Here is a 144,179-nt window from a genome sequence, read left to right as displayed (position 1 = left end):
TTTTTTTTAAATCGTTCAAATTTTGTAGACATTAATTACTTTATATTTTCAACATAATATATTTCATATACTGGATGAATCCATTCAGCTTATCTTAAAATAAGCTCTCTAAATATTCAATAACTTTTTTAAAGATTTTAAAATACCTTATATTTATTAGATAAGATATAATTTTGTTGCATGCTTTGCTTAAAAATAAGGATTCCATGTGCATGTACATATTTAATGTAAATTGACGTTGAACAATTACTTTTCTTGACTATATTAGTCACGGTGTATAAGAAAAACTTCAAATTTTTATTTTGTTCCGTACTGTAATTTTGGATTAAAAGCAATATTACAAGAGTCAAAAAATCTGTTACACATAAAAAGAGGGGTCAATATAGTTTTGCCAGTTAAAGTTAAGATCGTATAATGCAGTGTAGTTAAATTTAGAGCAACACATTCTAAAAATGCAAAATTTATTTATAAAAACAAAATCAACTGATTTTAACCAATGATTTCGTTTAAAAAATCACTTGATTTAAGTCATGATTTCTAATTAAGCTGATTTAAATCAACAAACCTTGCTTCATGGCCCCTTCATCATCTTCAAGTATATGGATGTTTCCTGAATCATGAGGATTTTCCCATGGTACAACAGAATGTGTTAGGGCCGTATACAAGGGGGGGCAGGGGGTTCGCCCCCACCCCCGTCCAAAAGTTCTGTTTGACATTTAAATCTTAGTTTATATTTAAAATTTTCCAAAAAATATTGTTCCAAAATCCAAACCTATTTCACCTTTTATAATTAACAACTGAATGCATGTACCTATGTATGTATGTATGTCCAAGTTACTTCTCCCGAACGCGGGTGAACTGACCATCGAACCAGGCATCAATGGATTCATAACCTTCCCGTCTTTAAGTTTGGCTATTTAACATAAATCTCCAGTAAAAATTAGCTGTGAGATATCAATTAAAAAGTATTAATTATGGCACTTAGACTTCTAAATAAAGTTCTTAGGGTCTGGTGGGGTAAAGTGGTCATAAAATTGTAGGTTTTCGTGTGTGTATAAGTATAAAGACGTGTGTGAGTTTTAATGTATATTAGCGTGCGTATGTGTAGGACATGGACGCCACCGACCAGGAGCAGCGGCTACCGGATAGGAGTCGCGCCTGCAGAGGATGGTGGGGTTGAAAAAGGAACCAAACATCAAGAACGGTCAAGTGAAAACAATTAGCAATCGTGATTGCTCAAAAAAAAAAAAATTCATAAATATTAATTTGAATTTTGACATTTTGAATTCAAATTATGTTTTTCGCAATCACGAGTGTGTGTATGTAGGCGTATGTGTTTGTGTGTGGGGGTATGTGTGTTTGTGTGTAGTTGGTATGTGTGTTTGTGTGCAGGGGGTATGTGTATGTGAGTGTAGGCATATGTATTTGTGTCTGTGTGCAGGCATGAATGTGTGGATAGTTGTGTGTATGTTTTTGTATGCGATTATGTGTAGGTGTCTGTATGTATGCGTGTGTGTATGTGTTTGTGTATGTGTGTAGGTATATGTGTGTAAGTGTTTGTGTGTATATGTGCAAGCGTGTGTAGTTGTGTATGTATGCGCGTGTGTGTAGGACATGGATGCAACCTGGAGACGGCCTTCGCTATAGGAGCAGCATCGGGAGGAGCCGGTCGACGGTGATGGTGCGGAGGGTGGCGGTGGGAAAATAAAATGATAGGACATCAAAACAGTTAAGTGAGAACAATAAGCAATCGTGATCGCTCAATAAGTATAAATATATATATGCAACTTATTTATACAGCTGATTGTAATCTAGTTACATAGAACTTGAATACTTCGTTGAAAATTTCAATTTGTACGGATGAGTTTTTTTTTTCCTCACTAAAGTAATAGTAACTAAATTTTTTGACATTTATGCATGTGTGCGAATGAAAGTATTCAAAATACAGTGCAGTCATTGACTTAAGTGCATAAATGATAATTTTTGACCTGAAATAAAATATATAAATATATTTGCGAGTCTTTTACAGCTATGTGAAGGTTTTCTTCTCTTGACTATGGTGCCATTTCATGGCATTTTCTAAACTAAATTACCACCAAAATACTAATTGATTAGATTGCACTCATTTAGCTTTACATACTTTTGGACAGTTTAAGACAATTTTAGAAGGTAAAAACCACCTGTCCTGTATTATAGAAGTTTCGGACAGTCCAAAACTCAACCCTGACACATGCATATAAATAACTGACATGTACATATTGCCAGAAGAATTCACACGCACTTTTGAATGCGACATAATACCTATTATGGCTCATTTTCAAGTTTAAAATACTTTCAAATTTGATTTATCAATAAATGTGCTCTGGATTTCATCACTTAAAGAGATTGGACAACTAACAATATTTATTTCAGATCAACATGCATAAGAAGCCTTGCGTCTCAAAGAAATGTGTCACCTAAATGGTACTGACATTAATCTTGCAACACATTATTATAGTTGCATAATTATTTTGAACTTTGAAATCAAGCAAAATATTTTCATCCAGGGTTTTTTTTCTGCAGTAAAGCACCATATTTTATGTTATTACATATATATTCTCACATGTGTGTCTCATGCATTCTTAACAAGACAAAACTATAATGATTTTTAAAATTCCCACATACCTTGACAGATTGGAATCTTACGAAAATTAGTCAGTGAAACAAGCATTTATTTACTCACAAAACTTTCATAAATCACAACTTCATATTTAAAAACTGTTTTGTAATGGTCGCATAGCTATACAGAACGCAAATTGCACATCATGACTAACTACAACATATGTACATGCTTAATTCTATGGATGCTTTTTTTTTACATACGTAGGAATCGCAACATAAAAAGCGTTAACCGATTCAAACATAAGAGAAACAAGAAATATAAATCTAAGAGTTGTGAAAAATAATCTCAAGGAAAAATTTCCCAAAATACTTACAGTGGCTCCCAAAAGTGTTCGTACACTTTGAAATTTTTCAGTAAAACCAAAATAACTCGAAACTCAATTTGAATATTAAGTCCAATATTTTTTCACATCATTCCTATGTCATTCTAAATACAACCCATTGGTTTTTTCAAAATATTGACTTAGCTACTTTTTAAAATGGGTCAGAAAACGAAGAAACAGAGAAATTACACGCCACAAAAGTCATCGTACACTCGAATATTTTCGAATATATTCATGATTAAAATTTTCATATGCCGTTTCATTTATATTTTTGCATTGTGTTGACCCTTACAAGTCATTTGGCTTTAATTTTTTGTTTATTTATTCCTTAATATTGTGCTTAATACTGTACAATGGCTGGAATTCGTAAAAAAACCGCAAAAACCATTCAAAATTTAAATTTTTTCCCCACAGCAGTGGTAAATTGGTTTGAAATGTCTCTAAATTATTTAATTTATTTGTTTGCATAGTAAAGTGCTTGATAAAATGCTTTAAAGAAAGGAATCGGACCAAAAACAAGGTAAGAAAAGGGCAACCGGCGAAGTTGACAAAACGTGATCGGAGATTTAAAGCTAAAAAAATTATGAAAAATACACATTTGTGTACTGTAAAAGTTTCTATAGAGTTAAATGAAGCATTTTACATTTAATTTTCACCTAAATTGTTCGCCAAGATCTTTGATTAGCAGGATTAAATGGGACCTCTTTCCGCAGAAATTTTCTTGGTCGTGCGAAAAACAGAAAGCTTACGCTTTTCGTCGCAAAATCAATGATAAATAAGCTAAAAACGTTTAGAATCATGTCTTACTTACAGATAAAAATTAATTTAACATTTTTGGTTAAATTGTTGTATAACTGTAAGTAGAAGAAAAAATTAGGAACTTAATCTTAAGAACTTCTTTGGATCAGTTAATCAGGACGGTGGAGGTGTTCTAGTGTGAGGGTGCATATCAGCATCAGGACTTGGTAGGTTGTAATTTTTTGATGAAATAATGAATCATACTGTTCCTTTAAATATTTTAAAAACACATTTTGAACTCTTAGCCAAAAATTTGGTTATTGGAAATAACTTTGTTTTTTATCAAGATAACGATAAGAAGCATACGGCTTTCAACGTTTGCGTCTAGTGCCTCGAAAATTGTCCTAAAGTTTAGAAAATACTCCTTAAACTCCAGATTTTAACTTAATGTAACGTATTTAGAGATATCTGGAGGCTAGATTCCGAAAACATGGCTTTAAAACGAAAATAGAGCTAGAAACTAGAAACAGTAAGACTCGAAGTGTGGTTGAACACTTACTCAGAAATTACGCAAAAAAAAAAGAAAGAAAAAGAATGAAATTTATTCCCAGACGTTTAAAAGGTGTTATGAATACTGTACAATATTCTACTAATTAATAACTTAATCAAAAGTTAGATTATTCAATAATATATAGACATTTTACAAAGTGTACAAAGACTTTTGTGAGATAAAATTTCCGGCACTTTTTGGTTTTTGCTTTTTAAAAAATTAAGTTTCAATTTTTTAAAAAATTATTCCTGTAGTTTGGTTAAAAATTGATCATAGATCTTACAATTAAATACCTATTTCGAAATATTAATTCTAACCAATGGATTGGGGCTCATTTCGTTGAAAGTCGTAGGTGTACGAAGACTTTTGGGAGCCACTGTAAGTACTAATTGTATCCTACTATTTTGTATGTGTATGCATGGTTTCAAACAACCGCACAAAAGGGCAATAAAAATGCCTTAAAACATTGTTCAGCGGGGAGCCCTGATTTATGTTGTCGTTATTATTAACCATGTAATTACGATTTCCTGTTTAAACATTAAAATCGCGAAAAATATATTAACAAATGCACAATTCAATTCATTTCATTTATTGTACTCACGCTTTTCTCATAGTTCGTTTTTCAGACATTTTACACGTCCCACAGATTGGAGTTCACAGTTTTTTATATGTTGTATACATTGAAACCAAAATGAAATAAACTTCTGCAAACATTTAGATCATTCACCACTACAATCACACTTCCGCACAACCAGAAAAACCCTTGCTGATATCACGTCCAGCCATAGCAACTTCTTGCGTGCTTCTCCTTCTCCCTCCGTAGCAGACGATGCATTGCTTTCACAAAAAAAATTAGCCACGGGCGCTGTCGGAAACTTTTACCAGTGATGACAGCGTTCTGACGTACCCAGAGAAGATCGCGTCCGAATAAGATATCCATTTTAACCAAATTCTTTTAAATAATTTTAGCAAATAAAAAAAGGCAAGTTCCGTTATTTTTTTTACAGAAAACTTTTATTGTAGGAAGAATGTAATATACCACTCGTTGCCGAGTCAAAGTCGGAAAAAAGGGGAGGGAAGGGAGCCCTAGTTAGACTCGGTCTAGGTAGAGTCCCTACATGAAAACGTAGTTTTCAGAGTTGCGACAACAGCTACGCTCGGAAAACGCAACCGGTTACAGGGGGAAGATAGGGTTGCCGCCGAGCTGCAAGATTGGCTCCTTGTTCGCTTTCGAGTTTCGTTACAAAAAATAGTCACAAGCGGGAGCGGGAAGAGTGGCTGAAACGGGTTCTGAAGGATGTAAAAGCACGCGGATTCGAAAATGCATGCAGTCAATAAATGAAACGCTCGATTTTGATTCAAACATTAAAAAAAGACAAAATGGCCCTATGTTAGCAAAATTAAGAGCAGATTTTTTTTCTTAAACCTTATTCTCTTAATACGATCAATTTTAAATTAATCAAAAGATTCCGAGACAACGAAAATTATAATTTTAATTGATTCAAAATGAATGAAAGAATAAAGACTGATTAAGAAAATTAAAATAAATAAATAAGCAACAAATAATGAACATAAAAAATTGCTTGTTTTTGCTACATTAAATTAAGCTTTATAAAGATTTTTGAACATAGAAATATTTCTTGTATTGATATCAAAAGCATTACTTATTTTTTTTCTATAAAAGGAAAAATATACACTTTTCTGATTTAAATGGAACAAAGTTTAGCATTAGCTTAAAAATTCCGAAAGGAAATATATGCCTAGGATGCCCACCTACGGGGGGGGGGGGGCGGTGGGTGCTGTTAGGGGTGTGGCACCCATGTATATGCAAGGGAAAGTTTGAAAGAGTAATAAAAGAAATATGTAGAAGCTTAAAACAAGGTATCCTACCCAGGCCAGGATCTATACATTTTAGGCCTCCCTGCAACAAAATCTGTATAGCCCCTCCCCAGAGGCCATCAGTGTATATTTGTAACGTTAAATAAGTCTTAGTGCTAGGTTTTTTTTCAATTTTTTTCTTTAATTTCAGAGGCCGTTGGACCCCTTAAGACGTGGGGCACCCCACACTGCGGGGATCCTATCTCACCCCAACCCACTCCAAAAAAAAAAAAAAGAGATTAAGAACCTCTGAATATTTTAATGGTTTAGTGGGCACACCTAGTTAATAGATTAATTTGTATAAAGTTGAAAACTGAAATTATATTAATCAGAGGTCATTTTTATTTGAAACTAGATGCAGATAGAAATATTCAGAAATAAATTGGGAAGTTAAGGAGGGGGGGGGGTGTATTTTGACATATTTTTTCAACATTCTTATATGCATAAGAAACAGATGTCTCCATTATTTTATATTTATTTCTTGAAAGTACACTATCTATTATTCAAAATTTTCAACAATATTTTACTACCAAAACAATACTAGAATGAAAGGTAGTTAGATAGTAGACATTTTTTTAATGAAACAAAATTAAAACAATTCAGAGCACCAAAAAAGGACTTGCACTTATTTTGAATTTTATGACAAAGCAAAAACTAAAAATTGAAAACAATTTAGCATGAGGAAAACTCATTTATTTCATGCAAGTTTTCAGATCAATAGCATGATCTTATTGTTGTAATCTTGTTGTTGTTGTAAACAACATAGATCTCTGTTGTTCAATTTACTTTTTGGTGTTATTGTATCTATAAACTTTATTTAAAACACAAAATTTTCAGCATTTTCATTCAAAAAAGAAAACATTAGTTTAATTAAAAACTTCAGTCACTAATGGGCTAATCTTCAAAAAGTGCAACTTTGCTGTCACATGCCTTTTACAGTTAAAACAAAGGAATAATTTATTACTTTTTAATTTCAGCAAAAATATTTCCATTTAAATCTGCCGACAGTTTTCTTTTTTTTGTAATAATTTTCATTTCTTTTTTTTTTTTTTTTTTTTTGGTTCGCAGCATGTGAATTCTCACCTCCACGTGTTAGAATTTAATTGATTCAAAATAAATAAAGAGATAAAAAAAGGTAAGAAAATGAAAATAATTAAATGAACGAGAGATAATGCACATTAGAAATTGCTTGTTTTTGTTTCGGAAAGGCAAACGTTGTAAAGAGTTTTAAATCTAAAAATATTTCCTGTAACCATCTAAAATGCAATATCACTAATTAAAATGGTTTGCTATTTAAAAAAATGCTAATTAAAATTGCATGTTTAAGTTTACGCTGTACAATTTTCTGATTTAAATGTGATTAAGTTAAACATTAAATTAAAAATTTGAAAGAAAAATATGCAAAGGAAAATTTGAAAGCTCAATACTAGAAATAGGTAGATGGTCAAAACGAGGTAACAGCTCCCCCCCCCCCCCCCCAAAAAAAAGAAAGAAAGAATACCAAGAACCTCTAAATATTTTAGGGCAGTAGGCACTCTTGGTTAAAATATTAATTTGAATAAAGTTGAAAATTATTACTTTATATTACTATATATTGAGGAGTTGAGGGGGTGTAATTTGAAACATGACTTATTTTCAACTCATATGAATAAGAAACAAATGTATCTATTGTTATTTATTTATTTCTCTGCATCACATCATGCATCTGTTACTTACATTTTGAACAATATTTTCAAATCAAAACAATATTATAAAGAAAAGAAAGTAGACAGTTTCTTAATGAAACAAAGAAAAAAAATCATTCCCAGCACCAGTAGAGGACTTGTACTTATTTTCAATGTTTGTGGAAAAGCAATGTTTACATTTAATTTCGACAGAGATTTTAAATACAACTTAGCATGAAGAAAACTCATTCATTCCATACTAACAGTTCAGGTCATTACCACATAAAGATTACAACAAAAGTCTCTAATGTTCAATTTATTTTTGATGTGGTTACATCTGTAAACTTTATTACAAATATAGAATTTCTAACATTTTTACACACACACACACAAAAAAAAAAAAAAAAAGAGAGAGAAAACAGAGACATTTTTCTCAATGAGGCAATGAAAATCAAATTCAGGGTACCAAAACAGAATTTGTAGTTTTTATAGATTTTGGGGCAAACTATTATTGTCAATAACTGCTTAAGTAACAAAATAAGCAAAGATTAATCTTTGTGTTTTCTGAAATGCAACGTAACTTTAAAATATTCACATGTTCAAAATGTGGTTATTATTATCAAATTTTTAAAAATTCTTTACTCCAAAGTATCATTTACTAAAACTAATAACTATGGACGAAACACAAGTTTAATCAAAAATTTCAGTCGTTTATAAGCATAGAAAAATAAAGAAAATAAATTTTTTATAGGCTTTACTCCCATCTACTCAATTAGGGAGTTTCGATTAGACAGGGCAAAATATACTGATGCTTGTAATTTATTTTCTTTTATACTATTTGTGAAGTGAATGTTTGTGAAAAAAAAAAAAAAAACCCTTGATTGAAATAAATTGAATTTTTGTTCAGATTTTTTCATATAGATTGCAATTCCATTCATTACCCTGTATCATGGATGGATGAATATGACCTATATTCCAACATGCCGAAAAATGCTTCCAGAATTTAGTCAGAAACAGAGAAGGTGCATTGACAGTCGGAAGTGGACTAAGATAACAGTTGCTACCTATCCTTTCCAAAATTGGAGTTATTTGCAGTTATTCAAATCCTGCCCTGTAGTTTAAGTGGGGAGAAAAATCTCTTCTTGAGAGGGGGGGGGATTTCTGGATAACTACACAAAGAGAATAAGCATCAATGAACTGTTCATTTAATGCTGAAATAAACAAACCTAAATATATCTTTCATAATTTTATGTATACCTGAATTTTTTAGCCTTGCATTGAATACCGAAAAATTTATTAAAAATCTAAATTGAAAACAATATTTTTACATGACAAACAAGCATAAACCTTAACGCATTTGTTTTACAAAACAAATTCAAAACTCTAAATTTAGAGACTCAAAACAGAATTCCAGCTATTTCTCAATTTCTGTTGCAAAATTATTGTTTGTTTTACCTCTTTACATTTCAATATTATTATACAAATGAATGATAATAAATATGATAATAAGCGTGACAAATCAGAAATACAGCACTGTTTGTATGAAGAAGATCAAAATTTCATTTAATTACACTATTCAGCATTTAAACACAGAATTTTTGTTGGTTTGCATGTCATTGCTGAAAGTCCAAAGACCATTTTAGCAACAAATTTCCTGAAGTCATCAGCATAATAAGAAGCATAACAAACATGAATGGCATATTATGTATGGAAGTTCATTGTTTTTTTTAAACAACTTCATTTGTTTTGATAAAGCTGTCATGCTAAGAAAACTTGGAAAATGATTTCTGGACATCCTTGTAAACTAAATATTGGAGATCATTCTATTATACAATTCTTTAAGCGAACAGTACAATACTATCATGAGTTTTCTAGAACATCTGCATCAGGGCTATAGTTCAGCTAGTAGTTGAGCTTTCTTCAAGTTGCAGAATATCTGGAAGAAACTTAAAAAACATTAAGGGCAAATAAATTTAAAAGCAGAAGTAAAACTCTTCAAATGTGCTAAATCATCAATACGGCTGAACACAAATTGGCAGGAATGTTTTTTTAAACTAGTTCATAAAATTAGAACTGTAAAATAAATAAACACACTTTAATTGAAATAGAGCTGTATTTCAACTACTTTGCATTAAGTGTGTTGTAAAATTTAATTTAACAGGATGTGTTTTAAAAACACTTGAAAAAGTAAAACACATATTACAGGGGAATATTTTACATAATTCATCAGTCTCTTTTGACTAGCATAGATTGTTTTTCATTTAATTATGTATATAAAATTATGTACATATTTGTTACTGTGCATCATCTTTGCCTTTAAGAAGAGAAATCAGTTTATGATGACTAAAATAAGTAATGAATGTTCGTGATTCTAAATTTTTTAGGAAACGTGAGAAAACTTGCTTGTTTTTTCTGCACCTCACTTAGGAATATTCACAACAAAATTGTAGAGGGAGGTGGGGCACGTTGGACAAAGGGACATTACAAGTTCTAATTATTTGAATAAAATTAATATTTTTATTTTATTTTTTGATCAACAAATAGCTCCTATGGTCCTACAAATCCTATAATGAAATCACATGGTACAGTTATATTGAACAAATTTTATTCCAGAAAGTGTTATTTTAGCAGTCCTGAGTACTTTTCAGAAAACTATGAATTAATTTTTTTAATGGTTTTAGTCAAGATTGCGGGAAAAAAAAATTGAACTCCTGTCTTAAACTTTTACGTGAATGCCACTACCTCATCAAAGCGCTTACTTGTGATTGTGATTGAAAAAATGTGAGTGCATACTAAAGAAATTAATTATAAACTGTTTTTGTTTGTTTTTAATATATAAATTTAAGTGAAGTAAAAATATAGAGAATGCAATATACTGATGCTTGAATTTGAATTCTTTAAAATAAAGCCTAATTTTTTAGTAAATTCATTTATCTATACCTGATATTTCAGCTGGCCACATGAATCAGTTTTAGAGCATTTGAATTCCCCTTTATTTCAATGTTCTATTTCCTGAAAAAAGTATTGATTTTCTAAGGACTTCAACAAATTAAGATAAGCTCTGATAAATTGAATATTTATTTATTTATATATTTATTTTTATGAGTGGTTGAAATGAACTCGGATGCAATTGAATTACTTTTTGAGTGGGTGAGGCAAAATAATGAACATGTAATAAATGAATATAAATAATGAAAGAAAAATTACTTTTAAAGTTGATGCATTATAATAATAATATAAGAAAATAAATAACTCTGATTTAAGGAAGCAGTTACTAAACACTTTACTTTGCATTGGTTGAAAACATCAGATGAATATCAAAATATCCAATATACAGTCGACTCCCGCTACAAAGCGATCCGACTTACGCGAAATGACTATAACGCGATTTTTTCAACAGTAAAGAATTTTTGAGCTAGCGCGAATTCCTTGCCCGCAACATGAAAATTTTCGGAAAGGAACCGTGGTGAGTAAGTTCATTTCGTGAACGGACCTTCATCCCTTTAGAATCACAGATCAGAAGTACCCACACTGTACTAGTCTTTTATCGCTTATATAAATAACTACTTCTCATTTTCCATTATTTTTTTTTCATTCTAAATGCGAAATTTAACGCAATATGACGACACCTAGGAGTGCTGCTTTATCTAAAGTTGGTGAAAATAGAAAGAAAAGAGAACGTTTCTGACAATTAAAGAAAAGGTAAAGCTTCTTGAAAAGTTGAAGCTGAACCAAAAAATGCTTCGAAGGGTAGCACAACCATTAGGTATGACGGTATGAGTGAATCTTCCATACGTAAAATTAAAGGTCAAGAAAAGGAAATCCATAAAAGTTCACCGAGTAATAGTATCCAAGCAAAATGCAAAAATTATGAAACTGGAAGCTGTTTTTTATTGTAAATTAAAGAAACCAGGAAGAGGGTTAATGCCATAGATGGAAACTTTATAAAAGAACCAATGAAGCAACTGTATTTAAAAATGTATTAGAATAATTGCAGTATAAATCATCATTTTCACTTTTTTTAAGTTACAAATATCATTACTGAATCAACTGTACGGTACAACTATAGGGCATTTGTTCTCCTTACTACATGCCATACGTACAGTACTGGTTTATTTTATGTCTTTCTTTCCCATTGATCATTGTTTTTGTGCATCATGGCAGTATTTCATGTTGAATAAAACGGCTTTTTTTTAAATACAAATAAAAATTTAGTTCTTTATGTAAGAAACAGTAAGGTATGGTTAAGAAAAGGTTTTTAACTGTTTAAGGTTGTGTTTACACGTGTCTAAAATGATTGGTTATGTTTATAAAAGTTTTTACACATACCTTTTTCCACAACGCGAAATTTCGACTTACGCGAGGTGTCTTGGAACGAATCCCTCGCGTAAGTCGGGACTCGACTGTATATCAAAATATCGGATATTTTCGAAACCTGATCTTTACAGATAATCTCAAAACCCCACGATGAGTCTTTATTTTAAAATGCAATTATACACTAATTAAAATTTAACTCCACATTAATTGAGAAAGGATTATTTAAAAATCATTTTCCCACCAAATATCGAAATTTTTACGAACTTGATGTGGGGTGAGAGCTTCATGTACTTTATTTTTCTGCTGATCTAGAAGAGTAGAATTCTTCTAAAGTTTGATTCCAAGAAACAGGTTGTGTCATAATGACACACGATAGACGTGAAACATTTTAACTATTCATCAAACACTTTTGAACAGATTGTGTTTCTTATTCATATTTTTACATAAAATTATATACATGTGTCCACTGATAATGATCATCTTCTTCCTTCTTAAGAAGAGAAATGATCTGTTTACGACAAATGTACATATTGATCTCCGTGCTGCCTGAACGAAGTACATGCAACCATACAAAATGAGAAAGGAAGCGAGAAGAGTGTAATGTCTCACTTTTCTCCCATACCTGAAGGCAAGCAAGCCACTGCTTTCCTTCTAACCGACATTGCTTATCCCCACCACTTTTCGTCACACAAAAAGATTGGATCATAACTTCAAAGCCCTTGCATAAAAAGTTTCACTTAAAAAATCTTTGATTCAGCATTTTATCATAAAAGTATTGATATTTCAACATGCAAAACTTTAAATGTACCTAATTTCTGACAAACAAGAGCTGTGGCTGGGAGGACTTTTACAATCTCAAAAGCCCATGATAACGGTCCTGATCTCAAAGGTAATTCAACCCTTGTTAAAACTTAATTATGTATCAATCATGGCCATAATTATTTAAAAATCATTTTCTCAATAAAAATAGAAATTTTTACTAACCTGAAGCGGGGTGATAGCATGCACTTTATTCTTCAGGTGATAAAGAAAGAGTAGCATGTAAAGGAAATAACAAGGCAACCTAAAAATTAGTAACCCTAATTAGAGCATAATAAAAAGTACCAACACACTACTTGAAACGAACTTAGAACCTCTCAGTTTTCTGTTTATGATGGAACACACAGAGAGTGACATGCTTGTTGAATAAAAAAGAGTAAATTACCAAAGTAACCAAAACTGCCTACAATTCATTAAATTTTTAATAAAATAGTACATTTTAAATTGGCTCGCTCAACCTAAAAAATCGATAAAAACTGCTGTGTGTCAAGCAAGTGTTCTACTTCATATCCACCTCAAAAGCTTTTGCAAATTCATGTGGTGACATTAATTTCATAATTGAATTGACATTTTTTTTTACAATTTTTAACTAATAAATATTTGGCAGAAAATGATAACAAATCGTTTTTCCTTAAATCTAAATGTTTTTACAAGATACTGCCAGCAAGCATTGAAAGTTCTATAATTTATAAGCATTTTATTTCCTCTGCATCTCCTTTCAAAAAACAAAAATTTGACACTGTAAATACTTACGTTGCATAAAGAGAAGATTTAACTTGGAGTTTTATAGCTTGAAGGAATATCGAAAACGATACATAAGTCAATTTTTGTCAATGATCGGCAAAAATAAAAGCCCTAACATTAAAACATAAGTTAAAATGGGTTTTAATATCAAGTCACATTTATTTAAAAAAAAAAAATTCTGCAACATACAACATTTATAATACAAATCACATGTTAAGACATCCTCACGTACATCACAAGTGTGTGTTTTGTTTACTTCCACTCGTCGCCAAGCACGAAATTGATCGCGCCAAACCGAATACAGAGATCTATCGTTAAAAAAATTTAATTTACACAATTTAAACTTTTGCCTTGTCTTAAAGTGTTGTTTTTCAATAACGTTGTGATTGGAATAATCGATTTAACAGGAAAACTAACTATAAAAGACCCAAATAAAGTGTCAGAAGGGAATTTTAGCACACCGGAACACATGTTCTTGATATAATTACGCATTAGGTAAAGAAATAGGAATGGACTCACTCAAGTAAAGCTACATACGTATAATTTGAACATTATAGAACAGTAATATGAGCATTAAAATCTTGGACTCACCTTTAATTTTCCAGATTCTGGGTTTTTCCACAGCACTGTCATACGCTCCATGTTAATCCTACGGGAGAAGAAGAAACACTGCCTCAGGCGGTCTTCGACCAATAGGAAAATGATACCGCGTTGTCGCAACTCTGAAAACTACGTTTTCATATAGGGACTCTAGATCTAGGAAGATTGGGCGCCGAGTATTTTGGGCGTCGAGCATTTTGGGCGCCGGGACTTTGGGCGCCTAGCACTTTGGGCGCCGGGAATTTTGGACGCCGAGCATTTCGGGCGCCGGAACTTTGGGCGCTGAGCACTTTGGGCGCAGTGCTGCTCTTTGCGCAGCGCAATGCTGCTTATGCTCTGCGCGAGTGCGTTCGACGAGCACGACCGAGAGCTACCGGTTAGTTAATCACGTGACAACGAATGATCACGTGCTCCAATCAACCAATCAACTGCTTAGAATAATAACCGCTGCAGTAACCGGTTGATCATAGAACGACGCGGTTAGTAACTGGTTACTTACCGGTCGACAGGTGAGGTTCGTCGAACGCAACCCGCAAGGCCGCTGCTTGCAACCTGTGTTTGAAAACAAAGTTCATTATAATAGTCGCGATTGTCATTATCATAAAGTTCTGTATTTTTTAACCTCTGAACGATATTCTTGGTCTAATTAAACAATTATTTGAACACAAGATGAATCAAATTTTTAAGTGTTGCAAGTCGTGGAATTAGTTTTTCTACTGACACTTATAAAATTTGTTTACAAATGCTCCGTGTGAAAGCTTGGCTTCAACTTCATACGTTATGGCTTTCATATTTTTTGGGAAAAATCCTTGAAACTTATGTTTTGTCACATACAATGTTATTTTGTGAAACAACCACAAATTTTGTTAGCCATACTAAAAAGTTGTTATATTGTTGACTAATTCGCAACTCCAACGAACTATAGGGGGCACTGCAGTCACTGTCTAATGGCGGAATTAAAAACTAAAACAAACGCATGTGGTAACGAAGAAAATGCTAAAAGTGTTGTGATTTTTGTTGTTATGTATGATTTTTTCGCTTTATTCATTTGAAAAGATTTTTCAAAGTCTTTCGGTTATTCTGACCCATATAGAAAGAGATTAGAAACCAAAAAGTATTACGAAAGTAAACAATTAATGCAGAACACACAGTAAGTTGTTCTGAAGCAGCCATTTTCACAATGTTGAATTCGAAATTCATAAATTTTTGGTTCGCTTCGAACAGCATTTTCATTTTGCACCGTTTTTTCTATACATTAGTACATATTAAGTTCAGTTTCGTGACATTTCCGGCATTTGTTGACATTTTTGTCACATAGTGCACATACGTGGCAGACTGTCAAGAGTAACGTTTAACACTAGATAATTTATTTCTATGACTATATGATTGGATATCCAAAGAAATCATGCATTTAATTCATTCGTCATGGAAATGATTTACCTGATATGCGAAATCTTGTCAAGATACATTATTCTTTCACATAATTTTAAAACCATAACCCTATAAACAGATTTTTGGCGAACTTTTATTTTTTAATGTTCAAATTCTTAACGTTCTTTCTGGATTTTTCAATCTGTTCTGCGATAAATATTTTCAAGAAAATTTATTTGCATACTGTCTATTTCAGTAGGATACTGTAGTAACAAAGGTTATTTAAATCATTTATGTGGAATTAGGTTAAGGAAAAGTGTCCAGTCAATGTTGTTAAGTTCGTTTTTTTTTTCATCGAATTGAAAAACTGATATTTATTCAAATTCACTCAGAACAAAATAAATAAAATGTGTACTCACAGTTTTATATATGGTGGTAGTTTTCTTTTCAGTTGATTGACCATTATTTCTTTTTACTTATTGAATTCTGTAATCTTACTATCATTTTATTCCACTCATGATAAAAATTAAAAATGGTTTAACTAAAAACGCGAAAACTCGCCAAGGCTACTTTGCTTGCACAATACTAAAACTACTATAACCCTAAACAAATTTGGCGAAACCTTTCAGCTGAGAATAAAAGGAATAAAGTAAATTCTTTCTCGGTTAAACATTTTTCATTTTGTTCTACGATAATAAATTCAAGAAAATATTTTGCATACTGTCCATTCCAACTAAATGCTGCTGTAAAATATGATTAGTTAAATTAATTTAAGACTAAAATAAACTCATATTCTTACAAATTCATACAAAATAATAAAAAATTTTACCTGGTATAACGTTAACCAATTTTGTTAATCCAGAGTTTTCTTGTTTACGCTTCCACCATTTAATACTTTTTTGAATGAAATAAGGAAAATTAACATTATTTTGAGAAGCTCGAGAATACTACTTAAGGGACGAATTAATTTCTGTAGCTGAAAGCAAACTAAGACACATCGATTGCGTTAATAAATACTCAGAACAAACTGCCTGTGTTTACGTCAACAGACACACGTGATGCGCAACGTGACAATGTTTTAGTTGCATTCGCAGTTTTATAAATCACCGCAAGGTAGCGTATTCGAGCGCTGGAGTTCCGAATATAATGTATACTTCAGTTTGATTCTTCTGTGTGTTGAAGTTATGCATAATTCAAATTGCAGACGATATTCCTTTTATATTTTCCGAAAAATATGAAAATGCATTTTACTTATGAGTTAAAAGCTAGTTGGGTTGTGGAACAGTCAAAAAATGTTAAGAATTTTTCCTCCTTTCCAGCAATCCTACTGCTGATTAAAAAGTTAAAGTTGAAAATAAAGAATGATAATGGAATATCCTATCAATTTATTTTAAATACTAATAAAATCTCGGTTGTGTTTCTTTAAAAAAAGCCTATATTGTCCCCTCAAAGCAATAGCAAGATATCTTAGTGTTATATCTGGGATTTAATATCTTACTGTTGTTCTGAAGCAACGATGCATTCCGTGAAAAATATTGAACATCAGCACTTCATATTAATTTTAAAATACGTAGATAATGAAACACTTTTTTAAAACCGAATTAAAGTGGTTAAAGTGTCCAAATTTTCATTTTAAAAAACTAATGAAGCAAAATAAGGATCCTAAGATGATTTGATTTTTGCCATACTTTTTAATTAGTTTTTGAAAAGTTTTTAATGTACAGATGTATTCAAAAAGTACTTTATTTCAGTGACTTTAATTACAGCACAACTTTTAAAGACAATTACATTGTTGTAGAAAAACATGTATGGAACAATCATATTCAGCAGTAAGTTATCTAAGGCCATGGTAGACATGCAATATACCGACAGCCTGATGACATCCAGAGACTGCAGATTCGTCATTGTTATGGACTCATCAGTCTGGAACAGTCAATTACTAAGCTGGAGGCAGATATCCTCTCGTTGATTTTTAGAGTGCCAACAGACTGGTAGCTAAATTAAATTTAACACACCAGCTAGAGTCCCCAGCAATGGTGCAGTTTTCAACTCGTCAATTGAAAGCAGAGCATGGGTATAAAGCAGTTTACCACCTTTTAGCCAGGGCTAAGGTAGAACTACAGGCAACATACGGAAATCATCTCATTGAAGCTGAATGCGTCTCGTATCTGCCTCAAGCTCGGTTCTTGACTATATCAGACTGATGAGCCCATAACAAGGATGAAATTGCAGTCCCTGATATCATGACTGGGATGTCAGTATATTGCATGTAGTTTTGCCCTAGCCCGATAACTTTCTGCTTTATACCCATGCATTGCCTTCGATTGTTTAGTTGAAGCACATCACTGCTGTGAACCCTTGTGATTTGCTCGATTAAATTTAGTTAAGGGTTTGTTGGCACTCTTAGCTTCAATGACATGACGTCTGCCTTCAGCTTGGTGATTGACCATTCCTGACTGATGAGTCCATAACAAGGATGAAATTGCAGTCTCCGGATGTCATACAGTGCATAATTGACAAATGTGTGAAAAAAAATGTTTTTCTTCAAATCTTGCTCATTATCATCATTAACTTTCAAATTGGAAGCAGAAATCAAACAAAATGTTAAGTTCCTGTCTTGAATCTTGAAAAGTATGCGTGCCAGTCTTGTAGTTTTCTCAATTTTTCTTGATGCCATATCACTTTGATCTGTTTGATTCTCATTTCACTGTTAATTAGCAATTGCAAAAAGTTTTTATTTCAAAACAACTATCATTAAATGAAATACACTTACAAGTAGCAAGTTTACCAATAAGACAGATAATTTAATTGATTTAACCTGCCATTACGAATAAGCCAGCTAGTGTCGAGAAAGCAGGTGGTAACCAGGGCTGAGGAATTGGAGGGAAAATGACTCTGACTCTTTGACTTTGAAAAGAATAAGGTTTTGACAAAATGTCTTCTGTTTGAAAGGTTCTTCATTCATAAGGGCGTAAGGATTGGTAGGCGCACCATGGGCTCTCACAACCCTTTGCTCTGAATCTTATTATTCAGCTCCCTATTCTGCACAAAGTATGAAGTTGAGAAGAGGACTGAATGTCATGGAGAAGCGTGCCATATCTTGCTCTCACTTATTAGGCTTCAGATCTGGGTGCTTATTCCAAGCTCGAAATTCACCTTGCGAGATTAGTTCTGATCGTCTCACTAGATGGCGCTTTAAGGAAAATCGCAGTCTCTCTATAGTGCCTAGAAAGAGTAGTGTGCCGACTGGCGCTTTTATCCCCACGATTCTTGAAGACAAATTGAATGAAAACCGCTAGATGGCAGTGCGGTCGAGATGTACGTTCAATTTCGCGGTGTTTACATTAGTAGACGCGGTATTTTGTTACAATTTAGTTCCACGTTTCTCTTTTTTACCTTTATTTCGTGAATATTTCATGAAACAGCGTTTAAGGCTTTTAATGGAGGCATCAAAGTTGAACATTGGAAGAAATAAAGCTTCATCTTGTTTCGTACCAGGGTGCAAAAGTGGGTACAAAACATGCAAGGAAAAAGTTACGCTTTTTAAAGCTCCAGCAGATGAAGAAAAACTAAAGTGGAACTCGTTAATTCCCAGGTTAGATAAAGTTTTTGATAAATATTGCTCATTTTGTGCTCTGCATTTCCAAAAACATTTTATTGAAACGCATTTTAAGAATATTATAAATAGTAAGGAAGTTTTGATTCCTCGGGGAAAACCTTTTTTGAAAGATGAGGCAATTCCGACAATTTTCCCAAATCTGCCAACATACTTTACTAGAAAATTACCAAAGAAAAGGTCCATCAGGAATTATGCAGTTGAAAAAATGTTCCCTGTTTGAAAAAAAATAAAACTTGATCTTTCCGCAGATGAAACTGAAATAACCACGAAGCTTTATTATTAGTAGAGAAATAAGAGACGCGCAATTATTGAATACTTAGGGGCCATTCATTAATTATACGTAAGGATGATTTTGGCAATTTTTGATCCCCCTCCTCCCATGTAAGGGTACGTAAGATTTTTCACCCCCCCCCCCCCTATTCTTCCGTGAGATTCCATTTCGTTTTTCAAAATGATAAAATAACAAATCTTGGAATCGTTACATCACTGGAATCGTTATTAAACTCACATTATTAAATTTAAGTTTTTGCGTAAAGAAATAGTTACTGAAAAGTTAGAATCTAAACTGAATGTTTTTTCGACATATTTTTTTGATGTAATATTAATTAAAAATAAAACATGCCATACATAATGCGACTCTTTTATTATATTTTACACTATTCATTCTTTGTAAAACAAATAAAAAAACATCTTATCCTAACACGTTTCTTACCTTCCATACGCAAATGGAACATAATCTCTGCCAAATCACTTGTTGACCGCGCAATTTCTAATGTGAAATACCGACTTGGAAAATATTACGTAAGAATGAGTTTGACCCCCCCCCCCAAAGGTACGTAGAGGCTTTTCCAACCCCCCTCCCCCTCGGGACCCTTACATATTTAATGAATGTCCCCTTATAGTCTACTATTTTCATTGAAGATAAATTAGCGTAAGGTAATTTTATATTCGTCAAAAAATAATTGAACACCCATGTAACAAATAGCACTTGTTACAGAATTTGTCTTTTGCGCAGAAATAAGTTCAATCCGAAAAACGGGGCTTTTAAACTGCGAAATGAGCATGAAATCGCTGATGTAAAACGAGTCTGATTGAGGAGCATAACGTACACCTCGAGCGCAGCGCCATCTGGTTTTTCCTCAGATCTGACCTCCCTTTTCCCCCGTCGATCGGCACACTACTCTTTCTAGGCACTATAGTCTCGCAGTTTAAATCTCGCAAGTTCGTATTCTAAGCTCCAAAAGAAGGGGAAAAAGCGGGGCCATCGTGAAGTTGACTTCACGATGGCCCCGGAAAAAGTGACTTTTCGCGCCTTTACTTGCGAGCGAAATCTCGACTGCCCCGAAGTAGGTGAGATTATGCGATTTTTGTGATACAATTATGGGAGTTTGTTTTTCTGAAAGGTATTGGATCGAGGAAAACGAATTTGGATGATGCCAATCTTGGAAATGGTTCAGGAAGGAGGGGGGGGGGGAAACTGCACCGGGGGGGGGGGGGGCAAGTGGTTTTCTATTCAATTTGTGATACAATTGCGGGAGTAAGTTTTCTGACAGGTATTTATTGGCAGGAGGATAACAAATAAGGAATTAGGATTTTGCCGGCGCCGAAAATGGTGCAGGGGGCAAGGGGGGTCGTAACTGTACAGGGGGAGCGGTTTTCCGTTCCATTTTCGTGCCGCAAAAACGGGAGTTAGTTTTCCGCTTGCCAATACATTTCAGAAAAACTAATTTGAATGTTGCGAACACCGAACATGGTGCAGAGGAGGGGGGGGGTGCAAATGGATTTTAGTGGAATTTTTTTGATAAAATTACGGGAGTTGGTTTTTCTGAAAGGTATTGGCATGAGGAAAACGAATTAGGATATTGCCAACCCTGAAAATGGTGCAGGGAAAAGGGGGGGGGGGTCATATAACTGCACTGAGGGGCAAGTGGTTTTCCGTTCAATTTTTGTGACACTAAAACGGGAGTTTTGCAAAAACATTTTGCAGGGAAGAAGGGGTGGGGGGGGGCAAAGTGGATTTCGGTGAATTTTCGTAATAAAACTACGGGACGAGTTGGTTTTTCTAAAAGGTATGTTATTGGTACGAAGAAAACGAATTAGGATGTGGCCAACCCCAAAAATGGTGCAGGGGGGGGAGAGTTATAACTGCAAACATAAAATAGGTATATATGCAACATTTCTCGCTTTACAACAAGTTTTCAATGCTTAAAAGACTTAAACCCACTTTCACAACATTATAATACACAAATATCCGAATTAAATTGCAGACACGTGTTTTGGAGACATTAAGAGCTCCTTTTTCAATGCAAAAGATGTCAGTTTATGAATAAAAATGCATTCTCGGCTAAGGTTGTTTATTTCCATGGATTTCATTTTCTTTTAACCAAATCCATCACTTAGGAAATACGTTGGGCGGGGATCGGGGACTTCCATTTTCAAGAAATAATGCATTTGAAAAAATTAAGGAGCTATGAATTTTCTACTCCCCTTTATTGGTTTTGACCGCTTGACGGCCTGCACAAATGCGTCTAGGGCAAATTATATAAAAAGCGTTCATAATTTTTATTTGTCTTTTGTACATTATCCCACTTAAAATTTAGTTGTTTCACAAAAATACTATTTGTTTCTGAAAATTGTATGAATTTCAAGTTTACACAGAATATACAATCCCCCTTTTTTTGCGTTTAAAGGGGGGGGGGCCGGTGACATCACAAATGACCGCCCCGTCTGTCACCCATGCTAGGTACACCACTGACGAATGTAATTTTTTTTCTGTCTTCTTTTGCTGTAAAATGCTCCTCCCCCTTTTTTCCCCTAAATTCTTTATTTGTTACCTACTGTCATTATTCAATTTCAATTGAATTTAATTTGTAAGAATTTTTTTTCTTTATTGAAATTTGATATTGATTAACTAATTACAAAAAAGTGCAAAGCCTGGTAATTTCTGGGAAATTGTTTCCAAAATTTAATTTTCCATTTCGCCCCGATTGCTCCTTTTTTCATTTCTTCTTCAATTTAGAATCTTTCCTTTGGGTTGAACGTTTAAAGTTCTTTATCAGCTGAAGTGAAACGATGATTAAAAAATCTTACTCCCTTTACGAATATTTTTCAATATACATTTACAGAAGCAGAGTATTTATTCATTTTAAACTGCTCTTATAACCAAGATTGCTGTTTTGACTTTTTAATCTTGAAGATAAAGATGAAATTATGTAATCATAGTTACAAGTTGCTTGTTTTGAAAAGGAAATCTAAAAAAGTACTGTTTTGAAGATATCTTAAGATTGGGTCTTGGAAAACAATACCTAGAAAAAATGGAATTTGAAAACAGGAATAATGAAGAAATAAAACTTTTTATTTAAGCATATGCTTATTAAATTATAATTTAAAGAAAAAGAGAAAAAAACTGGAATATGTCTTTGATACTGAGATTGTTGCTATAATTACAAGTTACAACTGAGCGGGGGGAAAGGTTGGTTTTTACATTACCAATCCTAATATGGAAGATTGTATACTCTGTTATGACTGCTCTCATCCCCAAAAGCTCAATTAGCCCAACAAACCTTTTACATGTTGCAGGGGTGCCCCTCCCCCCAAATATCGCAAAGACTCCCCCATACAAAAGCAAGAGCCCCCCTCCCCAATAAACAAATACCCCTCAAAACACCAACACCATCCCCTAAATCAATAGGGCAGTCAGCGCCATAACCTAGCCCCCCCCCCTGCATTTTAGTGTTTTATATTCAATTTGAATTAGCAGATTTTTTCATCAAGACTTTTGGATGCAGCTAAACCTTTCGCATTCGACACGAGACACGACAACAACATAATATACAATCCCCGATTACGGACTATTAATATTTCTTCGTCTGCATTTATGACAGTTAGGTTTTTTTTTTTTTTTTTTTTTTTTTTTTGATATCATGATTTTTTCTAAAGTTATTATTATTATCATTATTTTGATTATAGTTTCTCGGGAAAAATATATTTCATACAAGACGTTCTTACTATTATAGATGGTTTTATATTATAAATCAACAAAATGTACGGTTAATTTTTTTTCTCATGTATGTATTGGCTTTTTTCCCCTTTCGATTTTTGTTTTAGACACTGTAATATTGAAATACTCGTATGCATAAAATATGACTTACCTTTAGCCCTCGGCTCATTTTTCCTTTGTGTACTATTTTGTAAAATTTTCGGTGAATTTATTTTTATGAATTCTGGATTTGCTTCTAGAAAATCTAAAATTATTTCGATGTGATTCTTTGCAACGTAAAACGTATTCTTTGAAATATGAGCCATTAGCGTGCCAATCGTCAAAATTCGCGCCTTATCTTGCACGGATGGAGCTAAACAAAAAGTATCTGCGCCTAAAGACCATTGGTTGGAAGAAATCACGTGCCTCCTCCCCTCCCCCCGCGCCGCCAAAACCGGCGAAAAACTCTTCCTCCCCCATCGCGGCTGGAACTTGGACTCATCGCCACATCGCAATAAGAATTTTTTTTCCTCAGAATACCACTTTGCGAGATTTCTCGTCACGTGATCGGCTCTGACGTAACGTTTCGAACTCGAAAGTAGAAAATGTTTGGAATGACCTCCCTGGCCCTTCCGCCAATTTTCCTTCCACTTCCACAGTGCCATGAATTCAAAATTAATTATAATGCTAGAATAATTAACTGCAAGCTTCTTCTGCAAACTTATATGGATTGCTTTGAAGCTAAAAAAGAAAACATGGGTGGCTCACAAGTTGTAGGGTGCTTACTTTGTCTCAAGAGCCTCCCCCCCTTTCCCCCCCCCAAGTACCAATCACTTCTGAAGTGCTCAAAATTCAGAGTTGATTACAATACAATATGAATAGCAACCCCTTCTTCAAGTTTTCCGGATTGCTTCACACGCCATGAATGTAAGGGAAAAAAACGGAAGCGGACAAGTTCAAAGGGTGCAAGAATGACTAGTCGAGGGCACTCACTTTGGCTCCCCTCCCTCCTCTAACTTAACTATCACAGGTGCTATGAATTCAAAGTCAATTATACAATATTTGCTGTAAACTCCTTTGAGTAGGGCTGCACTTTGAACGTATAACTTTTTTAAAATCAAGGTGCACAGGCCCATGGGCCAATAGGTCCATTAGCCCCTAGTAGGGAACATTTTAATGTAATTAAGATTTTGGCGCAATCTGCAAATTGTTATCAATTATCAGTTCATTCAGGCAAGATTAACAAGGCCAAAAAAAAAAAAAAGTTTTTTTTAGAGCTCTGAATATATTATTATCATTAGCATACAAATGAACTGACACCTATTAGACTATAATGATTTAGTACAGTTAAGGAGCGACACAAGCTCGGAGCATGAAACAATCGAAATGGAACAGCTTACAGTTTCCGGGGCCAATGACTACTGATTGCGAGTAGTTGGTGGTAGCCAAACATGTCATTTAAATTTTTTCAAGGAAATGAGGGGGGTGGGGGAGTGTGCAAAGGTTGTATAATTACCGTATTACCCCCGCATTATCCGGCATGCAGGAAAAAAGCAAGGTTGACCAGCATGGCAGGAAATTCGAATTTTCCGGCATGCCGGATAATTCGAAGTTCATTTTGCAACAAAACAAAAGTAAATTTCCCCATTCAATTCCAATCAGAAAGCAAACCACTGCAAGGGAAAAAAAAATACCGAAAGTAACCTTCTTTCAAAAAAAAGTGTTATGCATATAATATGTGCTTGTTATTATTTGTCAATAAAGTAATCAATTCAGAAGCAATCATTGTTACTGCGATTTGTTCATAATTTTTTTAAATACATTTTTTTAGGTTCCTTTTAGAAAAGTAAGTTTAATTTTTATTTATTGAATAGCTTATGGTAAATTCTTTTGCACTGGTTTAGGGGTGTCACTTACTGCTTAAATGTTTGCTTACTTAGTTTACATTTCACTTTAATAAAATTATTTGTTATTAAACACTATTTTTTCTTGTTAAATAACATGACATTTTTTGTAAATATTTTTACTTCATCATTCATTGGCAGGGCCGACGACAAGGGGGGCAGAGGAGGCAAATGCATAAGGACCGGGACTCACAGAGGCTGACGATATTAAAAACATCTCTGTGCTTAAAATGTACGCTTGGTGTTAAAAATTTAAGGGGTCTAAGGTCTCTTAACCTTCAAAATTTTCACTTTTCTGGAAAAAATATATGTTATGCCTAATTTAATTCTGAACAATTTGATACCTTATTTATCACCATACGCAAAAAACTTTTCAAGTTATCGTGAAAATGCGTATACTTTCCCCATAGAGATTTATGTTAACAGCAGCTGTTTAAGCCTCTTTTTCTCAGGTGCCGGTTTCTCATTTTGCGCGCATGATATCTCAAAAAATTTCTTACATATTTCCGTCAAACTTTTTGTGCATGCTTTTCCGGTTTATTTTTATGGTCTGAACCTAAATTTATCTGTTTTTTTAAAATGATTTAAATCTTTTTTGAAATTTTATAAGTCAATGTCAAAATTTCCCAAAATTTTGGGGGAAAATATTTTTTTTTTTAATATTAACTTTTATTTTTAGTTAAAATTTAGGTTCAGATCACAAAAATAAGCCAGACAAACACGCATGAAAAGTTTTACGGAAATACATAAGAAACTTTCGAAGATATCATGCGCGCAAAACGAGAAACCGGCACTTGAGAAAAAGAGGCTTAAACAGCTGCTGTTAACATAAATCTCTATGGGGAAAGTTTACGCATTTTCACGATAACTTGAAAAGTTTTTTGCATATGGTTATAAATAAGGTATCAAATAGTTCAGAATTAAATTACGCATAACATATATTTTTTCCAGAAAATTGAAAATTTTGAAGGTTAAGAGACTTTAGACCCCTTAAATGACAAATAAGGTCAAATACTTTAGAGCTGCTCTTTTTATTATCGTGACAAGTGCTTAATGGGCAGGGAATAATCAGTTTAGCTTCATTCTAAAAACTGAGCATGGTGGTGTGGCTGTGAGAAATTTCCAAGTACCGTGGTACCTGCCTGACACTGGTCGCTCAAATTCTTACGAGCCCCACAGAGCACAGGAGCAGTGACTCAATATCTTCCCACCCATCTCTTCCCCTTTTTATTTATTTTATATACATATATATATATATAACTAAAAACTGAGCAGACAGATGAAGGTAAAATTACAAATTAAATGAAAAGGATTATATTCTTTCCTGAGATAAAATGTATTTCTTAGATCATTAAATGGTAGTATTTTTTACAGATTTTTCTCACGACATTTTTATCTTTATCGTTAAAAACTTGATGAACTAACCAAAATTTTCAACATTGTTCAACCATTGTTCATTGAGAAAACCAATAAGTTAAAACATCAACAACATAAGAGAAGCACACTCAGATCGTATTTCAGTTACTATTCTCAAGAATATAAAAAAAAATCAACAGTCAAAGAAACTCATTTTGAAACAGCATGTATTATCTATCATGTTAAAATCTGTTCTGCGTCTCTTTCAATGTGAGTTTATTGCGAATGTTTACAGCGAGTAGAATTTTCCAAACATAACAGCAATACAGACGTAAATTAAGACTTAGAAACTCTACGAAAACGGAAATATTTCACAACACAAAAAACAGTAAATCGTGAAATTAAAACAAACTAATCTGCTGATTAGTTGATTAAAGCACGTGATCATTAGATGTCACGTTATCGGTTAACCGGTAGCTACCGGTTGAGCTCGTCGAACGCAAGCATTGAGAGCGTTTCAAAATTTGCCGCCGGGAACATTGGGCGCCGAGTATTTTGGACGCCGGAAACATTGGGCGCCGAGCACTTTGGGCCCCGGGAATATTTGGCACAATATGCTCGGCGCCCAAAGTTCCCGGCGCCCAAGGTGCTCGGCGCCCAAAGTTCCCGGCGCCCAAAATGCTCGGCGCCCAATGTTCTGGGCGCCCAATCTGCGGCGCCTAATCGACGGCGCCCAATCTGCGGCGCCCAATCTTCCCATTTCGAGTTAGACTCGGCTAGCCTGCCTTAAGGCTCTCCTCGGTGACCCCTACTGGGTGTGGGTTTGATTCTGCAGGGGTGCATTTTTTCAGAATCCAAGTCCTAAAATGCAAGTGTAAGAGGTCCTTTTTGATGACGTTAAGAAATAGAAAAGAAAACGAATTTCCTTTGCAGAATTGAAGTTTCAAAAAGGAAATTTTAGACGATCCCCCCCCCCCCCCCCCCGGTAATTTGCAAAATTTTAAATCTTAAAAACGCGATTATAAACACATCTTGGATTTAGCGACTATCCTCTGGCAGTGGCGTGTAGCTAGAAATTCCTTCCGAAAATCAGACAACTCTTTTTCTTAAATTTGAAGCAAATATAATGTACTAGCATTCCCGTACCCGGCATTGCTCGGGTAATGGAATTAGCAGGGGTTAACAGTGCTTAGTGCACCTAGTTTCGAAAATCCCCAATAATAATTACTTATTACCTATAATTTTTTCTAATTTTGGAAAGATCCCGGGACCCCTGGATTCCTTATATGTATGCCCTTGTCCTTAACCGATCTTTAACTGTTATTAACGATCCTTTAAAAGTATTGATTATCTTTGCAAACACAGGCCATCCACATTTTATTGTTATACCTATGTTTAAGTAAGAACTTCTTTGTATACAACATTTTTAGTTTTTTTTTGAGCAATCACGATTGCTTATTGCTTTCATTTGACTGTTTTTGGCGTCCTATCATTTTATTTTCTCATCGCCTCCCTCCGCACCATCACCATCGACCGGATCCTCACGATGCTGCTCCTATTACGAAAGCCGTCTCCAGGTTGCATCCATGTCCTGCACACACGCGCATACATACACAACTACACGCACACATACACACACACACACAAACACATACACTCACATACACCTACATACACATACACATGCACATACACACGCATACATACAGACACCTACACATACACACACACAACTACCCACACATTCATGCCTGCACACAGACACAAACACATATGCTGACACACATACACATAACCCCCCCCCCACACACACACACATTCATACACACAACTACCCACACACTTATGCGAGCACACAGACACAAACACACGTGCCTACACACACATACACATACCCCCTACACCCAAACACACACGCCTACATACACACACTCGCGATTGCGAAAAACATTATTTGAATTCAAGATGTCAAAATTAAAATTATTATTTTTTTTCTTTTTCTGGTGCTAAAATTGTTAAGCTGCTTGATGAACTGACTTTGGAGCAAGATACATAAAATTGGTCGTGTGAAAAAAAAAACTTCTCTTAATTCGATCCCTGCTACTTTTAATGTCTGTCCTTGTGACTTTATTAATTGTTATTGCAAAGCAAACTTTTACAGGAAACTGCACTCTTCTTAGTGGCGTATATATGTTTTTATTTTTGAGGGGGCCCTTACAACCAAGATTAGCACCCCCCCCCTCGCCCCACTTTTTATTATGTAGCAGTTTTTGAGGGGGAGCAACAGTGCCCTTATCTGCTCGTTGTTTTCGACGTGGGGCAAAGACGCATCCAAAAAATAGTTTTAGAATGATATATACTGTTATAAAATTCTCGGTTTTGGTGGGTGGAGGAGGGGGGGGGTCAGGGTGGTTCTCCCCCGGAAATTCCTTGGAATTGGAGTCCCATGAACGCAGTTTTAGACGGTTTCGGTAATGCTACGGGGAGGAAAAAATTCGGGGAGCCTTTTGCAGAAATTTTTAGAAATTGAAATTTTAAAAGCTATATTTGTTGAACGAAATTCATCACCCTTCCGCCCAATTTTTTGCAATGAAAGTTCTAAGAACGCAGTTTCAGACTAACTTCGATGAAAATGTTACCGGCAGGGTGGTTCTGGTGCTCTGCTCAAAAACTATTTTGAAATTCAAGTCCTAAAAAACGAATTATTAAAGAGCCATTTGGTGATACTATGTGGAGAGATTTAAACACTTTCCACCTTAAATCTTCGAAATTGTAGCTTTTTAATTTTCAGATTTCATACGGAAGCAAACGGACCTTCGTCCGAAATGTTTTCGTAATTGAAGTCTAAAACGCACGACTGCGAACCGTGTTTGGTAACGGTTCAGGGTTTGGGCTATTTTTCAAAATGGAAGCTCCATAACATCCCATAAAATCTTAAACGATTTTCGATGCTTTCCGATGGCATGGCGTTTGGTTATTGTCCCCTGGAAATTTTTCGACAATGAAGTCCTGAAAACGAGGTTGGAGAAGCTCTTTAATGGTTTTAGTGAGTGGAGGGGGCTTGCGAAGTGTAGTATTTTTAAGACTTTCTTACTTTTAGACCGACTAGGAAAAAGAAGAAAAAAGGAGGGGGGGCTGGAGGGGGTGAAAGAAATAGGATGTCTTGGTCGTAATTGCCTGATCAACAGTTAGTAACTTTTGAAATTGTTCATTTAAAGATTCTTTTCAAAATCAATTCAGATTTTTTCCCAACATTAGCCAATCTTTGGAAAGGAAGAGTTCAAAAACCCTCCCCTGAAAGATAAAACGCAATTTCAGGTCATCTTTTTAGACATTTAGAGGTAAGTAGCGGTTTTAGGGATCTTCTTCCGAAACTTTTCAAAATTGAAATCTTAAAGGCACAATTTCAGACAATTTTTGATAGTAACCTTAGTGAAATAGGGTGTTGGTTCGGGGATCCTCCTTTAGAAATGTTTTGAAATTATTGTCCGAAAAATGACTAAATAAATGCGTTTTTAGGACATCAATTTCCATTATTACTCCAACCGAACAACTAAAAGTTATTTGAAATTTCATGCAGGGGACGAGAGAAGAAGAGAAACATTTTGAAGACCTTTCTTATCAGACTAACTAGGAAGAAAGAAAAAAAAAAAGGGGGGGGGGAGAAAAAGATAGAAATTTAATTTGCTAAGCAATAAGTTGCATTGGTTAAAAAAATTTCTAAATTTCTAAGTTTAAAAATTTCCCCAGATTTTGGAGGGGGCTCAGGCCCCTTCAGCCCCTCCCTTATATACGCCCTTGACTCTTCTAAATTCAAAAGCATAGTCCGCCTGTGATGATGTGATTTGAATGGAGGAAAGCCTTCGAAAATAAGGGATTTAAATTTCAATTGCAGGTTTTAATTTCGCAAAAATTAAGAGGTTTTAATTAATTTCTCTCGAACTAATTGAGATTTCGAAAAATCCTTTCGTAGTGGTTACTTTCGTAATCATGCGGACATGCCTGCCAAATTTCAAGCCTGAGGTATCAGCGGTTTCGACTGTGCGTTGATATATATATATATATATATATATATATATATATATATATATATATATATATATATATATATATATATATATATATATATATATATATATATATATATATATATATATATATATTATATATATATATATATATATATATATATATATATATATATATATATATATATATATATATATATATATGTTATCTCAGGACATTGATTTTTATACATTACTAGCACTCCCGTACCCGGCATTGCTCGGATAATGGAATTAGCAGGAGTTAACAGTGCTTGGTGCACGTAGTTTCGGAAATCCCGTATAATAATTACTTATTACCTATAATTTTTTCTAACTTTGAGGGGATCCCGGCCCCCCTGAACTCTTTATATAAGCCCTTGTCCTTAACCCATCTTTAATGTTATTAACGATCCTTTTAAAGTAATGATTAACTTTGCAGACACAGGCCATCCACATTTTATTGTTATATCTATGCTTAAGCAAGAACTTATTCGTATACAACATTTTTAGTTTTTTTTTTTTTTTTTTGGTGCTAAAATTATTAAGCTGCTTGATGAACTGACTGAGCAAGCTACATAAAATTGGACGTGTGAAAAAAAGTCTTTTCTTAAATCGATCCCTGCTACTTTTAATGTCTGTCCTTGCGACTTATTAACGGTTATTGCAAAGCAAACTTTTACAGGAAACTGCACTCTTTATAAATTCAAAAGGATGACGCCTGTGATGATGTTCTTAAAAACTTCGTTTCTAGTTTTGAAAAAATGAAAGCAAAATACCGAAACATTATTATTTGACTTGAGAAAAGCATCGAAGAATCACGTGAGAAACAAAAACAATATCAAATTTATAGTTCGCTATCGACCAAAAGTTGAGATGAAGTACTGAATAATGATTTGAATGGAGGAAAACCTCTGAAAATAAGGGATTTGAATTTCAATGACAGGTTTTAATTTCACAGAAATTAAGGGGTTTTAATTAATTTCTCCTGAACTAATTGATATTTCGAAAAATCCTTTCTTAGTGGATACTTTCGTAATCATGTAGATATGCCTGCCAAATTTCAAGTCTGAGGCTTCAGCGATATTGGCTGTGCGTTGATATATATATATATATATATATATATATATATATATATATATATATATATATATATATATATATATATATATATATATATATATATATATATATATATATATATATATGTTATCTCAGGACATTGATTTTTATATATTAAGACTATAGTGGTACCCGCACGGCTTTGCCCGTTATAGAAAAATTAAAAGGTCTTTTGGTTCGCCTGTATATTTACAAATAATATATGGTGAATCTTCTCGCCAATTGGCTTGTACCCATGTTACGGTTCCACGTTATGATAATTTCTTATCTCGCCAATTGGCTTGTGCTCATGTTACGGTTCCACGTTATGATAATTTCGCAATTTACTCGTCCATCTTATAATTTTGTTCTTAAAATTGGAATAGAAAAAGAACCACATCGAATTTTCAAAAAATCGCTTTGAGGTGCACACCCCCATGCTACAAACTTTGTGCCAAATTTCATGAAAATCGGCCGATCGGTCTAGGCGCTATGCGCGTCACAGACATCCTCCGGACAGAGAGACTTTCAGCTTTATTATTAGTAAAGATAAAGAAGATTTTAATTTTACACATTCAGTATTGCGTTGTCATACGTTAAATTTATTAGATGATCAAAAAGTATTCTAAATGGAATGGAATAATTTGCATCTAATAATGATTTTGCATCTGGGGATCACCCCCCCCCCCCCCTTCCAGCACCACGCGTAATTTTTCGCAAACTAAAGCCTCAAAATGCGCAAATTTTGACTATCTTATGTTAGGGGGAGAGGGTTTCGAAACATTCCCCCAGAAATATTACGAACCTGAAGTTCTGAATTGCAATTTTATCTTCTTCAACGGAAAATGAAAGAAATAATTTTGAGGACCTCCTTGGCCAAATCTCCTTATTTTAGTTGTTTCAGATAAAAATGTTGAGGCAGCCCCTCCCTATAGCATGCATAAATAAATTACTACGTAGTAAGAAGTCAGTTAAAAAATCGACCGCCCCCTTGAAAACTTCCTCTGAACCGCCCTTGCCCATTCTCCAATATTTTTGAGGGAAAACTTTCAATGGAACAGCCCTTTTCTGCTTTCATAAAATATCCTGGAAAGTAGTTTTAACAATAACAAAATATGTGCTTCAAAGTGTCAACTGGGCACTGAGCTACTACATAAAAATTTTCGATCTACGCAGGTCCGGATCTACAAATTTTGGACCTCCCTGCAGCAAAATCTGTAGGGCCCCTCCCCAGAGGCCAGCAATATAAATTTGCAACTGTAATAAGTTTTAGTGCTACTGTTTTTCGATTAAAAAAAATATTCAGCACCTCCCCCCCCCCCTTACACTGCGGGTACGCAGATCCTGGCCTGGATCTACTGTTTCATATGCTGAGATACATGTGTCAAAAAATATGACATCTATATCACGTACAGTTTCTCGACAAAACAAGTCATTTCTACCACAAACAAGTGCATATTGTACAAAACACAATCTCTGTACAATTGAAATAAAACTTTCTCTATTTCTACAAAAAATGTATGTAAAATAATGCAAATTTTACAATATTTAGGACCGTTAAAAATTTCAAGACACAAAAAAAATGTAGGATTTTTAGGAACATTTGAACAACTTTCAGAGAATACCAACACTAAAGACACATGATAGGTGCCCATCTTTCAGAAATAATGAAATCTATATGATTCTGTTATTTAATTATTGATAAGGGGTAGTTTTAATTTAAATGGCATCAACTTGAAATTTTCAGTGAGAACCCTATTTTGTATGCCATACTCCTAATCAGCATCATCTTACTTTGCATATCAAATGAACAATTACTGTATTGTAAGACAAAACAACGTAAGTAGAAGCACAAACTTGTAAATTACAGCAGACACGTGTTTCGGCGTTACAGGGAACGCCTTTTTCAATGCAAAAAATAATGAGCTTATGGATGAAAAGACATCCGACAAAAGCCAAGAGCAGATAAGCATGCAGCTTAAAAGATAAAAACAGCGGATTAGCCAAACACCAATGACAACGTTATAAACAATAGGAATGCAAGCAAAGGCCAAGAACTTTCTCTAGGTACGAACCCATAAAGAAAGAATTCAATTGGACAAAGATTAAGCCGAAGCTTAAACAAAAAGAAAAGAAATTGTCAATAACCGTGAACAGAAAGAAAGGAAAAGATGTGTTTGGCTAATCCGCTGTTTTTATCTTTTAAGCTGCAGGCTTATCTGCTCTTGGCTTTTGTCGGATGTCTTTTCATCCATAAGCTCATTATTTTTTGCATTGAAAAAGGCGTTCCCTGTAACGCCGAAACACGTGTCTGCTGTAATTTACAAATTTGTGCTTCTACTTACGTTGTTTTGTCTTACTTTACTGTTCAGCACAAAGGTATTTATTTATCTTAATTACTGTATTATTTGAGCCAGCCATTGTTTCACAATTAAATTGAGAAAAAATCATCTTGTAATGTTTAAAAAATATTTAGATTCTTGAGGCATATAATACCTAAACCACCTTGGGTACAGCAAAAATTGTCCTATCCAGGGGGGGGGGGCAGACGGCCCCACCCTTCCCGAAATGTTTTGCAAAATTAAACAAAAGATTTTTTTTTAATGTCAGAAAAGGAAAATAATAAAGTTTTTTTTTCTTAATTTTCGAACTATTAAACGAGTTAACTATTTGAAGAAATACAGAAAAAACAATTCTAGTTCTCATTAGCTGCAAAGCATACTTGAAACTCTTTTATTAGGACTTCCTGCTTTCTTTCCGCAATTCATTTTAGTGCGATCTAGGATCAAGGCAGGCCCCTTGTCAGTTTGTTGGATATTGGACTTGACCCCCCCCCCCCCCCAAAAAAAAAAAACCTCTTATAAAACTTACACTACTCCGATTTCAACCGGGACTCCTCAAGGGCAGGGCCCCAAGTTTCCGATTATTCTAGTACCCGTTACCTATGTGTGCCAAATTCAGCTCCTTGATACATTCTGCGTAAAAAATAAAAAAACCATGATTCTCGCGTTTTTGTAGCATATTTTTCAAGATAAATGTTTGTGACTGATGTTTTATGTCTTGCCATTTATTTAATACCAGGCTTGTAGTCAATTACGAGGGAATGTAATCGATTACGAATATGATTACGGGAACAATAAAAGGGGGATTACAATTACGATTACGATTATAATCCTCTGGCAAAACGTAATTACGATTACAGCAACTATCCGATTATGTAGAAAATGTAATCGATTACGATTATAATATGCCGATTATGATTTTGATTGCGATTACAGACTTACATTATAATGTATATACAGGGTGAGTTCGATCGAATCTGCCATACGAAAGGGGGGTGATAGAAGAGCCCAAGCGGAGCATAGAACCACCCATTATCGTGTCCAATCCTTAATCGTAACCGAGTTTTGGTAAATTTAAGGAAAATGAGTAAAAAAAAACAAAATTCTGAGAAAACGACTGATTTCTGAAATTCCTGTAGGACCAACAAAGAAAATAAGTACATATTTGGAAAGAGCAGACTAAATCCTACAAAATGATACCTTTCGCATTAAGATAGTCGCGTTTAACTGAGCTACAAGCTTTGAAACATTGGACACACTCAGAATTAAAATGGTGAGCTACAATCGGGCAAATCTACCAAAAACTGGCCCATTTTATTGGCTTTCAGATGATACAACAACAAATCATATTGGGCTTCAAGTTCAGCTGAAAGTCAGGCTTTTGTTTGAAACAGTGTAAAAATCTGCATTCGTTAAAAAAGGAAAACCAGCAAAGAGTCGCACTTTTCTGTTTTTAATTTTCTGTTTCACGATAGCATGTTGCTTTCTTTGTTTAAGAAAATGATATTTTTATATAAAAATAATAGTTTTAACATTTAATTTAGATAAAAAACACATGAGATAACGATTCGTAGAAATAAAAGAAGCGTTACTTTCCCGTGCTTTTCACAAAGGGAAAATCAATAACAAAAAAATGCTACACCAACATCGATTAGTACATTTAATAAACCTGCAAAATTTACAATAGCTGCTGAAATTGGTCGCCGCCACATCTGATACACGCTCTTGCCCTTTTGCGAACGGAAACAACCGTTGCTCTTAGAGAAATTTCATTCCTTAGTTTGCCTACTGCTTCAACAAGCCGGTCGCTCAATTCTTTCAAACTTGCTACTTCTGTTTTGTAAACTTCTTGTTTTAAGAATCCCTAAACAAAGAAGTCCACTGGCGTCAGGTCTGGGGATCTAGGGGGCCAAGGGAGCTTTCGATGTATAGAGGCAAACACATCTATTAGATGCAGAACGATTTGGGTAACGGAGCCGGTAGTCTTTCTCGGCTCTGCCAGCATTACCATCACAAAATCCGTACACGAAATGCATATCAGCATACTCTTCGTTAAAAAATCGAGACATACCCAAAAATCGAGAAAAGAATATAGCAACTTATCTTTAGAAACTTTAACGAAAACTTTCAAAAACTAAAAACACACTCTCTACTGACTTACTGTTAAAAGAATCATAATTCTAGCAATTTTCAAAACACATTTACAAAATATCAGAAAGATTCAAACGATACATAAAATATTATGACAAATGAATAATTCTGTTTAGTTTTTATCATTAATTGTTTTGTTAAACAAATGCTTTTTATTTTCAGACGATATTTTTCACAATCATTAATCGTAATCGGAAGTCTTTTGATGGGTCTGTATTGTATACGTTTTAAGGTCTTATAATGCAGGAAGCTCATATTTAGAGTTCATTGAACATCATTTGCCTGACCTTCTTGATACTATTCCTGTTCAGGAGAGAGCGGAAATTATTTTCCAACACGATGGAGCCCTTGCACATTCTTCAAATGCCGTTCGGGAATTTCTAACTGAACAGTATCCCCAATGGATTGGTTGTATGGGCCCCATCCCTTGCCCCCCTCGATCCCCAGACCTGACGCCAGTGGACTTCTTTGTTTGGGGATTCTTAAAACAAGAAGTTTACAAAACAGAAGTAGCAAGTTTGCAAGGATTGAGCGACCGGCTTGCTGAAGCAGTAGGAAACTAAGGAATGAAATTTCTTTAAGAGCAACGGTTGTTTCCGTTCGCAAAAGGGCAAGAGCGTGTATCAGGTGTGGCGGTGACCAATTTCAGCAGCTATTGCAAATTTTGAAGGTTTATTAAATGTACTAATTGAAGTTGGTGTAACATTTTTTGTTCTTGATTTTCCCTTTGTGAAAAGCACGGAAAAGTAATGCTTCTTTTATTTCTACGAATCGTTATCTCGTGTGTTTTTTCTCTAAATTAAATGTTAAAACTATTATTTTTATATAAAAATATCATTTTCTTAAACAAAGAAAGCAACATGCTATCGTGAAACAGAAAATTCAAAACAGAAAAGTGCGACTCTTCGCTGGTTTTCCTTTTTTTAACGAATGCAGATTTTTACACTGTTTCAAACAAAAGCCTGAATTTCAGCTGAACATGAAGCCCAATATGATTTGTTGTTGTATTATCTGAAAGCTAATGGAATGGGCCAGTTTTTGGTAAATTTGCCCGATTGTAGCTCTTACGGTTGTTTTTGAAAATGTCGATTAAAAATGTTGGCACTATTTTAATTCTGAGTGTGTCCAATATTTCAAAGCTTGTAGTAAATGCGACTATCTTAATGCGAAAGGTATCATTTTGTAGGATTTAGTCTGCTCTTTCCAAATATGTACTTATTTTCCTTGTATGTCCTACAAGAATTTCAGAAATCGGCCGTTTTCTCAGAATTTTGTTTTTTTTACTCATTTTCCTTAAATTTACCAAAACTCGGTTACGGTTAAGGATTGGACACGATAATGGGTGGTTCTATGCTCCACTTGGGCTCATCTATCACCCCCTTTCGTATGGCAGATTCGATCGAACTCGCCCTGTATATCACTCATTTGCATCAACAACTTGATAGTTGAAAATTATGATTTTTGATTTAATATTAAAGAGATAATTGCAACTACTGTGTAGTATTAACTTAAAGATTATTTATTTTGTATTATTGCGCTGTTGCAGGGAAAGACAAATATATTAAAGATAAAAAACTCTAGAAAATTCAGCATTGAATTCTCAATTATTAAGTATATTATCAGTTAATTTAATGCGCAGCTATTTAAAAAAAAAGTACCTTGTGTCGGCCTTTATGCAGAAAAACTGCATTGTAATAAAATACGCAGAAAGTGTAACTAAAAAATACGGAACTAAACAATTGAAAATTAGAAAAAAGGAATTAAATGTATTTAAGTGTAATTAATACTTCAAAGATGTCTGTTTTTTTTTTTCTCTCTCTCATTCTTTGAGAAGTGAAAAAATTTCCAGCAATGCTAAGCAATCGTTGAACTGGAACAGATGACGCAGAGGTGAAAAAATTAGTATTATTTTTAGCAAAAGGATACTTATGAGTGTTAGATCCCTACAATTCTAAGGATCAATTTTATGATCATTTGATAAGTTATTTGCATACGCTTTGATTTCATTTTTAAATCACTCACGTACTATATAAATTGCACTTTTACAAGCACTAAAAGGTTTCAACTTAACACTTTTTTTTTGCATAAATGAGTATTTTATAATGATATTTATACATCACCGTTTTAATGCAACAGTGAAGTGCAATTTTTCTCACCTTAAAAATGTAGCTAAAAAAATAATTTAAGTTCAAAATTTGTGTTAATTCCTTGATACAATAAAACGAAAACAAATTTTATAAAATCTGTCAATGCAAACTTTTTACTTTCATACATACTCATTAATTAGAGATAATATCAGTTGTAAACATATAAACATACATTTAAGATGAAACTATGAACTTATTCCCCAGGGTTTAGATTAGATGCCATGTAGCAAAAAATAAATGCAATACGTGTAAAGGGAAGAATACTTAAAGAATCACTGAAACACAAATGCGAATTCGGTTTTCTTTTGACAAAATCTTTTTTCAGTCATTCACTAATTTCTCATGAAAGTATAAAAAAACCAAAAGCTTTTTGTTGCGCAAAACTTAGTTGTACTTTTGATATCATTGTATTTCTCTGCTAAAATACGATTTTGAGGCGTCAATGTGCTTCGCTTGATTGCCTAACATTGACAGATGAAAGGGAAACTGATGAATGACCAATTGTAAGGATTTGGGAAGATGTTCCTAAGAAGCCCTGAAATGCAAAAGCGCCCACAGGGTACTTGTACTAAACACTTAAGATGGGGCTCGATTTATGATTCTCGTTTGCAAACAGGGACAAGCACTGAATAGTCGTTTAAAGAAAGAATTTTTTATTCTATGTTACTATTGAGCTATATTATCTATTCAAACATTAATAAAAGGGAGGCTTGAACGTTTTCTCTTTCAGAAAGTCAAGATTACACGATTACAAGGGGGGGGGGGGGGGGGGGAATTACGGATTATTTTACTTAGATTACAGTTATGATTACGCATGAAAATACTGATTACGATTACGGCAGTGTCCTATCGACAGATTACGTTTATGTTTATGATTACACGAAAACGTAATCGATTACTCAGATTACGATTACGTAATCGGCGATTACTCCATGCCTGTTTAATACCGAATTCAGTATTTTGGAAGTTCTTTTGTTACTGCTTGTTTTAATGCTATTTCAACTGCATACTGTTAATATCTTAAGCATGAGAAAAAAATATAACACTTACTATACTTTATTTCATTTTCTGCTCTACTGAACTTGTGATTGAAAAATAATTGTTTGTTTTGAGAAATATTTCGTTTCACATATTTTTAATTTAAAACAGGTGTGTCTTACAAAGTTATAAATCCTTTTGTAAGACTGTGCAATCAACTTCTGAAAAGTGCAAATGAAGTACTTTAAATAATTTCAACTGTTCTAGTCTTTCAAAATTATTTAAGTTTTTGAAATTCATTAAAAAGTACTTCAATTTTGTCTATTACAGGGGTGATTGTGACTCCATAAAAAAATACCTGAACTTTTTTTCCAAGAAGAAAAAGTGTTTTGAAGGGCATATATATACGCATTATGTGTATGCAGACATTATTTATATGCATAATTATTTGTTGGGGCTAAAACTCGAAGTTTTAATTGGACTTAATACGTCCATGTGCATGAAAGGAATTAAATTCTTTTAATTTTTCACATTTCTTAAAATTTTTCAAAGAATGTTTTATATTCCTCCACTGTATCTGAATCCTTAACTACTAATTACATTCATTTACTAAAAGTGTATAAAGATTTCAGAATTAAATAAGTTTGGGGAAAAAGGGGAAGCATGCATTATGATCACTGTGCAATAGAGCTAGGCAATATGCAAATTTCAATACCACGAAATATCGCTCTCCAAATATCGATATTTTCGATACATATAGGTCGTTAAATTTCAACATTTTATGGTGGGGGGGGGGGGGGGGGGACTGCAAAGACTACTACATAAGCATCTGCAACCGAGAAAAGCCGTAGACCATCTTGGTGAATAGCTACTGCAAGGATTTCAAGTGTTTGTGTCGGGGGGGGGGGGGGGGGTGATTATGATGCAGATTATACCACAGAAACTTTTGAAGAAATTAATTTAGAAAAATTTAAGTCTTTTTATTAGTGGGTGGCAATTCTTGAGGGAAAAGGGAGCTTGGTAAAATTGAGGGGTGCCATCGCAGTCGGGGGGGAATGGGCACTCTTAATTACATCATCTGCATATTAAGATATGCAATAGAGAAACGCTATTAGTCATCTTGAAAAGAAAATATTAAGGGGGAAAATATCAAGTAACCCTCCTTCCTCATCTTGCCTAGCCTTTATTCTGTCTCCCACCCCAGCTGTTCTTCGATAATTACCATAGAGATTGTAAAACATGACGGTAGCTTACGCTTTATACCAAACGAAACGTCTTCAATTTGGACTTTCGACGTTTCATTAAACATCAACCAAAATTTTACAAAAGTGAGTTTTTCTGAAAATATAGGAGTTCTGGTATTTTCGACGATGAAGATACCGGAAATCAAGATAAAAATACCGGAAATCCGGTAAAATACCGGAACACAATCACCCCTGCTATTATCAAGAAAATAAAGCATGTATTGTCCGAATGGCAAGAATATTACTCTTCGTTTCTTATTTTCTGAATCTCTACACCATTTCTTTTAAACCATTTTGTACAATTTTTGCTACAGGGCATTTGATGAAATGCAAAGGAAGGAGGGGGGGGGGGGGATTGGGGAAATAATCAAAAACAAACTACACTAAAAAGCAAGTGACGATGTGCTTATCCTTTCTCCTCCCTTGTTTTTCCTCTTTGTCGATTAATGTCAACTATTTGTCGAACAAGCAATTTTTATTTTGATTGATCTTGATTTGTAAAAGAATGCATACCTACTTTTTAAAAGGCTTTGTTTGCTTACTTTTCTTAATATATTTGAAGTCTCGATTATCCTCATATAAGGCCTCACAACACAGATTTTTATGCCTATTTTTTAAAAAACTCCCCCCCCCCCCCTGGGCCCCCTGAAATTATGGATTTTTTACATCCCACTTAAAAGGCCCCTGTCCTGTTATCCTTGCCACTACAAGGTGAATAAAAAAAATAGTGAAAAATTAAAATAAAAACAGTGGGAGCATTAAAGAAACAAGACAAAAAACATGAGAGCTGTATGTGTAAAACAAACACATAAGGGGGGAGGTGGGGTTGTTTCCCTTGCGACAAAAATGCCCGTACTGCAAAAAGGGAAAAAAGCACCTGCAATAGCTCAGTGCCACTTAAGTCAAAAAAACCGGTTCTGTAAGCGAGTTTAGGACTTGTTAAATATTTTTACGCGTGCATGTGTCTATTTTTATACACTGTGTGTGTGTTGGAGCGCATGCGCAAATCCCGGCCCTTCCCGAAAAAAATTTCTGGATACGGCCTTGAAACAACCTGAGAATAAAAACGTCATTTTCGATCTCAAAAATTAAATTTTGATTACTTTTTTATGAGTTATGAAATTGTTATAGACAAAACCCAAAAATATTCAATTACTTAAAGTTAATATTTTTTTATGAACAGTTTAAGCAATTTTTTATGTAAAAATAAACATTCTTTTGTGTTGATAGGTAAATGTGGATTGCATCGTTTTAGCTATGGGCAGTTTTCAAAAGGTGGGAGCAAACACAGACCTCAACTTTGAAGCTTCAACACCAAATAACTTTCATTTTAATTAACTCAAAAATTTTTGAGTTAAATTATGATACTGTATAGAGACAAGAATTGACATAAATTATAGAAAAAATGCTCTTTAAATGCCCTTAAAAAATATATTTTCTTTGCTAAAAGGCGCAATTTTGGACATACCAAAACGTTAACTGAGCAAATGTAACATTAAAGAAAAAATTTTTAAAATTATTTCCGTACGTTTCAAAAAAAATTTAAAGATATGAATCTTACACTGAATAATTTTTTGTTAATATTTTACACAAATAACAAAAGTAAAGACAGATTATTCACTTTGTAAACGATTTTAGAAAAAAGTAAGTTTGAAATTTGATGCATGTCCAAAATTTACGATCTTTACAATGCTGTTTTTTGAGAACTAAGTATATGATGTTTTCATTTTAAAGGTGTTTATCGAGCCTCAGAATCAATTTTTAATTGTTTAAAAGTGTTTTTATAAGCTTTTATGGAGTATCTTAGAAGAAAAATAATTTTTTTTAAACGTGCATGTGAGATGTCCAAATGGCGTTACGATCTTGACGCCGATAATTCTGTCCATTTATTCATAATTTTTGATGATCTACTATCTTCTAACCTCAATAAAAAACGTTATTATAATGTTATCTTCTTTAATCCATTAGTATTTTGCATAATTAATATGTTACACATTGAACAATACATAAATTACAGTAGAAACATGGCTGGTTATGATCGAACCGAAAGCCATTTTGCGCTAAAATCGCCAAGCAAACCTCCGTTAGCGACAACACAGTATACGATAAGCTAAAGGTTACCAGAGGGGAATTCCAATTTGACACATGTAGTTTATCCTCAGCTGTACCAGTTTTGGCGACTTTATCACCTGCGCTAGCATTATTTTTTTTCCGCTTTTATTATTTTAGAATTCTTTTTCTCTTCATTCTTTTGGAAACATAATTTAACGATCTCCAAATAGAAATACGAATTTCTTTCTTCAATAATTTTTTTAGACATCATTTTAATTCTTATGACATTAGAAAAAATATTCATTATTAAAACTGATGTCACTTTTTACAATTGTATTATTTTTAATTTGAAGCTTTTTTTTAACCTTGCATCAATTTCTTCAAAATCATTCCAAAACCTTATTATATGTAAGGAGCAGCATGTATAGCCATTCAAGTATTTCATTAATATCCTCTTTATTATTAAATTGCAAAATTTAAAAAGTAGTAAATAAAATTTTCATTGGAAAAGTTAAAAATCAGATTAACAATTGTCAAAAATGGTGAAACTTACCTTATGATGATGTCCAAAATCCGTTACCTACAGGACAACAATGTCCAAAATCTGTTACCTACAGACTGCTGATTTAATTTGCTAATTAACATTTTTTACAAATACCTGCTGTCTTTTCATGTTCATATATTGTGTTCTAGGTATGCATACTATAGAATAAAAGCAAAATTGATGTCAAATTTGAAAATTTTTGAAATTGCTCAAAGTTAACTTTTTTGTTCCCACCTTTTGAGAACTGCCCCTATCTTTTGTTCTATTGGTCCAAATGAACTGAAATTTGGTATCCTAGCTGCTTTTAGCTATAAAAACTCATTTATATACTAATGGGGGGTTTCATTCGAAAACTCTGATTTTGTGTTCATTTTACTTTTTTGTTGCCCCTCATCAAAATTTCAATTTTATAAAAACAGGGATGAAAACCAGAAAGCAAGAAAAATGCAAATAACATATTCAACAGTTCTTCCAAAATAGTGTCAAAAAAAAAAAAAAAAAAAAAAAAAAAAAAAAAAAATAACAAATGCAAGCGAAAAGGGCCTTATCTTCAACCTGTCGCCCCTTTTAAAAATGGAATCTATTCTGAGTGCTAGTCTTCACTTTCCAGAACAAACAGTAGAAGCCAAATCAAATAGCCAACCTAACACAGGTGCCGATACAGAGGGGACCTTAAATGACCAAATATTGCCCAAAGCTACATTTTAGAGACTTTTCAAAAAATCCATCTCAAACCCCTTCATGCAGTCCAAAAACTGCACTTTGACTTCCTCCAAAACCAGATGCTGCATAGTTCTTCTTAAATGAAGGGGTTTTGATGGGTTTAAAGCTTTCAGGTTGGTCAGCATGATGAATTGTTTCGAGGACTGTAAACATATGGGCAAATATATAAATTGACATTCTGTGTTAGTAATCAAAAACACCCTTAATGACAAGCCTTAAACTGCTAATTGAATATTTAATGTGTGACTGTTAAAAAAGGAAAAGTAACCCAGTTTTAAAATAATAAATAAATTTATTCGCAATATATATACAATAAAATATAACATATATTACAGAATTACACAGTATGATATGACAACACAAGCCAAAAGCAACTAACAAAATTATTTTTTACATAAATGCAATGGAAGCACAACTCCATACACAGGACTATTTCTACCTGTGAAGCATCATTCTGCATAGATATACATTGAAATAGTAAAAATTTTAACAAACACTAAAATATATTAGACACGATATATACAGAGGCATCACCTGTAAAAGGCTATGGTATTGAGCAGGAACAAATACATATAAGACACTAAAGTGGCATTCTTTGGTGTAGAGTGAATGTAAGCAGTGATTATGGAGCGTGCATAAGAACACATACTAAATGAAACATTAATTCAATATACAATATCTGATGAAAGCATCAAATTTCTTAGAGATCTAATCAGTAAAAAGTAGGAATAAAAAAAAAAAAAAAAAAAAAAAATAACCAAGGTTTTAAAAAAATTTGGTCACTAAATTAGATCATTATTTACAATGTGGGACACAAATATAATACTTCTTTTACAATTCTTGAAAATTTCAAAGACAGTCATTGGAAACACTCAAAATGAATTATGAAAGTTTTATCGTGTAATATTTCACATAAATGCAATAGATTTGGTTGCTTTCATCAGAGAATAAAAAAGCCATAGCTTGGAAAATGAAGTCAGATTTTGAACTTTAAAATCTTACAAAAACCATTGCCTTTTTTGGCACTCAAGACTATGCAGTCATTATTATTTTTTTTTTTATACTGTAAATGCAAAACACTAAAAGAAAAGCAAAACAAAAAGTGAGAAAATGAATTTTTTGAGGTTAATTTATCCTTTATGAAATGAGTAATATTTTGTATGATTTACTCATAATGCATCAACGAATGTATTCGTTTTCAAGAAAAAGGCATCTTCTATTCATGATAAACTATCAACTTCACTTTCTGTTGAAGAGCAAGGCTGAAAAGAACCCGATTTTGTGTCCATGTAAGAGTTATCAAAATCTGCATAGTTGCTATTTTCCATTAGAATATTAGCTTCAAAATTAGTCATATACTTTGGAGGATCAATTTCTTCTTCACCTAAATTTTTAAACGAAAAATAAACAATTAAATTTTATTCAGTTAAAAACTTGTAATTATTTCAATGCTACTTGCATAATGTGGTGTATCATAAAAAAATCACTCTGATTCATCAATGAGAGTAACACAAAGTAAAAAAGCAATTAATTAGTTTGAATTTTGAGATCTTGAATTCAAAATTATGCTCTTTCGCAATCATGAATTGTAATAGGACCCTACTGGCTGGGTTTCTTGTTTCTACTAATGGCTTTTATCACAACCATATTTGAATTCAAGACGTTAAAATTCAAATGAATGCTGGATGTTATGTGCTAGATGCTTCTTTTACATAAAAAGGATTCTGTAAAGTCAAAAAGGTCGTTTATAAATGATTCAAGGGGCATGCACAGGAGGGGAGAAAGGATACCTGTTAATCCGGGCTCGAGCCTGAAGAGTGCGCAATATTTTTAAAACTAGGCGTGAAATATAAGGGTAAACAATGTTGAGGGAGGCCCGGAAAAGTCATTTGTGATGGGCCCCAAAATTTCTGTGCATGCCCCTGCCCAGGGAAAGGGGCATGCTCGCATCGACCTTTGGACCAGAGGATATGGACGCCACCACCAAGGGAAAGGGACATGGTAATGGAAGTCCATGGATCTCACCAACAAGAAGGAACATGCTCGTGCAGGCCCGTGCACCAGGAGTTTGTATTATAATATATATCAACTACTGTCAAGTGAAAACAATAAGCAATTGTGATAGCTCAAAAATTATGCATTTTCTGCTTCTCAAAAATATTGGCAATAGCATTTGATATGCAAACTTCACTGTATACCAAAGTGATGAAAGTTTGGCACTACTATATTTGAATCCTTGGGTTTGAAAACCAGTCATCTCCTCATTTTTGCCAGGGACGTCACTAGGTCATTTTCCAACAGGGGTAAGACCAGGCTTTGCCCTCCCCCTCCCCCAACCAATAAAATTGATGTTCCTCTACAAACTTGATATCTACACCACAAATTAACTTCAGATCTCCCTCTGCCCCTTTCCCTCCATTCAATTGAGATAGTAAATGTTTTGTTTTAAAAGTGCATAACTTAATTTACAAGAGTTTTAGTTTTTAGTATAAAATACTAAAATAATTCTGTAAGATCTCATATAAGAGAAGCTTGCTGAATGTATTTTTCTCTCTTATTATAATAATCTCAAATGGGAAAAGATTTGTTAAACGGTATTGAATGTGTGTGCGTGTGTTTGACTAAACCAAAATTAGTAGATCATTGCTTTGGGACAGGATATTTAATTTTTATAAAGATGCCAATATTAGCAAAATCATTTAAATTTGATTTACTTTTAAATTTGTTTTGTACTGGTACTTAACTAATGCTGAAACTCTCTCTGACATTCATATAAAAGCAAAAAACAATTGTTAATTTAAAGAATAAATTCATTCTCTAAACAGCATAAATAGTAAATTATAATATAACTTTTGAAACCGGCACAAAAATTGTATATGAAGCAATGTGGAACCATAAAATAATGACTAGTACTAATCTAATTAGACCCAGAGATTTCAACTTTTTTATTTTATTTTATTTTTCTGGCTACATAACAAAAAAAAAAAAAAAAAAAAAAAAAAACGGATTGGACATAGATTTTTTAAAAAAATCTATACTCCTTAGCGCTTTTTGCGAATGAAAAGTAATTTGATTTTTTTTCTTTAACTCGTGTTTTATTAGAGCTGGTTCAGTTTCGAATTTTTTTTTTTTGTTAATCTAAAAAAAAAGCCCTCCATCGAGTCATCAAAGACATATTTTCATTTCATTTAACATTTGAGTGTGTAAGAACAAAAATTTAAAGATTTACTTTTCCTTTTCCTTCAAATGCTGAGATCGTTTGATGCAATTGACGTACTTGGAAATGCATTTACAAAATGTTGAAGACTGCTCTAAGCACTGCCCAAAAATAATGCAAAAAATTCTATTTAAAAACACAATAAACTTGTATTTTCAGCAGTTGTAATATGTAAATATGAGTATAACACATTAAAGTTGGTGTTTAAAGTATATTTTAAATTTTATGTAGGAAAATACACTGATACTAATTCTAAAACTACCGACACTTTCATTTTATTTGCATCAAAAAGAATGAACCTTGGTGTTTTTCATAGAAAAACTAATTGCCTTCAGAGCTTTGAATCTCCATAATAATACCACAATACCGTTCTTCGAGAAAAATGAAGTAAACGCAACATTTAACAAATTTATCTCACACTATTCAGACTACATAAACTATAATGCACTAACCACTATTTTTGCGCCCTCAACATAAAACTGTGTGGAAGACTAAGTGAAGACTAGGGGTGTCTCTTTTCTTTCTTCAGCTATTCTAAATTCATCTCTGTAGATGACTTTTTTGATAGTATTTTTACGTTTAAAGATTGAACCCTAAATACTGAGGAGGAAATCCAAAGGAAACAAATTATACAAACAAAAAGAGGAATTCCGAGCTTCTAATGGATTTTGATATGCCGAAGATAGTGGAACTTGGGTCCCGAAAGGGTAACAGGATAGACTGCCACTCTCTACATTGTAAACTGAGGAAGACCAAAGATCATGGTGGAAGTCTTCTCATTCCATATTAACGTTTAACACATTCCCATGTATATTCTTCATTTAGTTAGCTTTTTTCCCTTCGGTTAGGCTTCACATAAGTTGTCATTTTTATTCCTCCCTTTTTTCGGGGATTTTTTAAAAAATTCTCGTATTTTTCTTCAGTTTAGCGCCCTGTCTGCCCCCCCCCTCCTCCCTCCTGATTTTTACCTAATTGAGATTATTCTACTTTTCAGTTTAGTTGATGTTTACACACACTTTAGCTCTTCCCAGTAGTTATACGAAATATTACGCATTGAAATCTCTATTTAGTTGGAAAATAAGCCATATCCCTGGAGATGACTTGTTTTCTAAGTAAACTTGAAGCCATACCATACATTCTAAAATACTAACATAAAACCTTAAAAATTCTTGTTAAAACAAAAATGTGCAAAAAAACTCATGCACATAGTTCTGCATCAAAAGCAGAACTTATGTACTTACTTGCATTGATAACTTCAGAAAACTTATATTTCTCAATTTCAACAGGCTGAGTAACCCATGGATGTTGCTTTACTTCAGATAAAATACATCTTTTAATAGGATCTGGTTCTAGCAAGTGATGAATTAAACTTGAAAGCTCTGAAACAAAGAAAGAAAATAAGAGTTAAAAGAGGGGTGCAGGGGAGAATTTTGGGTAATAACTAAAGCATATTTATTGAAAACTTGTGTATCATTCTCATTTCTAATGGTTAAATTGCTGAATTTATTTATACTTATACACGGCTATTCAAAAAGAATGGTGGGGATTTCTGATACGGCCAGGTAAACGGCAGTAGGGTAACAGCACCAGTAACAGACAGTCGTAAGTTTGGATTTAAATAAGAATTTTAGGCCGGTTAAACTACCATTGCTGCAATCCATGAATATGGTAAAACCATCTATTGTTATCAGAGTGAATTTTCTGAGCCAGTTGGTATTTACAAGTCAGTGGTGGAAGTTTATGAACAGCCACCAAGAGGTCTGCTGGCGTTTCATGTTCATTTGAATTTAATATGGTTTTAGATCCAAAAATAGAGAAAAGGGGAATTCTGTCCTTACTCATCCAATCTGTTACTGGGTATCATCAGAATTTTTGGTGTCTGTTACTGGGGGTCAAATTTTTTTCCGAAATTAAGCAAATAAAAATAGAATTAGCTAACTCAGATGATCCAGAGGCAGCTAAATGTTGGATGAGATGTTGTTGCATGAGAAAAAAATAGTTTAAAAGATCTAAATGCATTAACTCTTTAAGGAGGTTAAAATAAAAAAAGTTAAATATAAAAGAGTTAAATATTTTAACTCTTCTCACTGTACCTGACTGGTTCGGGAATCCACCGGACTTTAATTCGAAAGAAAATTTCTTAGCTATTGTCAAAGAACAGCTTTACAAGTTTGACTGCACCAGATGGAGAAGCTAATTTCTGCCATTATTGGCATATGGTTAAGATATGTTGAAATTAAATCTATACACACTAGTCTATACTCAATTCAGTGAGAGCTGATAGAGGAAGTAAACAAAGAGGGTTACTACTTTCATGACTTACTCGCCTGATTAGCAATGCTGTTCGCATTGAAAGCGCGGACATTTCGCTTATCTGATTGGCGCTGTTTTCAATCATCCCAGCGCCAAGCAGACAGCGGTTACGCCAATTGTCACGTTGCATTGTTTATGTCCACTATCAGCTCTCGCTAAATGGACTATAGTACATTCCATGCCGAAACGTATTTGTGATATGGAGGTCACTTCAATTATTAGTTTTGAATATTCATAGATAATTTGAGTAAAACTGAATTTCATGCAAAAAATGCATTTCTCAATTAATTGACACAAATCTGGAAAATGAATGTCTTTATCACACAATTATTATCACAGTGATTAAGATAAAATTAAGTAAAACCTATACCATTAAAACATTTCTAATCTGTCTGTAACCCTATCTCCTCCAGACTGGCAATGTCCATTAGGTTAATACTAGTACCACTGAATACAGGAAATTCAAGGAAAGCGATTCTGCCCTGTCTCACTCCTCTAAACCTCAAAGGGCCAGATACCCAGGGATATCCTAACACATTGAAAAGTACTAAAATAATCAATCATCACCCGCCACAAGCGACAGGCATTGAGTCAGAATATGTGGCAAACCGTGGTTGGCGAGCGAAGTCTCCTAGTAGTAATACCTATTACACTCAGTAAAGTAACAATAAACTATAAAAATTTATACATAGTATGGGAAGAAAGGTGTTTTTATTGGTTACAAGCTTTTGGATTTAAAATGCATTTCGTCGAACTTTCTGCTAACTGTTTAAACAAATTCACAACATGTTTATATAGCTTCTGTAGTAAAAATTTTGCTCATAACACTGACAAGTTCTAATTCTTGTGTTTTGCTCATAACACAAGAATTACAATCCAGCCAACCAGTGCCTATGATAAATTTAGAAAGAGAAAACTCTTTGCAAATTGAGAATTAGGACATTTCCCAAATTTTTTACAAAAAATGTAACCCTTACAGAAAAAGTTTTTTACATGTCTAATTTAGCCATGTTCAGTGTGAAGTTCACAATATTAACATAGAAATCGGTGAGGAATGTAAGTTGAACTGCAGTATTCTGGTGAAAAACGGGTAACTAAGAAAATGATGTTTGCCTATGAAGAAATTGGTAAAGAACATAGTTGGGACAAGTGACATGAAACGTAGGAAATTAAAAAGAATTTTGGATTGCTATAGCCCAGGGGTCTCCAACTCACGGGCCACATTGTAAATTAGTGGAGACGATACGGGCCAGTCCAACAATATTTTAGCTCAGATGGTCTATTTAGCACTAGCCCCCCCCCCCCCTCCACCCATACATAGCAAATATTTTGATTTATTTTTTAGTTAAGTGCTCAGTGGTAGTTATTGAAAATTTCTGGGCTTGCTTCTAAGTTGCTATATTTCCTTATACATATTTACTGTTAGTTAAATTACATTTTATGTGCCCGTAAATCTCTAATAATATAGCGATAGGGAGTTTTGTAAAATTTAGAATATTTCAGGAAACTGAAAAAAAAAAAGTATTCTTTGTCACAACACAAAGTGAAGTTTTTCTTAAAAAAAAAGGCTAATGAGTGAGTGATACAAGACAAAATAATTGCAATGTACAACAAATTTATTTTATTCAATTAATGACAATTAAAAATTTGGAAATAAATAAGAACACAACACGTGTAAAGCTTTTAAAAAAGTTAAAAAATCAATATGGAGATTGCATTTGTTTACCGCTAAAAATTTCAGTCCATTCAGGAACAAACTTCGTAGTTCCGATCATTAAGAGTGATTTTAAATGTTCGTCTGACAAAGAAAATCTATACTTAGATTCAGCATAATTAAGAAACTGTTCACACTTGTGAGTGGATGCAAAAAGAAAACTCATAGCTCTAGCATGAATTTTTAAGAAATTCTTTTTCTGGTAGAGAACTGTAAAATAGAGCACATGCTTTCCCTGGGGTCAGTAAAAGCCCAATGTCAGGGGACTAAAACGGGAGAATGTCGCGCGGAGAAAAGAGATTTGTTCTCGGAAAGAGCAAAACGAGAGATGGGTGCTGAAAACGTAGTTAAACGTAAAAAATGATTAAACAACGATTTAATTTAAATTAACGGAAAAAAGATTTTAGGTAATTATTTGTAATTAAAAATAATATCTCAATTATATTTCCAACAAAACTGTCTCCCGGAAAAAAAGTTTGTAAGTTTCCCGTGGGCCGGACGAAATCTGTTCGCAGTCCGGATTCAGCCCGCAGGTTGGAGAGCCCTGCTATAGCCAATTCTCTATTACTTGGTGATCATTACATGCATGTAAAAATACATTAATGGCTTCCATTGAGGCCATTTAAAAGGATTGCCAGTAGGCTGTTAAATCCCTGGTTTGCTATAGAGCAGTTTGAATGTATATACATTTTTGATGTAACAGCAAAGATCACTAAAGACTCACCTTTTGATATATTCTGAGTAATCTTGATTTCACCTTTTAGAGTTTCATCAACGTCAATAAAAGGATTCTCACCAAATATTAATGTGTAAAGTGTTACACCAAGAGCCCACATCTCCAATTCTGGCCCGCGGTACCTGAATTCAAATATTGCAATAAACATTAAAAAGATCTTTTTTGGTATACAGTAGAGCTGAAATAAAATGAATCAATTGGGACCGTACGTTACTCAGATAATCAAAAATTAGGATAAGTGGATGTTTTCAAAAAAGGGTCTAATTTAATTTGTATCGAAAATGGAAGAAAATTCTATTTTTAAAGAAAAGGGATTTTTAATTAATGAAGGGGAAAGGTAACACTTTTCAAACCAAGTGTACTTACAAATGATGTGTATTAGTACAACTGTGTGCATTAGTGTACTGTGTACCAACTGCACTGGTTATGAAAGTCACTTGCTGAACATTTCAGTCGAAGTTAGCTGTTTGACTATAACGAGTGCAGACAGAATCATTATTTGATGAATTTCAGAATGTTTTCTCTTTAATTTTGTTTTCTGAGTTCCGAAAGAGATTTGGATAATCAGCATTTCGGATAATTGGAGTTCTACTGTAAATAATATAATAACAAAAAAAAAATCAGTATTATTTACATCAACAAATTATACATACAGCCTGTTCTGACCTACAGCCTACATGCTGTTAATATTTTGCAGCCAAAATATTAACAGCAAATTAAAACAACTTAATAAATAACATCAAAAGGGTTTCTGTTCAACATGATGTTCCAAAAATCATGCAATAAAATACTTCCTTTTTAAGGAACTATTAATTTTAAGTAAATTATTGGGTTGTTGGCAACACTATTTTTCGAAATAGCACAGCATTTTTACCTTTCAGTTGCACTGACACTTACCATAGTTTTTAACTTGTAGTGTGGCAACAATATCCCCCATCAGGATCAGGGGTTTTGCTGAATGCAAAAGCTTTTAATGATAGAAGTGTGAATTATTGGAGGACAACTCTTGCGAATGCTAATACAGTCGGCGCTCATTACAACGACCACCCACTATAAAGATCAATCCATTATAACAACCAGTGGTAAAAGTCCCAACTTTGTTCCTGTGAACTCTATGTTAATTTCCTTCCGGTATAACGACCGTTCTTTATCTTTTTAATCCAATACAGCGACCAAATTCAGCGAACACTATTCCTGGTGTTCTTTACAATTATACTAATATGTAACTTGAAACGACCTTTATTACCGTTTATGAACTGGAAAAAGGTGGAGATTATAAAGTGGGTATCTTTACAGCATTGCATCTTTCTAAAACAGCATGGAATTCAGAAAAGACCATCAAGAATAGCCACCATGTTAATTTTAAAAAGTAAAAGAAAAATGCTTAAATGATTTGTCAGGCAATCCAAGATGAAAATTTTGACGAAAAAAATGAAATGCTGTAAAAAATTTCTAAAAAAAAATTAATTTGGTAGAAGTGTTGAACTTTGAGGGTTATGCTAAAAACAATTATGATTTAGAATGTGTCAAACACGTGTCTATCAGAAAATGAAGTTCCTCTCGATATTGTGCACAAAAACAAATTAATGTATCATGATCAGATGAAGAAGAAATTGAGACCCAAGTTTTCAGTATGAAAAATGTTTCAAATGCTCGAGAGACTTAAGTGTTTCTTTGAAAAGCAAGAAAAACTATTTATGATCTATAACTGAAATGGAAAATTATGTTTTGCAAAAATTACATGTGCTAAAAAGGAAAGCAACTGTTTCTGATTTTATCTTCAGGAAATAAATGATTTGTAATTACTGTAATACAATTTTTCCTACATTTTCTACTTAGAAATATTTTGTCATAATATTTTGCACAAATAATTTTTTTAAAAAAATCCCACGATAAAAAGTAATTTGGGCATTTTATTAGAATTTTTAAAAAAGTGCCAATTGTATTGGAACAATGAAACATGCATGACGCATGTGTATATTTAAAAAAAATTCTCTTATAATGACCACTCATTATAAAGACCTTTTTCTATGCCACAGAGATGGTCGTTATATTGAGCGTCGACTGTATAGCTTGTGAGATGAATCTAGGGTTTGACGTAAAGAACAAAAAATCAGTTTTTCAATGTCATTGCCCTTATCAATCGACAGTAACTTAATTCAAGTTGATTAAATATTTCCTATTCAACAGTAATAAACACAACTGGAATGAAACTAATTTTTTAAGAGCTCTGCAAACAATTCTGTTTGATTATTCCATCTGTTATGCCAGCTTTCTGACATTATTTCAACCTTCTGACACCCACTTCTTTACCGGTCCTCCATTTCCAGTTTCCTGGAAATAGGATATTAATTGAAATATTGGTGTCCTGTTGTTGGTGCAGAAGTATTTGGAAATTGATTATTGAAAGCCTTAACACCATCATCAAAGGAATGCGTTGACGAAAAATTGCTCAATACTAAACACCCCTGATTATGTGAAAAAGACCAAACAAACTAAAGCTGAGTGAGGTGTCAGTGTATATGGAAAATGAAAACAAAAATGGTGCAACGTTGCAAACTAGTCAAATGCTTTGTAACTAAAAGTGCAAGTGACCAACTGCATTTGCATCCAAAACACTATACTGAACAGATATTTTCAAGTGTATAAGGAAGCTCTAGGAATGTCTTATGGAGCCAACATTTTTCACATCTGCTTAAAAGGTAAAATATTTTACTTTACTTTCTAATTATTTATATTCAACTAGCAGTACATGCACAGGGAAGCCCGTGCTAAAAATTTAAAGAAAATCCGTTGAATTAAAAAAAACCCAGAAGCGCCCACCCCCCATTCCCCCACTGTGAAATGATCATTTTTCTTTAACTAAAATGCGTACACAACTTTTCAAAAAACCTATTAAAGTCTCTTAGGAATTTAAAACAATTTGCCAAAACATTAAATTAGATTTACAGTTCCTTTAAAACATTAGCGAGAAAAGCTGTTTTTTCTGCAGTTTAAAATGTTTTGCCAAATAAACAAATAACAGAACTTTTTTAAAAAATACTAAGCACTTTTCATAATGCACTCAAAGGGACAAAACAATTTTTCTGGGTCAGAAAGGACAATTTAAGTATTACTATAGTTTTTAAAAAACTCCAAGAAAATGACACCACAAACGTGCAACTCAAGTAATGAAGAGAATATCTAGCTTTCAATCATAACTTTGAGTGTTGAAGTGTGCATATTTTTCTTATTGGGAAGATTTGGTTTGAAATGACTAGAATCGCACTTTTCTTCGTTTGTGGTGTTATTTTCTTGGAATTTTGGAAACCTACAGCAATTCTTAAATTGTCCTTTCTGACCCAGAAAAGTTATTTTGTCCTTTTGAGTGCATTATGAAAATTGCTTGGTATTTTTAAAAAAATTCTGTTATTTTATTCTTTTTAGTGTAAATGTGTAACATTTACGGTTGCTTCAAAACAATAAAACTAGACTGGATTGCTCAGCGCCTAACGCATTAAGTGACCACGCTACCGGACTCTAGTCCTTTTGCAAGTGAAGTGGATGCTTATACTTTGGCAATAATAAGTGTTTCGTCAAACAAAAAAAAGAGCATGAAATCACATTAACAATGGTTTTGTAATGTAAATAATCCCGCAAATTTATATTGTTTATTACCAAACTTGCAAAGCCACCGCCCTACAGTAATCCACAGTAACCCACTTAATTAGCGAGCAAAACGAACTCCGGCTGACAAGCAATCCAGTCTTTCTAACAAAAAGGTTTAAACGAAAATTCCCCACAGGAAAAACAACGTAATTAAACAGCATGGTACATCTAGGGCAAAAGGAAATCCTGTACCCTGTATGAAAAAGAATTTATCAAAAAGCTATTGTTTGAGAAAAGAGGAAAAAACCCTCTAAAATATCCCTTGCTCCCATCTGATGCCAAATAATCAATAATCATATTCTTTAACTAAAATGCATAAATACCCAGTGAAAACCAAAATACAATCCTTTGAAATTTAAAATAGTTTACCAAATAAACAAAAATTACATCAAAATTGCATTTGCAGTAGCTTTCAAATGTAAAATAGTTTTGCAACTCATAATTCATCGTCAAATTTGACAAGCGACTTTCTAATTAAAAAGAAAATCAGTTAACATACGCACAATTGATTACAACACGAATTTAAAATAAAGTAATAACAGTAAAATACTCATAAGCAACAGAGGCAACTTTCCCAAAAATGTTCAAAAAGAAAGTAATTGAAAATTGTCTGGAAAATGGAACTAGTGTTATAGTTGAAAATTGCCTGAAAAGTGGACCTAGTGTTATAGCTTTTTCTCAAAAAAGAAGCCTTGAAAATTTGCTCAGTTAGAATCGCTTATATTTCCGGTTCTAATTAATTGAGAGGAATGGCACAAATATCATCTTGTGCAGGAAGGAAAACCCTTTCTAATGATATAAAATGTTTGGGGATGGGGGGATTTTTTACCCCCTAATTAGGTTAAATTTAGCTTAATTAGTTAATTAGAAAGAAACGAATTCAAAATTTAGAATTTCGGCTTCGAGATGCATAGGCCCGGGGTACGTTAATTTTCGTGCGAAGTTTCAGGGATGTAGGTGCTTTGGGGTCTTCTAGCCATCGGGTACAAACAAAGAAAGAAACACCATCATCTTTATATATTTAGATATCTTAAGAGACACAAGTCTCCAGATATTGGAAGAACTACCATGTACAAAGAAGAAAATGTTTTTTAAAAAATCTGTTCTTTGTAAAAAGAAGTCTATTTTTTTGCACTCTGTGTTCACTCAACTTAGATGCAATGTTTTTTTTTAAACACAGCATGGAAAATCTCTTTGGGAGTGCACTGTAGGAAAAAAAGCTAGTAGCTTCACATGTTTACAGTGCTAACATTAAAAAAGGCAATCAAAAATGTGAAGAAAATAAAAGATTTCAAAATACTGCCCACTTTGAAGAGTAAAGAGTTCTAATTTGATGCCATAATACCAATAGCAGAAACTTAAGAGTGGACCAAACAATGAATTTTTATCAGAGGACATTACAAAAAATATTTTTGTTAGTAAAATATTTCACAACACTAGAACTGTTTTCCAAGTCTAAAAAGAAAACTCTCTTAGCTCTAAAAAGAACTAAATCTGTACATCAAACTGCTCACAAAAGTTAAAATCATACTTTTCTCCCTGAATAACTTCTGGACTGCAATATTCCATTGTACCACAAAATGTAGAAAATAGTTCTTCAGTCATAAAAGTTGCTGAACCAAAATCAATTAACTTCACATGAAATTTTTCGTCCAAAATGATGTTTTCATCTTTTATGTCACGATGCAGAATGAATAAGCTGTCCAGATAGCTTAAAGCAGACACAACCTACAAAATAATAAAAAATAGGTTACTAAAAAAAAGCATAAAATGCTTTTAGCTATTTAATGCTTTTAATACATGAAACCATAGCAAAATTTCAGGCAGAAGATCCTACAAAGATGAATTAAAAGAGAATGCAAGTGATTAAGCAACATAAGCAGGATAAAAAAAAGAGAAAGTAATTGGTGCAATACAGTATTATTTTACATTTTATTATGAGAAAAATGTCCCAATTTTCTGCTCCAACAGTTCCCACAATCTAAATAACAAAAATATTTTTAAAAATCCAAATACTAAACAAAAGAAAAAAAGAAAAATTGCAAATCTCAGAAGAAAATTTTTTCTTGTTGAATTGACAGTTCTTTTCTTAGAAATGAGTTGCGACATTACGTGTAAAAACTTCAGTTATAACCTCTACAGCTTACACAGTGGATTAGTAATAATTTTAATATTTCAAACATATTATTTTTATTATAGCTAAATAATTTTTGAATGAAGGCAAATGGGAGTTTAGTTTGGATCACTAAGCAATACAAATGAGGCAGTGAGAAGCAAAGGGATGTTTTTTAAGTGATAAAATTTAAAATTTGCAAATAACCAGTGCAAATGATAGGAGAACCTCTCCTCTACTTTGGGGCAAGAAATAGAACTAGTAACTTGGGGCTGCTACGCAAAGTAATTTAGAAGAAGATAAATTCAACAAAAGCTTACCTAGGATCTGAACTTCAGATGGGTTTTTTACTCAAAAATTTAAAACCTCCAATTACAGCACTTTGCTTTTCACAAGAATATAGATCTCAAACATCTCATTAAGAAAATTATAGAGTTTGCAAAAAGTTAATACTAAGTTGCCTCACTGGTGCTGTAAGCTGTAATTTTCTCACTTCCATCAATTGTAAATTTTGTTTAGGAAATTTAGGTATTCATTGGGTTGAAGAAAAAAAAAAGCATACAAACCTGTCTGAATATGTAACTAGCTAATGCTTCATCCATATCTGGATTCCGTTCAATAAACTCAAACAAATCCATTCCACATCCATGTTTCTCCATTATCATTTGAAAACAATTTTCATTTTCAAAAACATCAAGTACCTAAAGAAAAAAAAAACACTTCTAAATTGAACACACCCATTATTCCATAGAACAATTTTACTTTACGCAAGCATTATTCAATTTTTAACAGATTGTGGTGTGGGGGGAATCGTTATAAAAAGTAAGGAATACATGAAAGAACAAAAAAATGCACTACAGCATGTCAATGCAGTTTTTTTTTTAATCTGTTATAGAAAAAAATCAACAGCATTCAAATAATGGTATAAGTTGCAACATTACAGAAGTGTAAAAATTATTAGAATAATTGATTTTTTCAGCTTTTCTGCATAATTTTGTATATACTTGCAATAATTCATGAAGGAAAATTTGCTTTGCTATTCCAATCATTTTTTCACCCCTTTAGAATAGTTTTAGGGACATAATTTTATTAAATGTTGGCATTTATAAACAAGAAAAACATTTGATTTATGGTAATGAAATTTTTTGCAATGCATAAAGAATGTGTTTGATTAACAACTGAATTTTAATAAAATTTTAAAACAGTCTGGTTGCTGGACTAGTATCAGTATTATTTTATTTTTAAAGCAATTCTTTCGCAGCTTTTATTAGTTTGTAATTTTTTTTCTTTTGTTAAAGGACTATTGTGTGATCATGAGTAAAGCAAGTGATATTTTTCCCAGAAAACTAGCTGCTATAAAGTGTCTCATCCAAGGAAATCACTATACACAGCAAGAAATCGCTAAGAAACTAAAAATTTTACAAGCATATCTGTATAAAATAAAAAGATTTTCAAAATTCAACTGTAAAGATATAAATTCCAGAGTAGGGAAATGCAGTAGGAAAGTAAATTTATTGCAAAAACAAAAGGGAAATTAGTTCATATTGCCAAAACTAACAGAAAAACTGATAATAAACAAAAACTTTCTCTTCAAGCATAAGGAGTATATGCATGTGATTCTTCTATTCGTATAAAGCTCATCTCTATTGAACTTGGCGCTCACTGTCCTCTTAAAGAGGGCTAAAAACACATTTGACATGGCAAAGAGACTTGCTTGGGCAAAAATTGTGCATGAACTATTTGAAAGTAATTAAAGCAAGATGAGAAATATTAATTTTCCTTTAATTATTCAGTTAAATTCAAGTTGGTCAGTTTTTTTTGAAATTAATTTTATTGCATGCTGACTAGAGATGAAAACAGTCGGAAAAAAAAACGGAAAATTTCCGAAAAACCGGAAAAAACCGTTTTTTTTCCGAAGGAATAAATTTCCACTTCGGAAAAATTGAAAAAAAAAAAGAATTGTTTCAACTCTTCAGGGTTTTAATTGAAATTTTTAGCAAAAAGTGATTAGAAATTTCACACGCTTAAATTCTGTTGCGATATCCTCCCCCCTCCCGTTTTATGTTAAAATACTGTCTAACGTTAATGCAAGTTGTTGTATGACAGTATAATTTGCCATATGGATCAAAAAATGTTTAATAATACTTTTTACAAAAAAGCTTAAACCAATAACCTTAGTGAAGAATTTATTTTCCTTCTTCATAAAACAAACAAGCATAACTTTAATCACAAAACTATGTTTCTGCTGACTGCGAAGCAAATGTACAGGGTGCGGCAAAAAAAAAAAAAAAAACCCGGGCAAGCAATTTTCCAAGAAACTTTATTAAAAATAAATAAACTAACAAAACACAAAAAATAATAATATGAGAAGACCTTTAGTAATCATTCAATTTAATTGGTTTCAAACTAGCAGCCTTTTGCAGTAATACAGAGATGCAACTGCTTATTGAAATTTTCATTCAAGGGCAGCAAGCCCTTTTATCAATCCTATTCCCTATAAAGCAATTGGTTTAGAGAGTTCAATTTTATGTGTAGTTTAGAGTAGACCTTTGACTCTAAAATAGGCCATACAGTGTAATAAATGGGATTGAGGTCGAGCGAGTAGAGCATCCACCCAAAAGATAATATCTTGTCAAAAACAATGCGCTTTGCACCACTCGTCTTTTGGCCATATGAATCGGTGTGAAGTTAAAGGAAAATATCCAGTCTACAATGCTGAAGTGCTCTTAGGCCCACAGAAGTACAATAACTTCTAAAATGTCCTTCTGGTTCACTTTTTGATTCATTTTACGGCCCTCATCCAAAAAAAAACTAGAGATTTTTTGTCGCTTGTCTTGATTCCATCTCAGACTAAGCCTGACTTCGGATTTTGGCGATATCTAACACTTTCTAAGGTGCTTGTAGTATCTACCAAGGGCGCCCATATGCAAAATTTTAAAGGGGGGGGGGGGGGGTTCTGATATTTTCCCCATAGTTTAGCAGGATATTTTTCCCATGGAAACCGACTTTAGTACAGATTAGAGCTAATAAAATTTGACATTTTTGATAACTAATTCATTAAACACTGGAGAAAAAATGTTTTTACATTTTTACAAAGAAAAAAGTATTAGAAGGAAGGAAGTTCTCGTTTCTAAAGGGGGGAGGGCTTGAGCCCCCACTTCTCCCCCCCTATATGGGAGCCTATGGTGTCTAGAGACCAAATCCTATGATTCTGGGGGATATGAACCGGTTGAACGGTAAATCAATGAAAGGTATCTCTTCCAGCATGGACTTGCGGGCCCGTTTCAAACAAATCTGGTGTCTTTAGAGTCATACGAATGCCTGAATTTTTGGAACTTGCAAAACTTCTGTTTGAGCTATTTTTTCCCCTTAGTCGCACTTATCGATCACGAATTCCCACAAACCAATGCGCTCGTGGAAACCCAAGGATTTGATTGAACTCATTTTTGGATGACCTGACGATTATCTGAAATGTTCACTGTTCGTTTTTGTACACTTTCCGGACATCGACTATCATTTCCAAGCCACTTGAAACGGCATGCCGTTTCAAATACTGTTTGTCGAGGCACAACAAGCAAATGAACTGTTGTTCTACTTGGTTAAACAACTTAGAATAGCAGGCATTTCGTTTAAAATTGTAAGAAAACTGAAAAACAAAACATAAACTAGGTAATATATTGTAAATTATTTCCTAATAAAGTGAGAGACAAAAATAAATTAGGTACTAATTAAAATGAAATTACCTTCCTTCCATTCGATGATACAATTTTTGTCCGATATTTTTTTTTTACCGCACCCTGTATACTGCAGTGCTAAGCAAAAAAGGGGACTTTGCAGTTGGGCTCAAGCTGAGATATTGTATTTTAAAGTGTGGCTCTTCCATATATTTGATTCAGATATCTTTTTTTTTTTTTTAAGAATTTTTCAAAACAATAGCTCTTGATCAAATGATCCTAAAACACATTTTATTTATTAAGTAAAATACGAACAGAGAATAACTTGGTTACAATAACTCAAATTTGTTCAAAAGGGCTGGTATGACTACTTTTCTTACTGTGCTTAGCACGGCCGTATGAATAAACTTAAACTCCAGTTTAATTTTGGTTCAGCTTAAGAAAAACCTATTTAGTTTTGATTTGGACTCAGAATGGATTGGAAAAAATCAAAACTCAATAGCTTTCATTTTCAGACAGTAACATTGTATTATTTTTCTTCCAAAAAAAAAAAAAAAATGTCAACCATGTTTGAAAGTCGAAAATTTCAGAAGTTTCAAAGGCAATCTAAAATAGAAAATGTAATTGTTATGATTAGACACAAATTACCCAATATTATTGGTTGAGTGATGACTTGACTTATTTCTGGGTTTGACCATGAAAGCCCTCTACTCAGTTATAAAACAAAAAGGTTTGTTCTTCTAATTAATCTTACCTTTATGTGTATTTCTGTCAAGCAGAAAAAGATGTGTGGATAGCATATATTTTTTTAATGCCCAACCCTTTATATGTTACAAGAAGCACAGAGCTATTGAGAGACCTAAATTTTATTCATAAAGAAATGAAATTTTCCATTTTTTCCAATTTTTCTCCAAAAAAAAAAAGTTTTTTTTCCACCACTTCAAAATTTCCGGAAATTTTACATCTCTAATGCTGACTAAAGATTCAGAGCTGTTTATAAATATAGCTAATACTAACTTTCTTTATGATAATATTTCTGAACAAATTACACACATAAAGGTACTTTTTACCTTTAATGTATAGTTTTCTGATAAATCAATGCTTAAAATACCAAAAGAAAGCAGTCCGTATGTCAGAAGAAGTACCAGTAAAGTATTTTCCCCCATCACATTACACAAACGGTAAACACCCCACCCAAGTTATGGATTGGAGTGTAATTTCCGCTCATACTGCTGGATGTTTAATCATCACAGAATGCAACATCAGAAGCATGCAAAAGTGCTTGAACAATGGTCATATAGTTAAAAGTTTTGTTTCCACATGGAGACTTCATATTCATGCATGATGGAGTTCTGTGCCTTTAAGCCTTACCTGTAACCAAAATTTTGAATGAAAAAAAATGTAAAACCACTTCTACAACATGGTAACAGTCCAAATATGAGCCCAATAGAGAATATTTGAACCATTGAAAAGAAAAAATTAAAGAAATAGGACTTAAACAAGAAATGTCGGACAGAAGGGCTCATTCAAATTTGGCACCATGACGAGGAAATACAAATTAATTGCCAAAAACTTTAAAAAATGCCAAGAAAGATCAAATCTGTATATATAAAATAGTTTGTCCTGACTGACAATCAACGCACAGCCAAAACTACTGAGGCTAGAAAGCTGAAATTTGGAACATAGGTTAATTTAATTATGTAAGCATGTGCTAAGAAAAGATTTTTGGAAATTTCAATTTTAAGGGGGTGAAACAAGATGGGGAGCGTTCCACACTCATATGCAAAATTCTCAAGAACAGGCTTGAGTTCAGGGTCGAACCAGTTATTAAAAAATTCGAAATTTTACGAGAGTTACGAATATTTCAGTCTCGTCCACGTAGGACGCACGGAGATATTAATTAAAAACTCAATTTTACGTTCACTTGAACACAAGTCTATACCAAGAAATGGTCCGAATTTTTCGGTTTTTGAACCATTGGAAAGCCCATATATGTCCATCGAAAGCTCTGATTTTTCTGCTGAAGACAGCACCTGTTCCAAATTTCTAAGTAGAATAAAAAACGAGTTATGAGCTTTTTAGTTTCATGTTCGAAGGCTTTCCACAACACAATATAGTATTTAGGGTATCATCTCAACTCCCTGTTGATAGCGACAATTGTAGTATTGTTGACTATTTTTGCTTTTCGTCTGACTGTTCAAGGCTTTTCTCACGTCAAATTTTAAAAAACGATTTTTTGCACAAGATTGGCAAATAATACATGGATTTGGCTGATTATTTTCCAGTTTTACGCAACTTATAATTAAAAACTCAATTTTATGTCCACTTGAACGTACGTATATGCCAATAAATGTTCCGATTTTTTCGGTTTTTGTATCGTTGGAAAGCCCATATATGTCCATCGAAAGCTCTGATTTTTCTGCTGAAGACAGCACCTGTTCCAAATTTCTAAGTAGAATAAAAAACGAGTTATGAGCTTTTTAGTTTCATGTTCGAAGGCTTTCCACAACACAATATAGTATTTAGGGTATCATCTCAACTCCCTGTTGATAGCGACAATTGTAGTATTGTTGACTATTTTTGCTTTTCGTCTGACTGTTCAAGGCTTTTCTCACGTCAAATTTTAAAAAACGATTTTTTGCACAAGATTGGCAAATAATACATGGATTTGGCTGATTATTTTCCAGTTTTACGCAACTTATAATTAAAAACTCAATTTTATGTCCACTTGAACGTACGTATATGCCAATAAATGTTCCGATTTTTTCGGTTTTTGTACCGTTGGAAAGCCCGTAAAAAATAATCATTTTGAAAATACCTGCAAGGATTAGAGCTGCAGACATCAAAAAATGACTACAAAAAAAATTATAAATGTTTGAAGTAAAAATTAATTCATTTCAAAAAGAAATTTCTTCCTTCATTTTATGCGCAAGATTAATTTTAACTTGAAGAAAAGGTGAATGATGTTATTTGTTGCCATTTCTTGCTTGAGTATCAAGAAATAAAATGTCTTGCAATTAGATTTTAACACATTGGGGCTTTGAAATAGCAGGGCATTTAAAATATATTCCCTGTTGATTAAGTTTTCGCAAATCGATGTTTTCATGTACAATTTTAATCTTTAATGGATTTGTAGTCTTTAAAAAAATGTAACTCTTACTGGTTTTGTTAACCTTATTTTTAAAGGTGAATGATATGTTTTTTTGGCGATATTGAGGAATATTTCTCTTCTGACTCTTTGAAAACTGTTATCTTTATTATATCAGAGACACGTTTTTTCGTTATAGGTACTTTACGGCACATTATTAATCTTGGCGATTGTTTTTGTTCAGCTTATTGATAGATAGCACGTTTGATTATACCTATGTAGGAACTACTTATGTGGCGAAACTATGCATTATTTTGTCACTATACTTTTTTTATTTTTGAACAAAAAAACAAGACTTGAAACAAAACTAATAAAATGAAAAGTAATTTCCCAAATATTTAAACCAAGTCATTTAAAGTAAAAAAGTCCCCCAAATGAAAAATCCCAGTAATTCGCCAAATAGACTTTAAATGATCCATTAACATGTAAAATTATTTGCTAAATGAATCGAGTCATATTAGATGCTATCGAGTCATAAATAAATGCAAACGTTCCATTAAAGAAGAAATTAGAAGAGACGGAGCAAACATGATGACGATGTAAGCTTTTTTTTTTTTTTTTGTAATTTCTTACATTTTACGGGTTTGGGATACAGGATTTCCTTTTTGTTCTAGATGTACTATGTTTTGAAATTATGTTGTTTTTTTGCTGGGTAATTTTCGTTTAAACATTTTCGGTAAAAATATTGGATCGCTAATCGGTTGGAGTTCGTTTCGCTCGCTAATTGGGTGGGTTACTGTAACGTGATCGTTTGGCAAGTTTGGCGATAAACAAAAGAGTTGCGGGATTATTTTACAATTTAAAAGTTACTGTAAATGTAATTTTGATGTATTTTTTGTTTATTTGGCAAAATATTTAAATTGCAAATAATTGGTTTTAGGTATTTAAAGGGTGTTGCTGGGTCACTTGGCGATAAACAGTAGATTTGCGAAATTTTTCACTTTTGAAAGCCACTGTTAATGCAATTGGACGCTCTTCTTGTTTATTTGGCAAAACATTTTTAATTGCAAAAAAAAAACAAAAAAAACATCCGTTTTACTCATAAAAGGGTTGTGGTCGCTTGGCGAGTTCGACAATAACAATAGCTTGAAGATACTTTTAAGTTTTAAAGCAACTGTAAATGTAATTCAATGTTTTGGCAAAAAATTTTAAATTCAAATTAGACTTTAAAATGTTATATAAAAAATGATTATTTCAAATCGGGGAGGAGGGGGGACGTGGATTTTTTTATTCAATGAACTTCCTTTAAATTCTTAGCACGGGCATCGCCGTAGGGGTACTGCTAGTCTTTAATGAAAAATAAGAGGATGCCCCCTCACTATTAAATGTATTAATATTTTTAAAATTAAGTATTATTTCTTTGATACAACTAGATCAGCAGTTCCCAACCTTTTCAGTAGCGCAGCCCACTAATTTCGTCAGAAAAATTTGGAGGCCCACTAACTGCTTTGTATAACTTCTAACGGCAAACAGCATATGTATTTGTGTGTATGTATATTTATATATATATATATAATGCACATTTTTCAGCAGTAAGTAAAAGATAATGTACCAGAAGAATTTTAAGATTTTTTTTTTTTAAACGAAAATAATTTTATTATAATCCACGTAGCCGACAAAATTGTAAAAAAGTCAAAAACAAGTATTAAAAGTCAAAAGATTCTTAATGGGATTTTTGACACTGTTTGTCTTCCACCAGCGATTCAATGTCTGGATTGAAACCAGACAGTTTCAATCTCAAATCGCTCTCAACATTCAGCTTGTTTCTGTATTTATTCTTCAAAAATACTAAAGTTGAAAAAGCTCGTTCATAAAGATAAGTTGTAGAAAACCCCATCAAGTATGAGAGTGCAATTTTGGCAATAACTGGATATTCTTGCCGAGCGTTTATCCAAAACGGGACCAATGGTGTTGTTTTGAAAAGCGATTTTAAAGATTGGTCACGTGCTAGTTCAATTAATAAATCTTCTTCACTTAAAGATAATTTCAGTTTGGAAAGGTAGTTCTCTTCAAAGGGATTTCTGATCCACTGAATTTCATCCTCAATTTTAGGGAAGTGCCTAAGAAATATGAAAAATCTTAATACTGCTTCAGTTACTAAAAGCCTCATTCATATGAATGAATATTCACTCACACTATATTATACAAAATAGTTATCATTTGTTGATATTAGTTTTAAAATCGCATTATTTGAAATATTTAATTTTTAAAGAAGTTCTTAAGAAAATTATTGTCTTTAATAATAAAAGGTATTAAAATACTGGCAAAAAACTAAGGAGAATAAAATTTTCAGCTTACCTGAGGCTAGAGGCCATAGCGTTGAGGTGATCTTTTATGGTTACAGCTGTTTTTCTATCGACATTAATTTCGTTGGTCTCAATAAAGTCATGCAAAGTAGGAAACGCATCAAAAGAATCTTGGTCTACTTTTCGAGCTCATCTCTGAAGTTTAATTATCATAGCTTCGATTTTGTCTTGCACAAAAAACTTATGACAATCCTTGCCCTGCAGAGTTAAATTCAGAACATTGAGGGAATTGAAAATATCTGCCAAATAGGCCAATCGTTTTAACCAATTTTCATCAGTTATGCAGTCTAAATGGGAACTTGCTATTTTTCCATCATTTACTCCATCCGTTAGGAAAATCAAGAGTTCATCGCGGAGTTCGAATAACCTTGTCAAAACTTTTCTTCTCGAGAGCCATCGAACTTCACAATGAAGCAAAAGTTACTTGTGTTCAGTGCCCATTTCGTCGCACAAAACACTAAACAATCTGGAGTTTTTAGGTCTTGCTTCGATAAAGTTCACGATTTTCACTGCGTCGTCAAGAGTTTTTTTTTAAAGACGCGTCCAAGCCTTTTACTGCAAGAGCTTCGCTATATATGCTACAATGTGTCCATTGAACCAAGGGAGCAACTGTTTTAACTTTGGCGACCAAACCAATATGAATGCCTGACATTGCTCGTTCTCCATCAGTTGTCAATCCTACACATTTCTTCCAATCTATTTCATTTTCTTTCATGAAATTGTCAGCAGCTTTGAAAATCTCCTCTCCAGTTTTTCTTGTTGGCAAAGACTGACAAAACAACATTTCTTCTTGAATATTTCCATTCCATTCAAAACGACAGAAAGCTAATAAATTAGCCTGGCCAGCAACGTCCGTACTTTCGTCAAATTGGAGCGAAAAATATTCACCTTTTCTCAGAAAAGTAACGAGAACTTCTTTAACGTTTTCTGACATTTCATCTATTCTTCTTTTCACTGTTGTGTTTGATAACGGAATTTCATTAATTTGTTTTGTACATTTTTCATCAAACAAAGCATTACTTATAATTTTTGCGGCGGGTATGATAAGTTCTTCTCCCACGATGTGAGCTGAACCCTTTTTTGCAATTAACAAAGCTAGTTCATAAGAAACTCTGGTGCTTAGAGTGCTTTGCTTTGAGGATTTTTCCATTGTTGATTTTGTCATAGAAAAATTTCTTTTCTTCGTTTGAAAGAAATCCAAAGACTTTCCCACACATTCAGGATGCTTAGTCGAAAGATATCTTTCAAGTTTTGAGACTTTCATACATTCGTTTGACAAAGTTTCAAAGCAAATCACGCATTGAGGCATGGGCTCTTCTTCGGAACCAGAAGAAATAAAGCCGAATTTTATAAAATCTGGGTTGTATTTTCTAAAGTATGATTTACTTTTCTTTGCTAATTTTCTGCTAATTGGACCGGACATTAACTTACCGACAAACGCAGTTTCAGTACTAGTCGAAGGCAAAACAGATGCGGGAGTCACTTCATCACTTGCCGTCTTCGTCTTACGGCAAGACCCTGTTCGAATCCAAGAATCCATGTTTAAGTGAAATACGTTTTCCTCACAGCAGACAGACACAGAGCGATGCTATTCATCAACTGAAAAGCACAACCATTAACTATTGACAAAGGGGTAAAACAAGTCTGGAATACAAGCATCGAAAAGAGGGAGGAGATCATTGACCTTGAAAAGGGACACTTGACCACTTGACCCTGGGCTGTCGACCCCTGAACAGTAGGGGGTCTTCCTGAATGAACAGGTGCCAGGGAAGCTTTTGAGCGATGACTCATCTCACTAGCGAATCGTCCCAAGAAACTGGTACCCCAAGATTTGTCTTGGAATGCTTGGAATGGACTTTCTCTACTCAGCGTCCGCAGCCCAGTTCCATGCTGCCCGCGGCCCATGGGTTGGGAACCGCTGAACTAGATTGTACTACCAATTTCAAAATTATTCTAATAATTAGTATCACACCACTGTACAGTAAGCAGTGCTTATATTACAATCACTTGACATAAAACTATAATAAAATGCATATAATCAATCAAGCTGAATATGCAAAACATCATTAGAATTGTTTGAAGTTGCTTGAGTTTCCTAAATTGCTCAAAGGAGCTGGTTAGCAATGAACAATTTTTAAAATATACAAAATGTTGCTTCTAATTAATGAATACTTTTACTTTAAGACAATTGAAAAAACTTACTTTTACGATATTGGGATGATCAATTGTTGTTAAGAGACTAACTTCAAGAGGCACTTTTCTGTTTTGCTGGTTATCATAAACCCATGAATCTTTATAAACTTCAGATTTGCTAATAAATTTTGCAATGACCTATGAACAAAATAAAATATTAGTAACAATACTAACTATTACAATTCATTAAGCACAAATGGAAAACACTTACTAACAAACCATCAGAATTTCTGAAAGCTTTTTTCACGCAACCGAACGCTCCTTTTCGAATGTGTTGTAAAATAGTGTATTTTTCAGTAAATGTTCCCGTAACATAAAAACTATCTGATTTCACAGAACTTGTGTCACTGTCCTATAAGATATAAAATAAAAAGATAAATTACGACTTTATATAAATGTAAATAAAAACTATGCTATTAAATTTCAGTTACATACATAACGAAGGTTTAAGATTGAAAGAACATTTTTCAAAAATTGTACTTGACAGTACAATTGTTTTAACGAAGACAGTAGAAACTTAGTTGTTTCAACAAAAGTGAGGGTCTGTTGTTTTCAGAGAAAACATTGAATAAACGTCAGAATATTTCAGCTGCTTTAATCTCATTTGTTCTATAACAATTTTTTAAACTTCAGAAAGACGTTGATAAAATAATCATAAGAAAGGAAATGTGTACAATAATTCTAAAACTTTCATGTAAGGAAATGAAGCATGCGTTGAAATATAACTTTACAGAAAACTTGCTAAAAAACAGACAAAATTTTAAACATTTATGAAAATGATATATATACAAACGAATTTCGACTTATGCAAGAGATGCATTCCAAGATCCCTCACGCAAGTCTAAATTTCACGTTGTGGAACAACGTATGTTTAGACCCCCTACTGTGAAAATTTAAATTGTACAGTGAATTGGGTCAATAAGAAAATATTTTTTTCAAACTGTATAACCATGCCCAATGTCAAATTTTAAAATTTTGTAGCATGTTCTAATTACTGGATGGACAAGAAAAAAAATTTATAAGATCAAACAATGCAAAGAATATTTTATTATGTAAAGTTTATTCTTGTTATCTAGTGCGTTTAAGCTACATGCATAATATGATGAAAAAATTTTTATATTATTTTAAACTTCAGTCTTTAGTTAAAGGAAAATATTTTGTTTTTTTTTCCCTTGCAAATATTATATTACCCTAAGTTATTGGCCAATCATTAAGAAACAAAAGAATTTAAAAATTAAAAAATAATAAAATGAATAAATAATAATTAACAATGTATTAATAATTAACAACAAATTTAAACTGATTGTATCAAAATAATAATTATAAATCTTTACACCCTTTTTTAAAACTTATATTAGTCCTACACTAATATTGATATTACGGAGAGGATATGGGAACTGTTTGCATGTGCCCCTACAACTTGTGTTCAGAAGTGCCCCATCATCTGCCTCAGAACTAATATTTAAACATAAAGAATTTCTAATTTAATTAAAAAATTTGAATATTGTCGTAAATTTACTTGAATGTTCCTGTAATGGTTTGCAATAGTTAAGTTTAGCGTATTAATTAGTTTAAAATGTGTTTTTATGTGAAGAAGACACTGTCAAAAGTACATCAGCATCTACTTAAACAAAGAAATTGTCACCACAGGAACATAAACTGGCTCACTGCTCTAAAAATTTGGTCAAGAATTAGAACTGGTACTTTGAAACTTTTACTTTTTGGTACTGCCATTATTTGAGAATTTTTCAAGATTTTTTGCTTAACGTTATCCTAGTAAAACATACCATGTTCATATGTGCCCCATGCTCACATGTGCTCTTTTTTCCCCTATATAATTGCATGACATTTATTATGATTTTATTTATTAAAAAAAAAGTAAATGTTTTATATTAAATAGAAGAATACTCAACATACCTCCGATGATGATGTACTTTTAGTAGTTTCAGAACTACTACATGATGGAAGAGGTTTTACTAAGGGCACAGGAGGAATGAAATTTTTTGTTTCTTCTGGATCACGAGACACCCATAGACAATATAAATGTTTACCATCATCAAGGATAATTTTTTTGATGAAGTACTCTATAGCTATTTTTTTAAAAAAAAGAGAAATTTCATCAATTTGAATTTTGAGAATATACAAAGATGAATATCATATTGACTAAAAAGGTCAATCTTTTCCCACATATATTACAACTGCTATTTTTTAATAAAAAAATCTAAATTTTTTTAAACATCTATTAGACATAGTGGCATAGCCAAGTGGGGATCCACGGGATCTGGAGCCTTCTGCCCCCCTTTCGAAATGACAAAGTGTAAATATATTGAAGAAAAAAAAAAGCCTTCTGTAGAAAACATACCCTATACTCAAGTAAAAAAATGGAACAAAACATATATATATTATATGTTTATATATATAAAATATACATATTTTATATATATATATTCCAGGGAAAATTGGTTCAGTAAAATGAACTATATGGGGGAGGGGGGCTGTAATGCGTCGAGCTTTATTAAAATGATTCCCAATGTTTCCTTAGTATGCAAAAATATTCCTCTCAGGCCTCCGAAACATTGGTTTCCCTTATGTCATTGAAATTTGATACAGATTCTGAGAATATACCTGTTTAGAATATAACAAACAATAGTTTTCCTTTGCCTAATTACCTTCAAATTTCATGGAATTTTGTCCCTGCCTGGCTTTCTAGGAAAGTGGGGAATATAGCTTGGGAGCAAGACAGAAAACTTGAGAAAATACTTTCAGGGCACCCTTGTCGTAGCAAAGGAACCATTCTGCTGGTGAGCCGATTAGCTTCATCGGTGTTTTATTAGGGGGGTTCTTCATAATGATATTGAGACTTTTATTTTTGGCTTCATTTTCCTTGAAGAACAAGTATTCAGGCTTATTATTACTCATTAAAAGTATTAAGCACACTTCCTATTACAAAGTGTTTTGTCAAAAGAAGTTTCTCTTGCTTAAAGAGAATTAAAACATATCTGAGGAGTAAAATGAGCGAAAATAGGTTGGTAGGTTTAGCTTTGCTATCTGTTTCTCATGATGATGAATATGTAACTCTCGACGAGGTTATTTAAAAAATGGCTATGTACAACAGAGGATTACTCTTTTAATTTTGCTGTAATTTTCAAATTTTTATTTTGTATTTAATTTTGCAGCTTGTTTTAAATTCAAAATTATTTCTTGTCATGAATAACAGTTAAATAAAATTTTCATATCTAAAATTTATTTTGCTTATTTTTAAGAAGCTCTCCATATCAATTTGTCAAGTTTCCTTTGCCCCCCTCCCCCCCAAAGATGAAATCCTGGTTACACCACTGATTGGACCTGCTCTGAAATGAAATCCTGGCTATGCCACTGATTATACTTCTAGTCCTAGTATGTCATTATTCACAATCACAACTTGACCAGAGTTTAACTTACGGGATGTTATTCGCATTAACTTTGGTGACTAAGTTATAAAATCCAGGAGTTACTTTTGCTTTGAATCTGTTTTAAGAACATTCTCTCTAAACCAAGAGTTATTTTCTGCCAAAAAATAATCTACAAGCTACTTGAGGTAAGAGCAAATTACTATTTCAGAACAGCACTTGAAATATCACTAGAGGATGAGGTAATCTATTTGCTGTTACTTTTTTTCTTTTACTGTGTTTATAAAGTTTACAGTTCACTAAAGTTGAAGCTAGCATTCTAAATAAAAAGGTCATCAAAAAATTGCCTAAACAGCAATAAAAAAAAGAAGTAAAATAATGTTTTGACTAAACATAACGCAAAAAAGTGAAGTTAGGATCAACAGGGCTTAGTAGGACTAGGACAAAATGAGAAAAAGACCAACTAAGTTTTACTCAACAGAAACATTATGCATAATATTCTCCCCCCCCCCATCATGTCGTGCATTTTTTCAGTTTTTAAAAAGCTCATAGAATATTCGAGTAATAACAGGGTTCATACAGAAATTTTAAAATTAATTTCGCTGACTTTCATTGACCAACTGCATAAAATGTCCCTGACCTACTACAATATAATTTCACTAACTTTTCCCCCGGTATGTATTATCTATATATATATATATAAATGAATGTTTGTCTGTATGTCATCCATGAACTTAAAAACTACCAGGCAGATTTGGCTGAAACTTTCACCGTTTGTTATTTTTGGTACTGGGAATGTTTATAGACCATTTTGAAAAAAATCCGATCGATAGTTCCTTTTTTATTCCAATTTAAGTGACAATCCATTGGATAAATACGAATAAAATTATCGGCTGCAGAAATTAATTCGCGTGAAAGATCTCATTGATAAGAAGTTAGCTGTTGCCATTTTTTTTGAGTTTGAACAAATAAATTCTTTCTTTATTGTTTTATGGCTTTTCATGCAACGGGGGGATTTAAAACTTTTTCTATTTGATATTTTTAGCGATTGATTGATCTTGCAAACTGCGTGAGTACAAAATTTGAGTATAGTCACGGCTTCACTTGATACCTGGACCGATTATTATGAAAATTGCCATATATATGTATTTTTCCGCGGAGAAGGTGCATAATATGCTCATTGAAGCCACTCGTCACCAGGTGGCACTGCAGAGTAGCAACTTCTGCCCTGTTCAACCGATTGTCATGAAAATCAGTATAATGATGTATTTTTTTGCTGGCATAGCAACTCGCGTCGGGTACAGCTAGTATAAATATATACAACATATACACATTAATAATGGCCTTTTATATCCACATAGCCATCCGTTCATCTCTCACCTTTAATTTTATAGTGTTTTAATTTTTTCCTTTATCAGTCAAATTATTTATTAATAACTATAGGCATAACTCTATTGTAGTTAAAACATTAAAATACTCAATAACTATGAGAAAAATCAAGTAAATAAATTAACCATTAATTTTTAAACATCACATGAAAAATTCCGTATTAGCACATGAAAATGAAAATATATATATATATATATATATATATATATATATATATATATATATATATATATATATATATAGCTAGCCCAGTTTTTGCTTCTGGAAAAATTTTAACCACGAGTTTGAATTTCCTTGAGCCAAAAATGTTTTTCTGATATCTTTCATTCTTCAGCAGATTTCTTAATCTTAATTTTCATAAATATATAATTTAAACTCATTGTAGGATTCTGAACTATAGTTCTGTTGTTAGAATCAGGAAACAAGACATTAATTCTAACAGAGTAAATTGCAGTATAACTTTTTAAAAATATTTTAACAAATAAAGGCATTGATTTTCAATTAATTTTGTTGCTTTATTGTGCACTGTCTTAATGTATAGCATCCAAAGGTGAAAACCAATTACCTCTGTTGGTGAGAAAGTTCTGCTAGCAATGTGAAAGTCATGGGATCAAAGTTCCCATAGGCCCGAAAATGTAGTTTTTTAATGACTGAATTCCAATCCGAATTTTCATCAAAATGTAATCTTAAATCACTGGAGGTGGATTCTAAACTACAGTTGTGTTGCATTGAAATCCAGAAAAAGAAATGTTTATTTTAACATGGTAAATTACTGTATGATATATATTATTTCTCAAAGGTGTTTATAGTAGATATGCCATAACTACCTTAATAGTTTATCAAACTTCAAAAGTAATACACTTTAAAGATTTCAAAAAATAAACAAATCATATGTTTGCTATTCAATAAAAGGAAAAAAAAAAAAAAACTCCTTAAAAGAACCAGGATTTTGAATTTCTTCTGTCGAGCATGAATACTTTGAGCGGGTCAGCTAGAGTTGACTTAATCCACCTTAAATTCCTTGTCTGGTTTTGTCTAGCTATTTCAAGTGACTGTTCACAAAACCTTAGACATTTTATTCAAAAATTTATAAAAAGTACTTCACCAATTACAATTTTCCTGACCATTTTCAATCTTATTGACTTTCAAGGTTTGTGGGAACCCTGAATGTGTTACAGAAAAACAACTGAACTCATACTTTACCTAGATCTGTACCATCTTTGTGTCTGCCAATTCCAAGAAAACCACCTTCTGGAAGACTTTGATATGAATCATCATTCATTGGCATACTTGTAGATTGAGCCAACTCCCTGGGAGTGGAAGTTTTCATGATGAAATCCAAAGAGTTTGATTTAAAATTTGAGGGGGGAGAAACAGGCTTTGTGTTTTCTTCTTTCTTTTCACAACTTATACTACAATCTGCCTCATGTAGTTTAAGAGCTACTTTTTCATTTTCACAAGCATAATCTAATTTATCATTTGATGGAAAGTCTTCTGCGAGAGAAGAGTAACTTTCTTCATCTTCTGAAGAGTCACTGAAAAAGTCAACTGGTTCTTCACGTTTCTGCTGCTGGGAAGTCAATTTATTAGTTGCACTGGTATTAATGGGAACATCTTCATTTTCTGATAACTCAAGAATGTTGGCATTCATATCAGATTCAGTTATACTATTTGCACAAGAGTGTAAAGTATCTTGAGATTCACTGATTGATAAATGCTTAGAACTAGTGCCACACAGAGAGGAAGATTCAGATAATTCTTCATTTCTAGAGTCACAATCAATGCATTTTCCATTTAGCTGCACACTTTTTAGATCACTCACTTCATTTACTGGTGAATCATTTAAAAGAAAGGGAGATTTCTTACAACATGAAGACATTTGGTTCTCACTAGGTGATGGACTAAAAGCAAAATTTTTAATATTTTCAACTGCTTCATCAACCATTTGTTCTATGTGTTTTCCCATGGGGTTTATAGGTCTAAAAATAAACTTCAAAATTAAAACTAAAGAATCAAATGGCATAAGATAACTGAAACAAAACAATCCATTAGAAGGATCAAATGTAATTGTAACTAATTTACAATTAAAGTTTCAAAATATTTTTGTAAGTACTTATTAAATGATGTAATAGATTACCAATTACCAAAAACCAATAAATAACTAAATCAATTGCTAAAATAATATAACTCTTCACTCCTGTTAAATACAGTAATCTCTCGCTATATAGCTCATTCAGATACATCATAACTTTTCTAGTTCTAAAAAAATAAATATATATAAAACCTTGTTTTGACCTATGGGACCCATGGTACTAAAAACAAAATTTATGTTTAGAAATTCAAAAAAACAAGTGAAAATTTTTTCATCCTAAATTTAAAGACTACAATATTATTTAAGGCTCAGGTAGAGACCAGATAGTCAGTATTTGTTATAAATTGTTGGCTGTCTGGGGAATTCCTAAAGGATAATTTATGCAAAATGAAACACACTACTCTTCAGTAGAATTTCTGTTATTGGCCATCAGGAAAGTTAGGTTTGATCTCAAGCAAAAACGATTTTATCAATTGGACACAATGTAATTCACATTCTATGCAGGTTTATTTTATGCAGATTTACTTATGCGTGGTTGAAGATTTGACAACTTTTTTTGTGTTTTATGCAGGAATGTTTCTCTGAAAACAGAGAAAATTTTCCCCTGCTTCAGAATATAAATTTCTCAAATTGCCGACAACATGCTGTGAACAGTATTTTGGTGTACTAATAAGCAAATTGAGGCCACTGAAGACTTTTTTTAGGGGGGGGGGGAAGGAGAGCGAATTGGTCCTAGAACTCTAGAAAAGCTTTTATAAGGGATGAAGGAGGACGAAATCAACGAGGATACAAACATCATAGAGACAAAATCAAAAATTTTCACATTCAAAGTTTTGAGACATTCCTTGACAATAGGAAATGATCTTTTTGATTTGTTAGTGGAGGAAGATCTCATTATGGATGTGAGGTGAGAAGTCATGGATGCATTAATGTCCTAAAAGAACTACAGTAAAAAATGATTAATACTCCCAACAGACTATTATAACTGACTACTTTTATAATCAGTAAATTTATCCATGATTCCTTTATGCACATCCAGCATATCGTTGCCTCAGAGCAACAGTAAGATATCTAATCCCAGAAATAACACTAAGATATCTTTCTGTTGCTCTGAGGTGACAATATACAGCCGCGTCCTGACTTACGCGAGGGATACGATCCAAGACTCCTCATTTAAGTCGAAATTTTACATTGTGGAAAAATATATGCATGCAATTTTTTTAAAGCATACCAAAATACTTTTAGAGACTTATAAACACCCCTCAAACTACTCTAAAGCATTCCTTAACCATACACTACAGTTTCTTGCATAAAGGACTGAACTTTACTGTATTCAAAAAAAAAAAATAAAAACTCATTCTACATGAAATACTTTAAGATGTGCAAAATGAATGAACAATGGGAATGAAAGACATAAAATAAAACAACACGGTACGCACAGCAGGTAGTAAAATTAAAATGATGCACTATAATAGCACTGTACAGTAGATAATGTAACAATATTTAAGAGTTAAATAATGAAGATAGTGATGATTTCAGCTCTATGATCAGATCGTTATTCTTACCTAATACATTTTTAAATATGGTTGCTTCGTCTTTTCTTTTATAACGTTTCAATTTATGGCAACATCTCCTTTTCCTGATCTCTTTATTAATCCACAATACAAGAGCAGCTTCCATTTTCATAATATTTACTTTGCTAGACTGCTCTGCAAGCTTCAATATTGAAAATAAGTTTGGAACTTTTACGGATATCTTTGTGTTTTGACTTTTTATTATGGAAGATTTATTCATACTTATTATCGCGCTACCGTCGACCTTTTGTAGTTGTTCAAGCATATCAAAAACCTTTGCCGTTTTTATATAGATTTTTTTTAAATCAGAAACTTCCTTTTTCTTCCCATCTTCACAAACTTTAGATGAAGGTGACACTAAGGTGCCATTATATTTCATCAACTTTTATATTTAGAATGAAAAAAATAAATAAATGAAAGATGCTGAGTGGTTATTTGATGCACAAGACTGGTTTGGTGTAGGAACTTTGGCTGTCAGTGATGCTTACAGGGATTGAATACCACTCACAAAATCCATAATTAGAAGCCAATAATGAAGCTGATACTTCCTTTCCAAAAAAAAAATCGTGGGTGAAAAATTTGCATGAGCTCTAAAATTCGTGTTATAGCCATTTTGCGTGAGTCGAATTGCGTTGTAGTGGGAGTCGACTGTATATCAAAACAATTACGCATTCAGTTTCTTCTATATTTGTCTATCACTATATTTTTTTTACCTCTGGAACCTAACCTCTATTTGAACACTAATATTAGGCCTTAATTTATGTGATTTTGATTTATGCGACATTTTCATAAAACCTAAACACTGCGTAAAACGATAGCCTACCGTACTTAAAAGATTACTTTAAGATTTACTTTAGTTTTAGAAAATTATAAAATGGAGTTGGTTTGTAAAAACAAAATGTTGCACTTTTGGCAAGCTCTGTATATACTTCAATTGAATGCAGTAATGGAAAAAGATAAGCATATACAGTTGAGTCCCGACTTACGTGAGGGATGCGTTCCAAGACTCCTCACGTAAGTCAAAATTTCGCGTTGTAGAAAAAATGTACATATTCAATTTTTTTAGAAACATATCAAATTCTTCTAGACACTGTTAAACACCCCTTAAACTGTTTTAAAGCATTCCTAAACTATACATTGCAATTTCTTACATAAAGAACTGAACTGTTACTGTTTTAAAAAATAAAAAAGCTTATTTATTTAACATAATATACTTAAAGATGCACAAAATGAATGATAAATGGGAGGGAAAGACATAAAATAAAACAACACGGCACGCAGAGTATGTAGTAATAAGTAAATTCTGCATTATAATAGTACTGTACAATAGTTACAACACATTTTTAAATATGATTGCTTCGCCGAATTGCGTTGTAGCGGGAGTCGACTGTAGTCAGGGGTCTGGCCAGAGGATATTTGGGTCCGTTAACGGACCCTTCACAAAAATCCGATCAACCAAAACGGACCTTTCACGAAATCCCGATCAAACAAAACGGACCTTTCACAAAATCCCGATTAAACAAAACGGACCCTTCACAAAATTCTGATAAACAAGATCGGATCTGTCAAATTGTTTATTGAAAGAGCAAATCTGAAAGCAAAATAACGCATATTTTTGTGTGTAAACCGATAATTTTTGGAACCTTTTTTTAAGTCAAATTAGAGGGATCAGCTTATACAAAATCGGCTAATTTTGAAAAAAAAAAAAAAAATCGCACTCTTGGGATGCTCCTGCAAGCGATAAATAATTGCTACTGCCAAATAAATATAATGGTTGTTTGTTTTATCACAGCTAATTAGCAGCGGTGTTTTTGAAAACTTTTCTGAAAAGGCATTGGTAAGCACTTTTCTCCGCTCATGATTTAATAAACAATAATAATATATATCTGCGAAATGAACTTAGAACTGCAAAGGGATAGTAAGGGTGAGGAAAAAATATGATCGCTTCAGATAGTGTTACCAACTTCAAAATTATCACCACTTAGCGTCTGGCATTGAACCTTTATAATGACTTGATTAGAAATATTCTCATCATTTTGCCAGCTTGTCAATATTTGAGTTTTTACGGTGCGGTGCGATGTTTAATTGTTATTTTGGGAGAAAATTATATGGGTTTTGATTTTTCGATGCTGAAAAGGATGATTAACTTTAAATAAACTCTTTTAATTAGTTTTTTTTTCTTTAGATGTCTACATTTTGAAAAATGCAATCTTTTAACATCCGATATGAGAATCATATTTTGTTCTTTTTTCAAGCTAACTTCGCTTTATTAGGATTCAAATAAATGAAAAGTCTCTTTATTTCTGTTAGAACTCTCATTTAAAATTTTTAAAGCAAAATTTCATTTTCTGTTATAAGTCAAAAATTAAAATGCTAAATAGATGGTTGATTTTATTTTATTTTTTGGGTCAACTGTGTCCACAGATATTAATGATATGTTTATCATAGGACTCTAAAATGCAATTTTAAAATAATTTTATCAAAAATATTTCTTTTACAAGCCGTTTTTATACTTTTGATGCCTTCACTTTGAGATTTGCGATCTCTTTGCATCCGCTATGGGAATCCGATTTTTCGAATTTTTAATGATTATTACGCTTTGTTAAGAGGTAAACAATTGAAATATCTTTTTATTTTTGTTAAAATCACGGAATTTATAAGTTTTAAACGAAATTCTGTGCTTTTTAAGAGTGTCTTGGGTCAAAAAGTTGAATGCTGAACCCTATTCTGAATTTTATTTTATTTATTTATATTTTTGTTATACAATTATTTTAAGTACTGTTCAGAAATATATCTAGTATAATTTAACATAATGCAGAATGGTTGATAAATATTGATACTTGAAAGAGCGATGCCCCCCCCCCCCCCGCCAAATATCAGAAAAAAAATCCAGAATGATTTTCTCGACGTAGAAGAGGAAAACACTCAACTTTAAGTTTAATTGATGCAGTTTGTGCCATCTCTAAATTCTAAAATTTCGTTTAAACATTTTTTTTTTTTTTGCGAAATTTTTTGATTTTTCACAAAATTAATTCATTTTTCACGAAATTATTTGATTTTTCACAAAAAACGGACCTTGTGAAAAATCCTGGACAGACCCCTGGTAGTACTTTCTGTGCTGGAGTATGAATGATAAACGGATTTCAGATTTTTTCTTTTTTTGAAACTTTTGTATTATATTTTATACCTTATCAGCTTATATATATATATGTATAAAAATAACACATTCAGATCAAGATTAAATGTTAATCCAGATATACATTTTCAACTCTACAACTAACAGACCCCGAAGTGGTTTTTTGGGGGGGAAAAGTAGGAAATAAGGAATCAAAAATTGAAAAAGTAGGAAAAGTAGGAAAAAAATCACTTAAAAAAGTAGGAAAAATAGGAAGCGATGGGACTACACACACGTCAAGAGGAAAGAAATTTAGAGTAAATTTTATTTCTAATGTAAAATAAGCTAACAGTATTTTTGATTTAAAACTGTCCCAAAAATAAACTAACAGTACTTTTGAAGTATTAAAGGGATTTAATGAAAGGCTGAGTCGCAAAAACAAAACGAAAGAAACAAGCTGACAAACATTAGTATGAAAAATAAACTGGTGGATACAAAGATGTATGAAAATAAAATCCGAACAAAACAACACTTTAGAATAATACAGTAATAAAATTTTTAAGTGTGAAAGAATAAAATGCAATATAACCGATCGCAAAATAAATAAATAAATAAATAAAATTAAAAAAATAAATAAAATAAAATAAAACTCATATTTTGGTGCAATAAAACCATTTTTGTCAAAGATTTGTTTTGTCAAAAACGAAAACATTCCTTCGAGAGCATCCATTTATCATTTGAAAATAGTACTAACACTTTCAGCTCCGGTTGTCATAAACTATGATACAATAAACAAAGCAAATATTAAATTAGTTTTAGTTAAAAATAATCAGCACCTGACATGTATTCTTGCATAAACATCGGTATAATTGCCGCACCCCGAAAAGAGTAAGAGTCTGTCAAAAAAATGTATATGTTCCGAAATGCCGCATTGTCATAAAAGCAACACATAAAGATATGAGCTACTCCTCGATATTGATGATATATCAGAGTAGAAAATACCCATTAAAAAGGAAAAAAAAATACAGTACATATTTGCTTCTGGCTCTATCCTCAAACTTTTAAAAATGTGAAGAAATAAAAACTGTTTTTCTCCAAAAATCGGGAACGTTTTGCTCATCTAGGTTTTGCCGTATACACTCTTTGCAAGGAAATGAAAATGAAATTTTATAAAATTTTATAATCATGTTTACGATTTAGAATGAACAATAATCATGTTTATGTATGAAAAAAGTTTGTTTCCGCTATTATTTTTGAAGTGATCCGTTTTTGCGAATTTCTGTTATCTGTTGCATTTTATTTTGTACTAACATCGATAAAATATGTATAGTGCAGAGGTTTTTCATTTTTTGCTTCCTTAAGTTCCTTTTATGGTTTTTCATTGCCTTTCTGTTTAAATAGAGCTCCATTTCACTTGTAATCAACTATACAAAAAATTGGCAAATAGGAAATTCGGCTTTTCCCGCACTTTTTGGACAGTTGGCCGTTTAATTTAATTAAAGCTTCTAATTGAGGGGTAAAAAATATATAATTGCATCAGAATGGGCCAGTATCTCTTTCTTTATTGATTCGTTAAAACAGTAGGATTTAAGTCTGAGTGATAAAAAGAAAGGTCGATCATAAACGCCGCAACGCCATAAAAGGCACTTACGAATATTTAACTTTTAAACACTCAGACGCCGCAGTGTTCCTTCCAGAAATTACTGTAGTCAGTGAATTGAAAACTTAGGATTCGCTTGTTTATTTTGCTTTTTAAAATTGAAACATGCAGAAAATTATCGGTGCGGCATTGTAAAAATAAGAAAAAATGTACAATTAGAAGTGCTAAAGAAAGAAAAAGTAGGAAAAAAAAGGAAAAAGTAGGAAAATAAGGAGAGAGCTCTAAAAAGTAGGAAAAAGTAGGAAAAATAGGAACTCTTCGGGGTCTGAACTAAACTTTAGAGCTAGTAAAGCAAAGCATTTTTCATTTTTACAATAAACATGATTTGCTGTAAAAATAATTGTGAATAATAAGTTGGCTGCCCTAATAATTTTTACTTTCAGTATCAAAAAGTTTTTCTCTTCAAAAGCCTGATATGTTTAAAAGTTAAATTGTGCACTCATTTAAAAAATAACTATGAAATATTGCGATTTTTCCTTTTTTTCAATTAACATTCACATTGTTAAATCATTCTGATTTCTAGTACAGATACTAATAGTGTTTCTCAAAGTAAAGGCCTCATAAAAGGTTCCATGGTTGAAAATGTACATGGGGGTAGTACTTCATATCGTATGAAGTACTACAGCCATATACATTTTTGAAAATGAACTTATTTCACTAAACTAATTCCTTATTCATTTTCCAATTTCAGCTTCACCATTTCAATCCCCTTTGGCAAATTTTATTCTAAATAAATTAAAAAATACAGTGAAGTACCATTTGTACATTTTTAAAATTGGTCATTACAGAGTCCAATGCATATTAACATATACCCATTATACGCTTTTCCCTTGCAGTCCCTTCAAAAACGTATAAACAGTGCTCAACTAGTGTATATGGTAGTATCATGATACTCAAAGAATCTTTTTTTTTTCTTTGTTTAGTACAAAAAATATAAGAATGATACATGTAAAATTCAATGGTGAGAAAAATAAACATTCATAAATATCTATAAGTCACATATAAACAGAAACAAATAAATAAATAATAACCTTGGTAGGTCAGTTGCAATGGAATCGGCTGTAGTTCGTCCATCAGAAGTACAACAGCACTTCGCATTTGAGTCTTCGTCCTCATCAAATGGTGGTAAAGCCATTGAATCAGTGTCAAGAAATTCAACATCTTCATAAAATGTTGGAATAAGAGTACATATGCTCTAAAAGGAAAAAAAAAACAGTCAAAAGGATGAAATTAGTTACAGTAAACTCCTGATTATATCTGTAGCCTTTTGCACTTTCAAAAAAAAAAACTATATATATTTTTTGATAAGGAATAACTGCATGTAGATAAATGAATCTATTTTCACTTAACAAGTGCAAAATCTATTTTTATACATTCCTATTTTTTCCTTACCTCTACCTTCCAATGACATCAAACCTTTCAACGTCACCAAAACCAGACCAGTTCAAACCTGTACTACTTTAGACCTGTACTATTGACTGCTTTAGATTTACACTATTTACTGATTTTTATACCTACACTACTTACTAATTTTTAGATCTACACTACTTATTGCTTCAGATCTACACTACTCAAGAAAATAAGATGCAATCTATCATTCATGGATAATACGCTCTTGCTTGCAGTTAGTGCTTAAAATACTGTTTAGAAAATAATCACTGTACAGATTACAGGCTGAAAAATAGTGTATCTCGAGTTAAAATTTATCATTAGAGATACTTAGATACTAGTCATTCTGTGATATACAAAATTGAGGAGGAATTACCTTGCCCTGTAGTTCAGCTTGAGAATATCCAAAAAGCATCAAAGAAAAATTTGTATTACAACTGTGAATAGTTCCATCTGGTAACAAAGTTATCATGCCACTGATATTGTTAAATACCCACACAGTTCCTTTATACGTCATTTTCTTCATCTCATTTTTTCCTAGAATATAAAAAATGGTTCAAAAATGTGTGAGGGAAAAAGACTTCATTTAAAAAAATTAACATAATACAAACCTTCATATAAATCTTGATTTAATGCAGGGTAGATGGGAGTTATTAACATACTTAAAGGGAAAGGAAAACCATCCTTTGTCTTTCCAGTAGCACAAAACTTCACATTTTTCTACAACATTAGTAGAAAAAAACAATTAAACATGATGTTACTGACAGAAAAATTGAAAGAAAGCAGTGCAGTTTAATAGCAGCAAAAAGAAAAATTCAACGTCTGATAGCAATTACATGCAACAAAGTAACTATGGAACTCTAAAGTTTACTGAAACAAATCAAGAGTCATTCAGAAATAAAATCATTTTCAACAGAAAAGATTTAAAATGCAGTCAACTCTTGATAACTTGAATTCCCAAGGAACGGGCAAAAAGGTTCGAGTTATTTGTAGTTCCAGTTATGGGAAGTTTACACAACAGCTCAGACTTAGATAAAATGAAAAGCTTTCTGCGAACACAAATCCTAACTGGAAAATTTTCTGCTAATAATTATTTTGCCTGACACATCCTTGAATAAAGAGTTAAATTTGAATTCCAATATGAAAGAGACAAAAAAAAAAGTGCTTTAAGTCATTTAATTTTTTTTACAATAACATAAAGGTTGCTTATTTTTCCCCCAACTGAAAAAAACTGAGAAAACCATTATTTTTTTTACACATGTGCTTTAAAAGGCTTTTGGAGAAAAGCTTTAACAGAAATAAATTGGGAATTTTTTTAAATCAATGTTAAGAGTTTTAAGAAAATTTCTGCAGAGCCAAAAATTTTCTACAAACACCGTTCGCACGTTTGTCTATATTATGCAAGACTGGAGTTTAGGACCCGATGAAATCTTCAAGATACAGAACTCGATTATACCCATCACTACTAGAGATAAAAGAAATAGTGGGTTTTTTAAACGTAATATTTGCTTCTTGGGGTGTTTATAAATACAGTTGATCTCTTTTAGCACAATCACGTTTAATATGAAATCACTGCTAAAACGAACATTTTATTTGTTGAGTTTGGTTTGCTATCTAATTACATTAAGAATTACACATATAATACGTACAGTAAATTTAAATTCTCGGTTAAGGTGAACAAAAATTTCTGACCTCTTTACTAAAAATGTTCTTGGTTGAATAAATTCAATTATTTAATAACAGACTCACTTTGTTTGTACTGTAATTTTCATGATTCAGTTCAAATGATGGGATCAAATCTTTCACATCTAAGTCCTTCAAGTCAGATGGGTCAAGAAAACCAAATACAGTAGCAAAGTTTTTGTCGCAAGATGTAATTTTACCCTAAAAGAAAAACTCATTTTTTAAACATTACAGAATAGTACCAACTCAAATAGATAAGAAAGGTAATAGATGCATTTATCCATGTTAAAAACTCAAAAATATTCGCTTAGTTGCTAATGATAAAATTGGGTTGATTTTCTTTTATTTATTTACTATTATTTTTTTTAAAGTCAAATAAGATATCATGATGATGAGAAGAAGAGATGAATGTCAATGAAGATGACATCCCCGCAAAGGGTACAGTTTGGATCCTCATAGACACCAATTAAAAAAAGATGTTCAGGGTTCATACTCTACTTGGATGGAAAAATTCCATGACTTTTCCAAGACTTTTTCACGACTTCAATGAAAATTTTCATGACCTCGTTGAAAAGAATAGCACTATTTAATCTCAAACTTGATAATTTTTGGAAATGAGCATTAGCAAAACGTCTACATGAATGCCACAGCCTCATTGAAGCACTTACTCGTAATGGAAAAAATATAAGTGTACGCTTAAAAAACTAAACTATTCTTATTTGTCTTCATCATATAAATTTAAGTTAAGTAAAAATGCAGTGAAATGAATATGATGATGCTTAAATGACTGATATTTTATTTATAAATAGGCAGAATGAGTCATCACTAAGTTTCAATAAATTTGCTTCAAAAGTTGCCTTTTAGTGTCAACAGTGCATTTAATCATCCACGTTACTTGGCAGTATTTTGGTTCTTTAAAGTAAAGCCACATAGTTTAGTTTTTTATGTTTCTAAATCAGATCTTTTCTGAAAAAACAATTTAGTAATGAATCAATCTTCTGATTCAAAAGTATACTTGTTTTGTTTACGTATTTGCACTTTTTCAAATGCATATAAACTAATTAGGTGCAGAAATTTCAGAACATGTTTGATTCCTGACTTGAACGTAGCAGTGGGTCGCATGGATTAGTTTTGCAGGCTGTATGTTGGGCACTACTGTTTTATATTATTAAAATTTCTCTTTTTCTGTATTCTATCGCCTGACTAAAGATCTTTATTTTCTAAAACCTTCAACAAATGAAGATAAACTCTGATAAAATTAATAATAAAGTTCTTACGAGTGATGGAATCGAACTCGGATGCAATTGAATTGCTTTTTTTTTTTGAGTGGGCGTGGCAAAACTAAGAACGTGAAATTTCGCTACTACAGAATATGAAACATAAGTGTCGAAAATAACAGTAAATTCAAGATAAGTGATGTCCAAGCAGTAAAATCACATCGCAAAAAAGGCAAGCAGCTGCGACAGAAGTGGATCAAATGAGATTTCAAAATTCAGATTTGATATTGGGATCGTTCTATTTTCCACTTTTACCAGCTTTTATGTGCTATACTGTTAAATCACTCAAGATTTCTAATGCTCCTTTAGTTACTGTTACTTTCTTTTTATCCAGGACATTTTTCCATGACTTGAAATAAATCTCCATGACTTTCAATGAAAATTTCAATTTTCCATGACTTTTCCAGGTCTGAAATTTGCTTATTTTTTTTCCATGGCTTTCCAGGATTTCCATGACCCTTACGAACCCTGGATGTTCAAAAAGGCAGTCAGGCTGTCCAGAAACCCTAAACCTACCAACCTCCCCACTTAGGTATGATGTATTTGTCCAGAACAGTCAATTTTTAGAAGTGGTTCAAGACCTCAGTTCCTCCTGATGTCAAGAGGAAAACAAGTTTTTTTATCGTACAAAATGGGACGTCATTGCGTGTAATTTGTAAGACACTACCACGCATCTTTGCTAGTGTGTTGGCATACTCATTGCCACTTAAGCCAGCAGCCTGGGATGCACTGGAGAACAATGATCTTATTAATTAGTTCCAACTTTTTTATGGTGAACTGGATATCTAATATGTCCCAGGAAGATTTGGCACGCGATTTTACTGTATTGAATTTAATTTTAAAAGTGTTTTATTATCTTTTCATACTTTTAACTTAATATCCATAATAAACGTAACAAATTGTAATGAAAAAAATGACTATTATGAAAATAAAGAACTGTCAGTCTCAAAACTTAGGAATCATTTGGATAATCTCAGTATTGGTCAATGATGTGGATAATTAATTTAGAATATACCAGAAAAGCCTAAAAAGAAAGATATTGAATACTAGTGAACAAAAATAGAAAAATTTCACTAAAACAAGGACTTTTGAATTGAATAAATGTTTATAAATACATACATTTCACCACCTAAAGTATTTAATGATGTCATTTTGAAATTAGCTTGATAGTAATAATATATAAGTGTACAGACAACTCTTGATAACTCAAAGTCCCAAGAGAAAGGCTAAAACCTTTGAGTTATGGGGAAGTTCCTACAGCCTTCTCTAAACTTTAGGGCATAATTTAAACTTTGCGATAGAGGAATATTCGAGTTACGAGACTTTGAGTTATCAAAAATCGACTTAATGAACAAATTTGCATAGATTTGATAAGCATGTACCCACTTTTAAAAATGAAATATTTAGAAAAACTGTTGTACATTTATTATTTTGCAAGGAAAAACGTCTCAAACCTTCAAGTCAATATCAAATTCTCCAGTAATTCTTTCAACAGGTTCCATAACAACAAGACAGCGAGGCTCATTTTCAGAAGATAATTGCCTAGCCCACACAGAAACAGGAATTGTTTCCTTGGCAGGAGAAATAAGGTCCATCTTTAAAATAAATTTCAAAAGTTGCTTTAATTTCAGCCAATAACGCACTTATTTATCAACAGGGATCATAGTGCATTTTGTTTGTGAAAAAGCAGGATAGTCTCAAAATATTAAGAAAAGTAAAGACATTGTAACAAAAGAGTAGAATTAGTATTTCAATGAAAAAAATGAGACATATTCATCAACCAATAGGCTTTTTGATAAAATATAGGCAAGCTTTTGAAAATAACAAACTTCTAAATGCAGGGTGGCCCCTCTCCTTACAAACTTATATTCCTCGAGATTTCCAGGTTTTGTAGAGTAAAATTTCTGAAATTCCAGACATCACAAAACATATATCCAACATCTTGATTTGATTTATTTAAGAACATAATTAAACCACTATAATACATAATCTTTATACATAAAGGGCTAATCTCTGTCTGGATGTCCAGGGTAAACTTCAAAACTACTGGACGAATTTCAACCATTTTTTCACCATAGATAGCTACATAATCGAGGAACAACTTAGGCTATAATTTATTGCTAAAGAACTTAGTTTTAAAAAGTTATGGTGGAAAACATTAAATTTCATGTAATTTCCCTATTCAATGATTAAATATAAAAACCATTGTTAGGAAAATTTGTTGCCTAACAACAGCAATATTAAAAGTAATCACTATTAATATTGTTAATCAAGGCTTTTCTGGACAAGCATGTCATTTATTGCTTTCTTAGGAGTTGTATCCTCATCTTTATACATAAAGGGCTAATCTCTGTCCGGATGTTCGGGGTAAACTTCAAAACTACTGGATGAATTTCAACCATTTTTTCACCATAGATAGCTACATAATCGGGAAACAACTTAGGCTATAATTTATTGCTAAAGAACTTAGTTTTAAAAAGTTATGGTGGAAAACATTAAATTTCATGTAATTTCCCTATTCAATGATTAAATATAAAAACCATTGTTAGGAAAATTCATTGCCTAACAACAGCAATATTAAAAGTAATCACTATTAATATTGTTAATCAAGGCTTTTCTGGTCAAGCATGACATTTATTGCTTTCTTAGGAGTTATATCCTCATCTTTATACATGAAGGGCTAATCTCTGTCCGGATGTCCAGGGTAAACTTTAAGACTACTGGACGGATTTTAACCATTTTTTCACCATTGACCGCTACATTATCAGAGTCAACTTAGGCTATAATTTATTGCTAAAGAACTTAGTTTTAAAAATGTCGCCATGGAAAACAGTAAATTTCATGTAATTTCCCCATCAAATGAGTAAATTCACAACTTTAATAAACTATTGGGGGCGCAGCAGCCACTGTCTAATAGCGAATGAAAAAGGTAAAACAAATGTTTACACAGTAACAAGAGTAATTTTTCATCGTATTTGTGAGGAGCTTTCTTTTCTATTCTTCTGAAATTACATTACAATATCACAAACTGCTTGAAGCCTGTAATTTACCCCAAATAAAACACGTGGAATGGAATGTTTTACCTTTTTCTTTAGTATTGGTAACCACCGCAAGGTAGCGTATTCGAGCTCTGGAGTTGCGTTTATAATACCCATTGTTACAAAAATTTATTGCCTAACAACAGCAATATTAAAAGTAATCATAATGAAAATTTTCAATCAAGGCTTCTCCGGAGTAAACATGAGTTTAAAGTCACTTAAACATTTGGAAACACTACTTTTTGCACTCTTAAAGAAACATAGCAGAGAGCTTTTTTTCTTTTGTGTGTGTGTACTATATAATTAAATAAAGTGCACGGTTTTTTTAGTGATCTTTGTTTTTGTTAGTTCATATTTTGAAAATTCTTCAAATTTTTATGTGCTTCAATTCGTGCTTTCGTTTCTAAATGAATATTAAATTCGTTCTTTATACTTATTGCTATTTCACTTTTATGGGTAAGGAAGAAGCTCGATTTTTAATCATGTCAAAGCGGTGTGTTTTGAGTTCTTTCAGTTAAAACAGAAAACAGAAGAAAGTAGTGATTTTTTTTTACAATGAGGTGGTTTCTTTCAGTCAAAAGTAGCACTTTTAGTCACTGAAATTGATAGAATAAGCAAAAAAAAAAAAAAAAAACTTGGGTCCAGAAATAACTTCATTTTCCCAGCGGTAATTTTTTCATTTATTTTTTCAAATGTAGCATCTTTGAAACAAGGTGTGGTCTTAATGACGTCGCAAATGATGCACGTTGCTGCATCTTTTACCACGTTTCCACATTATGATAATCAAGAAGCGAATTAAAATTGCGCTCTACGCTTGCGATCAAACGTATCGTTGCCAATACACGTGAGTAAAGATGCGAATTAAATATTTAGCTCGGTGAGGGGCAACACTAAATGACATTTCATCATTTGTGATGTCATCCGGCAGAAGTATAAACAATGAAAGCGCACCGATTTAAGTAATTTTTTTAAAACATTAAACTTAAACAAATTATTTAAAAAATGGTCAGATCTTATGTTTTTAAGCATGCTCTTTCAAAAAACAATACTTTCAAATTTTTGGAAACGACCCCATTATTACTGACCCAGGCAACACCGGGTATTTTTGCTAGTATATCTATATACACAAACGAGGGGAGACCCAAAAGAAACCGGACTAATAGTGCGATGCAAATCCTGGATGTAGTAGTGTTCTCCAGCTGGATGGCTCAAGTAGAGACCTTCACAAACCAGCTGTGCAAGTGGCGTCAGTTTAGTTGATAAACAAGGGCGGATACGGGGGGGGGGGGCGATCGCCCCCCCCCTCCTTGAGTCAAGAGATGAATAACCATTTTTTTCTTTTTTTGTTGGGACTGAATTTTGGCTTGAAAATATGATGAAACAGAAACCTCAAGATCTTCACCGAGAAAGAAAAAGTCTAACGGGCTAAAATGCAAATCATAAAGGGGGAAACGTAATCTTCGCAATCAGACATTCAGAGCAGCCGATTTTTTGATGACACCAGTCATTCTGTAGAGCATCACTCTAGGAAACAGGGGGAAATGTTCAGTCATTGTCTCTCTTGAATACTGGTTACATCTAACTTCCAAAAGTTGACTATGTCCAAAAGAAAACAAATCAATTTATTAGGAATTTTCAAGAAGAAAGAAGTCTAAGAAAAAACCCATGAAACTGTTGAGCTACCAGATGTTGTTAGACAAGGTACGTTTATGTATTTTGTATCTTCTTTTCGTTTTTTCTTTTTCTGATTCGACAAGTTTTGGTCTGTATGTGAGTGTGTGTGCATAGATATTTTCAACGCCTCATAAACCCATGCATTAAAAATCGAAAAAACGGCTCAAAAATATTGTGAACTGTAATTGACGGTTTGTGTTTTAAGTCTTTGAAAACCTTGTTGTAGCCTTTGCTGTAGCCTTGTAGGCTTGTTGTAGCCTTTGAAAACACAAAACCTAAGTTCCGGGATGATAGTATTTATCAAAATTTTATTCAATTAGAAAAAACAAAATTGAATAAATTGACTAGGGCCACTCTAGCTGGGGTCAGTTTTATATTTTCTCTATGTATTAAAAAAAAGTAACGTGAAAAAAATAATGAAAAGAAGTCTGTGGCGGTCCAGGAGGCCCTATAGCACCTACCTCCAAATTTTGTACAAAATTACTTCGACCCCCCTCCCCCCAGGGTTTGCACCTGGGGTTATATGTTTTAAACTTCAAATTAGATTTTTCGTAATTAATTTTTAAGGCAGGAATTTCACATGAATTGCCTATTACCGGGATGAAAGATTTCCCATACCCCCTAGCATTCGATGTCATTCGAAAGACTTTTTTTCTGAATCAGATACAGCTTGTTCTAATATTATCAATGAATTAAAACAACTCAATTTTTATCAGGGGAACCATATAATCTTAGGTTGGCTTTGGCTTACTACTTAATTTTAATGATTAAGAAAGAATGGTTTTTCAAAAAATCGGCATATTTTACTTCTAAATGCGTAAAACTTGTATTTTTTACAGCATATTTATTTTCCGATTGCCTTGTATTATTTCAGATGCGAGTTGGAAAATGTGAAACGTACAAAAGTTGTTGACAGTTGTAGTACACAGGCTACGTCAGATACCCAACATTTTATCTCAGACAAAACTGCTGAAGCCAATTTATCCCCTAAAGAAATTTATCCCAATGATTTAGGATTATATATAAATGAAATGTCTTTATCTGAAAGACGCAGAAAAGAACTGTTAGACAATCCTTTTAAATCACCAAAAGGGTTTAAGTTTCCCTATTTAGAACACAATGAAAGTGGCAAAATTGAGAAACGGTACATTAATCAGTCACATTTAAATGATTACCCATGGTTGGCGTATTCTCATGAAAAGAAAGGTTTATTATGTAAATATTGTATCTTTTTACACTTGTTGGGCCTATAGCATGCTGCTGGTCGTCCCATTTGTATTTGTATACAGGGGCGCCGACTTGGAAAAATTATTGGGGGGGCCGGATGTCACCGGGGTCTAGGGAGTATCTTAAAGCACGGAGCCCCCCCCCCCCCGAAAAAAATTCAGATTTTTGTGCCTTGAAAATGCCAACTTACATATTTTCGGTGTGTATAATTTATACAAACAAACATATGTGACAGGGCGTTTTCAAAGTAAAACAATCTAAAAAATTGGTACACAAATTTTCTGCTTCAATTAGATCATGTCACTTGCCTTAAGTGAGGGATAATTTTACAGTTCCATTTTGTAGGGAGACGTGCAGTACCATAGCTAGGCTACGCCACTATACAAGGTAGTGCACTTGAATTGCATGGAAAGGCACTCCCAGTGGCACCGATTCAAAACAACTATTGGGGGGAGGGTACCATAACGGGGGCCTTGCCAGGGTAAATTTTCTAAATTTGAGATAAAAAAATAGTGAGTTTTATAGTTTTTTAAGCATTTTAGAGTCATATGATCAACATTAGAACCCCAAAAACTCGACTCTCGGTAAATCGACACTCTGAGAAATTCGACAAGCCGACACATTTCTTGGCTTTGGAAAAAAAAAAGAAAAAATGGTATTTTTGTGAAAAGCTAATTTAATTTACACTAATAATTATACTTTTAGTCTATTAGCAGTGAATATATAGCTCTGAAAAGATTGAAATGATATTTAATCAAATCTAAACTATCATTAAAAGAATAAAGCAAAAAAGATTGATGTCGCACTTTGATTACTAAAAGTGAAATAACTAATTTAAGCTTGCTTTGAATAAGGCCCAGAGTTCATTAAATAAAAATAATGTCTCAAAATTAATGCTTTAATAGAGTTAAAAAAGTTAATAAACAGATTACTTCATTAACTCTAATAATTAAAGAAAACTATCACGCCTTCCATTAAATGTATACAAATCAAACCCTGATATATTTTTTCCAGATCAGCAACACTTAGATGAGAGCTCCGCCAGCGAGACTTCATCCGAAGGTTTGCGCACTGGGACAAATTCTATGAGTGCTCTCAGCACCGTAACACTATCCTTATTCACACCACTCGTTTTCAATTAACCTTCTTACTACAGCAATAGTTATTTGTTTTAATTCATTACTAAATGTATTTTACAATGTAACTATCTTCAAACAAGGAAAGTAAAAAATACCAACATAATTTTGTGATTTTAGAAACCATAATATGACAAATTATGTTCTTAAATTATTGAGGGGGCTCTGCCCCCCAAAACAAACTATTGAGGGGGCTCGAGCTCCCTCAAGCCCCATGGAGTCGGCGCCACTGTTTGTATATATATATATATATATATATATATATATATATATATATATATATGTATGTAACGTTTGTGTATACACGAGCAAATCAGGGTAAGATGCTAACTAGTAAGAGGTAAATAAAAATAATCTATCGCCCCCCTCGAGAAGTTTCTAGATCCGCCCTTGTTGATAATGTCTGATCGTAGTGTTGGTTTTCTCAGGTGTTGTTGCTTTCAGCCTGCGAACTCATTATGGCAGATTTAAAAATTTCAAACCGTAATTTCAAACTGTAAGCTTGAAATTTTGCTAACTGCTTTAAAAGTCGGCAACGGAATAGCTTACCAAATGCTTCAACAAGCTTTCAAGCACAGTACTATGACCTGTATACAAGTTTCCGAGTGGTTTGGGCGTTTTAAATGTGGTAGCATGAACATTGAAGATCATGCTCACTCTGAGCACCCTTTAACGTCTCAAAATGATGAAAACGTTGAAAAAATCCAAAAAAAAAATCAACGAAAGTCGTTGTTTTACGTATGCCAAAACTTTAGAAGAAACAAGAGTGAGTTGGAGCTCGCCCGAGCGATCAGAAGAATGGTTACTTCACCACCTATTGCTCCCGTACACACAGCCTTCACTATTAATCGCTACTTGGCCTCTAAGAGGTGGCCAGTCGTTCCTCAACCCCTGTATTTGCCAGACCTACCCCCTGTGATCTTTCTCTGTTCCTGAGGATGAAAAAAATTCTGAAAATGAAGAGTTTTGATGATTTAGACAGAATTAAATGAAATGAAAAGCTTTCTGCGAACACATATCTTAACCAGAAAATTTTCAGCAAATAATTATTTTGCCTAACTCATCCTTGAATAAAGAATTAAATTTGTATTCAAATATGAAAGAGACAAAAAAAAGTGCTTTAAATCATTCTTTTTTTTTGCAATAACATATAGTTTGCTTATTTTTCATCAACTGTAAAAAAACGGCCAAAACCATTGTTTTTTTCACACATGTACTTTAAAAGACTTTTGGAGAAAGTCTTTAACAGAAATAGACCTTGATTTTTTTTTTTTAATTCCCTTCAAAAAGGGGGGGGGGGATGATATATATATATATTTTTTTTTTAATTAACATTAGCAGTTTGAAAAAATTTCTGCAGAGCCAAAAATTTTCTGCGAACGTCGTTTGCGTGTTCGTCTATATTATGCAAGACTGGATGTAGAAGCTGTAAAAATTGCTTCGCAATGGGCACTGGATATGGTCAAAGTTAACCCATTAGCGCCCAGTGTCATCATTTGAGGACACTGTAAAAAGCTGCCATTTTTATCCTTAATTTTTTATTTTTTTTTATGTTTGTGAAATGGTTCAATAGATGGAAGCACCATACATTATTTGTTATGTTATTTGTTTGGAATGAAGACCAATTCGGAAGGGAAAAACACAGCCGTGATTACTGCTTTTTTGTTCATCGCATTGTGTTAACTGTATACCGCTGCGTTGCACTAATTTGATGAGGTCAGTTCTTTTATTTTCACATATATAGAATTTAAATAGTTGATATTCTGCAATGATCTTGTTTTTTAATGTTAATTGTCGTTAATATATCTGTAGTAAGCTAAAAATCTTATCCGTCATCGTTTGAGGACGCTGGGCGTTAGCGTATAATTCTTATATGCCAACTGGATTTGCTTCTAAACTGTTTCTTACATACTTTACAGATGAAATATAAATAAAAACTGAAATATGAGTCGACAAAAGATATTTAAAAGCTTAGAAGAAGCAACTGCTTATCTTTTTTCTGAAGAAATAGAAGCAGATATTATAGCAATGCCTCCGGATGTAGATGATCTGACTGATGAGGAGCAGTTTGATGATGAGAATTTGGATACTCCTGTTGTATCAGATGTTGTAGGTTCAGTAGAGATTACAATACCAGATAAGGATGAGAACTGTAGCATTTCGGTTACAGAAATGGAAAATGATTCTGGTAAACGTAAAAGAATTTCAGATGAAAAAAAGGGAAACAATACCAACAAGCGTAAAAGGATCTCAAAGAAAAAAAAGGAAATAATACCTGTAAAGGTAAAATGATCTCAGATTACCAGGAAAATAATTCCCCTAAAAGTAAAATAGAAATATCGACCAAATGGACAAAAGAAAACCCGGTTTATGCATTTGGAGCTTTAGAAAATGCTTCTAAGAGAAACTTGGATGCATTGACAGCGCAAACTACTAATATGAGCCCAATTGAGTTGTTCGGAGAATTTTTCACTGAAAGTGTTTATGATATGATTGTAGAGGAAACTAATCGATATGCTCATGAAATGAAAAATAAATTGAACTACAATGTGACCAAAGAAGAAATAAAAACCTTTATCGGCTTTCTCATACTTTCGGGCTACCATACTTTGCCTAGTGAACGAGATTATTGGGCAGAAGCAGATGACTTAGGAGTAGCAATAGTGAAGAATGCTATGTCTAGAAATTCCTACTTGCAGCTGAAGAGTGTTTTACATTTTCAAGACAATAAATTGCATCAGAATAACAAACATGATAAATCATTTAAAATACATCCCTTATTAGAGAGTCTTTCTAAAAATTTTCAAAAATGGGGAATTTTCCATGAAAATTTGTCTATTGACGAAATGATCGTCAGGTATTATGGTCATCATCCCCTCAAACAATTTATAAGAGCTAAACCTATTAGATTCGGGTATAAACTCTGAGCGCTATGTGGAAGTAATGGTTACTGCTACAATTTTTCGCTTTACTGTGGAAAAGAATCAAATAATTCTGAAACTGATAAACTTCCTTTAGGTACAAAGGTGGTGTTAAATTTATTGTCTATTGTAGATGATCCAAACAGCTGCTGTGTTTATTTTGATAACTTTTTTACCAGTCATGCATTACTGAAAAAATTGAAAGAAATGCAGTTCAGAGCTAGTGGAACGATACGTGAAAATCGTACTGCAAAATGCCCACTAATGGATGATAAGGAAATGAATGAAAAAGAAAGAGGTTTTTATGATAGTCGAGTGGACAAAACTAATGAAATTCTTGTTGTAAAATGGAAAGACAATAAGTGTGTTTCTTTGGCCACTAATTTTGACACCATATTACCCCTCTCTGCAGTGCAAAGATGGAGTGTAGAAAAAAAAGAAAAGGTGAAAGTGAATCAGCCACATGCTATAACCTCATATACCTCCTTCATGGGGGGTGTTGATCTTCATGATTGGCTTCTTGAAAAACACTCTATATCAATACGATTGAAGAAATGGTATTTTTGTCTTATCACGAGAATGATAGATATGGCTATTGTAAACAGCTACATTATTTATAAAATGATTCATGGATCTAAGGAGATGCCAATCAAAGATTTCAGGAGATATATTGCAGTCACTTATTTGAAAAAAGGGGCCGACTCGAAAATAGCCTTAGAACGACCAATACAAAGACCCACAACATCCAGATCTAATGTACTTCCTGATATAAAATTTGATAAAATACAGCATGTTATTGGCAAGAGAGAGAAACAAAGGCGTTGCCAATATGATACTTGCTCATCCAAGCCAAGAACATATTGTATAAAGTGCGGCACAACTTTGTGCATACCATGTTTTTCTCTTTTCCACACGAAAAATCAACCCTGAAAATGTTTAAAAAAAAATAATGTCTATAATAAATTTTGATTTTATACATAATTTTTTTATTATTTTGTGTACAAATTGAAAAGTAAGTATTTTTAGACTAAAAAAAATCTTTAGAAAATTACATTTTTGCATACGAACGCCCAGTGTCATCAAATGAGGACAGCTTAAAACTTATGGTTATTATGAAAATTTTTCAAAATGCTTTTGAAATACTCTTAATGTACGCATTTGTACCCATATATATCAATTTCAAGAGATTTTATCAAAAAATGATAATTTGGGCGTTAATGGGTTAAAGAGTTCAGGGGAGCTTTATAACAGTGGGAAAAAAGAATTAACAAGTGTATTGCGTCTAAAGGTCAACACTTTGAAGGAAACTGAAGAAATTTTGTGAATAAACTAATTTATAAATATTTTAGAACAAAAATCCGGTTATTTTTGGGTTCCCACTCGCACATACAGATATATGTCCATCCTACAAGCGTCTTTCATGCTTTGTAATTGCATTTTAAATCAAAGTTGCTCACATGAATTCCCCTTTTCCCTATACAATAGTAAAGTTTAAAAGTTATAAAGAATATCTGTTATTCTTTAGATTGATTTATTCATATGGCATTAGACATTCTGCTTAATTAATTTCCTTACATAATATTTTAATTTATTCTTGAATTCATAGCTGCCAACCTCAAGATTAAGAAAAATAAGAATATTAAAAGAAACAAATACTAGTACCAAATAGGGAGAAGCTGCACGCTACAGCTAAGGTGGTATTATGGGGCGCCATCATATATGAAACAAGGTAACCTCTAATGTCATAACATCACGAGTCTATAATGGCATATTTGTGTCATAAGTCAGGCACATGTGTTGATACCCTTGGGCTCTTTTTTTTAAACAAGATAATGCTTGGTCACACACAGTAAAAGTATCAGGGGATCTCCTCTTCCACATTATTATCGCCTTCTCTAACCTGTTCTGCTCACAGATAAAGCATATCTAAGATCACTTTGGACAGTAAGTTGGATGGTCTAAGAGTTAGTGGCACCTTTATAATAAATGTGGGACAACATGATGTAGGACAGTGTACAATACTAGTAACATTCAATCCTTGCCAGTAATGCCTCGTGCATTTATGCCACAGGTGGCTCAATAGATTACTAAAACTCCCATTAATTTGACATTCTTCCAATAATAAAATGATCATCTTGCTTTCATTTTGTATTTTGTAATCATTTTTATTTCAATGCTGTCCTCACATATTGTTACCTCAGAGCAACAGTAGGATATCTTACCAGGAAACATCACGAGTTCAGTAATCATGAAAAAAGTTAAAAATGGTCGCATTCGAAAGAGTATCTTTAGAAAAAAATTTGACCCAAATATTGTGTGCCCTCGTCCTTTTGTTTTTGAGATATGGGGGGTCAAAGTCTGTCGAAATCTTACGAAAATTCGCCAAAGTTAAAGACTTGGCAAGAAATGGAAAATACCACGTGATTTCATCGCCTGCGTCTAGCAAGACTCTCATTTCCATTTCTGGTCATCTGCAAAGCGCGTAAACGATGTTTCGAATTAACCCTTTACTTGTGTGGGTAAAATTAAAAAGTAACTATGAAGCCTGTGAAATGGAAACTAGAGAGCTTTATCCAGAGGAGCTACAACTTTATAACGAAATTGAACGTAGGATTTAAATTTGTAATCGTGAAAATAATGCATTTCAGAATTTAAGTGCATTTCAAGTGTGAATTACTTAACTAATTTAAGTTTGTACTCTTGTAATGAAATGTGTTGTAAGTAATTAATAATTATGTACGAGAATTAATATGAATAAGTAAAAAAAAAAACATGCTTATTAAAGCTTATATATTGAAAATAAAATGGATAGTTTTTGATGTTGAAAGAACATGATCATGGATTGTAGTATCCCAACTCTTATTTATTTTTTCAAAAGTTATTATCATTCATGAAGTTTTATTGTCTGACCACTGCTAGCGAAAATGTTTAATTTAAAATCGAAAAAAATAATAATTAAAAAAAAGAAAACAACGGATAGTAAATGACAAAAATTTACACAGCAAAAGTAACGATGTCGGAAATTACTTCATAACAGATTCTTATCAAAAATTTTATAGTCGACGTTCATTACAACAACCCCTGTAGTTCGAAAAAGTCTGTCACTGCAACTGAAAGTCGCTATAACCTAAATGCACATCATATTGCATGTTATTTAGTCATTTTTAAAAATACTGAAGTCACTTTTACCAATTATGTTTCACGTTAAAAGGGAATTCAAATACGAGCAAAATAAAAATTAATACAGTTTTTTTATTTTTTTTATTTGACTTGTTAGAGGGCTTACACATAACTTGAAAACGATACACATAACGAAAAACACACTGGAAATAACTGACAGAAATCGTTTTTTTTTAAATTTGAGAACAGGGTTTGAAATCTTTAAAAATGTCGTTTTCTTCGTATTTAGATACTGTTGAAGACTTCAGATTTACGACTTTTCAAAAAAAAAAAAAGACTTTAAAGTGTGTTTACCGTTTCTCTACGGTTATCATACTTTTTTCAAAACAGTTTCATCATCGAAAAAACTCTTTCAGTGGAAATATTTCACCCGCAGAAGCATAAAAGTTTTAAACATCAGTTTTTTAACAGTCTTAAGAATAACAAAAAATTCCATTGTTTTTACAATAAAATAAAACAAATATTTCGGGCTGTGGCGTTTTCCCCTATACAGTTGCACGTTAATATCCCGGAACACAAGCCCCTAAAAATTTCAATGCCGCAGTCTGTGCCACGACACCCCGCGCCATGGTAGTCACCCCGAGTAAAGAATTAATGCGATATTTCTCACGCGCTTTGGTGGTGACCAAATATGGAAGTGAAATGTCTTGTCAGATGCAGATGTTGAATTCGCGCCGTACCTTCCATTTCTGAACAAAACTCGCTAAATTTGGCGACTTTACTAAAAATTTCGGCAATTTTTAAGACATCATATTTCGATAACGTGGTCACGAGGGCACGTAGTTTCAGTGCCATAAACATGTTTTCCAATGCTCTTTCAAATGCCACCAATTTGGAATTTTTTTGAATTTCCTTGATCGTGATGTTTCCTGGTTAGTGTTATTCCTGGGATTAGATGTCTTAGTGTTGTTCTGAGGCGACGATATGTAAAATTTCATTCTGCTCTGACAACTGCTTCTCTAGGCGTCATTTTTTGTTTGTTTTAGAGTGTATTCTAAAGACTGCCTTTTAAATTTTTAAAAAGTTATGTTTGTTTTACTTAGTTTGCTAGTTTCTTAATATAGAATTAGGTAAATTACAGTTAATTTATTTTTAAATAGCAAAAATTAGAGTAGAGTTCATGTGGTTGGCTGCAGTGGCAGATTGGTTGAAAAGATCGGCCCTGGCATTAGGAGGTTTAGCGGCCTCATAGTTCTTATAGATATTAAATTTTACCTAACGATTGGGATATCACTTAAATATGAGGAAACTATTACTAACAACTAAATATAAACAACTGTGCTTTAATGGTGAACAAATTGATACAGTATTAGCGAAACCTTTTTTGGGGGGAAAATTGTGATTGTAATTGTACATTTAAGTATTTTTATAATACCCGGAACTTGATTGAATATTTCCTTAATGATAACACTGCTTGGCTAGTATGTCTTTTCTGCAGTCATAACAAGTAACTTAATTGTCCTGTTATATGAAACTGATCTAGCGATGGTCACGGGTGAAAGATTAGGGCCATCTTAGAACATGAGGGATCCCTCGACACAAACATATACTGGGCCATGTCATAAACATTCCCTATTTTATAGTGCCATATCCTAACGACCCCCACACTCAATGCGAGGTCAAACACCTGGTGGGAGGGGTCGGGTACGAGTTTGGCAGTCCCTTAATATTTTTTAAAACGCGTATATCAATACAAAGAGAGAGAGAACTTAGCTTTCTGGCTTCTGGGAGTCATCAAAGTATTAGCAATATAAACTTAATGGAAAGATTAACATTGAGTCTGAAATAGGGAGATCCAGGGGTCCTCTCCCCCAGAAAACTTTCGAAATTGTAGTCTTAAAAACTCAATTTTAGACAATATTTGGTGATGTTAGGAGACTGTAGGTTCAGGGTTTCTCCTGCTGCAGTTTTTCAGAAGTGAAAATCCAAAAACAGAATTTTAAATTATCTTCGAGCATATGGTATGAAGAGCGGTTCTGGGGGCTCTCACTGAAATTTTTTAAAATATATTAGCTCTGAAAACGCAGTTTTAGAAGATCTTTGGTGATTTTAAGTCAAGATAGATTCCAAGGCAATCCTTCAGAAAATTTTCAAATTGCAGTCTTAAAAGCCATTTTTGGTCAAGACTAGGACACCGGCAGTTACTCGAAAATTAAGTTCCAAACACAAAATTTTTGCTGACCTTCAGTGATGTTAGGAAAAGGAGTTTTCAGGAGACTCACTCCGGGAAAAATTTCGAAATTGAAGCACTAAAAACGATATTTAAAACGTTCTTCATTGAAGATGCTGAGAGAGAGAGGACGGGGCACTTTCTCAGAAAATTTTTGATACTGTTAATTTAAAAACAGTTTTAGACCATCTTTGGGAATGTTAAAAAAATGGGAGAGGTTTGAGTACTTTTCTCCAGCAAATTTTCGAAACTAGATACTCCTCAATGGTATTTTAAGATTGCATATTTTAAAATAATTTTACAGAAAAAAATATTCTGTCACTTTTATTCCAATTGTTATAAACAGGGTCGCTGAGAGCAGAAGCGGATTCGGGGAAAAAAAATGACAAAGGTCAATTTTTTCACAAGCCTCCTTCTACACCTTTCACCATTAGGATATTTTACTCTCTGCACGAGTTCAATTCCGAGCCGGGCCCCTATTGTCCAACTAAGCTGACATGACCTCACGTCGGACCTTGTTGTAAGTTGCATTTTATATTAATTGTGAATTGTCACTTATAAATAAAAGCGTCAAAGAGACCAGAAGTATTTTAACTTTTTACGACTGCTAAGGTTTTCCTGGTTTTTTTTTTACTTTATTCATTTATTTTTTATTATATCACTAAAAATATATTGGTAGACCCAAAGCCCGACTAATTAAAAGTGAGGCCCTAGGCCCACATTAATTTAGAGGCCCCCAGAAGACTATGCTGTGTTTGATTTATATTTTTGAAGAAAGAATGCACTTTTGGAGGCCTCTTTGTCTAATCACACAACTATGTATAAATCACTTATGTGCATTTATGAATTCCCTTTGGGCCCCCTCATAATTGTAACCAAGTAAATTTGTTACTGGCAGGATGATAAAAAATTCCCCTTTAAAGAAGTTTTTTTCCAATTAATAAGTCATAATTTTTAATTTTTTTTTTAAATACATGTATTTTTCACATTGTTGCAATGCCATGCATAATTCTTTAAAAAATGTGGGGTCCCTTAGGAACATGGGGCCCCAGGACTTGGTCTAGTCAGCCTGTGTAGTAATCAGGACCTGGGCAGCCATATTTCAGAAATTCCCTCTCCCCCCTCTTGTGGTGACGTCCGTACCTCCCTTCACCCACAAGCTTTAGCCCATGCATAAAGAGGAGCTGAGGCTGTGTTTTGCGAATTTGCATTATTCTTAACATATGCGCACAAAATTTACATTTTGCCGTTAGTAGACAGGCCCAAAAGACTTTGCTGTTAGTTGATCGGCCCCAAGCATGACCGGCCCACCGGGCAAATGCCCGGTTGCCCGCCAGCTGTATCGCCACTGGTTGGCTGGTTCTTAGCCCTTTATTGTCTAAATTACTCAGTAGTTACAGAGATTTCTGATTGCATTAATAATGCTAAAGTTTATGTACAACATTGATACTGAACAGGCAATTATAGCTCACAATTTGCTCCTTGGCTTAATAGTCAATGACTTCTGGTATTCTTGAATTTGACAATATTTTATACAAAGATTAATAATATCTAACATCTTGCTTTTTTAGAATTAAAAAAGTTAAATACTTGGTTCTAAATGTTTATAAATTAGAATAGTTTCTTTAAATATTACCTAAATTTAAGTGCAATATTGATATGCATACAAGAGTTTAAGTCCTAAGCCAGACTGTCAAACCATCGCCGGTAAGTAGTAGGTTTTTTGTTCTAATGCAATTTTTACAAGGACCATCTATTTATTTTGTAACAACATTTATAACAATGCAAAAATTCATCATAATTCTCAAGACAAATGAAAATAGATAGTGAGAATTAATCTTAAATTACTCACCACTTTTCCAGAAATGAATATAAGTTCACCAGAGTATTTTAAATCTGCTTCAGTCAGAGAATTTTGATCTTCTCGAGAAAGTATATAATCACTCAATTTATAGTTTTCAGTAGATTTTTCCCTGATTCCCAGCAAATGTGAAGCAATTTTATTTGCAATCAAAATCTAAAAATTAAAAACCCAAAAAGCATGTAAAAAAAGTTTTTTTTTTTTTAAATAACAAACAGCAATTGTACTTGAAGGAATGAAATACATCACATAATTTCACACTTTAAAGTCGTTCACTAACAGTACGAACTTACATTATTACATTAGATTTGAATTTTTATCATCAATAGCAAAAGAAATTACAGACATCAACCAAAGTCTCTAGTTCAATTTTAACCACATTATACTTCAGTTTTTAAGCTGTTCCTGTTACTTTAAAGCATATCGTTATGCTGATTGAAGATTTTTAACTAAGCAAGTGCTACAAACCATTTTTGCGGTTTTTAATTTTTATTATCAACTTCGAAAAATAAATAAATAACTCTGCTGCTGGAGAGGCGTTAAAAAAAAAGTACTGCCTTTTACCTAAAAAATTTACGAAGATATTTAATTTGTAAACAAATCAACAAAAACTACTCATTTGTTTAAAACTAAGTTATTTCCACAAAATAAATAGCGTATTTCCTACGTACTATCTGTGCTTTTTTATTTTCTGAATAACAACGCATTGAAACTCAATTTACAGCAAGATTCACCAAAAGAGACCGTTCCGTAGCCAGTAAAGTTGTTTGTTTTACATAGCTTGAATTTTCTTCTTACACGATTCAGGCTTTGTAAAATAAACAACCATTTGCAAGTGTGTGCTCCTTTGTCTTGAGTTTTTGTCATTAAGTACTTAGCATATAATAATCATGATTTCAAGAAGAAAACATTATTTTTTAGATTAATTTTTTGCACAAGAAAAAAGCAAAGAAGACAGGGCAAGAATGGCAGACAGGGAAATATTCGAAAAAAACAGAAATAAACTGGGATTTTTTTTAATTTCCCTTTTTTTTTTAAATTAAAGCTAGTAGTTAAAAAATATTCTCTGCAGAGTCAAAACATTTCTGCGAACACCGTTTGTGTGTTCGTCTATATTATACAAGACTGCTTATAACGAGCAAATATTGCAGTCTCTTCGCACTCATTATAAGCGAGTTCGACTGTACTTTGTAAGAACGTGGAAGCATTAATTCAATGTCATAACTTATAATTTCTTAAAAACAATGAAGGTACATTCTTACCTCAGTTGTTCTGGCATTGATTGTAACAATGGCTTTATTTGGATTCTGTAAGCATGCATGAACACTGCTGTCCTTTGACTCCCCTTCCAGGTAATGGTAAAAAATCCAACTTCCACTCAATTGACGACGATGATACAAATCACTCTTTGATAAGCATGCACCACTTTTCAAAGTAGTGGGAGAATAGGATACTGAAGTTAAAGAATTGCCTGTAAGGAAAAAGAAACGCATAAATTAAGGTTCTAATCAAAAAATAATAATTATTTTAAAAATCCATTTAGCTTCACAGAAAGGAAACAATATTTTTAGACCTATTTCGCAAAATTCAGATGAAAATCTCACCTTCCCCCTCCTAAAAGTGAGCATTTAATGCATCAGCAATGAATATGATGGATGTTCTTGAAAAATCAGTGCTTCAAATAACTTGATTTAAAAACAAAAGTTTACTGGATGATTCTTGGAAGCATATAATATGCACTCCAAAAATATGTAATGTGAACAATGCTATTATTTTCAGCGATCTTATTACCTTTCATCAAAAGTTTTTAACCGTTTCTCTGGAGAGCTATTAGCAACATGTTTTTTATGGTAAAATGAATTTTACTCCATCCAGTTACAAAGATCACCTGAGCTGAACAACCAGTTATTCCTCCGACTTTGAAATGATTACACTAGATTTACCCATAATACAATATTTACCCATAAATATGTTTTTCAGCAAATCAGATGCTACACATGTAATGTCAATCTGATTGTTCCATACCTTTTGTAATTGCTTAACTTCCAATCATATTTGTAAAATATTTGTAGACCTAGCTCAATCAGCTTTACAAAAACTGTTAAGGGATGCTCCCCATCTCAACTTGGCCCCCTTCTTTCAGGATATTGGCTCTCTGACACTTTTTTTCTTTGCTTTTCATGATCCTCTAAATTTCAAAAATCTTTATTTTGGCAACTGAATTAAAAATTTCAGAAGTGCCTGTTTATTCAGACTTTTCCGCATTTTTCATGCTTTTTTTTTTTTGATGCACTACAATCGTTTGGCACGATACAGCTTATTAAGGCTCAAATACCATATAACGCAATAAAACTAACATTTTATTTTCAATCCTAAGCATAAGTTTACACTCTAATTGGAATATAAGTGCTTTAACAAGGAAACTGTTAGCAATAAAGTTTTAGAAAACAGTAAAATAAACTTAGATTTTCGTTAATGTAGAATTTAACATTTAAAGAAGACCAAGTTAAACAATTAAAATATACCTTTGAATTTGTCAATGGTACATTTGCGACGCTCTCCCATATCAAGATAGCTATTACCATTTTCTACGTGTTTGTAAATGTTTGGAAATGACTGATTATGTAAAAATGGATCTGTTGGTGGAGTAAGACCAAACTGCAAGGCTCGTTTGCGTCTTGTAGCTTGTACTTCCAGAGGAGAAAAATAGTGTGTGACACATGGCTTATTATTATAATTCTGATCAAATGATTTCCATTGCAAAGTTGCCTGAAAAACAGATTGTTGTTAGAATGTTAGAAATTCAGAGAAAATTCATAAAGTGCAAAGTATTAAGAACGTGAATCAGTGGTTGCCAACCTTGAGTCCATCACCCCCTCTAGAGATACTAACACTTACTGGACCTCCCCACTCATTTTATCTTGAAAAGAAAAATATATATATATATATATATATATATATATATATATATATATATATATATATATATATATATATATATATATATAATAATAATAATAATAATTTGGTGCCAGTGAGCATCAGTATTTTTGAATAAATGCCTAATTTAAATTTGAAGTAAAATGTATACGATAAAAAAAAGTTCATCCACTCACTCATAAACTAAAATAATAAATGAATAAAAGAACCCTTTTTACATTTTTTTCCCTTTCTTTTCTTTCTAAAATGAACTGATATGTATTTATAGGGAAATCCTTAACTAAGATCATTGATGCACTTTTCAAAAACAGAAGCAAGTTTTTATCAAATTACAATTAGTATTATTATTTTTTTGAAATTAAAATCTAGGGAAATTAATAACACTGACATTTGAGATTTTTTAAAAAATGGAAATTTTAAAATTCATAAACTTGACAATGAATGATGAAAGACTTTCTAAGACTCAACTAAAGTGTGTGGAGGAAGCTCTTGAACTTGAATTTGTTTCCCTTTTAACCAGGGTTGGCAAAAACCCGGGTTTTTTTTTAAAAGCCCATGGACCCAGGGTTTTTTGGGTTTTTTTAAATAAAACCCAAAAATACCCAACTAAAGCTGGGTTTTTTAAAAGAAATGTGGGTTTTTTGTCTTTTTTTAGGGAAAATGTAGGGTACTTGTAGCATCAGGGGTGATTGTGAGTTCATCAAAACATACCTGAAAGTTTCAAAGCGAGACCGGGGGGGGGGGGGGGTAATCTTTGGCCTCTAATACTTAAGTGCACCTTTGCCATAGTATTAAATAGTTCTGAGTCAAAATATTGTGTGTACATGTGATTAAATTTTTAATGGGGTTACAAAGTTACTTTTGAGCTGGTGTTATACAAATTATCTTGACATTTATTTGTCCATCTTAAGGGATAGGTGTCCATCTTAAGGCTCTTGCAGGTATATTTGATGAGTATTATATAATTTTAAAAAATTGCGGAAGTAGGGAGATAAAAGCATAACAAAAAAAAAAAAACATAATTCCGGTATTTGCGGACATAAAAATACCTGAAATACGTCCGAAAATACCAGAAATTCGGTAAAATACCGGAACACAAACACCCCTGTGTAGCATATTGTAGCGTAAATATATGAACAAAGCACAAGAATTGTCTTGGGGTAAAAAAAGCTGGAAAACTAGTTAAAATTCAGCGTTTTCTGAAGAAGAGTATGAAAGACGACGAAACCCAAGAATGGTGAAGTTTCAGATTTTTTAGTTTCCATGATTACCAACAGTTAAGGCAAAATTACTTCTTGAGAGATAAAATCTATTGTTCGTTTTTAATTACTACTATTTTTTTTTTGCATTTTACGTTATTGTATTTCATTTTTTTATGCAAAACTACTGTAGAACCTCAAGTAGTTTAAATCCCTATTTACTGAATTTCAGCTTAATCAAGACATTTCTTTGAATTTTATGTTGCCTGTTTTTCTATTTCTGTGTACAGATTAAGAAATATTATACTTTTTTGTAAGATAATGAAAATACTGTACATCCTATTCTGTTTTCTGTCCGACCATTTGTAAAACCTGTTAATTTCTAAAAAAAATATAACTTGTTAATTCCAAATTTGTGACGTGTCGGGTTGCAGAAAATAATTCACATGAAAGTCTTTTAGCTAGAGTAGTTTCCTCTGTACAATCTACAAATATTGAGAAAACCAGACGTGACAGGACTTAGTCAAGATAATTTGAGTTATTTATTGACCAGTTAAAGATAAAAGTTAAATATATATTTTTTAAATCTTTGAAGCATTTTTAATGCTGTTAAGAGTTAAGAAATACTATTAAAGTTCAAAATTCATTTTTTATGTCCATTGTCTGTGGTGAAGAACAAATAAAATAGAAGTTTAAATTGTAAAAGTATTTAAATTAATTACTTTTTTAAAAAACTTCTCAAAAAATTTAAAAAAACCCAAAAGTGGGCTAAATAATGGGTTTTTTAAAAAAAACCCATTGGGTCCAACCCAATTGGGTTCAATCCGGCCAACCCTGCTTTTAACTTGTGATTAATTGCCTAAACTCTTGACATTTGGTTCATACAAGTTTTCAGTTTCAATATTTGCTAGCTTTTTACTAATATTATCTATCCCCCCCCTCCCTGACGATCACCTCCAGGTTGGGAACCACTGATGTAAATGATAGAAAGAAAGAGAAGAAATATATATAAGAAATTTGTGAAGGTAATGATTAAATATAAAATGAAATAAATATTATTAGTTGATTAAGAACTATAGAAAATATTTTAAGATTTAATGTAGCAGCTGATTCCTAAGTTGCTGGTTTGCTGCAAGTAAAAAACTCCAAAGTTAAAATGATTTCAAAACACTAATTGGAACTGTTTTACAGCACATGCAAGATTTACATAGTCTGAGCATATACATGAAATATGACTACTTTTCACTTTTCACTCCAAAGTCCCCCGTACATACTTTATTTGTGGTTTTAGCAGTTGGATGAACTCTGAAGACAGCTCTGATTTTTTGATCCAGACCAGAAACTGAGCAATTCCTGGTCTAGCACCCTCAGAGGTAATGTCACTTGGAGGACTTTGTGACAACGAGCATATTTAACGTCCCCCAATCACCATTAACGAAGGTCGTGGATCTTCGGCCAACTAGGATCCAACTCGGACCCTCCGGTCACAAGTTCGATGCCTTAGGCCACCATGGCCAATATGGCTTCTGAAAAATTTATGTCTTTAAAGGTTTAAAATAGAATAAATTCAAAACATAAAGTAACTTCTTTTCATTTTGTAAGATAATTCTCAAATTGTAATCTTCGTTTTAATCAACCAATTTCAAAGTCTTTTAAAATTAAGATACTAAGAAAATGTTGCATCCATTCTTGAATTAAAATGTAAAAGCAAGGAGTTCTAGACCTCCTAACACCTTTGTACGATGTAACTTTTTCTACATCTTCAACATTATCTTCCTTTTTATTAGAAAAGTGCCAAAAAAGAAAGGAAAAAAAACCCTCAAAAAGACAGATAGGGGAATGTACCACAAAAGAGAGGAGGTAACAAATTCTTAACAAATAAACACAAAATAGGCAATTTATATATATATATATATATATATATATATATATATATATATATATATATATATATATATATATATATATAAACATGCACAATAAGTAAAACAATATACCTAATCAGTGTTCATTATTCAAAAAAAAAAAAAAAAAAAAAAAAATCAAGCTCACTAATTTGTTAAGATTTTTGAAAATACAAAAAGAGATAAAAACAAATATCCAAAGGGTAAAAATACAATTTAATCCCGTTTACCTAAACATCGAAATATTAACCTTAATTTACATATTCATCAACACAAAAACAACTACCTTCACCTCAAGTTCACCAACTTATTTTTTACGCCTGAAATTGTAACTAGCGTACAACACACTGAATGAAAACGAAATTTCTTCGTCGAGTTAGAAAACATAACATCAACAATTACATAAAGATGAAAGATTCTTCGCACCACGAAAGAGATTCAAAAAAACCTGATGTTTCGAAACTCAATCGTACCAGCTAAAAATCCACTCTGTCAGGCATCATCATATCAAGCCAAGGCCTAAACAACGGCAACCCAGTTTCACTGCACGAGTACTAATCTTGCGGCCAAAACACGAGGTAGGGGAACGATTCTGGGAATGGCGCTGAACTCGGAATTGAATTTTTCACTCGACGCTCGGCTTGATCGATGAGACGAAGGTTTTCCCCTCCTTGCTTGGAGAGTTGAGATTATTTTCACCCAGATAGCGAGAGAAGTTAGTATTGTAAAGGACTTGATGTTTCTAGCTTAAAATAATAGTAAATTTATTCCTTTTTTCTGTGAAAAACCTAAAAGCTTGTTTTGGACCGTTCGCACAAAAAAAAAAAAAAAAAAAAAAAATATATAGGGCAGAGATAAGCAACCTAAACGACCGATCTACTTTCCAAGTTTCACGAACACTAAGATCGACTTGGGGGGGGGGGGGGGAGAGATCTCCTCCGTGCTATGCCATTGGTAAAATCTCGTTAAAAAATGCTTTCCTATGTTAAAAACGTGTATTAACATTCGTACCTAGTTTACTCTAATTCCATAGTAACTTTTGTGGATATTTTGTAGAACAAAAGGCAAAGATCGTTTTTTTTCTAGAACTTTTACATCGACTATGAAAAGTTTTGAAAATATTCGAATAACTTTTAATTAGGAACTTGAGCCTAATCCGCCCCCCCCCCCGGCCTTGAAAATACGTATTTTTTTCCTCTGGCAAAAATCATTAAACGGAATGTTGTCGCGATCGACGGAAAATGGGGTCGAGATTGACCGGTCGATCGCGACCGACAGGTCAATTACCGCTGATAATAGAGTAACGTTTTCGAAGGCTGACGCCATGAAGAAAATATTTACAAACCGACATTTATCAACGATTCTCAATGTTCATTGCAAGTACTTCCGAAGCGCATTCAAAGGAAGCATTCTGTAAATCTCCAACCCCCCTCCCCAGTCCCTTAAATGGAAACACGGACATGCCTTGCATGCATGAACAAAAAGCAACTTTTATTCGCAAATGTGGTGTCACTAACGTTCGATTCACTAAATACAGTAAACAACAAAAAGAAATTCAGAGTTAAGTGCCTCAATTTATAAATCTGCTTCGCCGCTTTAAAATGTTCATTGAAGTTAATTGAAAATGTTCATTTTCCCCCCGGCCCTTTAAACGGAAAAACTGACATGCCCTTGCATGAACAAGAAGCAACTTGATTCACAAATACGAAGTCACTATATTAGATTAACAAAATACAGTAAACAACAAAAATAAATTCGGTGTTATGCGCCTCAATTTGGAAATCTGGTGTGTGTGCTTCGTCACTTTTTGGGTCATATTACTCAGAGCCGTAAGAATTTTCTGTTTCAAAGTATCTGAAGTTAATCACTTGGAAATTTGATTTTTTGAGATTATTTTAACAAAACTTTTTCAATGGTGTTGTATTGTACTAAGTGTGAGAAAATAAATTGCTAAACACGTTACAGATAGTACTTGTGTCATTCTACTACAAATAGAGTAATGCTTTGAAAAATTCAGTAGACCCTTGTTTTAAGCGGGTTTATTTTACGCGGTTTCGATTATACGCGGTTTAAGATTTGACACTTAATTGATTTTACGCGGATGCGGCAATGCCAACAGATAAAATTTTCCCCTCTTTTAAAATCCAAATTCCTAAAGATTGCAGGTTACGCATAATCAATGCATTTTGGCGTGCTAATAATCGAGCTTGGGCCACTGGAGACATTTTATGCAATTGGTTCCGGACCTCTTTTCAGAAGTTTTATTAAACTCACAGTTCAGAACTCACTGGAAGAAGAGCTTTTAGGAGTGACAAAGGAGGTCAAAACCAACGAGGATAACGACGTCGGTGACGCACAACCAAAAACGTTCTTATTGAAAATTTTGAGCCACTCCTAGACAATGAAAAATGATCTTTCTGATTTGTTAGTGAAGGAAGATTCTATCATGGAAATGACGCAAGTGATCATGGATGCATTAATGCTCTGCAAAGAATTACAGAGAAAAATTCTTAATGACTGCCAAAAGACTATCATAGCAAGCTCCTCTTTATAAACAGAACACGAAATTAATTTATGTTTAGTTTATACATGTTGTGCATAAAAGTCGATATAAGTACACAGTAAACTTATTATACAATTAGTCATCACTACAATTTTGTTATCTACGGAACCAAACTACTACTTTAACACTAGTCTTAGGTCTCAATTTACGCGTTTTCGATTTACGCAGCATTTCCGTAAAACTTAATCCCCACGTAAAACGAGGGTCTATTGTAATAATAAATTAGAAAAGTTTTCAAATTGAGTGAAATAAAAGTTTTTTTTTTTTTTTTTTTTTTTTTTTTTTTTTTTTTTTTTAAGGAGTTTGTATTAAGTAATTTGTAAAAACGTGACATAAACCGTAAATTTTTACAATGGGAATTAAAATAGACATCTAATCTTGCTTCTTTCTCCCACTTGAAAAAAATCATGCCTTCCTCCAGACTGCTTTAGAGTATGTTAAAATAGGAATATGAAACTAGGAGTTGAGACGACGCCTAGAATAATTTTCTAAGCATCAAAATGAACAACTTATGCTCCATTTTTTAATGAATCAAATGTATATAAAATGGTCAGAAAGTGGGCGCAACCCCCCGCCCCCCATTATGAAAGTTACATTTGAATGTTTAGTTTGATATACACAGTTGTTTTAAATTCTTAAGAGTCATAAACATTGGGAGGGCGGATACAGGGGGAGGGTCATGGGGGTCATGACCCCCCTAAACGTCGACACTATATCCACTGTGTTCAAACAATTTATGAATAAAATGCAAACGATTACAGTAATCTATTTAATTCATTAAAAAAATTTAACTACTTCTTTTCATTGCTTACGAAATTAATGAGTAACGTTTCTGCCCTAATAGGTACACTGTTCCTGGCCGATTTATTGCATTTTATTGACACCAAAGCAGTTACAGAAATTTTCAGCACTCAAAACCGTTGATTCCTTCGTAGGGGAAGAGGGGGGTCATTCCTCAGCATGTCCCCCTCAAACGGTAGCTTGTATTCACCCCTAGTTGGACTGAATTCTGCACCATGTTCTCGTAGATGTTTTATAGAGTTTAGTGGCGCAATCAAGGGGGGATATTCTGGGGTCGAAGCTCCCCTCCCCCTGAACTCTTGTTTTTAACGCATCTTGTCAATTTTAACAAGGTAGTTTAAATACATATAAAGGTGATTATGACTAAAAAACTCTACCCAGAAGGCAATTTCTGGCTGCACTACTAGCGGAGTTTTAAGGATTCGGAAATGTTACGCTGTGAGAACAAGGAGCAGAATTCAACTGCGAAGTTATTGGAAAAACACTATCCATTAAGATTTCAAACTGTATATAACAGAAATTCAACTATAACTAACATAAGGTTGAAAATACCACTTTCAGGCTACTCTATATGTAAACTAAATAAAAGAAAAAGGTGACATACGCACCAAATGTATGTATATGATTGGTTAAAGACAAAACTATTAATATTTTTAAATTACTTTTACAAATTTATCCTTCAGTTCATAGTCACGATAAGTCGGGGGAGGGGGGGGGGGGGGGTAATACGTGATCCAAGACTTTAGTCGTCAAATTTGGCGCCTATGGTTGATTGGTTTTATTTGCATTTTTTGGCGCAAGAACCTTAGCAGGCTATACTGCGCATGAGGTTGGAAATCTAGGAGTAAAATCAGAGTTTTGGTCGCAAAATGCGACTAACGAGCGTTTATTTCTAACATTGTTTCTGAGGGAGGTTTCCTGTAGATTCAAAAGTTATAATTTTAGCTGATAGATAAATACAATTCGAATTTGATACTTGAACAATTTACGATATACAACAACACGAAAAGTCGTATTTTTTGCGATCTCTACACGATTTATTGTGTGTTTTTAATGTATTGTACCCTCTCAACTCCTACACAAGGTCGAGGGAGTAGGGGATTTTAAGACTTCTTTACGACGCGACGATAATAGCCCATTCTGTCATTTGCATTTTTAAGATTCAAATTAAAAACTGCTTGGGCTTAAACTTCCAGCACAGAGTACCAGCGAGAAAGTTTGTTACGTAGAAAAAATAACCGCTAATTGTTCATCTTGCAAACAAAAGGATTTGACTTCAATAAATTGAATTAGCTCATAAAAGACATGTAGTTTTTATGCTATGAGTCGGGAAAATTTGTGCTTTCCTCCATTTAACAGAAGCCTCCCCTCCCCCCATGTTATTTAGAAAATTTTTAAACATTTTGAAATTTTACATAAATTCTGGACCGCGAGAATCATTTTAATATGAGGTGCGGCTCTCGGATTGAAAAAGGTTGGGCATCACTGATATAAAGCCATATATGTAAACATTACAAAATATTTGAAAGCGAAAGTCCAATTCTTCTGGGGTGTAAGACATCCCACCTCACCAGTTAAAGAGTTAAGAAACATAATACTAACTCATTACATATTTTCAGCTACCTTTTATATAAGCAATAAATAAATATCTTTGTACCGAAGAATAACAGGAAGTATCTGACGTTGTTTAGGCTGGGCTTTTACTGGTGTCATTACATCTAAAAGCTCACACCTTTGAATTGAAAAAGCGGTTCCTTAAAACCCCGAAACACGTGTATTCTGTAATCTGCGTATTTAAGCTAAACAACGTTGGATATTTCCTGTTATGCCTGTTATATATTTTCAATCCAGACATTTCACTCTCACACACACACACACACACACACACACACACACACACACACACACAAAACCCTCTTTACTTAAGTCGGGATCGTAAAGACATACCGTTCACAAAAGTCAATTAAAAAAAAAAAAAGCCTTCCTTTAGCAATATTCACGATAGCCAAAGAAAATCCTTCATTAAATTTAAATTTTATACAAAAAACCCCCTTAAAATTCCTTTACAACACTTATACGGTTTAACGGGGTGATAGTGCACTCAAGCAAAATTTTCTGAAGACAGTGTGAAATTTTCAGAAACTATGAGGAAGGTCCCCCCCCCCCCCCCCCCCGTAAAAAGTTTTTCAAAAATCATCGGGGGGGGGGGGAGATTTTTTTTTTAAGTTTTTTCTTTTTTGTAATGATTTTTCAGTTTTAGAATGTGTTGTCAGCCCAAAATTTTCGGAAACGGCAACAAGAAATTTTCGAATCACTAACATCCTTGCACTGTGTAGTAAAAGTTTCCTTTGTATTATAATGGTTATCAATAGAATTATTCACAAACATTCGTGGATTTCGAGAAAATATTTAAACTTCATAGAAAAGAGAATATGCGATTGATTCTTGAAAAAGATGAAATCGAATTAAACTGTGCGAATGTTGTGAAATATTAAATCTAATCTTGCCGTCCTCCTACCTAGTACCATCTTTTTTTTTAAACATTTTTTTAGAAGTAATAATTGAAGGTTGTTTTGAAACGGAAAATTAAAAAAAGGGTTGGCAGGGGTGGAGATAGAGTTAAATTTATCTTACACAGTAAAGCCATGTACCTTAAAGGATAATCTGCTTAGAAGTACACACAGTCGGATCCCGCTACAACGCGATCCGACTTACGCGAAATGGATACAACGCGAGTTTTTCCCCCGAGTTGATTTTTTTTTTTTTTTGCTAACGCAAATTCCACGACTGCAGCGCGAAAATATTTGGAAAAGTATCGCGGAGTGTTAATATGGCTTCATTGACACTATATATTGGTTTCGTGAATGGACTTTCATCCCTTTGGAATCACTGAAACAGGAAGTTCACTCACTATACTAGTCTAAACATCGCTTTGCTTTCGATTATACAAATATCCACTCGGTATTCTTCATTCAGTTTTTTTCATTCTACATATGAATGTTTATAAAATTGAATGGCATCCAAACGTTTTCTTTCAACTAAAGTTTCCAAAGATGGGAAGCGAAAGTTTTTGACGATTAAAGAAAGGTTCAAAATTCTGGACATGCTTGAACACTTAGAAAGTGCATCAAAAGTAGGGCGAAAATTAGGTATGAATGAATCTTCAATTCGGATAATTAAAAATCAAGAAAAGGAAATCCGTAAAAGTTATAAATTAAGTTTTAATACTGAAGCTCGCAGAGTAGTGTCGAAGCAAAATACTAACATCATGAAAATGGAAGCTGCTCTTGCATTGTGGATTAAAGGGGCTAGAAAGAGGGGTGTTCCGTTCTTTGTAAAAGATACTGCAATTTATAGTTAATAAATGGTTTGAAACAATATAAGAGGTGTTTACAAACGTCTGAAAAAATTGGGTATGCTCATAAAAAATTACTAAACATACCTTGTTCCACAACGCGAAATTCCGACTTACGCGAGGTGTCTTGGAACGCATCCCTCGCGTAAGTCGGGACTCGACTGTATTCACATAGGCACAGTTCTTAAGAATATGAGCATTGTAAAAATTACTTGCATACACAGGCGACCTGACTCAATGGGCATTAAAAAGTCTTTTGAAAACTGTATCCCTTTTTCTCTCAGGAAGAGTTGTATTGAAAATACCAGCTCGACTATTTTAAAAAGCATTGGAAATCCTGTGACTTGGCTTAATGACTAACAGATAAGATAAAGTTTAAACGTGTAATGAATTGGTCAGATGTTAAGGGCATATATCAGGTGACTGAATTGCTTATCTGCTGAGTAAGTTCGGCAATATTATGAATGATTCAGGGTAACGTTCACACATATGTACCATTCAGTTTAAGGAAAAATAAGTCCTTAAAATGTTATAAATTTTAATAATTATTATTAAACTAATTTCGGGAAGGTAAACAAGTAATTTTATTTAGCCATATTTTTTGATTAAATTCCACGAAAACAAACACATTCTAAAGTGTAAAATACTTTGATCAAAGGCAAAAGAAGTTCTCGTGGATTTTTAATTTGAAAGCGCAAAAACGGAAAAAGCAGAATTACTACACGCGCGTATGAATAGGCTCTTAAAAAAGGAATAATACACAAGCCATGTCGAAAAATGGGGGGGGGGGGATCATTTGACCCTCCGGAAATCTTATTGTAAGCCGTATAAAAAAGAGTTCAAGCCAAGCACCACACCGTACATTTTGGGTGGTACATGCGACTACACCGGTAGCAGGAAGTAATACATCGGGGAAGAGTATTTTAGGACAAAAAGATTTTGTACGGCATATAGTTAATTTTCAAGATGATCAATTAAAAGCCATTTTTAACTACACAAAACTAATATTAGTACAAAAAAAAATGGGTCAGGGCGCTTATTCCACTGATCGTTTCACCAGATGACGCTATAGCAAAAATCGCGGTCCCACAGAGCAATTAGTGATGGGCATAATCGAGTTCTCATAATCGAATCACTCGATTATTCAAGATCATTCGAGAACTCGATTACCACGAGTTCTCGATTATCGTATCTCGAGTTCTCGATTACCACTTTTCGAATTCTCGAGCGATGAACTTCTCGAGTTCTCGATTATCACTTTCCGAGTTCTCGAGCGATGGACTGCTCGAGTTCTCGAACATCACTTTCCTCCGAGTAATCGAGCGATCAACCGCTCGAATTCTCGATTGTCAATTTCCGAGTGTTCGAGCGATCAACTGCTCGAGTTCTCGCTTTGAACTTCTCGAGATCTTGAGTTCTCGAGATGTTGAGTTCTCGAGATGTCAATCACTCGAGCAATGCATTTTTCGATCGATTTGATAATCGAATGAACCTCTCAATATAGTTGACTTCTGATAGGGGTGCCCACCTAGAAAGGGAAGGGGGGGGGGGAGGTCATGGCGTAGCCTGTGCCATTGACATTTTTAGGGGCGATGTTTTAAGGGGTATTTTTCATTTTTTGGGGGGCTCTGCGATATTGAGGGGGTGCGTCTTTGACCTCAGGGGGGTACCCCTGCTTCTAAAGTGATTCAGTTGCAGGGGCGGATCCGTCACTTAGGGGGTCAGAAAAGTTAATGATTTTACTTATGAATGGGCATAGTTTTTGTTGTCTTCCGAAAAAATTTGCATTGAACCCTTCCCCCAGAAAAATATGGAGTGACTGGCGGGCTGCGCTGAGGTGCCCACAGGGGAGGTGGTTCATAGCGCAGACTGCGCCACTGAAATTCTTAATGGATGTTAGCCTTTTTTAGGGAATATCCTTCTTGAGGGTAGAGGGTGTTTTGAGGGGTATTTTTCTCTTTTTTTTGGGGGGGGGGGGGGAGGAGGTCTCTGCGATATTGAGGGGGGCCTTGACCTCAGGGCGGGTGGGTACCCCTGCTTCTGAAGTGTTTCAGTTGCAGGGGCGTATCCGCCATTTAGGGGGTCAGACGGCTGGCTTTGAAAAGTTAATGATTTTACTTATGAATGCGCATGGTTTTTGTTGTCTTCCGAAAAAATTTGCATTGAACCCTTCACCCAGAAAAATTTGGAGTGAGTGACGGGCTGCGCTGCGGTACCCACAGGGGAGGTGGGTCATGGCACAGACTACGCCATTAAAATTCTTAGTGGACGTTAGTCTTTTTTAGGAGTATCCTTCTTAAGGGGGGGGGGGGGTCCTGATTTTACCCTTGCGATCTAAATGGTGTTATTATCAAATAATTGTCTCTCGAATGTTTCATTCGAATAATGTATGCTGTCGAATGCTTGATTATCAAATGATCCTTTGGGATGCTTTGGTAGTCTAATGATATGTTTGGTGGAAGTGAAAGTTGGGGGCGCAAATAAGGTTCTAACTTGAGAGGCAATAAAATTAAAATTATATTTCAGGTAAAAAGCGGAATACTTAAGTTGAAAACCTGAGGGGACGTTTTCCCCCTTACGTCCGCCTTCGACTAGACCATTGGGTAATGATACAAGTGTAACAGGTGTTAACAAACGTTTTAGAGTCCAAATATACACATTACTGCAGACACGTGTTTCGGGGTTTCAAGGAACCCTTTTTTTTTCAACGCAAAATAGTGAGATTGTGGATGTAGGGACATTACTGGATGTCCTTAGGGACCATTCATTAATTACGTAAGGGTCCTGAGGGGGAGGGGGTTGAAAAAATGTCTATATATTTGGGGGGGGGGGGGGTTCAAACCCATTCTTTTGCAATATTTTCCAAGTCGATGTTTTACATTTGAAATTGCGCGGCCAAGTGATTTGACAGGGATTATATATTTCATTTGCGTCTGGAAAATAAATAACGTATTAGGATAAGCTGTTTTTAATTTGTTTTACAAAGAATGAATAATGTTAAACATAATAAAAGAATCGCACTATGCATGGCATGTTTTATTTTTAATTAGTATCGCATCATATACAAAAAAATGTCGAAAAAACATTCAGTCTAAATTCCTACTTTCTAGTAAATATTTAATTGCACAAAAAAGTTTAATTTAATAATAGTGAATTTAATTTCGATTCCAGTGATGTTAGATTCGTTATTTTATTATTTTGAAAAACGAAATGGAATCTTACGTAAGAATAGGGGGAGGGGTTTGAAAAATCATCCGTACCCTTACATGGGGGGAGGAGGGTCAAAAATTGCCAAAATCATCCTTACGTCACTAACGAATGGCCCCTTTCATGCAAAAGCTTACTATTTTGTTGAAAAAAGAGCACCTTAAAACTCCAAAACAATGTTTCTGCAGTACTCTGTATATTTGGGATACAAAACGTTTGTTATTTCATGTTACATCTCGGCACAAAGGTATTTATTTATTTCTTAATAAAACAAGTTTTACTTCTGTAATTTCTAACTGTAATTCCTTCCTATGGGTGCAAATAAGTTTTGACACAAACTGTGGGATTGTAATTTTTAGGAGATTTTGTCTCTTTTGGGGGTATTGCTCTTGGGGAAGAGCTTCATAGGTGTTGCGCCTTCGCTCTTGGGATGGATAGATTTGGAATGATTTTAAAATCGAATGATTGCTTTTCGCTTGCTTTATTCAAATGGGGTTATAGTTTAATGTTTGGCGTCGAAATTTCGATAACTGAGAGATTTTATAATAATCGAACGATATTCTTCGAACGAAAATTGTTAATTATCATATGAGCGGATTTATAGAGGGGCATGCGTTGTGTGAGTGGCGGATACAACGGGAGGGTCATGGGGGTCATGACCCCCTCCCTTCCACCCTAAACCTACAGTATCCGTACACATTGTGTTCAAACACTTCATGCATAAAATGTAAACGATGACAGTATCTTTTCATTTCATTAATTATTTTTCAAAGTAAATATTTGAACTACTACTTCGTTTCATTGCTCATGAAATTAATTTGCAACGTTTATCTCCAATTAGGTGCCTTATTTCTGATCGATTTGATGCTTTTTATTGACTTCCAAACACGTTCAGACATTTTTCGTATCAAAAACGGGAATTTCGTTCATGGGGGTGGGGGGGGGCTTTCTTCAACACGACCCCCCCCCCCCATAATGGTTTTCTATATCTGTCCCTGGTGTGATTCGGCGGTAAATCTTGAAACAAAGGGTAGAGAAACGCTTACTGTTTTGAACTTGACAGTTATTAAGATTAAATATGTACAATTTTTATTAAAAAGTGAGTGATAATGATAATATGGGCGGGTCTTTGGGCGACACTAGCAGGTTTAAACTTGAGAGTTGTTAAACTTAAAAATATATTGAACTAGTATTGTACAAACTGTGTAATTGAGAATTTAAGGTGGTCTTAGTTCTTTTTCGGATCATTGTTTCTTAGGGGGAGGGGGAGGTGGAATTGTCATAAGAGGCGCGCCATTGCTCACAGGAACAGACGAACACCTCTGTCATTCTATAAGGTTTCAGAATCAAATAATTGCTTCTAAAGTGCTTTTTCTTTTTTCGGATGGGGTTACTAAGAGAGCACACTTCGTTGAGATAAAGGTTTTAAAACGATTGTTAACGTTGTGTGTTGTTAACGCTGTAACAACCATGTCAAAACGTTTGTGAAATGTTTTAACGCAATGTGTTTATAATGCAGTGGTGCCCATCCCCCCTCCCCCCCTGGCGATGACAATCATCCTTCAAATGCGACGAAGAACCCCCAGAACGAGAGCCCCCTAAAATAAGACGAAAAGCCCTCTTATAAGTTACCCTCTGCTCTTCAAAACTTCAATGGCGCGATCTGCGCCATGGATCCTTCCCCCCCCCCCCGTCCTCTCTTTCTTGGGAACCCTTGTATACTATATTGCTTGTTGTCGAATGTTCGGTTATCGAGCGTCTCAGATAATTTGAAAATCCAATACGTAATCTGCTTTTCAGAGAAACTTGGTAATCAATGTGTCCTTTTTGAGGACCAGCGCACGGAAAATGAAGCGCAGCTACGAAACCTTAAATTCCGAAATGGACCGTCGCGAGTCAAAGCATTTTCAGCAGTTTTGCCTCAACACACTTTACAAAAAAAAAAAAAAAAAAAAAAAAAAACTCATAAAATCAGCACATCAATTGAATCCAAATTTTTAAGTTGAGTAAATAATACACTAATCAACATTTATGAAAATATAAGGAATATGACATTAAAAATATAAGGAATATGACATAAACAGAAGCGAGTAAAACAAGAAAAACATTTCAACTCAACTACGCACGCAAAAATAAATGCTACGCACACAAGAAGTCACAAATATCTTGCGTATGGAATTTAAAAAAAAAAAAAAAACAATAATCTGTATAAAATATAATTTTTATTAAAAAAATGGGTCAAAGAGTGGAAGCTAAAACTAATTCCACACGACAATCTTCAATATTTCTTTTTAATGCATTCAGAAACATTTCAACTTCACTCCCTGCACTTTTAATTACATATTTAAGTCAGCGAATGAAAAATAAAAATAAAAAAGAGCGAATCAAGAAAGAACAAAAAATTATGAACTTCAATGCACTTCAAGCCACACTTGTAACTTTGAATGCGCCGGGCATCCCAATCTTCTGGAAAACGCAGCCAGAAATATTTTACCCTCCCACCTCATGTATCAGTCAGATTAATGTAATTCTACTAACAAGAACACACACACACACACAAAAAAAAAGCAAAAGCAATAAACAAGAATAAATGAGTCCTTTTGCGCAGAGCAACGATTCCCCTACTTGTTTACATATTTAACTTCATGTTTGAGAGATCGAAACCGTTCGAAATAATCACGTGATATCTGAGAATCATTACTTTAAATGCATAGCCGTTCGAATAAATCACTCAAAATGAATGTAAAAAAATTAAAAAGGTAGGGTTGTTTATTTTACGTAGCATAAAATGAGTGAAAGAAATTCAATCTAGGTAAAATAAACAGCTTTACAGACACAAAAGCAATCTTACGAAGCTCATCCTAAGAATAAATACTTTGACCTTGAGCAGGGCCGAATTTAGTAGCTCTAACGCCTTAGGCAATATTGACAATGCCGCCCCCCCCCCAATGAATAATAACTATAATAATAATAATGTAAAATAATAATATATTAATAAAACAAAAATAATAACAAAGTGCTTGAAGTAAAAGTGAGTTTTTAATTCCAAACTGGGTTTTGCATAGACAAGCACTGGTACACACTTTAAAATATCTTTTTTAACATTAAAGTAGTGCATCTTATGGCACTAAAACTGATATTAATATTTTCAAAAGACTTTTAAATCACGCAATTTGCCACCGCTAAAATTAAAATGAATTTCTAGTTAAATTCCGAACTATGTTTTACATATCCAAGCACTGGTACACATTAAATTATTATTATTATTATTATTTTTTTTTTTTTGAGCAATCACGATTGCTTATTGCTCTCATTTGACCGTTTTTGGTGTCCGTGCCTTTTTCAACTTGAACCAGAAGCCTTCGCAGCACCACCGCCCACCGTCCTCTGCTGGCGGCGCGGCGCGGCTGCTCCGGTTTTGAGCTATCCGATTTCCTGGTCGGAGGCGTCCATATCCTACACACACGCATGTTCACACACATACACACATACACACACACACGACTTCACACACATACACTCACACACGCCTACGTGCATACACACAGGTCTACGCACACACACAACTATGCACACGTAACCGCCCAGGAGGAGAGGCAGGCTTGGGGGGGACAGGAGACGTTTCTAGAAACAATAACTCCAATGAGTAGGTTCCTGTCTCAGTTCGTGATTGCGAAAAACATAATTTGGATTCAAAATTTCAGAATTCAAATTAATTTCTTTTGGTTTTTAAAATATGAGAAAAACTTCTTGTGCATTTTTTTTTTTTTTTTTTTTTTTTTGCCAAATAGTAATTAAAAGGGGAAATTTTTAAACAAAAACAAAATTTTACTCAGTAATAGCCGAGGAAAAAAAGTGGGGGGGGGGGGGGGGCAACCTTCTGAACGCTAATTTAAAAGATCGCGCAAACCATAATTTTCCGATTTTTACCGGTGATTTTACGCCTTTTTTTGCAATTCGAAGGAAATGAAGACACTCTTTAGGTGTTTTTCGCGGGCTTTCGAATAGTACCTGAATCAAAGAAATCGGATAATTATTTGGAGAAGAAAGAGCCATTTAATGCCATTTTCGGGCTCTAAAATGAAAATTCGAACGGTTCGGTTCTTTTCTAGCGTTTGAAAAAAAAACCTACGTTTCTTCTCCGGGTGCCTAAGTACCTCCTGCCAAATTTGTTCGAGATCCGACGTAAACTATGGATTTGTATAGGGAACATACACACACATGTACAGCCTGAGTAAAAACTTTAAGGACAGTATAATTTTCTTTGAAACAAGAAGTTCTGTCTAGAACTAGACGAGCCTACTTTCCCGTATACCCATACTACTTTCTATTACCTGATCAATGTTCTCAAAAATAGCTAAAATCGCAAATTTTTTTCAAATATATTTTTAAAATAATTTAAGCTGATTTCTAGGAATAAAATATTCCTCACTTATCTAAAAAAAATTAGATGCGTAAAAAAAAGAAAAAAAAAAAGCAACTTTTAAACAAAGCAGCTAATACACTTTTTTACATTAAAAAATATTTAACAGCTTTCAAAACGAAAAAATAATAATTAAAATTAATAAGCTCATTAAAATAAATTCATCATATCAAAAAAAAAAAAAAAAAAAAAATCGTTAATTTTCCCCCTTTTGCCAAAAACAATTTTTAAATGAATTAATGCGCTTACCAAAATAAATAAAAACAATAAAATGTCAACTTAAAGAAATAATTTTTTATTGTCAAAAAAAAAAAAAAATCGTCTGCGCATATCTTTATGTAGAAACATAAATGACTTCGAGTTTATTCACCGAAAACTGAATACCTAAATTAAAACTTTAGCGTAAAAATAAAAACAAGTCAGATCCACAATAATTATTTCACAGTCAAAACCATAGCTGCGGAGTCGGAGTCAATCTCATTTTGGGATAAAGGAGTCGGAGTCGAATATCTAAGAATCGGAGTCAGTCATTTGTCCTCCGTGTATAAATTTTTGCAAAAGCTACGAAGTCGGAGGAGTCGGAGTCCGATTAATTGTCGGGCACAGGAGTCGGAGTCGGGGTCAAGTGCCCCTAAATTCTTGGAGTCGAAGTCTAGAGTTTGGCGTCAAGAGCTATTTCCAACAAAATTTGTTTGAAGTAAATCCGCCTTCAAGTACGGAATCTACACTGACTTTCAGTTTCCCCATAGGCGCTAATGTTAAGGGATTTGAACTGTTCAAAATTGAACAGAAAATTGTTCAAATCAAAAAGATATTTTATATACAAGTTTTTCATCAAACGCTTTTTCCTACAAAGTTTGTTTGAAGCAAATTCGCCTCACACTTCGGAATTGCCTTGAATTTCCCCGTAGGCGCTAATGTTAAGTTTTTTTGAACTGTTCAAAATTGAACAAAAAATAGTTCAAATCAAAAAGTGAAGTATGGGAATGAGATGTCCTTGCCGAGATCTTTCGAACAAAAAAAAGTTTGTTCGAATCGGACTATTCATTCAAAAGTTATTAGGGGGGGGGGGACAGACAGACAGACATTTTTCCCCATCTCAATACCCTACTTTCCAATTTTTAATTTTTCAATATTTATTCAATTATTTTATTTATTTTTGACTTTTTTTGTTTTTTTGCGATATTTTTAAGATGCATTATGCCTTCTTTCATGCTTTCTTCTTCTTTTTCTGTCTTTTACTGGGAAAGTAGGCTAAAAAGGAAAATGAAGTTAAAGGGATTTCATTATTATTGTATTATTAATTATTAATGTTCATTGGTAAAAAATAACGCAACAGACAGGATTTGTAAAGCATGCAATAACCAGAAAAGCAGTGGTTTATTCAAAGTTAGCATTTCAGCTTGAGTAAAAACTTAAAGGCCACTAGTATTTTTAAAAAACTGCAAGTACTTATTTTGTATAAATGTCACCTCAATTAACAAGATTGTGGAAACCCTTCAACTTGCTGTTTTGTGATTAATTTCGTCAAAGTTTTTGTCTTATTTGTGATGATATCGTAAGGTAAAAAGTTAACTGTTCAAGAAAGAGGGCAGATTGAAGCTTTTTCTTCAACAAGGATAAGTAAGCATACTATTGCGAAAAAATAGGAAGATCAAAGACTGAAGTCAACATTTTTGTTTGATTTAAACACAATTACAGGGCTCCCAACAGATTTTAGCCATAGAAAAGGGTAAAAGAGGACCATTTTCAGTCAAAAAGGGGAACAAAGAGGACCAGCTAGGAATAAAAAGAGGACCATGGGAGTACCATTCATAGTTAAATCCAGGAAAGCACCAAAAGGCAAATTAGCTGTCTGCTGCTAAATATGTGAAGGAAATTCGTTAATTAACCATAATAATTATTTTTAATGATACACTTTCTTTATCACCTTCTATAGAACTGAACTTTTTTTTCATTGAACTAGATTAGTTACACGAACATTTGGATGGGGGGAGGGGGCGACAAGCAAGCATGTAACTATCCATCTTACAGAGTAATTTTAATCGAAAAATAAATTTTCTACTAATTAACAAGTGAAAACTGGTTGATTATAAATAATCAGCTAAGTGATCGATGAATCAGTGCATACCTAGTTAAGTCCTTTTAGATACAGTAACACCTTAGCACATAGTCATTTACAAAAATTTTCACGTAACCAGTTTAAACAGAACTGCTTTTGATATAGTCGGGGGCTACAGGGGAAGAAACTGCAAATTGTGATAAAATTATGCAACTCGGCATGCTTGTAGACATTGTATAAACAAAAAATTTAGGAAGGGGAGGCATTCCAAAATCCCCCCAAAACCCCCCTGGCGGCCATTTTTGGTCCAAAAACAAAAACGGCGATTCTTTTTAAACTTTCGTTATTATAATTTTTTAAATCATTGGTTGTGTCATTCCATGGATGTTTATTGCATTTTTTACTATTTAAAACTCAACAAAATGTCTAATTTCAGAAATAACTTCACAAATAGTGGTTTTTAAAAAAAATCGATATTTTTAAATTGTGAGTTCCCTGAAGTGAATTTTTTCCCCCATAACAGAATTACACGTTTCTGAATTTGAAGATACATTACATTGGTGTTATACCAAAGTAGGGTTCCAGTTATCCGAACTCTAATTGTCCGAACTGTCCAATTATCCGGTCATGATGCCCCTCGTTTTAAATGACTGAGCAGGCATAATTCAAACTAAAAAAAGAATAAGGACCTGAAGAAAGAAGGGGGAAATTTAATTGCAAGACAACATAATTCTAATAGAAATAAATTTAAAATTGAATTTTAGTTTCTGTTCATTATTATTATTACTATTGTTGCTGTTGTTAGTTCTCCGTCACCCAATTGATCCTCATTAGGCTTTTCCCCATATTATATTAAAAAAAACATATACATAAACAAATTCAAGTTTTGGAGCACCGTATTAAAGCTGGTGCTTTTAAAATTAAAGTTTATTAGATCATAGTGTTACAAATTCTGTAAATAGTAATTATTGAAGTAACGTAACCTGTAAATAGTTTCCCGTAATGAATATACAACCCCTTTACATTCGGCTAAAGTATACGACCCCCTATTTCTTTTTTGTTCATTGATAAAATTTAATAACGGTCTACTATTTTCCAGAAGCGTTTGGAATCTTGTGGAATATTTGAGATTTCTTTCGATGTTTATAAAAGCGTCCCGCGTGATAAAAAGTTTAGTTTCGATTGAGAATTCCATAGACTAATAATAAGAGTAGACCGAGCTATGGCAACCCTTTTGCTGCTCATAAACCAAACCATGTGACTGGTGGATATACTAGCAACAGCGGGCGTTAATCGTAGCAGACGATCAACGCCAGCGCGAAATAAAATAAATAGAATTTATGGAACACGGAAGAATGATTTTTTATGGAGTCCGATTTGTAAATTTGTTATTCTAAGTTGTAAATATTTTGTTAATATAGTGAGTTTTTCGTTTAGATAGTATTGTGCATTTTCTTTAGTCAATTTCAATAACTCTCTAAGCAATAACAGATGCAAGCGACCAAGAAGAATCAGCAAACGGTAAGATTTTTACCTACAGTTTCAATTTAAGATACCGATTAGTACATTTTTGCGTTAACGCAAAACGTTTACGCCATTTCGTTCACGCCAACGCTGACAGCTCCAAATGAAATAAAAGTTACCGAAAACTGATCAAAAACTATTACTAATGTCAAAATAATACATAACTAAAAGAAAAACAGTTCAATCTCTGCACCTGGAAGTTTTTTTTAATGAAAACACATTGTCTTAAAATACATGTCGAGTGCCAAACTATAGATAATGCTGCCATCTAGCAACCATGCTGCCAAAGTCTTCACCAAGCCCTTCCACTAGTCACATGATACATCTATGAACCAATTTTCTTCATCAGCAAGAATGAGAAAGCTCGGTCTACTCTTATTATTAGTCTATGGAGAATTCGAACTGAGAGTGTTAGCTCTGTTTATTGCGAGGAATTTCGCTGTGTTGTTTTTCGTATTTGGAAGTAAATACGTGTGTAACCGTTGAGTTTACGGTGTTGAGTGATATTTGTTTAATTGCTGATGATTAATTTAGCAGTTGTTAACGATTTCTCCTGTACATAGTGTAAATAAAGCTCCTGTGTTTTTATCAAGAACTGTGTCGTCCTTTCAAGAAAGTTGGAAGTCCATTCGCAACTCCAACGAACTGTAGGGGGCACTGAAGTCACTGTTTAATGGCGGAATTGAAAACTAAAACAAACGCACATGGTAACGATGAAAATTCAAGAAGCATTACTAAACGTCAAAGATTAGTTCTAAGCAGCTATTTCCATGATGTTGAATTCGATATTTATCAATTCTTGATAAAACTAATTAATAATTGTGGCCTGACAAGAACAACAATTAATGCTAGAAAATTCAATATGACATTACAAATTATTATCGAAAGAAGATGATACTTCTTTGCCTTGCTTGGCTAACGCTTATTTTTTTTCCATTTGTAGCTGAGTTATTTCTCTCGAATTCCCGAATCGGTTCATTTAAAAATTTTCTGTTTCGATTTTTCTAATTTCTGAGTTACGATTTAATTGTGTCATGTTATGCAAATCATCAACAAAATTCTCACGGATATATGGTGGTAGTTTTCTTTTCAGTTGATTGACCATTATTTCTTTTCACTTATCGAATTCTGTAATCTTACTACCATTTTATTCCACTCATGATAAAAATTAAAAATGGTTTAACTAAAAACGCGAAATCTCGCCAAGGCTACTTTGCTCGCACAATACCAAAATTATAACCCTAAACAAATTTGGCGAAACCTTTCAGCTGAGAATAAAAGGAATAAAGTAAATTCTTTCTAGGTTAAACATTTTTCATTTTGTTCTACGATAATAAATCCAAGAAAATATTTTGCATACTGTCCATTCCAACTAAATGCTGCTGTAAAATATGATTAGTTAAAATAATTTAAGATTAAAAAAAATTCATATTCTTACAAATTCATACAATAAAAAATTTTACCTGGTATAATGTTATCCAATTTTGTTAATCCAGAGTTTTCTTGTTTACGCGTCCACCATTTAATACTTTTTTGAAAGAAATAAGGAAAACTAACATTATTTTGAGAAGCTCGAGAATACTCTTAGGGGACGAATTAATTTCTGTAGCTGAAAGCAAACTAAGACACATCGATTGCGTTAATAAATACTCAGAACAAACTGCCTGTGTTTACGTCAACAGACACACATGGAACTAAAACGTGGCAATGTTTTAGTTCCATCGGCAGTTTTGTAAATCACCGCAAGGTAGCGTATTCGAGCGCTGGAGTTCCGAATAGCTGCCAACCTCAAGATAAAAAAAAATAGGAGCACTGAAGGAAAAAAATAGGAGCAACGAGGGTTAAAATAGGAGCAAGAAATTGTGGCCCGTGCTAAGCCTTCCTTCTGTACCATAAGCTTCTTTAAGTTTTAAGCACCATTATAATGCTTTTTTGAATTTTCATGTTTGATTTTCAGCAAAACTACAACCAAGATTAAAATAAAATTATTTCCCCCCCCCCCCCCAAAAAAAATAGCATCGTTACGTAGCTACATATTGAGAAGTAAAAAAACATAAATGTTTGATTTAATAAAACTGCAACCTCTTTTTAAATATTTTTTTAATGCATATACGTGTATTAAAAATGCATTGCATAAGAACATATTGAAGAATAAAACACACAATATACTTGTCATGCTTGGAAGTAAAGCTCTTATGTAACTTCATAGTAAAGGTTAATTCTCAGGAATTTTCGAAGTGGCCACTAGACCCCAAAGTTTTAGTGGCCAACACTATCGCTAAATTTTGAAATACAAACGGGGGGGGGGGGGGGGAGTTTTTTACAACTTTCACAAGTAAATAAATGAATAGGACTTTGCACATTCTAAAAGAGTGTTATTCAATACTCTTTTTTACACACGGAAAATTTAAGTTAAAATAGGTTTCTGATCTTTTTGCAAAAAAAAAAAAAAAAAAAAAGAATAAATAAATGAGAAGTCAACAGGAAACGGCAGTTCAAATAAAACAGTTTCAGTTTATAGCAAAACCTCCAAGACAATGAGGATCAAATACAGATGAAATTTCCCTTAAAAAAAAAAAACATTTTTTTTTTTTTGCATTGTATGTTATTTTTAATAGTTTGTATTGAGATAAATATCCAATTCTGTTTTCAGAAATTTAGGCAATTAATAATCTCGTCTACTTACATCTTGCGGAAGACCAAACATGGCGACTACGCAAAAAATTAAGGTAATAGATTTTTGAATTAGTTGTTTAAAAACTATAATTTAGACAAAATATATAATCAGTATTTAGTAGTTAGCATCTAAAACAATGAGGATAAAATAATATTCTAGAGAAAAAAATTTGCATATTTCAAGAAAATAATTAAGAATTTTCTGAAAAAAAAAGGCCCATTTTCAATTATTTTCAATAGTTTGCATTGCAATAAACATCTTATTCTGTTTTTGGAAACTAGGTCATTAAAAGAGACTTAAGTACTTAAATCTCACAAAATGACCAAATATGGCGACTAAGTCAAACATTAGGATAGAAATGTTTGAACTTGTTGCATACAAGTAACTTAAAATCCTCATGAAACTACAATTTAATTGAAAATATTTAGCAAAATAGCTTCCAAAGCAGTGAGGATAAGATGAAATTAAATAGTATGATTTCTTTCATTTCTCAAGAAAATTATTTAAAATATTTTTAAAAAAAAATTGTAGCACATTTTACTTTACTTTAATGATTTTTCAGTTAAGAAAAACATCCAAATCTGCTTCGTCTTTGAAAACTTAGGCACTTAGCATCGTCGACTTCCATCTTGTGAATGACCAAACATGGCGGCGATGTTTTACACGCGTGCAGCTGATATGCTCGATCAAAAACTGATGTTCTCCGATCGACGCTCCCCTCAGTGTTTATCCTGACACTAATGCTTCCAAAGCATCAAATTGTCTTCTCTTTTGTTGAGTTTGTACATAATTCCTGCCTTTAAGGATAAGAAAATTTCTTCTGAAATCGATAAGTGAAGAAAAGTCGAAAAATCGGAGTTTATTGGAATAAATCGGATTTTCGGAGTACGCAATAAAAATCGGAGAAACTCCGGGAAAAACGGAGCACTTGGCAGCTATGGAAGTCTCGCCGGATCCGTTACAATTGGCGCCCAACGTGGGGCTACTTTAGGACTTTCTTGGAGTAAGTGTGACTTTGGACATTTTTTTTCATAAAGACTTTTTGAATTTGGACTTTATTTTTATGGTGATTACTCGCGCAATGGATGAACAATTAAAACAACTTCTTGACGTAATCACCTCTGTGAAGAGTGATATGGCGGCTAATCAAGAACAATTGAAAAATGATATGGCGGCTAATCAAGATCAATTAAAAAGTGATTTGACTGCAAGTTTTACGGCAAATCAAGAACAAATAAAAAATGAATTAGCGACTAACCAAGAACAGTTAAATAGTGATTTAACTACTAAATTTACTACAAGTCAAGATGAAATGAAAAGTGACTTAACGTCGATGAAAACCATGATGGAGAATCAACTAACCGCCATGGCAGATAAAGTCGATGCTCTGGAAGAAAAATTTGATACTGTGGAAGAGCGCATCGCCAATGTGGAAAATAAGTTGGAAGAAGAAGACAAGAAATTTATTTCATTTAAGGAAGAAAGAATTAAGGACATGGAAAGGAGATTGGCGACCGCGGAAAGCAGCTCTGTACAGTTTGGCGCTCCCACATCGGTTGCTCGACCGTCCATTAAACTTGCCACATTCGATGGGAAAACTTCATGGCAGGTTTACAAAACTCAATTCATGATAGTGGCGGAAGCGAACGGATGGGACTCTGCTACCAAGGCCTGCCATCTTGCAGCATCCCTGAGAGGTGATGCAGCAGACATTCTTCAGACCCTTCCGGACGGCCAGCGCCTGGATTTCGCCGCCCTCACATCTCCGTTGGAGCTTCGCTTTGGTGAGAAGTGCCAGAAAGATTTCAGCCGACTCCAGTTGAAGTCCCGTTTCCAGAAAACCGGGTAAACCCTGCAAGAACTTGCGGCGGACATCGAGAGACTGTCTCATCTTGCTTTTTGCGACTGTCCTGCGGATGTTCGAGACAACCTGGCACTCAACTACTTCATCGACGGAGTTCGGAATCCTGAGATCCAGAAGATCCTCCGGATGGCGAATGTAAACGACCTGAAATCCGCTTTGGTATATGCGATGAGATACGAGGCCGCCCAAGAAGCAACCCGTGTGGATCGCCATCTAATCCGGACGCAGGAAGCTGATGAGTCTGATTCCAGGTCATCCCACCTCACTGAACTTGAGAGACAACTCGGTGACTTGGCAAGACATCTGAACAGCATAACAGCTCAAAAGAAACAAGAGCAGAAGTGCTGGAAATGCGGTAGTGAAGGGCACCTGCGAAGGAGTTGTCCTGCTCGCCAAGCTAAGTGAGGGAAGGAAATCACCACCACCAGAGCTCTGCAGATTTCCTCTTCTAGTAGCAGCAGAGTAATGGACTTTTCATTTACGCACATGTAAATGGGAATCCCTGCAGACTGATCGTCGATACTGGAGCCAATGTTTAAGGGCCTATGTCAAATTTTTGGAATTGAGAAAACTCACTACACCCACAATCGGACGGCATGGTGGAGAGATTTAACCGCACAGTCCTGAATAATCTCTCGCTTATGATATCCAGAAATCAACAGGATTGGGACAAGAAGCTGCCTTTGTTCCTGCTGGCTTACCGCAGTGCTGTCCACGAGACTACCGGATAGGCCCCATCTCAGATGCTCTTCGGACGAGAGCTTCGGCTACCTTGTGATCTCGTCTTCGGTCGTCCTCCGGTTGCGCCTTCATCGCCTGAGGAGTACATCCAGGATCTCTAGGCCCGGTTGGAAGACGTTCATAACTTCGCACGAGAGCGAATCAACATCGCAGCGGAGAAGATGAAGACCCGATACGACACAAGGTCTACTGGACATGAATTCAACGAAGGCGACAAAGTTTGGTTATGGAATCCCATCCGACGGAAAGGTCTTTCACCCAAATTGCAGTCGCATTGGGATGGACCCTACAAAGTTCTTAACCGACTGAATGACGTCGTAGTGAGGATCCAAAAATCACCTAATGCAAAACCTAGGGTTGTACATTATGATCGGTTAGTCCCATACTATGGCCATAGTTCATGAGTATTACGTAAACAACCATGGTTGATAACATAAAAGTTGTAGATAATTTTTTTGCTTTTAATGTTTAGTAATATTTCTTGTTATTATTGTGTTTCTTATGCATTATTGGTTATTATTTAATGTGTGTATTTGTGAACTTGTGATAGAAGTTTGGCACCCTTTCTGGGGATTGTACTGCCCAGGACGTGCAGTCCTTGGGAAGGGGGCAATGCTACAAATTCTGTAAATAGTAATTATTGTAGTAACGTAACCTGTAAATAGTTTCCCGTAATGAATATACAACCCCTTTACATTCGGCTAAAGTATACGATCCCCCTATTTCTTTTTTGTTCATTGATAAAATTTGATAACGGTCTATTATTTTCCAGAAGCATTTGGAATCTTGTGGAATATTTGAGACATTTCTTTCGATGTTTATAAAAGCGTCCCGCGTGATAAAAAGTTTAATTTCGATTGAGAATTCGAACTGAGAGTGTATTAGCTCTGTTTATTGCGAGGAATTTTGCTGTGTTGTTTTTCGTATTTGGAAGTAAATACGTGTGCAACCATTCAGTTTACGGTGTTGAGTGATATTTGTTTAATTGCTGATGATTAATTTAGCAGTTGTTAACGATTTCTCCTGTACATAGTGTAAATAAAGCTTCTGTGTTTTTATCAAGAACTGTGCCGTCCTTTCAAGAAAGCTGGAAGTCTCGCCGGATCCGTTACAATAGATTTCAACCAACTTTAGTATCTTTACTGAAACTTTGAAAGAATTGATTTTGTGTGTGTGTGTTTTTTTTTTCATTTTATTGCTATACGCTATACATATACTTTGGTAACTATGCTGGATGGTTACCAGTTTTTATTCAAAATCTCTTTCTTTAACCCACAAACCTTCCAGACAATTACAAAGCCTTTGAAAAAGGAACGTTTGTTGTAAAAAAGGCAATGAACGTGTTTTCTGTGATTGAATCCGACCATGCTTAGCAAAACAATGCGGTATTGAAAGGAGATGGTGGGGCTATTGGTCTTTCACAGATCCAACTGCGTTAAGAAGATGGATGTTGGCTGGTCTTCAAATTTTAGATTTAATTACACAGTTTGCAAAAAGTTACCTCTGCTGATTTAAGGAAATACTGTATATGAGCAATGAAGAAATGTTAAGTTTCCAAAGCATGTTTTCAAGAAAGGTCTTGAAGAGAAATAGCTAAACATGAGAATCCATTTTTAGAGTCATTGAAAGAATTATTCTCATTGGAGACGAATGTAGCAGTAGACAAAGAATATGTGGAGCAACTGATGAAGATTGGGCAAGTTGAGGGAAAAGAAGCAGCGCAGCAAATTTATAGAGAAAAGAGTTGTGACTCAAAAGTCACTTTATCTTCACGGGTAGAAAAACAATAACTTTTTAGCATTTCATTTTTCCAGAAAAATCAGTAAGTCTGCTCTTTTACTGAAAAGATTAAAATCCGATACAGATTCGTTTTCAAAGCTTTTCATTATTTGCAATACCGTAATTTTTAACCTAGTTTAATTTCTCCTCTATGAAAATCAACCTCACCCTCCACTGATTTCAATAAATGGAGCTCTTTGAACGGGAAATAAGTCTGGTCAATAACATTCCTGCTCAGTGAGTTAAATTATAGTACTCCTACTGATGAAAACAACTCGAGAGAAGAAAAAAGCAAGTTAAAATGGGATGATGGAGATGCAAATGATGAATGCTAATTTTAAAATAAGTGCAATGGAGCTACATAGTGACGCCATTGTCTATGATGGTTCTTTCATTGTTCACATAAAACGACTTAGGAAATTTTTCAGTGGAGTATCTGCATTCTTTTCAGGATACAACAAGTAAGACATATAAGTGGAATAAGAGAAATATATATCATTTCAGAGAAAATGGTTTGCTTTCTAAGAACTGGTTCAGTTTCTACGAAATGCAGATAAGACAGAATTGTTTTCCATGATTGCACTAGCTATATGATCTTATGTTTGCTCTTAATGATGTGACGGTGATTTTCATCGAATAAGACATCTCTAGTGCCCTAAAATCACGAGGAAGCTAATTTCTGGATCCTCCTTCATGTTTTGCATGCTGCAATAAGAGAACACACGAGCATATTCGTTGGAACTGTTGACAACGATGCTTCCATCAGCTGTACAAAAAATGGATAAAGAAGATTTTGGAGCTGGAAAACACTTTCGACTTAAACTAGTCCAAAACTTAGCGTACAAATTCGGTCAGCAAAAATCAGTTGTTCTAAGAGAATTACACTCATTCTCAGCGGAACTCTCATGGTTATCTCTCTTCTTGCAGGTCGGAAAAAAGTGACGATGTGGAAATGATGAAAAGACTATACTGATGTTATTGGTGTATTTTTCATATATATATATCCTCACCTAAAAAAATGTACACATAATTAAAAATTTCAAATATCTTAGCGATTCATTAATCTTTGCTACTACTCGTCTGCATGCAACTTGCCGTCTGTAAATGAAGCTGAACACTGTTTTTCCACCAGCGAACAATGATCAATGAATAACTTACCACCCACAGCTGAGGTCCTAAAAAAAGTTATTTAGTGCTTATCAAGGTGGACATCAGTGGGGCAGTATGTCCAAAAATTTAGCCTTAACTTTAATTTATGATTGGAGTTTTACAGTAACTGATGAAAAGCACATTCTTATTTGTTTGAGTTCACCCGAAGTTTCAAGTTCTTGCTGAAAGCGAATTTACGTTATGCAAGTGTAAAAAAAAAAAATGCTCTCAAATAACTTGTGGGTGCTTCAAAAATGGACTTATCTAAACAACTATGTGTAAATACTGCAATGGAAAATGTTATGTACTTGTGTAAATTACTTGTAAATTCAAACGTTTTAAATTGCCTTCTATATAATCGTTGTATGCATCACTTAATAAGATTTGTATTACAATTTAGTTGTAGTTTTTGTAACAGTGAATCATATTTCAATAAATAACAACTTTACTAATAGTAAAAATATTACTAGTTTTATTAACATGGCACTAAGCTTCTTATTGTAGTAATTAAATATTTCTTCCTCTTACATCGTTTAAAACATAGAACAAACGTATCAAATCGTCTAATGAGAAAAAACTTGAAACTTGTTTTAAAGCGTTTAATAATCAGGGGTCTGGCCAGAGGATATTTGGGTCCGTTAACGGACCCTTCACAAAAATCCGATCAACCAAAACGGACCTTTCACAAAATCACGATCAAACAAAACGGACCTTTCACAAAATTCTGATAAACAAGATCGGATCTGTCACAAATTGTTTATTGAAAGAGCAAATCTGAAAGCAAAATAACGCATATTTCTGTGTATAAACCGATAATTTTGGAACTTTTTTTAAAGTCAAATTAGAGGGATCAGCTTATACAAAATCGGCAAATTTTGAAGAAAAAGAACCCCCCCCCCCCCCCGCTCATGATTTTAATAAACAATAATAATATATATATGCGAAATGAACTTAGAACTGCAAAGGGATAGTAAGGGTGAGGAAAAAATATGATCGCTTCAGGTAGGGTTACCAACTTCAAAACTATCACCACTTAGCGTCTGGCGTTGAACCTTTATAATGACTTGATTAGAAAATATTCTCATCATTTTTACGGCTTGTCAATATTTGCGTTTTTACGGGTGCGGTGCGATGTTTAACTGATTTTTCGAGTTTTGATTTTTCGATGCTAACAAGGATGTTTAACTTTAAATAAAATCTTTTAATTACCGTTTTTTTTTTCTTTAGATGTCTACATTTTGAAAAATGCAATCTTTTAACATCCGATATGAGAATTATATTTTGTTCTTTTTTCAAGCTAACTTCGCTTTATTAGGATTCAAATAAATGAAAAGTCTCTTTATTTCTGTTAGAACTCTCATTTTAAGTTTTTAAAGCAAAATTCCATTTTATGTTATGATTAAAAAATTAAAATGCTGAATAGATGGTTTATTTCATTTTAATAATATTTTTTTTTTTTGGGGGGGGGGGGGGCAACTGTGTCCACAGATATTAATGATATGTTATCATAGGACTCTAAAATGCAATTTTAAAATAATTTTATCAAAAATATTTCTTTTACAAGCCGTTTTTATACTTTTGATGCCTTCACTTTGAGAATTGCGATCTCTTTGCATCCACTATGGGAATCCGATTTTTCGAATTTTTGATGATTATTACGCTTTGTTAAGAGGTAAACAATTGAAATACCTTTTTATTTTTATTAAAATCACGGAATTTATAGGTTTTAAACGAAATTCTGTGCTTTTTAAGAGTGTCTTGGGTCAAAAAGTTGAATGCTGAACCCTATTCTGAATTTTGTTTTATTTATTTATATTTTTGTTACAATTATTTTAAATATTGTACAGAAATATATCTAGTATAATTTAACATAATGCAGAATGGTAGATAAATATTGATACTTGAAAGAGCGATGCCCCCCCCCCCCCCCCCGCCAAATATCAGGAAAAAAAAATCCAGAATGATTTTCTCGTCATAGAAGAGGAAAACACTCAACTTTAAGTTTAATTGATGCAGTTTGTGCCATCTCTAAATTCTAAAATTTCGTTTTAACCAAAAAAAAAAAATTTTTTTTTTTTTTTTTTTTGCGAAATTTTTTGATTTTTCACAAAATTAATTCATTTTTCACAAAATTATTTGATTTTTCACAAAAAACGGACCCTGTGAAAAATCATGGACAGACCCCTGATAATAATAAATATTCTGTGTAAAAACAACGTCCGTGCCACCTCCCCCTTATTTCAAGTGCACATATGACTGATAAAACTACAGAATGTGAGTGAAACTTCCAAAAAATTGCGTACTTCATTTCCAAGTGTTTGAAGGTTTTTTTTTTCCCACCGATAATGAAAATTGATTTCGTTTTAACTAATCAAAGTGCAGTATTTATTCTTAAACATCAATTCAACTGTTTGTTTCAAGTTTTGAAAAATTACTAGCTTTGTTTATGGTTTTTAATTTCTAGTTTTATTCGAGTTTTGTAATTAGTTTTTAATAGTAAACTTTAAAACATAGGTTCGGATTTTCTGATGTTTCGGATTTCTGGGGTTCGGATTATTGGGTTCTACTGTAAATGAATTGATTTTCCTTAACACAGTGCTTTAAAATGCATAAAAAAACATTTCTCAAACGACCCCTCAAGAAATGTTAAAGACTTTGATTAGTTAAAGTTTTGTTTAAAAAAATCAAAATTTTAAAATTAATTTTAAAATTAGGAGGTTAAGAGATATTTTGATGACTTTTTACGCTTTAGTAAGCATAATAGAACTCCCAAAAGAAGATACAGTGGGTATTTTTCAGAAAATAAAAATGAAAAGTAGTTTTGGATTTTTGACCAAAAATGGCTGCCAGGGGGGTTTTGGGGGGAGGATTTTGAATTGCCTCCCCTTCCAAAAATGTTTGTTAGTACATTGTCTACATGCATGCCAAGTTTCATGATTTTATCACAAAATGCAGTTTCCGGCTATATTTTCTACCATAGCCTCTCCACTAATAAGATACTGCAAAACAAGGAGATATAGTCCCGATCCCCCCCCCCCCCCCAGAGCCCTTGGTTTTAACGCATATTTCCAATCCTAATATGGTAGTTTATGTACATATGTGGGTTTATGATCAAACATCCAACCCAGGAGGTAATTTCTGACTACACTACTGCCCAAGTTCAAAAATATTAGGGGTTTGCCGAAATCATTTATTAGTATGCTAAGTATCCAAATCATTTCTTCATGTGTATGTATTAGTTGTTCTGCCACCAAGGTATTGTAACCGTCTTCAAGTATATATAAAAATTAGTAAGAAAGAAAATATTTTATTGAAGTCCCCACACTCAAAAATATGCTGCTTAAGTGATAAAAACACTGAATGTAAATTTGAGCCTGCGTTTACTAAATAGCTTAATCTGCAAGTTCAAAACCATAGAGATATATTCAAATTAAAAATGCCCATGAGCATTTTCAATAATAATTGAGGATAAAAAGAAATACAAAAGTATTTCAGTTTTTAGCTATTTTAAAATAAAAGTAAATGATATAATCTGACCGATGAGGTAGCACATTTCAAAATAGCTTCCAACTTTCAAAGATATTAAAATAATTGCAAGATGCAAAAGGATTGAAATCTCGAACACGAGAATTTTCGTAAAGTACGTTCACTGTTGGCATGCTTCCCAAAAATAAATAAATTTATTTATTACTTACTAAAACGAAATATAACTAAAATTAAACACAAAATATGCTAGTCTAAGATAGCATATGTGAAAATAACATTCGATTACCCCAAATATTAAAAAAATTACAGGATGCACACAGATTGAAATCTCAAACACGAGAAGAAATTTTTCGCGAAGTTCGAGTAATTGAAATGTTGCCAGGGTTTCAAAAATAAGAAAGTTTATTATGTATTAAAATTAAACATAAAATAAGCTAATCTGTTGTGGCGTATGTCAAAATAACTTCCGATTGCCAAAAATATCAATATTTACAAGATGCAAAAAGATTGAAATCTGAAAGATGACAAGCAATTTTCCGCGACGTCCGAGCAAGTGCAATGTTGCCATGGTTCTGAAAAAAAGTAGTTTGTTGTCTATGGAAATTAAACAAAAAATTAGCTAATCTATGGTGGCATATGCTAAAATAACTTCAGATTGTTAAAAATATCAAAACATTTACAAGATGCAAAAAGTTTGAACTCGCAAACACAGGATGCAATTTTTTGTAATGCTGCATATCGAACACAAGTTCAGAAAATTGCAATGATGAAATATTTTTGAAAAAAAAAAAAAGCACAATTTAATTATTTTCTACCGATTTCAAGCACAAAAAAAAACTTCTACCATTTTTTTCAACGTTTGAAACTGTCAAGGTTTTTCAAGGGCGTACGAACCCTGGAGAAATATCAGTAGCACTCTGTTTCGATTTGACGTCATAACTCCTCCCCCGAACCTCTCTATTTGCTAGATTTCTATGCTGCAGTGGTTGAAGGAGGAGTAATGACGTCAATCTGAAGCGAAATAATACGGGAAAGTCCGGTTCAATAGAAAAAAGGCGCAGCGACTGCGTGTTTGGGCGCAATAAACATCAGCACAGAGAATCTTTTAAAGTAATGAAAGCTTTTAACATCTCATTTTTAAGTAAAAACATAAAAGCGTACTAATCGGACCAAAATTTTAAAAAGCGGTCTAAAGCGGACTTTACTCTAAAAAACGGACTTTGGCGGGAAAAGCGGACCATTTGGGAGCACTGCTATTTGTGTGTTTACGTCCGACACCAACTCTTTAAATTTTTTTAATTTATACTTTAGGGATCTATTTTGAAAAACTAACATGATTTTTTATTCAGTGGGATGTAGTAAGTATCTTGTAAATAAATTTGATCATTTTGGAACAGTTTATATTTGGTAAATGGAATTAAAACTGAGAAATTTTTCTTCATTTTTTACGTCCGACACCATGGAATCGCCCAGCAATGTTTAGAGTAGTACAGTGGAAACTACGGTGTGGAACTTTACAGAAAATGTACCTTTATTTCTGGAATCAAAGTAAAATTTTAAGTTGATTATTTAAGTTCATTTATTTATTTTTTGAGTCAAACTGGCCGTGTTTTAATATTTTCTTTTTTAACTTGTATGTTAGAACATTTTTACACGTGTATTATCTGTAATAAAAATGATTTCAAAGCAAAGTTTTATTTTTTGTTGTTTCTAAATTGGAAACAAGAAAATGTATTATACTTTATGATGAAGTTTAAAAAAATTTCTACACGTCATGCAAATCTAATAACAAATACGACTCATTATACGACCTTTAAGATTTCAATTATGAATAATTCAAAGTTTAAACCATGTGTACATTACATACAGAATTAATTTTTGCCGAAAGTTTATCTCTTTCGAAAAAATCTGTCGAAATAAAACAATATTTTAACGTTTCATTTCATATATAGCACAATTCCTAAATTAAAATATAGAGGCTCTAAAAAAGTACATTTGAATGTACTTAACATGTTTTTAAAGAAATGATATGTGGAACAAGTTTGATTTATTGTTTTGAAACGGCGTTGTAGAAAAATATGCGAACATGCAATGCAATCGAAATGCCGGACATCCGAATCCGGCAGGTAAGGGGGCATCGGATATCCGGTATCCGGCAAAATCACTATCCGGTACATCCCTACTTAGAAACTCCCATTACCTGTCACAATTAGAATTTCAATGTTACAAAACACAATAAGAAGTACAATGCAATACATTAAAAGTGCAGAATGATTATAATTATAAAGCTGCGTGATAAATGGCATAAAAACCAAAAATTGGCACTAAATGAAAATAATTCCGTAAAACCAAACGCAGACAATGTGAATCACTATGTTCTCAAGGTGCGGGGGGAAGACTGAAAATGAAACAGTTTATTAAATTTTAGAAACACCAGTAATTTTTTGAGTTCATAATTTAAATTTAAAAACCCTAAACAAGATAACCCCCTTTGGATAAGATTGAAAAGAGGGTGAGTATTAATTTTTTCTCATGAGGATGAAAGAAAGCTGTGCGAAGATTTTTGTAAGGAAAAAGAGAGGGGTTATATTTAATGTGAAAAGATGAGGTTTGTGGAAGATATAAATATCTGGGGTGCACCTGGGATCTATGACACCACGACATGAACTTTTACTTGATACAGAATCTGAAAGTGAGAAACGAAGTACGTAGATAGGGCAGGGCCGGATTTGGAAGTGTGGAGGCCCCTAATCAGGGTTTGAAAAGATCATCATATTTTTGAAAATATACTTTGATATATATCCGAATATTTTGATATATATGCATATATCCGATATTTTTGATCAGCACTTTAATAGTAAATACATCCCCTGACTCGTGAAAATTAGAATATTTTGTAAAAATTTTATTGTGAGGCCCCATTGTTGTTGAGGCCCCAGGGCAGTAGCCCCACCTGCCCTCCCCTAAATCCGGCCCTGATTTAGGGAAATGACTATGGCCAGTTACAAAAATTGTTTAGTGTCTAAATTAAAGGTTTTAAGTTAGTTTTAGGGAATAGGTCAAAAACTCTTCTGCAATGATGTTGTTTTGGGCGAAGGGGAGATTCATGGGTTCTCTTCTTCTTCTTTCTTCTTTTTTTTTTGAGAATGAAGCTCAAAAACGGTAATTTTAAACAATCTTCGATGATGTTATGGGAAAATATTCAAGAGACAAACAAAATTTTTTCGACCCTGATTTCTGACGCTCTTCAATGATGGGGAGGGGAAGTTTCTAGATAGGTTGCACTGGAATATAGGATTAGGACCAGAGTTATATAGATGAAAAGCTTTACCAGGCTGGCAAAATTTGGTTGCAGTGTTGCCAATGTCGCACTTTTTCGGCATTTAAAAAGTTTATAAGGAAAACAGGAAAAATGCATATTTTTCTTAAAATGTATTTTCGGCAAATTTGCAAAAAAATACTGACTTTACTGACTAAATTTTTAAAAACCTGACAAATACTGACCAAGATGAAGAATACTGACTTGTACTGACCAGTTTTATGCCCTGCCCTATTTTCCTAGAAACCTTAATCACGCAAAAAAAAAAAAAACTGAAATTAGTGGGAAGCTCAGCACCCATCATTTTTCTTCTTGAACCATCACAGGTTTTTTTGGTTTATACAGGTTTATTTGGTGAAATATATTTGACCAAATATATTTGAACACAGCCTTGTTTCCATAGTGCAATTTTAATTAAAAAAATCTTTTTTAAATTTAGGCTGGTATGGCTAAATTCTTAGGTCACATCAAAATAAAAATATTATAAAAAACCCCTTAAAATACTTAAATTTCTCCTGGTATCTCTAAATCAAAAACTAAGAATAAATTTTTAAAAAGTTTTGAAAAACCCAAAGTTAAAAGAGGTTGGCAAACCATAAATTGAAATAAACAAGAAATGCACTAATATTTAACAGTGCTGCACAGTTAGCAATTTGGTCATAATTGCTGTTAAGGGAGATTCAAAAGTACCGCAGTATAATTTATTACTACTGAATGTTTTACTGAGGTCATGAAATACTTGTTCATAAAATATGAAATTTAATTATGAAAAATACGGAATTCGCTCATTCTTTGCTGAAAATCTGAAATTTCAAAGTTTTCACGGACACCCTAAAATTGTTTGGAAAACAAAAATATTTGGTAACAGGATTTTTTAAGGACAATAGAACATTTTTAGACTGGGGACAAAATGATTTGATTCTTGTACGGAGGTTTCATGCACCCATTAACAAAAAGCTTTTCTCATGACGGATAAAACCAGGTTGAAACTAGATAACACCGCAGAAAACTATGTACTGAAGCATAAACTGCATGTAACTTTTATACTTACAAGAGGCGTTCTTTTCCCTTTAGTACTTTTGGTTCGATCGCTGGGAGAATACTTGCTATCTGTTTCCATACTAAATTATTCAGAGAAAAGAGGTTAGGTTACTTAACATAAATGACAGTTCGTGTTCTTATTTTTCAATTAAAATTCCCACTGGATTCTGATAAACATCTGGAGCAATTGCTTCTCAGAAGTTCGGAAGTTTCTTAGAATAAATCAAATCAAACAAAAGAAAGAAATCTATTTGCCTGATTTTTATTGAAATGTTTTCTAAAATTTTCAAGTGAAACCGCCAGTAAGGTGTTATGATGCCAGAAAAAAATGAAAAAAGATGGCCCGTAAAAAAAAAGTCATCTAATCAGCACAAAAAGCTTCAAACATCAAACAAAATTAAATTTTTTGCAATGTACGTTCAAAAAAAAAAAGAAAAAAAAAAGCGTCGAAATATCA

General features: G+C 33.3%; 2 protein-coding genes and 1 long non-coding RNA gene across 3 annotated transcripts in view; all 3 read right to left on the bottom strand.

Annotated features, from left to right (window-relative positions):
• LOC129233764 (ras-related protein Rab-24-like) overlaps window positions 1-5,090 on the bottom strand; it is an 88,415-nt gene extending 83,325 nt beyond the window's left edge. Inside the window, exon 1 of the mRNA XM_054867746.1 lies at window positions 4,874-5,090. Within this exon, the coding sequence (XP_054723721.1) occupies window positions 4,874-4,902 (29 nt within the window). The 5' untranslated portion in view covers window positions 4,903-5,090. The remainder of the gene's footprint in view (window positions 1-4,873) is intronic.
• A 3,108-nt stretch (window positions 5,091-8,198) lies between these two features.
• LOC129223405 (uncharacterized) lies at window positions 8,199-14,325 on the bottom strand. Its single transcript, XR_008580632.1, has 3 exons — window positions 14,286-14,325; window positions 13,116-13,194; window positions 8,199-9,760 (listed from the first exon to the last, which is right to left on the bottom strand). It is a non-coding gene; the product is annotated as an uncharacterized LOC129223405 (long non-coding RNA).
• A 29,807-nt stretch (window positions 14,326-44,132) lies between these two features.
• LOC129217445 (PAS domain-containing serine/threonine-protein kinase-like) lies at window positions 44,133-130,373 on the bottom strand. The gene is made up of 18 exons (XM_054851748.1): window positions 130,353-130,373; window positions 106,214-106,457; window positions 104,951-105,159; window positions 103,680-103,844; window positions 87,936-88,076; window positions 85,271-85,405; window positions 84,133-84,241; window positions 83,898-84,058; window positions 83,164-83,327; window positions 74,895-75,670; window positions 70,831-71,003; window positions 69,125-69,265; window positions 68,923-69,051; window positions 58,159-58,293; window positions 57,011-57,207; window positions 51,820-51,953; window positions 48,310-48,447; window positions 44,133-45,235 (listed from the first exon to the last, which is right to left on the bottom strand). The coding sequence occupies exons 1-18, from the start codon at window positions 130,371-130,373 to the stop codon at window positions 45,072-45,074; spliced, it is 3,336 nt and encodes a 1,111-aa protein (XP_054707723.1). The 3' UTR covers window positions 44,133-45,071.
• Between the last annotated feature and the right edge of the window lie 13,806 nt (window positions 130,374-144,179).

This window comes from Uloborus diversus, chromosome 1 (assembly GCF_026930045.1).
Source record: "Uloborus diversus isolate 005 chromosome 1, Udiv.v.3.1, whole genome shotgun sequence".
In the NCBI taxonomy this organism is placed as follows: Eukaryota; Metazoa; Arthropoda; class Arachnida; order Araneae; family Uloboridae; genus Uloborus; species Uloborus diversus.
This window is presented reverse-complemented; position numbering and strand designations above follow the sequence as displayed.

Excerpts from the sequence above, each read along its gene's own strand:
- LOC129217445 (XM_054851748.1), bottom strand. The coding sequence starts at position 130,373 with ATGTTTGGTCTTCCGCAAGAT. Across the intron at positions 71,004-74,894 it reads CAAAGATGGTACAGATCTAG|CTATAGAGTACTTCATCAAA; the intron begins GTAAAGTATGAG and ends TTAAAAAAATAG. Across the intron at positions 69,266-70,830 it reads AAAGTACATCATCATCGGAG|GACAGTGACACAAGTTCTGT; the intron begins GTATGTTGAGTA and ends TATATCTTATAG.